Source organism: Diprion similis, chromosome 11 (assembly GCF_021155765.1).
Source record: "Diprion similis isolate iyDipSimi1 chromosome 11, iyDipSimi1.1, whole genome shotgun sequence".
Classification (NCBI taxonomy): Eukaryota; Metazoa; Arthropoda; class Insecta; order Hymenoptera; family Diprionidae; genus Diprion; species Diprion similis.
In genome coordinates this window covers 1130867-1237817 of record NC_060115.1, presented here as the reverse complement: position 1 = coordinate 1237817, position 106951 = coordinate 1130867, and the positions used below count along the sequence as shown (strand labels likewise).

Sequence of the window (106951 nt, the reverse complement as noted above, 5' to 3'; positions counted from 1 at the left end):
CGAACGAGAGTGTGTTCTCTTGCGAAATGAAAGAGCGTATATAATGGCTAGTAATCAGGCAGGATTCTAAGTCGCGAGTATCTTGGCTACGCGTAGAGTCGACGATATCGGTTGTACCTAGTGGGCGTTTCACTTCCATCGAGATATAATCTAATTGTAAGGTCTGACCCAGCCCAACGCGTTCCAGCCTCGAAGGAGCAGCGGACAAGCATAGCTGCAAAGGCAAGGCGAGTTCACGAGCTGTAAGCTGGACGAAGGAAGAAGCGGAGTGGAGTGGAGTGGAGGAAAGGAAGAAAGAGACGGGACGCGAGGTGCACAAACCCAGAGGATGGTGGTACACGCAGGCGGTAAACGCAGCCAAGGGACTCTCGCCGTGTCCGGACAGGTTATAAGGCGAAGGAGCAGGTGTACGACGACCCAGGGACGCACTCGAAACCAGGCTCCGAGTCGCAGGTGCGCCGGGAATTCGATCGTCTTGAAAACGATGAGAAAGAAGATCGGAGAGCAGAGGATCGAAACTTGAAAACAGAGCCTCTCCGTAAAGAGCTTTTCTCTCTTCGACGAGCCGAGAAAAATAAAGATCCTTAATTGACGAGGATACTGCAAGCCCAAAGCCTGTGACGGCATGTCCTTCGGCGTCGTCTTTCGGTCATCCCAGAATGGTTCGAAGGTACCATGATGGAAAATCTCACCACGGGTAATGGCGAGGCATAAATCACTCGCGAGGTCTGATTCGGACAAGCGAACACGTGTAGCCTGACACACGACGACGATAATTTTCAGGCCACTCGTGGAGCTCGCAAAACACGAGTTTCATTGCAGCAAATTCAATTTTTACGCGCGGGTCCGCGTTGCTATTTATTTATTTATTTATTTTTTCTCCAATACAGTAATAACATGCATCAGGTCGGCGTGAGCACGAGCACCGGAGCGTATCTTTCAAACGTTGTGAGATAATTATCGCTGCAGGGCGTTTATTTTCTCTACATACCTGATTCGTATGTTAGCCCCAGAGCCGTGCACATGTAGTGGAAAATTTTTCCCTATCAGACTTATCAGAGTTAATTTTTCTTCTCCTTTCGACTCTATCTCGCGGCCCTCAATCTGATCTCTGGTGCGACCCTGTACGCTGCCTAACAAGTCTATGTACGTATAGTAGAAGACAGCGGCATAGTAGAGGCAGTCGGCTATCTCTGAATTAATTGGATTAGAAGGTCCTTTTGATGTAGTGACAAATTATCGAGGCCTATAGGCGTGGATTAACCTGACACAGTATCCGTCACCATAGCGTTGATCAGGAGGAAAGGAGAAAAGACTGTTCGATGAGGGGAAAGCGGAGGGGCAAGAAATTGAAAGCATTATAGAAAGAAGAGCCAGGACACGTTTTTTACCTCTAACATCGCGATCAACGTGACGTGACAGTGTTAAAATATGATTACACATCGTGATGTAAAATGACCAATTACTGAACAAATTAAACAGCATTCAACGAATTGCGCATCTACAACGGCACTCGGAGGAATCACTGGCAATTCAAGTATACGTGATAGTAATGATGTCATCGTATAATAATCTCCTTATCCACCGCGTTTGATGTCATCGAATGTAAATTTGCATATCGTGTGCATGTGCGAAAATATATATGCATATGTATAAATACATATAAAACACAGACAGACGCTGCACGCATTGCACCCACACAGAGCTATAGGGAGGTAATAAAATCGAGATAAACCGAAAGGTCCAAACCGTAAATGCACTTCACACCTACGTCTGCGGTATTTAAATCGTATATTCCTAGGCGCCGCATGAGCAAAGCGATAACGATTTATTCTCGGATTTGTTAATATATAACAGTTGCGTATAATATTAATTTTAATTCAATGCACGAACTAATTGAATTCTCGTATAATGCAGTTGCGATAAGCGTAAATCGTGAGTATAGTATACCTATAATATAAGTATGTACGTTTAGTCTTTACGCTATCGTGGTTAATCAGCGTTTTCCTACACCTCACAACCAAACCGATTTTGCTATAAAACGAGGATATGCCATCGTCGACGAGAACGGAAATTACGTGATGCAGATGACAACGACGATGCAGGTAGAAGCGAGTGTCCTGCTGGCAATGGTGATAATAAATAATCGACAATAATAAACCTTATCATATGCTTAGAACAGAATAGCAGTTATGGTGTATTGAACTTTTACTATTGTATCATATACTTGCCATGATGATAATCTTACTGATATATATATTATATATATATATATATATATGTATATATTATCATTATGGTATATAGAATTATTTTCATTATTCATATAAGAACCTAGTTTATATTATCATTATCAATAATATTACAGTTATCGCTAACGCTGTTGTTGTTGTTGTTGTTGTTATTATTATTATTACAGGAAATGATGTCCCAAATGTACAATATTCGACAGGCGTCTGTATATATTATGTATGTATTATATGTATACAATATGTGTATATATGTATAGTGTTTGTCACACTATAATTATAACTATTATTATATTATTTAATAATATAAGTTGTGATAGTAGTAATTTATTAGCAAACGATATTTTATTATTTGTGTTGCATTATTATTCATATTATCGTTAATATTATTATTATTGTTATTATTATTATTAATAATATTATTAATAACTTTGTATCGTACAGTAGGTATAGGTATAATATGTATAATAGTCGTAAGGAACAGAGTTCTTCATCTAGCCGCGAACGCTCGCAGTATTTTGATAAATTTTTTCTCCCCCTCCCTCAATTTCGTTCTCTCTTTTTATGCATCCTGGAACGCGGCATATTCAATACATATAATACGACGTAACGATGTAATATAATATGATGCGTGTGAATATAATTACAGGCTGACCATGCACGGACGTGTTTTTTTTTCAATTCATCCAAATTGCGGCGAACGTTTGCGGCTATAATTCGACAGGTCGATATCGATGACGTATCGACGAGACACTACTAGTGGCTAGTATAGGCAACTACGGTGATATGATTGAGTTGTGTTTTCATATTTTTTTTTTCTAGTTTTTTTCCTTTTTTTTTTTTTGCTTTCTATTCCGTTCTAGCTTTAAGGAGTGTTTTTTTTTTTTTTTTTTTTTTTTATCTCTTCTTGTTTTCTTTTCATCGCATAAGTAAGTAGTTCGATCTTAATCGTCAGATTTAGGCGATTCTATGTTATGTGTATAAACTCTTCAAAATCATCTTCGCGACGATCTTATATTTATAGAAAAGATTAGAACGAAGACGACGATCATCCGCACGCGTTACGGACGCACTTTTTCGCGCCGAGGAATGGAAAAAGGCATGAGAAAAAGAGATTAATGTAAGGAGAAAAATCAGAAAGAAAAAAAAAAACAAAAGCAACGGTTTGAAGTGAAAAATTAATTTTTAACGGAGTCAACGTTGTATCGATCAATTTGAAGATTCGTCAGAAAATATACGTACTGACGTATGTATGTATAATATAATGTTTCGTATACATGGGATATACGATGTATAATACATATGTATAATATGTATGTATGTATACTATATATGTATATTTTTTAAAGTATTTATAGATATAGATCAGCTAAAGTTTTTATTACATAGGAATATAATTTGGTCTTTCATATTTGTTGGTTTTAGATTCGAAAAATTGATTGTTGCATTAAAATAAGGTCGGTAGACTTGGTCGCTCGTATCATTATTAAAGATCATCGTGTACTTTGAGGGAACAGTTTTTGTTCGTAACTTATTTTTTTTCTGCTGTACAGATTATCCCGCGTTAAACTTCATTGCAGTCTCCGTTATTCTCGACACTTATTAGGTAGTCTTTAATGAGACTTTTAAATATTTATGTACTCACGAATGCGTGTATTGCTATTGAGATCAGCTGTTGAATATCATCTTTCGTAGGCGTTGTTTTAACGAGGGCCTTCTTTCCTACAGTTTATAAGTCTGTGGCGTAATTCACATATCATTTCTTCCCTCACTTTTACACATTTCACACTCCCATATATCTGACATATTATATATAGTTCGATCACGACAGGCTAGCCTTGTACCATTTTTTAATATTTTTCTCCTTCCCTCTCTCTCTCTCTCTCTCTCTCTCTCTCTTACACGTAAATCAAATAAAGTCACTCTTTCAATGTATCCTCGACGTATAATTAACGATGTTCTTATCCAGATACAGCATCGAGTAAAGTTGACGTTAAGAGAGAGAAAAAAAATGAAAGAAAGAAAGGAAGAAAGAAATCGATCGTTTATTCGCCGCGTAGAGATAGTATAATATTAGAGGACTATAGTCGAGACAGGAAAAAATTTTCGCTACACCGAATATCATGTCTGTATAACACTGTGTATATACATGTGTGTATATGTACACGCACTGTTTCCGTTATTGGATAATATTGTTAAGTACGTTTGAAAAATTGTCGAAATTTAGAAAATACACGATTGGTCCAGATTGCTTGCTTGCTTCCTATATAATCGAAATATTATTTTATGTATAATTTTTATTTAGATCTATAGTTAATTTATTAGTTTATCATTAATTGTTTTTTTTTTTTTTTGTTTTTTTTCTTTTAATACATCCCATTAATAAATATAGGCACGTAACGTGCCCGACTTTCTCGCTTTCGAAAATTTCTTTCAAACTTAGAATTCGTTCCTTCACATTTTTGGTACATATGTATACATATATAGGTATATATGTTTGTGTATATTATTTCAGAGGTTGCTGAATCTATTCATTTAAACTGCCTACGCGAATGTGGTGTAAGAATTGAATATTTTTTCCGCTACTTTATGCGAAGGGTATGCTTTCCAATTTGAAAGAAGCTTAAAAGACGCGAAGGGGCCGCGTTCAGCCATTTTCCAATTCTTCAGGTGCGCTATAAGGGTTCTTGGACCCAGAAAGTATAGTAATTGTTTTCACATTTTCATAATTCCTTTATCATTTTTTTCGCAATTTTTCCGCTTTTTCGGTTTTTTATTTAATTTCATTTTATCTCATTTTTTTTTTTTCCAACTTTCGAACCACATCTATGCATCCTTTCGCAAACGCTCATTGTAAGTCAAAGTTGTACATGCGACGCCACTAATTCGTCTACAGGAATTTTAATATTTTTGCAGATAAGGGTATTATTATATATGTATGCATATCGTATTCACACAATATACATACTTACATAGTAATTGTACTTAATTATTACGAATAAATTATTATTTGTATCGTTTAAATAACAGTATATATATATATATATATATATATATATATATATATATATCGTGATAATGGTAATGTATTAATTTTTACGTTCGCTATTGCGCATAGAAAAAGTTTCACTTTAAATTAGGCACGACAGAAATTTGAGATTAAGCTTCTCGTCCCTCTACTATTATATTATTATATTATACATATAGTTACCGAATCATAAAATATTTTACATATAAGACGAGTTATAATATGCCGATGTTAGTTACAAACTTGTCGAACTGAATGATAAATGAGAAAGATAAGAGCAATAGAAAAAGAAGAATTTACTTATTGTTAGCTACGTTCGTGCAGAGTATCTAAAATTTCAATAGCTAGGTAATAGCTTCTTGTTTCTTGTTTCTCGTCACGTATCTACCTCAACCTCAAATTTCCCCAAACTACTCGAACTATTTATCAAGCTATCTACCAAATTCGGAATTCACAAGAGTCAATATTTTACATAGTATATCCATTGAAAAATCGCCAGACGTTTCCAGTTGATTCGATTTTAGATTTTATAGATCAAGTTAATTAATATATCCGTAATAATTTCATCGGGATATATTTTTTCGAAAACCTCTGGAATTCTGCAGATCGTGTTTTTTTTTTTTTTTTTTTTTTTTAGGTTTTTTTAGTTTCTTACTAATCATGAGAGAGGCAATCACGTGATTCGGATGAAAACTTCACTTCCTTACCCGATACTATAGTTGATCGTCGTGAACTAATTGAACAATTAACCAACGAATTCGTACAATCATGTATACTGCATAAATATTTTATAATATAGGTCACGCGATATCACATTCTAGGCTCCAGATAGCAGAGCTTTTGTTCAGTAATTTACTATATTTATTTATACAGATTTAAGTTTAATGCATTACCTAACTATTTATTTTATCTCCATGAAATTATTTCCATCGTAGAATATTTAATTGTAAGTTTATCCTTGTTTTATTTCTTTCCTTATGTTATGCTTATTGTTATTATTATTTTTAATTTTATTATTATTTGCATTATTATTGTTATTGTTGTTGTTGTTGTTGCTTTATTATTATTACTATTAAAACATCGATAAAGTCGTACCTCAATCGAGATTATGCGTAAATAATCCGTAATTTTTTAAAATTTATCTCTATTAATATATGAATATATTTACGCTTATAGGACAGGGTGGGTAACAAAAAATTCGTTTTAATATTCTTCATCCCCTCCTGAATGAACGAATCCGGGGAACTCAAATTGATTAGTTTAAAAAATTCTTAATTATTCTTAGATTTTGGAAACTTCGATTTCATACTGAAATTGACTGTCGAAGCGAGAGATAAGAGGGAAGAAGAAAAATGAAACAGATTTTTTATTTCAACCACCCTGTAATAGATGCGTATTTCACTCTAGTGTGTATATACATATACATACATATATATAGATATATGTATATATATATATTCGGCCGATTCGCGAACGCTACTTGCTCCATGAGTATAGTAATAGATATTATCATTTCCGGGAGTATTATCATTACTAGTATATTAAAGCATTATATGACAAATAACTATAATATCGCAGTCATCGTGACTAGATAGAGAGAAAATTCCTACCTATATTTACATATATATTATATTATATATATATATATATATAAATAAATAAATAAATAATTCGCTACGTAACCGTAATTTTTCAACAATACAAACTCAGACGAATATAATTATTTATATCATATTATTGATCTGCTTCAGCGTGTTCAACAAGTGTGTGTAATGATAATGATAATAATAATAATAATAATTTGATAAGCGATAAATGTTATAGTTTTGCGGGCGGTGTAATTTATCAATTATATATAGATATATTGTAGTCGAAGGTCGTTCAACAACTTTGATAACTATATTAGACAATCGTATAATATACATATATCTGTCCTTTCTTTTAACATAAATAAATCCAACAACATAATTGAACAATGCGTATAACGTGGCAATATTCTTTTACTTTACTTTTACCTTAACTTTAAAACTCTAACCGCGGTAATAGAATACCTTAAAGGTACCGTATAGGTACGTGTTATAGCTATAAATTATCCAACAAAGTAGTTCTCCGTTAATTAGTGGATAAAGAAGGAGATAAAAAATAAATTCAGTAAAAAGAAAAAAATCACACGCGTTTCGAACATTTCCGTTTCCGACCTTGGCTACACAAAACTATACACAACGTACATTATGTATATTGTATGTGTTGTACGTAGTCGTTGCACGCGTAGGAGTAAAAGTGGACACTGGTTTCCTAATTGGTGATTCCGAGGCTAGCATTGCGGATGACAGGACGCAATTATGGTGTCAATTTGGTGGAAGAAGCAAACTTTCGAACCTCGGTGGGTGTGAAAGGAATTAACGAGAAAAAATGAAAGTATATCGAATTATATTTCAAAAAAATATGTTCGTCGAACTTGAAAATAATGAATAATTTTTAATCAGAGAACCGTTTGTTGATTAAACGTATATTGATATACAGCGTCGATCGTATCGAAGTACACGATATTCACCCCCCCCCCCCTTCCGCCGCTCCTTTTAATTTCCCTTCTTTCATCACCCAACATCGAATTTCTCGTTTTATAAGTAAATACACATAGTAAGATAGTAGAATAAGAACGAGTAAGAGGCACCAAAGTATTTCACGCGCAGTTTAAACAGTAAATACCCTATGCGAAATATTTTTAAGGGAATGTGAAAAGTGACTCGCGATTCGCTGAAAATCTTTGAAATTCCGAACGACACGTGACTTTTTTGCTTTTTTTTATACGACTCGACACGACGCGAGATCGATTTCGAGATTAGACATACCTACATACAAGTCTTCTTAAATTATTCCGCGTAATATATTGCTCCGTTACTCCGTTACTCTTGGGTATCGCGAATATTCCCATAAAACGCAATTTCAAGGCATAAATATTATCATCAACCGACATCCTTTCCGACTTTTCGCTACTTCGTTTACTCGTTACGAATTATCGGTATCACTGTTAAATCTGATTGTCCGCAGCGCATTTTTCAATCAAACCTCGGAGAGTAATCGCCTCGGTATTTGAGAGACCAAAATGCATAGTCAAATCGGCAAGAGTTACTTCTCCTTTCACGCTGAGGAGAAATTTCGACACGTAATTATCGCACAAAGTCTTCTAACTTTGTTTATAACATAAAATTAAATCTGCAGGTACGTCGAATACCTAAACTGGCAAAATGACGACAGATCGATGCGAATTTAGCGAGCTAAAAATACTTCTTACTAATCATTCGTCAACATGCTCGATGTGTTTGCTGTCAGTCGGTGGTCAAAGTTTCAAACGCGGAGTAAAATTATTATTGCTAGACGATATATTTATCCGATCACTTATGGGATTCTTATGGCACCGAAATTTATCCATCTTTTTCATTTTTCCTATCATCGTTTCTGTTCTGTCTCTCAATTCCGCACAAGGGTCTTCCAATGTCGAGAACGCCCCCCTAAATCACGGTAATTGATATTTATTACCCGCGTGTATTCGGTGTAACGCCATGCCAGATTCTATTTGAGTACTCGCAACGTTTGATTCGACCTAACACGCATGTCCCATTATACATTCGACGTCGAATGTGACGATAAGACTATTTGTCCTCTCTTCATCCATACCCAAATTGATTTATGACCTCTTTTTCGTTCCATTTTACGATCTATGGATATAATTCGAAAAGATGGGAATAAAAAATTGAAAAATCCGTGCGAAGTTGATATGCACTGTCCATAAGAAATCGTTCGGCATTCAGGAACATGGAACAAGGAGATCGGTCTAATTATGATTTCTCCACAGAGTGCGATTAGCGCAAGAGCTGTGCTCTAGTCTCGCTGTATAATAACGCGTGCAGCTAGTCTCCTTAAAAGCGGTTTTATTTATATCTCGGTAATAAATAGACGGTGAGTGCTTTAACCAGTTACCTACAACATCGCGTGCTGTCTTCGAGTCTCGTTAATGGTTAGATTTTCGAATTGGTAATGACACATGTTCACACTTTCACTCTATTTAACTATCAGCGCAATATTCTCTTTCTTCTTATTGTTATTGTTGTTATTGTTATTGTTATTCTACATTGTCACGTACCGTTCATTATTACACGGAAACAACTCGTCAAAGTTTTTGGACTTCCGCGTCAAATTTTTCACCACAGATAGTACTTATAACGAAAAATGATTTTTGCAAGTTGTCGAAATACGTGAATTTGGTATAACAATGAAATATTGTTGTTTACGCGTTGTATCCATTTCTCTCTTTTTTTCGAATTATTCTTTTCGTCATTACCGGCACGACCGCAATTCTGTCGAATCAAACGTTGCGTTGAACCGGAATTTCTCAAAGTACCTCGATCTTTTGATCGATGGAAATAGTAAGGCTTTGTAATAATGAAAATTGTTTAAATACAGGTATATGTTTTGGACCCTAACAGTATCTATACAGGCTATAATTGTCTATCGGTAAGCTGTACGACTAAAAATACCCTCAACAGCTTTCTCGCGATTTTATGATTATAATTATACATATAAATTTTATCGCATTTGCCGATGATTTATCTTCATTATGAAGAAAAATTCTGGAATTTAAATTTTTGGATTATATATTATTTATTTACTTATAATATTTATGTAGTTTCCGTATTTAATAAACGAATTGATTGATCGTTATATTTTATTCACAAATTTACAAGTTCTATCAACGAGATTTCATTTATAATCATTATTTATACGTTCCTTCTCCTTTTTTTTCTTTTAAACCCTCGATTTTCAAACGATTTAAACACGTCCATCTTTTCAACGTATCAAATTTTTATTATAAAGAACAATTTTGTCCGCAACTGTGATAATAAAAAAAAATTACTACTTCATTCTCTCGTTTTTCCGAAATCCGCAAATATCACGAAAAATGATAAAGAAATTCTCCCACTTGATTCCCGTTTCCATCAGAAACCCACGGGGCATTAAAATTTTTGATCCACGACCAGCAGAACCAATTGAGGTTTCGCGAGTGAATTTAGTTTATTTTATATTCGATTCAAGTTTTCGTATTTTTTCTTTCTTCTTCATTTAATAATTATACTGTTACAATTATTATTATCTTTATCAGTGTCATTGTTATTCTTACTACTGTTATTATCATTATCATATTTAATATTATGAAAAATATCTCCCAACGATCGAAGCAACAGCGTGCATTACTATCTAAAGAATCTCCATTTTTTTTTACCTCTTCTTTCGCACATATTAAGTTTATCTACCAATTTTTTTTTTCAAATGTACACTACTTAAATTAATTGTTGTTTTATATTATGTATGCTATCTACGTGTGTACGAATTCTATGCAGACGAGTGTCTCGTTTCTAAGTACTGTAATATAGACTGTGTTCATATATATATATATAATTATATACATATATGTATAGAGGTACAGAAACTCACTTACGCATGTACGTCGCAGGAAAAAAATAAATAAATCTCGCGTAGTGACGTGATTATTAAATAATGGAAGGGTGCCTCCTCGTCTGTCAGTAAGACGAATTTCTTCATATATATGTATGTATATATATTTTTTTTTGTCTTCATTTTTATAATAATTAGGTAGTTAGTTTACTGATTTAATTATTAACTTACCCTTCAGGTCATTTAATTCGTTTTACGTCTACTGCTGCATTAAATCGAGCTCCATCGGCTCGGTTTCAACTGTTTTTTTTTTTTTCGTTTTTATTTTATTTTGAAACAGTCTTTTCTATAACTTTTACCTCCGCGATGACAAACGATAATTACCTGCTTTTCTTCATATAGCAAGTCAATCTGTGCATCGGTATATATTATATATATATATATACAATATATATATTATCATGTAGCCTAATTTATTACGCGATGAAATCGTTATGGTGTATATTATACATAATATACACTTATATGTATATACGTAGGTATGTATATGCATATTATATTCTTCGTGTGCGTAAAACCTTATTTACAAGGTGAAAGAACGTTTTTCATTTTTATCTGTTATATACCATTTCCTTCTTCATGTAATTGTCGTTTTTATTCTCGTTTGTTCATATATATATATATATATATATATATATATATGAATTTTTTGTTCTTATATTCAAACGTTCGTTCGCAACTGAAAAGTTGAACAAAAAAAGAAAAACAAGTAGGTATCTGCACGCAGCCAAAAATCATGCGGTCAGACCTGTAACATCAAAACGTTGAAACAGGTATACGGTAATATAAAGGATATAAAATAAAAATAAAGAAACTCGACTTCCGCTGCCGTCGGTTCAACGAGGCTCGCAAAGAAGCAATAATTAAGATCATTACGAAAGTAACAAATCCTACGATAAGTCGGCGAGATTTTTGTCTCCCTGTAAACGAATCCCCCCTCCCCCTCCCCCCCCCCCCCCCCCCCTACGCCCCTTCTTCGTAAATAATCCTCGCCGAATAAAAGCAGCCCGGAAACGAATCCTTCGACGAGGTTGCAGCATCCGTGCGGGTCACGCGAAGTCGAAGTCCCGGAGGTACACGGTGTGCAAACGACGAGCCTCGCCTCGCAGAGCAAAGTGCGATACCGTCGGTCAGAAGCCCTGGCTCAGCATATCCGGTGTGACTGTGGTGATGGTGAGCTTCGGCAGGACGACCGCTTCCGGCGGCGTTGAGGCAGCAGCTTTAAAGCTCATCGTCAACGCGGCCGAAGACGAGAGGGACGATATCGCGGAGAAGACGACGGGCGTCGCGAATTCCGACGCCGAGGCGGCCCTCCGTTAGACGTCGTCCTCTATGCTCCTCAATGGGATTTGCTGCTTGTGCGCCACTGCGTTCAGCACGTACACCAGCTGGTCCATCTTTTTGTCCATCACCGACAGCTGCGGCGAAAACGAAAAATTCGCGTCAATGCAATCCGCCTGCTTGCCGTCCTCCCCCCTGTCCTCCTCATCCTCATCCTCATCCTCATCCTCATCCTTCTCCCTCTCTCGCTCTACAGTTTCTCCTTCTGTTTTATACCTACCGATGCAATGCACCGTGGTCTGGGGACCGGGAACAGGGTCGTGGAACGAGCTGCAATGGTTGGGAAACGGGAGGCTCCGGGAGTCGGGGAACACAAACTCAACGCCGTTCAATGGTTTGTTGAACTCGCTCAAGGTGTCGGACCAAACTTACGTGCCAATGGTTTGCACGATGAGGAAAATACCCGATAAAGTAGTCGGCGATCTTTGAAGAAAGTATCGATTTCTCATCGACTTTTTTTTTTTTAACTGTACTGAATTATCAACTCTTTGAGGTTCCTCTAACCGCAATCGTCATAACGATCTGATCTAGTTATATTTACCCTCGGAAAATGGCTTCGAGGCCGTTTATAATGAAGTTTGAATACTTGACGAGAGAAGCCGAGCTCTACTGTCTACAAAGTTTCGAAACACGCGATTAAATTTGGCGTTTCAAGTTTCAGGTGGCGGGCTAACTGTGCCGAACCTTTTAGCAAATGTATCATACTGTCGCGTGTAGGTATAGCCGCCCCTTTCCGTTCAACTTCGGCTTCGAATATCGACCTCCACAAAGTCTGACGAATATTTTATTCGTCGTCAGTCTCTCATACACCGACGTTCCAAAGGTTAACGAGCGTTCGTTCAACCCGAAGCGTAACGTTACAGTCAAGTGGTGACAACGACGAGTCGCTTAAGACGATTCGGAGTTCCTTCGTACACCTTAAAGACCGCGATGAGTACCGAAAGGTCATAACCCGAGCTGGACACCGACTTTCAAAGTGTGACGACACTTGAGTTACGGTTCAAAATGCAAACTACGGATCGATCTCTTTGTCGTTTGCTGCTCCCGTGATGGGATTGGAACCTTCGTACGAACCTACACATACATACACGCGGCAGTCTGAGTATTTACGATTATTACGATCGACGGCGGTCGGTTTAAGCGCCGGTTTTAATCTAGGCACGATATTAAACCTCGGGGCGCTATGAAAACGTCCCCGCGACGCACACGAGCGAATATTTACGCAGATTTCCACGGAGCCGGAGGTTTAATGGTCTCAAGAACCGGGTTTGACTGCAATATTGCAAAGGCGTGAGGCGATATTAGTCCAAGGACTTGTCGCAGCGGTCCTGCGATACATCTGCATCCTACATCTCGACTCGTGGGATCAGCTGCTGCAAGTAGTCGCGATGCAGAGTTAATGCAATCGCCGGTATACACGCGGTTTGGCTTTCGACCCAGATTAATTATTTCATCGTCCGGAACGCGGTGGCTGCGGCTTCGACCCCGCGGTTCGAATTTCGGAAAATCCGAACACCGCGCGCGTCTTGCATAATTATTGCACGAGGGAAATTCGCCGAGAGTAAAACCGAGCGAAAGGTGATACTCGATCGTTGTCGGGTGAAAGGAGTTGCTGAACGGATTCCCAGGTAGCGCCAAGCGTCGGGTTGATACCGATCAGCGATTTCTTGTAGGTACCAACCTGCTGCTCCACACGGTAGAGACGGGCCCCGATGGTCATCGGCTTCACGTTTCCCGCCCGGTCGATTCCCGCCAAGTAACTTCCCGGCTTACCGAGCGTCTGGTCGAGCCGCCGCTGCAGTTCCTAAGGGATGAAATTCACCAAATTCAATTTCAGCCCTGTCGCTCTCGTCACGCTTTTGCCAAGAGGAAAACGATGGGCACGATTTTTTTTCGTTTCACTTTATATTTTTCATTCTATTTTTGGTGGTTACTTTTTTTTTCTCCCTCTCTTTGCCAAGTAGAAGACGATGTGTATGTACTTAAATTCAACGAAGCAACGTTTCAAAGTTGATATCTATGTCTTATTCGTCAGCAAGATAAAATACGAAATTAGACTTGATTGAAGTAACGGAGAAAGTTACATTGAATTTGGAGGAAATATCATTTTTCATCTCAATCACGATTATTTCGTCACGAGATCTTAGAGTGCTTGATAAATTTGAGATATTTTTTAATCCTATTTTATCCCCCGCGTCGCATGATCCATGGTATTTAATGAAGAGGTAATATTTGAAACGTAATTGCGACTGTTGCAGCAGAGAAAGAACGCAGCCGTAATCTCTGCAGGATGCAGTGGGATTCCTAAGGGGTTACGGTTTCAATTAGCTCCGTATACGGTTTGGCTTCGAGATTACATTAGCATCGGAACACCGCGAGAAATCAATAACTGGATGTGGCTGCAGTCAGAGAGCGAGATGCTGCATGTATATAAGTAATATAGAAACATACGTCCGTGTGTGTGTGTGTAATATTAACATTTTAATTTTCGCGAGAAAAACTGGAAACAGCCTTTTAGAATATTCAACGAACCTTCGCTCACCGAATTCCGATTGCCGTGAAAAGGAATAGTAAAGATTGCTAGTTCCATCGCTGAAAACACGGGAGTTTAGAATTGAATTTTCGTTATTCCTTTAGTCGATGGAAATGTTCTCATTCGTCGGTAGGATAGCGGACGAGAAAATTCACCCCCTTTGGTTCTTGAATAATATCCGGGAAAACGCTCTCATCTAACAAACCGGAGTTTTAGCTTGCAGGTTGAATTTTCCTGCAGAAATCGAAGAGAATCACAAGTCACGAGAAGCTAGGATTATAGCTGCGCAGCTTTACGCGGATACGTTATTATATTTAATATTATCCGACAGCGGAATTTCGACTGACAGCGTTTGTCAGTGAGATATTTCAGTCGGACGTGACGCTGATCAAGCCCTGTTGACGAATTATATCCGCATTGTCCGTTGACGGATTCTGACGTAAATTTCCCAATTCCCATCACTTTTTACTCTTGTCAATATTCCTCATCCGCGCGTCGTTTTCAATTTTCGCGAATTGAGTCTACGGTATACACAACAAATAAGTCTACAAAAAATAGAAAATAAAAAAAAATGATTTCTAGAGCTCCGTTAAAAAAAATTTGAAATCAATACTAGCCTTAAATTTATTCCTCGAAAATACACGTTGAATATTCTTCTGAAAAATCGTACCGAAGATTGAAAGAAGATGAAAAAAGTACAAAAAGAAATACTGTAAAATCTGTATTTGAAAAAAAAAGGATCGTCTATAAAGTGAATCCCTTTTCATTATCGCGCGATTTAGCGATTAGTCACTTTCCAAGCATTGTATCCGTGGCACAGAGGTGAAAGGAGGGTTCAGGTTTCTGTTTGCCTACCCGATGGTAATTGCATCACCATCAATTTTCGTCAAGCGTTAGAACCATTTTTCACCATCCATCTCGCGCATAGACAACCGTTACGGAAATTCTATCGAGAATTTATTTATAATCAATGGTAAGTACAGCCTCGATATTGCCGTTACACGTTACGTGCTCGTCGTAAAATACAAAACTGTTTCCAAAATTGCACTCATATTTGTGCATTTTCTTATTTTTGTTGTTTTTTCACCGCTAGGTTCTAGATTTTTTTCAGTTTTGTTAGTTTCATTATTCGCCAATGATTTATCGTCGAATCGACGGACAAACAGTTTGTACTTAGTGCAGATTGAAGGGATGCTGACCTTTATCCGAACCATCATGTTCAAGTGGCCCTGGCTGTACTGCTCGATGACGTCACGCACGTCGTAAGGTTTTCTCGCTTGCTGAAACTTCCTCCGAGCAACGAAATACTTTATCTTCCGTATCGCTCGTATCGCGTTACGGTGGGCTTCCGTCAACCTGCAATTAACCCCATTACTGCTCAAGCGTGTTTATTCGATAATATTTTACCGCATGACTGTTCGGCGAATTTGATGCTTTTTGTTCTTTTCGCATGTATTTTTGGGGGGGAAAAAAAACACATCTTTACGAGCAGAATTTTTGTATCATTAGGTACGTCAATTTACCCTTTACGGCATGGTGGTCTCATCACTTTTTGGCCATTTATTCTGTAACCAACGGATTTCTGTCGAGTCTTTTGCATTTTTTTCTTCGTAGCTGAGATGTTACGGAATATAGAAAAAATATTCAGCAAATGCGAATATTTATTGTTATTGTTTGATGAACAAAGAATTATGGACAAAGAGTGATTTTTTCGGAGAAATTCATTTTTGACGAGACTTTACAGAAGTTTTTCTTGTCAATCAGTACCATGTGGTTTTTGAGGGCGCTGATAACGAATCTGACATTAGGTTTTCAAAATTCCTCATCCAAGATTGCGGATTCAATATGGCGATCTACAGTTTTTTGCATTTTAAGAATCTAATGTCAGATTCGTTATCATAAATATAAAAATGTCTGCTTCAAAGGATTAAGAGATGCGTAAAAAAGCATAATGTGTGGATATTACAGGCTACAAACATTAAGGAAGAATCCAAAACGAAAAAACAAAGAAATATTATGATCTATTAATAACAAATAACAGTAAAAAGGCTTGCAATCGCGATTCAAACATGTTTGTAATAGAATTTATGAATTCTAAAGCATCGGACTATTAAACTGTCAAGGTGGTTTAATTTTTTGATTATACGCAGGGTGTTTTTTTTTCCACTATCTTCCGGTTTTCGTAATATTTATTAGAATTATTATTAGATTCCGTTTTTTTTTTTTTTTTTTTTCTATTCACCCGTCGCGATTGATCAGCTCCTTCGTTGGACGTTATTTTTGATAGTCCTCGTTTGCCGAGAAGTGATCATATATCCACCCTCGCAGCTGTGTAACGGAGCGTGTTTTTCAGCCGATCCTCTAGGTTTTTTATCTCTCAAATTTTTCACCTCCCATAGTATTATTTTTACCGCAGGTATCACCCGTGCAAAATTCACGCGATCTCTGATATAATCGCGTCGACAGTGTAAACAGTATAATAAAAAAAAAGTAAAACCAAAGTAGTAAATAAATTTTCGAAATGAAAATGGTTGAGTAACGAGACCCGACGGAGTGTATTTGCACGTTTATATATATAGAGACGCAGCTGCTGGCGGGGGTTCGAAAGTCGTTGAAGTGGACGAGACAGGAGTTGCCAGACTAAATTTCCGGCAGCACGGCGCCGCGATTTCGCCAAGACGAAAGAGATAAATTTCGATCGACATTGGATCTTAAGTTTAATGAACATGTTCCGCGGCACCTGCACCACCAAGGATCGAGAGATCCGCCCTCTCGCCATCGGCTTCGAGGAAGTTTGAACGGAAATGCAGCGGGGTGGCTTGTAGCCGATGGAGAGAAGGTGTAAGGTCGAACGTAAATTCCGGATCGTTGAAGCCAAGCGCTCTGAAGGAGCGTCGGGCAAATCCCTTCCACAACCCTCTCGTCTGCTTGATTATTTTTAATAATTTACACGGAGTCCTCGTTATAGGATTGCAGCAGGAAATGCGGATTCCTTTCACCCACCCCTTGGAAGGTCTTTGCTGCAGAGGATAGGTGCGAGAAATTTCAATACACTACGTCTTTTTATTTATTTATTTTTCTTTTTTTCTTCCTTTCTAACTCCCGCCGCGTGAATTTCACCGCGAATATTTGTACAAAGTGCCACCGAAATCGCTTTGATCATTTGCGCGATGCTGAATCCCGCGAGATCATCTCACCTGCGGCCGCGGTATCATTTAAATTATCAATTCGTCGGTGGTGCGGTTCTCCGCTCTTTCATCCCTTGATTTACTCTCGAATTCCGTGGGTTCCTCCTTAACAAGCCTCGAAAACAATCGATTTCGAGAGTGTTGGAGAAAAAACAAAGAACAAAGAAAGTAAAAAAAAAAAAAAAAAAACGTTCGTCGAGAGGAAGAACCGAGGCAAGAACGACCAATCAAGGATCGACTGTCGCCTCGTAACGGAGTTCCGTGCAGAATATAAGTGAGGAATGAAAATTGAAGAAAAAGTAAAAAAGATACACGGAATAAATAAGGAAACAAGGACGGACGGATGACGAGAGTGGAGGGAAGACTGATTCTTTATACTTACGTAGTGACGCGTTGGGGTTCCTCGATGTCGATATCTATTTCATCGCTCGCTGCTTCCGTCACGGAGCTCGTCTGTGACGTGAAAAGACTGCCCCTGCCAACCGGAAACACACTATTTACAACGTCACGGTCGAAAATCTCTTCTCTTTGGGGCAAGAGTCACTTTCTCTCTCTCTACTCGTTTTGAAGCTAACGATCGACCGAAATTCAAAAGACAAATCAAACGAGTGATTCACTCAGAGTCGCTAGATTTTTAACAGCTTTTTCAGATCACGGATTTCAGTGTGAAAGAAAGTGACTGTTGAAGACAATTTCAAGTCGTTTAGACTTTACATTTCCTGGGGTTAACGTATGGACGCAGCACTTTTTTCGAGTCAAATCAAAATTTACAAATCCGATAGTAAGTGTTACAAAAAAGTATGCTAAAATAATGTAAAATTCACGTTAAATTTTTTTCGAAATTCCCTCGGTGAGAGAAAATTCATAATATATTACTGAAATTTTTAGATATTACATGACAGTAACCACAACTACAGAAATTTCTCTCGATGAGATTGATCGCGACAAAACGCGGAAGTATGTGTTTAAAAAAAAAAACGATTTTTTTCGACGATAATTAAACACGATTTTCACTCCAGCGAGAAAAACCGAATTCGCAGGATTGCCAATCCCGTATTCCAAGTTTCCCGACATCCCCGCGATCCTATCTACACTGAGAAGTTGAAAGAGTGACGTAAAATGGTAGAAACCGATAAGAAAAGTCGAACGTACCGATTGTCGCGTCTCGCGCGATTCGGCGTTCCAGCCTTCGGTTCCTCCATGTAAAAAACGACGTCACCCTCGCTGTCGCGGCGCTGAACGTCGTTGTTTCCGGTGGCTGAGGAACCGGTAACGGGGGGTGGCGGCAGGGTTTGGGCGGGCTGCTGGACCTCCATCCGGTTTCGGGACTTGCGCCGTTTCAAGACGCTTGCTTTTTTAGCCACCTGGATCATAAGAGACTGAACCCCCGTTGCCCTCCCATTATGACACGTTCAACACAACATGCACTACCCTACGGAGTGGTCGATTTCTCACGCTCGTCACCCGAAAAACAGCCAGAGGTTAGGCAACCCTTTCTGTTCCCTGGAGTTCCCCGGGGACCAGACGTCCGTGTCCCGGACCGGAAACGGGTTCGAGTCGTCGCCGTTGACACGTAATGTATTTACAACACCGCACCGTGCGTTTTCATGTTTTTGCACATACATACATACATACATACATTATGTACATTATGTACATAGGTACAATGTACATAGATATACACTAGGAACGCGCAAGCTTTAAACCCGATGGGACACTGCGCTCGTTCTTCTACGAGTATGTATGGGTATAAATGTGTTTTCCTCATGCCCGTGACGCCGTTAAATTTCTTAACGCTTTCCCATTTCTGGAATCCTTTTTTTCTTTTCTATATTCGACTCAATCGCTACCCCGAGACACGTGCAGCGTGATTTCAAACTCGTGTCGAATCTTTGACTTTTGATTTCTGTCTCTAATTCCTTGCATAATTTTCGGAACCTTTTACGCACAGCAAGTAAACCGATCGTCAGACTCGAGACGAATTTGATATTGTGGAAATCCTTAAAGTGTTATAAAATTCAAACTAACGTATAATAATTAAGGCACTCGATTATTCTATGCAACAGTCGCTACTGATTGTAAGATCTATATCACGTGAATATTTGTTAAAAATAAATTACGAACAAGGATAGAAGTTGTTGGAAGCGAGTGTGAGAGACGTAGGATATCGTTATTATCATAGATATATAAAGCGATTCTTAGTTTTCAGCCGTATAACGTGAGAGCGACTATATATCACTACAATACCTTGTATCATGCGTCTGAAAGAGAGTATTTACTGAAAATTGATGTAAGACTTCGTGTGCTAAATAAAACCAACACTTCTGCCAATCATAAAATTTTTCATGTGTAAATAGAGAATCGTGAAGAGATACCTACGTAATACGTGGGTATTATCAGAAGATAATGTTTAGACGCTATTCTTGCGCTTTTGTGTTTATTCTGTTTATGAATGTTCATCAGATTTGTAAAGAGTTTTCATTCCGCCTAATCTATTTCAAGCTTCACCCTGTAATACTGTTTAACGTGTAGAAATTTATGTACATACAAAGTTGTAGCTAACAATAAGCTGAAAAATAGTGTGTAGTAGAGAAGTTCGAAGAATAAAGATAGATGAACGACCACAGAATCCCATCGTAACAATACAGCATTGGTAATTATGCCACAGCTATGATATCCGGTAAATCCTACCGTGAAAAACGAATTATAACATGAAACAACGGACAGTGATTGCAGAGCGAGCAACGGGACGTGTAAAAAAAAATGAATATTTCCTCGTCAAGTGGCTTCACGGTTTGACATGGAAGTCGAAAAAGGTGAATAATACCTGATGCAGTTCACATTGCAACACTGACATTTGTGTATAATATGCAAAGCAGACTCATGCGATTTATTAAAATGATTACACGAAACGCGTTACGTTTTTATATGAAAAACTTCACCTTTCGTGCAATTTGCTTCGCGATTAATCGAATTAGTACGAAGAACGATTTCTCTTTTTACCAAAAAAGAATTCATACAGAACAGAAAATATACTATTTCGTAGAAATTTTAATTTTCCATTAAATTTTTACCAACTAAACTTTCGCGGTTTTTTAATTTCACCAAGATTACAATTTGCGAAGTGTTCCGAGGGGATTGCAGAGTATGTAGCAGGTATACAGTGGAGTTGATGTAAGGAAACGAATATGTTGTGTGTCTTAGAATTGAAATAAACATGCAAAATAAGTATATATGTATATGTATACACGTGTAAGTATGAGTGCACATACACACATACGTGTATACACATACTTTTGTATAAAATATTGAAATAAATCTAAACCATTTACATACCATCTTCTTTACACAAATCAACTGAAATATATATAGGGATATTTGATCAATGTTGTCCCCAAATAAACATAATTTATTATATAAGTTAATTTTTGTTCCAATTAACGATTAATTTAAATCGATCCTCTATATTTGTTCAAGTTTGTTTTCCTTTTTTTTTTTCTACGTCATCAATTCTCGTTCTTATTTTTCGTAGTACGAATGAAAAACATATTTTCACCCTTCACATATTAATTATTTCGCTTCAGGTGTATGTATACATACATTCGCCTATTGTATGCACGTCAGCAGCTACAATATGCTTAATAACATTTGACATACGTATAATAATTGCAATGAAAATAATACTGATATCAATAATAATAATAATAATAATAATAATAATAACACCAACAATAATTATAATAACAGCAACATTACCACATATCAACATCATCGCAACAAAACAAATATTCCATCAAATTTGATGAAAAATTTGATTTTAATTTTCAACCGTATAACGCGAATATTGTCATGAACTTGGATAAATGATTAATATAGTAAGAAATTTTACTTGTGAGGAAAATTTATCGCGACGAAAGCTATCTACTAAGAATCGTCATAATGAACACTCTTTGCGCTTAATGGTGTGAAAACACAAATGAGGTATGCAAAAAAGAATAAGAAAAACCGTTTAAAAAAGGTTTTAAGATGCAGCTGATGTGGCATGGAAGAAGCCGTTGGGAAAACGACTACAGGAGGGGGGGGGGGGGGGGGGGTTTCTAGTGGGAAAAAAATGTTGAAATGAAAGAAGTTGGACATGATACGCGAGAAAAAAAACGAAATACACTGACAATGACAATAATGTCACCTGCTCAAGACCGTGATAAATTCTAATCGTCAGAGTATATATTACACATTTTCATTATGTATAAACGAATATCACAACCATAAGCTGATGCGATTTAAAAATATCTGGAGAATGATGAAAACGCGGATATAAATGGTCTTCTTCCGACGAATAGATGAGTTGAAAACAACTCGAAAAGATCAAGATAATGAACCCCATGAATCGTATCTTCTTGTTACTATCTTGTTGTTAGTTTTCTCGCCTCTTTTATCTTCCATTTCAATTGGAATGGAATATCGAGTTATCAAAAACGAGCGTCGCTTTAACGACGCGGCTAATGTAACGGCGCTCTTTTGATCCTTTGGCACCCCAGGGATGATATGCGAAATGCGTGAAGTATGTTCGGGTTTGTTTGTCCTCCGGGGTCTGTCGACCCGTATTTTTGTCCGCGCCCCTGCTGATCCTGAATTTGGATGAATTATTTTTAGCCGGCTGTACGTTTGCTTTTCTTTTTATTGATCTTACTGTCAAATTCATCAGTCAGTATCGTGAAAAACGGACGAGGAAGGCGTGATGATAACTGTCGGAAATTTTGCAGGCCGATTTATTGACGACTTGTGATATTCACAAGTCGAATTTTAATTATTCATTTCGGAGAGAATTAACTTTGGCCAGCGAAGAGGAAATTGCAGAACAAAAGATCAGGAATCGAGGCTAGAGAAAGCGAAATTGAAAATCCTAATCAAATAAAATTAGCACCTGTGCAAAAAACCGTAATCTCACGAATAGTTTTTTCCTTCAAACCTTACGGAATGGTTTCACACAGTTCCTCGAATAAAGTGTGACAAACGGTAATATTTAATAGAATGATGCGGTATTGATCATGGAATGAATGTATGATTTCAATATTAGCAATGATTAAAATCCTGCGAGTTTTTAACAGTTGCAAATTGCAATGTACCGTTATTAATGTCACCATTTTTTCAACTTTTTGACACAACAATTCACACCTATCTTGCTATAACGCAATTTTCCAAAAAGTTGTTCGAATTCTGTCAAAAATTAAAAGACAAAAAATATATAATATAATGACAAACGGATTGGTACAAAGACGAAAAAAGTAAGAAATAATAATTCAAAGAATCCCTTATATATATGTACGACGTGTATCCGCACAATCGAATAACCAAATGCCGTCCTTTCAAATATATTTAAACAGAGCCAATGCAGGCACTGTAACATCGGGAAGCGACTAAGAACATCAACAACCAACATCTAACAGCTACGTTGAACACCTAGGATAAGGCGGTATATACGTGTATGATAACCAGGTAGTTTCTCTCACCTTTCCAAGGGGCGTCGCCGGCTGCCCAGCCGGAGCAGGATCCTTGATATAAATATTCCAAGTCGCGACGCTGTTTATGGCTTTGTCAGCAGCGTAGCATCGCCATAGGCACTGAATGAGCATGGCTGCCGCCGGTATTTGACGGTTGAAATGTTTCTGCCTCTGCTTTTGCTGCACCTTCAGGGCAAATCCAGAGCCGAGTATTCCCTAGAAAGGGGTGGAAAGGAGGAGGGGGAGGTTAGAGAGGAAATAGAATATTAAAATCGGATTTCCGCAGAATCTTTGCCTAACGTGTAAGCTCGCTTTCTCGTTTCCGTTTCCGTTTTCGTTCGATAAGTTTCTGTTGTTTCGTCATCGTCTTCGTCGCATTGTCGTTGTCGTTGTCGTTGTCGTTGTCGTTGTCGTCAGAGAAACGACGGATCAACGGATTTCGCGATATACATTCTTCCTCAGACTTACAGCGGGTAGAGCGAAAAAGGATATCGCAAATACGCTGAAACACGAAGCGACGATCTTTCCCATCCACGTCTGCGGCACCGTGTCGCCGTATCCTATCGTCGTAACGGTTATCTGAAACGAGAATAACGACCGTTGATTCGTTGTTATAACCTGCGGAAAATTCAACGGCATAACACTAGCTAATAACGCTACTGCATGAGGAATCATGCGCCTTATCGTAGTTTGTAATTACATTACAGCCAACGGTATGTGTACCGACCCACAAGTTTAACACAGCATTACAATAAAGTTTTACAGGACAAATATTTGCACAAACCATACACAACATATATTCGTGCTATTGCTATTTACTCGAGTGAAATTTTGTATAATTAATTCAACCGACTGTATACAATCGCTTAACGCATCTCATCAGATTTCAGCCAATGTTCGCTTCGTTCGTGTTCTCTGAAGTTTAACACGCGGCATCATCGCTTATCGGATCAATTCGAACATCAGGGTCGTATAAGTGTACCCAGTGACAAGTATTTTCGGAATCATTGGTCGGATCATTTGATCATTGTGCCGCAATGTGTTCTTTGAAGTAATATTAAACCAGTCATCTGATAAAGGATATTCGCACTCGACAGCCAGACGTAATTGAAGTTAAGCGACGCGTGAAACATGCACAAAGGTAGGTATTGTAACGACGTGTGCAAGGAATTAGTGATCATTAATTGAAACGCGAAAGAATAATAAAGCGATTCGATGCTTCGAAGCGACAAAACAACGAGAGTACTTGGGATTGTAATATTTCGACTCACCACGCCCCACCAAAGAGCGTCAGCGTAGCTAGAAAAGTCTGTTTTCCCATCGGGTCCGACAACGTCCTTTTCGGCAAGGTACACGAAGTAGCTGCTGAAAATAAGACCTAGGAACCCGATGTAGAGCGTCGTGATCAACTCCTGAAACAATTATCGTCCGTACAAAATACATGAGAATCTGTGCGTTCAACACGGAGGGAATAAAGCAGACGATTTTCCCAAGAACTGCAGGAAAAAAGGGTCGCAAAAATGTACTCCGTAAAGTGCAGAATTTACTTTAGAAACAGTGAAAACCACTGTAAGTGGATATTTTTTATTTCCCTCTTTTCTCTACAATTTTGAGTGGGATCTGCTGTTTCTCTTCCCTCCGTGTACGCGGCAGGAATCTGCGAATTGCAGAATCGTTGCGGAGTATTTCTGATCGGGAATGGTTAGCGTTTCGGTAGGTTTACCCAGGCGTCGATGACTCACCTGTCGGTGTATAAAGACGACGGAACCGAGGAGACGCCACGTTCCACCCTGTCGGTCGACGTGAAGCATCCGTAGAATTTGCAGAAAACGAATACCTCTGATGGCCGACGTGGCGAAAACCTGACCGTTGCTTCCGACGGAAAGCACCACCATCGATGCTACGACAACTATCAAATCTGAAAATGAAAAGAAGGTTTTCGGGGGTTTTATTCGTCGCTCGGAATAGCGCGCGGAGTCGTTTTTCCGCAATCCGAGCATCACTCACTCACCTATTATACAAATTGGTTTCCTTATGAACCGGAAACGGCCGCAGCATCCCATGTACTTGGACCTGCATCCCGCGCTCCAAAGCCTGACGATGTATTCGACCCCGAAGAATACTACCAGACATATTTCCTGAAAATATTAATGGTTGTTATACGTCGACCATAGAATCGCTGTCATTCTTCTGATGTAATTATCGTCAATTTATGTGGATTGAAAAAATTACTCTTTTCGCATCGTCACCTTTCCTGCTTTATTTCTTTCTTTTATACCCATCGGCTGTGGAAGAATTAACGATCAAAACGCAAATCGTTTCCTTCGCACAGAGAAATACTTATAGATATATCCGAGCTGTGAAAAGAACTCCAAGCAACAGATATATATATATATATATATATATATATATATATATATCGACGAGCAAATTGATACCTGCTATCTGTTGTCGCGCTGACAATGAGCGAGGTACTTTTATTTTGTTCGAATAACTCATCGAATTCCAATAATTGTAAAATCCATTATCGCCTCCCCTTCAGTGAGGCCGCGTCTTCAGCCTGATGTAACTCTATTGATAAAAGGTGAAAGCTGACCGAACTCCGAGAATAGTTATGTACGTTCGCAAATCGACTTTTATATTTTCCTTGCAAAACATGCAAAGCCGCAATCGCGAATTCAATCAATCCACTCCTTACAAAGCTACGAAAATCACCTCGTGTTCAAATGTCGAGCGAATCAGTTTCCAGTTTAAAAATTACTGATAAAATTAGTCAATCTTTACTTTCGCAAAAAATACAAGAAAAACAAAACGTTATTGATCGAAGGAACGTAGCTTTTCATACACGCGTTGTAATAGTTGATTAAGGATTCTACTTTTATGGAAGCTTCGTAAGGCACTTGAGTGAATATAACTATAGCTAAACAGTCAAAATACGCATGTGAAATTGTAGCACAGCTTGGAACCTTTTCGCTTCTCTACACGATGAGTTCATAACCATAATCCAATCCTCGGTTTTGTAACTCATCTCGTTTTCGAGTCGAGTTCGCAAATACACCTGGAGAGAGAATTTGTTCGTAGTCTGTAATGATTGGCCGAGGCAAGCAGATCCGTGCAACCGGGGTGACATGTGATAGACGAAATGTTCTAGAGCCTGAAGCGAGATTCCGGAAGATCCGAGTACGAGCCTCTAGCCGTAGACAAAGGTTGATTGAAATCCAGGAATGGAAACAGGGAGTAACGATACGGACCCAACAGCACCGGCGCAGTCTCATCCTTTATGCCGCGCAATTCGCCCCGCAGTGGTATTATTTTTTTTTTTTTTCATTTTTCCACCCCCTCATTGTTAGCCGAACTTGAAGCATTTCGTTTAAGTAGGTAGAGCTCCCCTTCTTTTTCCCTTCCTTACCCCCGACCATCGCCGCTCATCGATCGCCCCATAGGTATACGTGTACGAAATGGAAAGAGCGTCAACAGGTCGCGTGTCGTGAAAACCCTCCTTTTGATGGACTTCGGAGAAGAGGAGTGAAGCGGAGAAGCCGAGGGAAGAGGGAAGAGGGAAGAGGGATGACGGTAAAGTGGTCGTAAGAAAACCCCTCGACGTATGTACGCCGCAGATACCTACTCACCGTATAATAATAAGAAGGCTTAGTACTTCCTGACACGAACCATGCCCATGCCGCAGGGAACGGGGAACTTGTCCCCAATTTATAGAACGCGAATAAATCCCAAGGGGATGAAAATCCCTGTGCAAAATTTCTGTACACAGTACCGATAAGAGCGATACAATAAAACCGGATTCTTTTCACCGCATGTATTTTTTCCCATGTAAAGACAATCACGCGGGTGTGAAGATCGAGGATAAAATAACGGGAAATCGTTCCTATCTTGAATTGATCAATTTTCTCCCGCCTTCGATCACCGGGGGTGAAGAGGCTGCGAAAAATGTGTGAATTGTAAGGGTTGCACATTTCTCGCCTTCTTCTTTTTCCTCCTCTACTCGTATCGCCGTTAAACTTTTCATCGGCACTCTACGAGGGACGGATGATCCGATCCACGGTCTAAAAATCGTGACGCGAATGTGGAAGAACGTGGGATTCCGTTTCACGAAGTGTCTCTCTAATTCGCCGAGCGATCGACGCGAGGATATAGGATTTCACGTGTTTCGACTCCTCCTTCCGGCGCAACCCGACTATTTTCGACCCTCGATACTCATCCAGCATCTCTCGAGAAATGTATCCAGACTCTGAAGGAATAAACTATTGAAACGCCGAGCCGTCCCGAAGGAGTTCTTCAATCAATAAATCCGTAGGGAAGAGTTCCGATATTATACGTCCCAATAGCAGACAAACTTATTGCACTTTCCTACTCGATATATTACAACGTCGCGAGTGTATCTACTTCAGCACTTATCTGGGTAAAGGGTCAAAAGTTGGGAGGATCGATATTTGGACATTTGGAATGGCCGATATATCGAAATTTCAAACAAAGAATAAGGAAAGATGAATTGTCGTGAAATCTTGATTTTTCAAAGCGTTCGATGTATGGACCATTCCAAATATTTTCCATCCCAAGTTTTGACCCCCACCTATTATTTGCAGAAGAAGAGCTGGAATCAATGATTCAACGATCAGGGCCTAAAACGCGTTAAAGGTAAGGCACTCGTTTTGTCCTCCCCCTCCTATACACTCCGCGGTATCTCAGCTGATGGATGAAATGTTATCACTTTGTGTAATAAGGAAGATTTATCTCCCGCATTCTACCGCGTCATTTATCTTTACTTTGCGATTCCATTTCGTTTTCTGTTCCGAAAAATTTCGTCTTTTTATTTTATCATCCATCCCCCTCGATTCAAACGTTCGAAAACTGTAATAATTGGAACGGAATTCTATTTAGGTTTTCTTTTTCGTTTTTTTTTTCAAATTCCTTTAATTCCAAATTCTTTCAGGATTTTTTTGCCATTTTTTAATCATTCCATGCCTGCTTTGGCGGATCGTTTCGCTGTTCCGCAGATCTCGAATCTGTATGGAAAATTATATTCCCAAGATATTCTCGGGGTGTATTTTTTTCACGGCTGTGGAAAAAGATACAGCTGCTGATGTCTCGAAGCGAAACGTCAGCGGTTCGCTGCACCGCGGAGCCGTAAAGCTTTCGAATGCATGCATAAGTTATGCGAAGATCTAACAATAAGAACGGAAACCCGATTCCGGAGGAGCCAGCGAGGTTCAAGCCAAGGCTGATAAAGCGCGCGACCCTTTTCGGCAAGCTTCTCTTCATCCCCCATCGCCATCTTCGTTCTCCGTAAAATTGTCTCCATTGCAATGACACCACCTGGCGTCGAACGAACTAGCTCGAAACTAGAGATAACGAAGATGAGACGAGACGAGACGAGACGAAAGACGAATCAGACCGCGGAGCCGTCGCTGATTCTATTCTACGCAGCTAAATTCCGAGGGTGGGTTTAAGATTCTCCGAAAAGGGGTTCCACAGCGTGACTAATGCAAGTACCTGACGAGATCGAGTTAAAATTATTTCCTAGCCAGAACGGAATAATTAATCGGTGAAGATTTCGTTCTCGTAAGATGACGTCAGCGTGCCCAGAATTCGATGAGAACCCCAAGAAATTTGACGGCGATAAAAATACGATCGTCGATAAGATGCGATGACGGATCGAACAGCCGACGATATTGTCTCTCGCGAGTTTTTCTTTCGGGTTAAAAATGAGTTCCTATATTCGGTCCAGATGTCGAGTGTATCCTGAAATCTAGACACAGATTTCTTTCTTCTTTTCCCGTTTCGCCTACATTTTCCACCCACGTCACGTATTCCCACATCTTGTCGAGCACTTTTCGTGCGACAAAGTTGTTTATTAACGACGTCGAGGTGAGGACAGCTCGTCGATAACCGATACCCGATACCCGATACCCAATATCCACGGTCGCGTTGTTAATTGCATGAATATGCCGGGACGCACACGAGGTATACAAGCGGTAATTAGTCCCGCGTCAATTAGACGAAGGTGAGAGCTTCAATCAAGCTCCTGTGAACCGAGGCTCGGAAGTAGGGAGAGGAAAAAAGCTGCAGTCAATTTCCAGATCCAGTTGGATTTTTCCTAGCTCTGCGATTTTCGCGAGATTCATTCGTTCATTCGGAGGAAAGTGATTTTTTTTCCTTCCGTTCCGTTTTTATACTTCGTCTTTTCTACACTGGCTCGAAACAATGCTTCGGACACTTGTAGCACTTTCCTGATACCGCTCGCTTCAAGTCCTTCGGACTCTGACTTAATGCCTGCCCCGGCCGAGTATAACAAAGAAACTCTCGGCAAGTTTTTTCTATTGTTCAAATACCTGGGTATATTCGTGAAAATTTATGTACCTATATAGAACGGAATTACAGTTCGAGTATAAAAATTTCTGTATCCGAAATATAAATCGGCGAAGCTTTTGAAGCTCCTTGAGACAAAAGATGTTCAATTTTGTCTCGTGTCCTCTTTTTACCTGGGTTGAAAATCGATAACTTGCACCCGGGTGAGTCCGCGGGCTGGTAAAACTCGTCCCCGAAGTAGGTGCCGCGGTAATATAATAACCATGATGTAACAGGGACTCAAGTTGAGCAGAAAAGATAACGAGACGGTTTATCCGACAATAAGGGTATAAGGCGGCTCGTCAATTCGCTCGAGCCATCTTAATTAAACTTGAATTCTCCGTCTCTTCGCAACGCGTAAATATATGTTTACAATACATACAACACAGTATACTATATAGTATATACTATATACCCCGTATATCTATAGTGAACTGCGCAATTTATCTGCGCCTAGTATTATTCCATGTATATGTATATATGTATACATATAACAAACAATATAGCTGCACAATATGCGCATTAATTTACTCACCATCCAGAACAATGTTTCGTTAGCGAAAGTCATGTACTGTTCTATCGTTGACAGTACGCTGAAGATGAGGCACACTAAAACGACCATGAACCTGGAACAGAAATTCATAATGCTATAGGTACATACATACGTACATCCTATAATTTGTACAAGCATGTATGTACAGTAACGAGTCGATTTGCGTGGAATAACGTGGTGAAATTGTCCAATTTTACGAGGCACATATCGAGCGGTGCGTGTTTTTTACCCCTCGCCTTTGCTTCTTCTTCTTCTTTTTCTTCTACTTCTACTTCAGCTACCCCCCAATTAATATTTACGCAATAAATACATGGACTTATGCACACGTGTTATCTTTGGCCTTTGCTGTGTACTTTGCTCTACCATGTCGTGAGCCCGTACTTATGTATCTACCTACAAGGGTTATCCCTCGTGAATATGCAGAGTCTTGTCTCTTCTGTTCCCGCGCGTTATAGATACACGCACAAAAGTACCCCATGAATCCTTAATTGGACAGTTAGTGTTTTTGTTGTTGAAAAGTCGGTTCGGTTGACTTCCTTGTATCCCAGGTTTTCCAAATTTATTTCCACTTGTCTCCGACCGGAGAGAACTAACGAGAGTGAAATATTTCAAGTGATACCAAACGAGAGGGGAAAGGATAGCGAGAAAATTCTGAAATTGATGGATCAAGTCTGTTTTTTCTCACTGTAATTAGGCGGGAAATATAACCTAGTTATGGTGCAGTTTCGTTTCTACGCCGCTGTTAATCAGCAGTGTTTAACCGTCGTCAGCGCCCGGGCATATTGCGTTATCCTTTGGATCCATAAATTCCCGAAAGCCTTGCGCCATTAATTAACGAGACCCTCCGGGGACATTCGTCACGTTAAACGGATCGCCGGCCTATAGGCCTAACGGATCCCAGAAGGCCTCGGAGCCAGCAATGATCGTTGGATCTCAAACTACGAAAAAGTATGTAATGTCGAAAAATAATATGACAAAGATTTTTCATTCAAAATTCTGACGGCCTTTTTCTAATCAACGCAAAGTTTCACATTTAAATGACATGATGTGATTGAATAACGTTATTGATCGGAATAACACCTTACAACGTTGTCTGCCGCAGGTGGTGAAGCAATTTTTGGTTTCCTTTTTTTTCTTCGTCTTCTTTATCTTGATAAAAAAAAAACCTTGACTCAACAGCGACAGGAGTAACACTGCGAGAAAATTGAAATTCTTCTTTCGTTCCTTTTTCTACAAAGATATGAATTATTTTTCGTCGTCAAACTCGCAGCTTCGCACCCTTCGCGAGAGTACCGAAAATATTTCGAAGGTATACAAAGTGTTTAATACCCCGAGAGTAAAGAGGAAAAAGAAACGAGAAGGAAAAAAGAAGGGAAATAAATCCACATCTAATAAGTTTGCGTATGCAAATAAGGAGGGGGGCCTCGACGCCTCGGAGGATCTCGCTCGATCCTGCGGGAGCGAAAAATACAATTACCATACATTAGCCGGGATCGATAAGGGTCAAGCCGTAGGTTAGATTAGGCTCTTGGTTAGGTTAGGTTAGGTTTCGGTTTGCATACCCTAATGGCGCTCTGACACGACATCTCGAAGACGTTCAAGAAGCAGAATTATTCCGTCTATTATATCCCTCGTGTACGATATGTCGTGAACATGGTCGATAATGGGACGAGGCGAGAAACGAGCTGCTGATAGAAATAAAAGAAACTCTCCACTTTTAATCGAGCTTCCATGTCAAGATGTATCGATCGTATGGAGTTAGATGGAAAAAGTATCGGAAGAAATGTAGAAAAGTGCAGAGCTTTAAAAAGTGTCACTGAAGTTATTTAAAAAAAAGTTATTCTCGTGCGATAAGTTTTTTTTTTTTATTCCTTCAAACTCTGAGGAATTTTATCGGCAATGATAAAACATCTCGTCATTTTTAATCACGTCAGACAAATCATACTTATAAGAAATATCGTTCTATTATTTTTTTTTTTTTTTTGAATTTTTTTTAATACCAACTGACAAGCTTGAGAAGAAATGTCTGTATCTTGGACAATTCAGTGGAGAATTCGTTAACGAATAAAATGAAAGCTACTTTTCATTAAAATTGGTAAAAAAAAAGAAAATTGAGATAAGGTGTTTCGACATATTTCTTTTTCATATCAAAAAGACTCTTCTAAAATTAACACTCTTTGGGGATCTCCGTTTCTTCGTGTACATCCTTCGACGGATTTTCAACCTGACTGTACGCCCGTTGAGAAGGGAGACATTTGCTCAAAGCAAGCTGCAGGAAGTACAGGAAGGAATGCCAATCTTCGGTTACAATCAGGCTAGAACGACACGCGAGAAGTGTCAGGAAATTTAAGGGAACGAAGATTGGCAGCCGCTAGTCGGTGTATCTCGAATGTGACCCTTTGACCCGGTGACCTTGGCGAAAGCTCGGGAATCAGCGCATTATAAATTTCCAGCCAGGCAATAAGAGTAACCCGATCGAAACACACGCAGGGAGAGATTCATCAGCCGAGTGGAAAAGCCGAGTCACGAAATTTCTCCCGCGCCTGCGGCTGCACGGATCATTCGAGGTAAAGCGTAATTAATAATTAGACCTGCTGTTTCGGTTCTCCGTTTGGCTTGTGCAGCCCAAATACGGTACGAAGCACCCGAACTGTGAAGTTTGCACATAGTCACGGGTTTGCCGGTCGGTATTATTTGCCGCCCGTGTCAAACAATAATTAGGATCACCGAATATCCTCGGTCTGGAGTTAATTATTCACTAATTAGAGGTTCGAACGAGAGCTGGATCTGAGAGCTTGCGCCGTGTTTTCAAGCTCAGCCGTATTTTCCCCCAGTCGGAAATAGATTTCAGTTTATGAAACGTCACAAATTGGTTCTCCGCTTATGGTTGTACGGATGCTTTTTCAACTAAGCTCGCGAAACAAGAAGCTTATTGTAAGCTTGCGCGGTGGTAAAAGCTGAAGGAAAATGTAAAATATTTCCGATTCGAAAATAAATTCAGAGAAGCTCGATCTACTGTGACGATGAAAAAATTTCAAAAAAAACTTGCGATGTTATTTAATTTTTTCTAATATCGTGTAGAAGAAATCGGGGCTAAAATGAAAGACGTGAAGATTAGAATTATTTTTTTAGTTCATCCTTCTCTCCTCTGCCAACGTTCGTAGTCAAGCAGTGTCGACAGAAATAAACGCGGAACCATCGTCTTTCATATTTCCCTTGTTAAACTTTACGAGGGTCGCGACACAAATGAAGTCAAACACACGTATATAATATAAAGGGAAAACGATTTGAAGTTTGACTCGTTACTTCTTTACAATCGATGCGGATTCTCGTACAAGTAAAAACAATTTTCCCTCTCCCTCCCTCTCACTCTCTTATTATTTATTATTTTTTCCTGTTTTTCTTACTAAATCTTGTATCAATTTTCTATTTTCATGCATATATTTATCTATCTGTCTATCCCTTTCTTTTTCTTAATTAGACGCCAAGGTTCAGCTTATGCATAATTAACTTGACCTCCTTGAAATTCGGTGTAAAATTGACTGTACATTTGAAAAGATTAATACAATACATATGCAAAACTTGCGTAGTTAATAATAAAAATAAGCAGCTCGTGGCAATCGCTCAAAAAATTTAAACACAATAGGGGCAAGATTGATTGCACCTACACGAGGGTCGGAAGTGATTGATAGGAAAAATGGATGACGGAAAATCATCGATGAATAAAACTCCCGAGTTTCGTTTGCATATTTCGCTTCTGTCGCAGTTGCCTGTTACAAAAACGATGAAATTTCCGTAATAAGCATGAATATGGGTGAAAATTCAAAGGATCTTGGTTCCTGAATTCCCTGAGAAAGGGATGAAATCGAAGGTCATGTAAGAGCCAAACGAGAGGCGATAGATCTGTGGCTGTCGCTGGGACGTGATAGGAATACGAGGCTCGGATCGTGCAACAACGAATTACGGGTACGGCGATTCGTTTGAGAACAGCTATTAATGACCACTCATGAATCACGACTGCCCGCGGAGCATTGCTCGCCTCTATATATCGGAGGCTCACTCCCTGCCGTCTATTGACAGGTCAAAGCTCACCCACAAATCACGATTACATCGGCCGCGTGTGCGTCTGTGTTGAAATAAATGCGACTTTCAATTCACGGGGAAAGAAAATGTGGATGTGTAAAAAATGTCAAGGTCACGTGGGGCCGTTTTTCATCGTGAATAAACCATGCAATGTTAAAATAGCTGATAGATAATATTAGCTCGGGATAATTTTTACGGACGGAGTAATAAATCGACAGTTGAAATTCAATTTTTTACGTTAATTACATCGGTTTTAGCATCAATTATAGCATCAAAAATGCAGAGAATGTTTTTTTTTTTTGATTTTTTTTTTCACCTCAGAAACGCTTTCGAAATATCTAAAGATGACGAAAGACTTCCGTTCTCGGGGTGATTATTTTTTCACACTTGCTCGTTCCGCGAGTTAATGTTACTTTCGAAGATCGACGAGCCGCGTAGGTATTCAATATTCGCGATAATTACCTTGAAAGAATAACGAGAGGAGAAAGAGAAGAGGAAAAATCCAATTACTCGGTGAAAAAACTCGGTCAAAGCAAGACGCGGGAAGACCTGAGGCTTTAATAATTTGTCATGGATAAGAAAACATAAAGGGGCTGTGCTGCACACGTTGTGATGGATGATCGGAGCTTTCGATTCCACTGTATTAACTTTTGACGGATTATAGACGGCGAACACGAGCATGGAAGAGAGGGCGGAAACTTGCCTCGAGGAATAAATAGACTGGATCGCGTCGTAAACGTTGAATTTATTATTTATTCTCTGCAGAGGGATTCTTCCCACCCCTCGACGCTCTTCGGCGGTGTGAAGTGATGGAACGAGGGAGCAGCGAGCGCCGGGAGAAGAATAAATAGAAGAGGAAGATAAAGGGGCGGGGGTGGAACTCGCCCTCTCGGATCCATATCATTCCCTGTACCTACAAAGTTCGAGAAGCCACCCGCACGGCTCTTGAGCCCTCCTCTCATCTCGAGCAACTCTCTTCGAAGCTCGAACCCCCACCGCAGCAGATAACTGCTTTCGACTCGCAGCTTGAACCCCTTTCTAAAGTTGAACCCCCGGTCTTTCCCCTTTGCAAGTTCACCTGGAGGATCTGCGGGTCGATTCGGTGTATCGCACAGCCGTGTGTGAGACTGATCGACGAAGCGATCGGTGATCTATCAACCTCCCCTGCGTGAGAGAATTACTTATTGTTAGGGAGTGAGGAAGAGAAGCTGGAGGATTAGCTGTCCGTCAACATACGAATATCGTACGGCAAGTGATGAAACCCCGCTGGCTGTACTCTTGATTATTACAACCCACTTCGTTTTCCTATTTGTATTTTGGAAATTGGGGGCGAAAAATCCAGTGAATAAATAATTTAATCAAGGTATAAAACGTTGAACTTGGTTTACTATTACTTAGATTGTACTCAAAGAGCCTCACCTTAGTACAAAAGTGTATAATATAAAAGCCAAGAACCCAAGTGAAGAAAGCTTGTAGTTATGAATGATTTTCAAAAGTTTACACAGTTTTATTTTTTCATTTTTGATTTTTTAACATCAGAATTGATCGTTACGAACATTTCGTGCGAAATCGTATTTATAGTTAATTGAAGTTAATTGAAATTCGTTTCAAGTCGTTTGTAGAAAATTTATAGACACGCAAAATGAGTTCTAATCCATCGAAATTGGACAATCAATGCGATTTTGGCACTTGAAAAGAAAATCGGACGAAGCGATGATCTGGTTTTTTCAAACCATTAGTAACCGAAGTTCCTTAATTTAAATTTCAGTTTAATAATATTTTCTACATTGAAAAGAGCTTCTTCCAACAAAGTCAATGTCAAGCGTCACCTTTGAATCTGTATATTAACATTTCTCACACAATTTCAGAACCGAGAACTTGACCCCATCGAAGATTTGACTGATACCAGAGCGCGTTAGCGAGTCTGGATTTGACTTTGAGGAGCTGCAGGTGGAATCAGTTCAGTGCATCAAAGTGCAAGGAAGCACAAAGAGAATCTAGCTACAAGGGTCGACTGGCATGGGGTTTAATGACGCGATGGCGCGGTGGGAGACAATTACGCAAACAGATTAAGTCTCGCCCTAGGCGTATATATACATATTAGAAACGCTGAATATCAGATCAAAGAAAACATATAAAAGACGGTGACTTACTTGTTAGTGACGCGAGTCGAGTTATACGCGGTCATGTTGTATCTACACGAAAAAAACTAGGGTAGGTACACTGGATAAAAGAGAACAGAGAAAAAAGAAACGGTTGGATCCAAAACAATATTTATTTCAACAGTCTTTAGTGGATAATTTATTGATTATAAAGAATATTTGATTATTTCAATAAGTATAATTATATTTGAAATAATATTTTCCTAACTACAAGTGAATAACCATTTCAAATGATGAAATGTCTGCTAAGGACGACTATTGGAATAAATATTCTATTGGATTCGACAGTTGATTTCTTTTTTTTTTTTTTTTTTCTTCTTTAGTGCTAGAATATATTTCTGAGTGAAATCTCATTTACTGTCTTATCGTATAATTGTTAATCGAATTGCTGTAGACCGAAGTAAAAAATTGCGATTGTTGGCAAATTAAATAGTTTAAAACGGAATTTTCATAAAATGTATGATTAATTTCTTTTTCCTTTCGAGGCAGAGTTCGAGGAAAACCAGGAAAGACGTCATTCGCATTTGTATGAAAATCAAATCATCAAGGATATACGATTTTTCACTCATAAAGCGTGCCTGCTCGGCGCCGAAAGAGATTTATGGCCATAGAGATAAGCCGAATTGTTTTCACGGCTCGGTACGAGTTCGCGAATTCAGTTCGATATATATATATATCTTCTGTCATTTTATCGGGAGCAAAACCCGCACTGCGTGTGTTAAATTTCAATGGACATCCGTGTGTACATACGTAACCGCATCGTGTTCCCGGTTATACGACTCCGTCGATTTTCCCTTTATTTCACTCGTTTTTCCATACTCCGAAATATTGTGTACAGTGCAGAGCGTATTTGACAATTCTGATAACAACTCGAAACCGCGGTGTAATGTAAATATCCAATGAAAGTGGAAAACGAGTTTGTTAATAGATATACAATACCGAGGTACGTACTTGAATATTATATGTATAATATATAATAATTCGAATCCCCGCGAGGTGAAATTTTAATTTTTTTGTTTTTCAATTACAGTTGACCGAGTACCTAGCATTATACAACGATTTTTATACGATTTAAATATTTTTCCATGAGAAAGATCATTTCGTACAAGAAACCAATTTATAATAATTATTATCAATGTTGTCACTTTATTCTACAGCATTGTATCTGCCTATTTATTTACAATCAATTTACTAAATTTTGACACTTGAATAAGTTCCTCGCATCAATTTATTCTATCAAAAATATCAATTCATCTCCATGGTGACTAAAAAAAAAAAAGAGTACAAGTGACCAGTATCGAATACTGCATATTTTTGTTTTATATGATAAAAAGTAAATATGATAAGTCGTTTAACCGTACGTACAGTAACCATGACTAGAAATGTCTCTCGGTGTGGAAAAACTGTAGGTCAATCCCCCCCCCCCCCCCAGACGACCTTTATATCCACTGATTTCTCGTTACAGAGCGAATCGACGTTTCGCAACTCTTTTGCGGCGTTTTAATTCGAAAATGGAAAGCCCAATTTTGGTGGCTGCGGTTTATTATTCGTTGGATTTTCATCGTCGGGCCGCCTTGATGGTCTGCGTAAAATTTTCCGCAGCACTCGGGATTGGATTATAAACCTCAAATGACGTGCAAAAATAGTTTTCCCGCATTGGATTCCCTCGAATCGCGCGCCGAATCGCAAATTATTGCCGAACGCCGGTGAGCTTGTATTTCAGCCTCGTGTGTCAGACGTTCAGTTTCATTTCGATACGAAGAAAGCAATACGTCTCCAGGGTTTATTCGCATCTTTTCTTATATTTGCAGTAGTTTTTTTTTTACAAAACGGACGTACCCGCCGTTTTTTCCGCGAAACGAATCAAGGATATCGGACCCCGGGCTGAAAAGCTCTCCGAAAGTAGAAACAGAAGCGAAAGCTTTTCCCTCGAACGTGTGCCGTGCAAATTTCCTTTCGTCCTCATCCTCTCTGTATAATTTGTGCACCATTTTTCCGACTCCGCAACACCAAGAGCCGAGCCTTAGTCGACGAAAGTTCGGATTAATCGCGATATCCTATCCAATAACGAGCCGCCATTGGCAAGCAGTCGCAGGCTGTTTCATAAATTATTTATACACCTACCCAGTTCTGTGTTTCCGGTGTAATCGACCGCGGCAGAAGCGAGCAATGATAACGTTGCCGGATGGCCGGACAGTGTCAAAGGGAAATTGAACGCGGTATGCTTAGTCAGGGAATGTTGCATACGAGTGTTAACACAAACACACACACACGCATGTGACCCATTCACGTGCCTACCTACACCTACATACGCAACTTCAAGCAGCATAGAAACAGTCCGATTTCAGAGATCTGTGTAATAATAATAATTATTATTATAGTATATACATGTATAGACATACGTGACGTAGTGCATTAACCAAATCAAATGAGTATGAATCATACTAGGCTTAGAAATTAAACTACAATTATATGATCACGTACCAAAGACTTTTGATGAGATTTTATTTCCCAAGTGACAAGTGTTTGAAAAGGAGAAGAGAACGTTATCTTCTTATTTCTTTCATTGGTGGATAGTTTTTTCATATTACACGAAATATTCACCCGTCATTGATGAAGTGAAGGAAAGAAAAAAAAGATCATAATCCTCCAACGTCGACTGAATTATTTTTTTTTTTTTATTCCAGTAATAAAGCTTCGATGACTGGTTTTCTATTTTATTATAACGTTTTTCTAATCGCGTAATACGCAGTAGTTTGAACGTGCGTGTTTGAAATACGCGATTCTGCCTGACGATGACCAAGAGAATTAAAAAAAAAGGGGCGAAACGTCTACGAGACTCGAAGAATGAAAGGGGAGGACAAAAAGAGCGAATGAGAGAGAAGAAAATTACACGGCGTTGGGGAAGGTACTGGAATTGTTTCCTTTGTAAAATTTTAGCAGAGTAGTAATAGGTACTCGGCGTGCTTTTATCGCGAGTATAAAGAAATCCTTTGACTGACATGAAATAAACTTTGTACCGACCCGCGATAATTTGCACGATGAAATTCGGGATTTTCATCCTTCTTTTTTTCTTCTCTTTCGGTTTTATATTATTTATCTCCCCTTTATTTCCACCCTTCGTAGAGTAGAGTTTTTTTTTTTTTTTTTTTTTTTTTTTTTTTTCTACTCAAACAAATAGAAATTTTTGCATCTTTTCATATTTCATATTTCTTATTTCTTTTCATATTTGCTTTAACGCATAATTTTTCTCTGCATTATTTGCAATCAAGCGTCGTTTTCACCACCAACCAATTTTCTATAGTTTCGCGAAGTTGGCACATATTTGCGACCCTCGCGCGTTTTCGTACACCATAAATAGGTATATATACAGATCTGTACGCGTACATGGAATTATGGATGGACACATAATCTATACATAGCATACCGATGGATATGTGTAACGTATCCGTGTACATATTAATGGGTATAAGTAGGTGGTCGCGTGACAAGGATGGATTAACAAAACAGCTCGCGAACATCCTTCGCCATGCGGGATTTTCCACGGTATAAATTGCATAGACGATATACCTACGTAAAACGTACCTATATATGTCTAGGATGATGAATACGAGGAAAAAGATAGAAAAGCGAGGAAACCGCAAGAAGAAAAAGAAAACAGAAAATAGAAAATAGAAAACGAAACAAACAAAGAATGAAACGGCATTAAGCAATCGATAGACAAGTACGTATGTACCTATAGATTGGCGACGAACGTGACCCGAAATTAATATACCTAGGAGTGAGAAGGAAGGAAAAAAAAAGTGATAAACTTGACTTAGAATATCGAAGAAGAGAACATTTATCATCCACGACACTGACAGACGCGTATTTAATGGTCTGATAATCGATAATTAAATCTACATCTGGTAAAACAATAATTGCCAATAAATTCAGCGTTATGACATTAAAATAAAAATCGTACGGGTTATTTAATATGGATTTGTAGGATTGAAAGCGGGTTTTGTAGAATAACGGATATCCGAACTCGATTGGACGGGATTACAGTTTATTAAACTAATTTCCGAACGAATCGGTCTGTCGTTTTTAAATAACAAATTACATGAACGGATGTGAAAAAAAAATTGAATTTTAATCATACCTTGAGAGGGTATATGGACGAGGTAGAAATGACGTAAAAAATAACGACGACTTAACTGAAAAAATTCAGGAAAAAATGTATTCACCAAAAGTATAAGCAGAAGCTTGGACGAAGATATAGATTTTACTGTCGAAACAGTTTTAAAATGGCAAAACATCTGGTTCAACTTCACTCTGTTGTAATTCAATTCACTCGTGAAATCATTCTCGACAATTCCACGAAGACAATTTTTTTTAGTGCGTTGATGTCGTCGACAATCGATTTGTAAAAAAAAAAACAAAAAAAAAAACATCAATTTCATTGAATTTGTGAAGAATGATTTTCTAAAAAAAAAAAATAAATAAATAAACCATCGCGTAGATCGAAGTGGAAGAAATTCATAAAATCCCTAAGAATATCAAAGCAATTAACGAAACAAAAAGTCGACATCAAAGCTCTTGATAACAATTCTATTAGCTACTTTCTTTTTCAACATATTTCTCGTTAAATCTTTCTAGCTTAGGAATATATCAATCGGATAAGTACACAATGTCGATGCTGAAACATCCATTAATCAAACGAACAAAGATATAATTCACGTTCATCTAACAATAATTCTAACATTTCACAGCTGCTGCAGGACTATCGAATAACGAGGAACGCTTCAGCGTGCCAAAGTTTAGGGGATCTTCGAGTTTAACGTTCGTTAATTCGACACGGCGAGGGAGGACTAACAATCAGGCTTAATTAGTGCAAATGCTAATTGCCCCGAATCTGTATACGCGGAGTCTTTAACTCGACGAAGAAGACGCCGCCGGTGGAGTCTTTGATCCAGCGGCGTGTCCCGAACGCTGCGAATCGTCTGCAGGGGGTGCAGAACCTGAATATATATATATATAAATTTGTGTGTGTGTGTGTGTGTGTGTGTGTGAATTCGAGTAACGAAGAGGCAATCAGGTAACCTGTTTATCGATGAGTTAACTTGGCGAGCTGTTTATCCGAGCAGAAATTTCCGGCTCTCCTCCCTCCCAGATAACTCGCGATCCATCCATCCATCCATCCATCCATCCATCCATCTTTCGATTCCGGGTGGTGGGTGCCTACCAACCTACCAAATTAGGCTCTTTACCTCGCCGCGAATCCGGCTGTGGCTGGCTGCCGCATTCTATTGCTCGAATTTCAACGTATCCAACTACTGGTATCTCGACATTTCCCCCAAACAGACCTTTCGCCGTATATAGGTACGTCCCTCGGGATTTCGAACGCCGTCGCGCAAGATAACCGAACTACAAACATACCCTCAAAGAGCGTTTTTCAAACCGAGACACGAATAGCCGCCTCTTTACCGGAGAAAAGAAAAATTGAAAACAAAACCAAAAGAAAAAAAAACAGGTAGAAACAGTGAAGAAATATCGATAACTGACGTAGTTGATCAAGTCCAAAAAAAAAGAAATCATTCAGAACCTGTAAGATCGAAAATTCACAGAATACCATTCGTTGGAGTTGAAAAGATTCATCAATAATTCCCAACATCACGCAATTTGTAAGCATGATGCGTATATCGTGGTACAGGAACAATACGTACAGCAGCTTCGAAGTGGATCATGAATTTACATCCCGCGAAAAATCCCTCGCTTTTATTCTCCAAAGTGTCTACATATACATTGTATACTCAACGTGTACATGTACATGTACAATTGTACATACATACATACCTATGTACCAAAGTCCGCATAGCGGAGTTGAGAGAGTCCCAATGAATAAAGAACGTCTTTCTATTTGATTGAAACGTATTGTTATCGTTCCACACCTGTCGGCTTTTTCACCAGCCGAGAATATTCTGAACGGTACAAAGTGAGGGAGAAAGCCAAGAAAAGGGGATAGAAGGGAAAGAAAAAATCTAACAAATGCAAAAAATCTCTACCAAGTTTTGCTCGCAGCTAATGTATGCGTATATATGTATGTGCGTGTGTGTGCACATACAGACTCCGAGGTCGAGTGCAAATAGGCGATAGGCCTGCGGGTCCTGTTGGTGGTGCACAGCACACAGTCAAACCCGAGGTATATCTAGCCTAGGTGTAGTTCAATTTTGTTGAGTGCTTCGTAGCGGAATGCCAAAGTCCCGAAACTAGTTTTGTCACAGTCGTCCTGGGAAATTATGCGGAGGAAATGCAGAAAATTCGCACTTTTTCCGCGACACTTTACTACTGAGCAGGTGACGATGAATGGAATAGATAAAAATTAATGCAACTATTTTTTTTTGTCGTCTCACCGTGTCAGAGAATAAAAGAAAAGTGTAGAGAATCAAAATCGATCCCATTTATTTCGACTTCCTTCGTTTCTACAATTTTTATTATTTCCCTGTAATGTAAGAAGACTGCAGGCGATATGGAAAACCAAAGGTTATTGGATCGAGCCAGATGTACAATCCGGAATAGCTATAGCTAGACTCGGATTCACCCGAATAAAATCGATTCCCGATGCGGTGGGAGGAGAGCCACCTGCCTCCGGGATATTAGATCGAAATTATGCCCAAGTTATACGGGGTTCTTGATGGCCGGGTATTACATGGATACATGAATTTATGTAAGGAACCGAGGAACCGGGCAGTTTGAGGTAAACGACTCGCGCCGGGAGTGTCTTCAAGGAGAAAAATACGAAATACAGGTGGAAAAGCAGGACGAAAGTCACTTTGAAAAAGGCGATTAAAAGTGCAAAGGGTCCTCGGCGTGTCCATGTAAAATTCAGCAGCAGCGTTGGGCGCTTCGCGCGAAAGTCGATTCGTGTTCGCATACATACGTACAACTCCGTCGTTAAAAATTTGATGAAAACACCGCGGGCGAGAAAAAGGGCGGAGAGAGAACGTCTTGAAACGGGATAACGCGGTGTGCATGGGGTAATAATTCATCCCCCTTCATCCGGAAAAACTGGCGGTCATATCTACGCTCCGCGCTACAAACGGGGAAAGTAAAGAGAGAGATGGAATTCGGGATCTCTATTTTATGAAAAAAAACAAACTGGAAACGAAGGAAAAGCTGCACACCTTAGCGCAATTTGCAAAGTGACGGCGTTAAATTGCGGTTGTATAAAGAATTATTACGGGATATTGGAATCTCGAAGAATATTAACTTTATCTCGAAATAATCGTTGAACGCTCGTAAAAAATTGAGGATTTTCTTCAACTTGCTTTGTAATCTGTTTTTTTTTTTTTTTTTTCATTTCGTTTGTTCAGTCGAGAAAATATCACTTCGTTCGGCACTAGCCTGATCGAAACAACAATTTTGGTTATTGAGTGAAACAACGTTATTTGATTTGAACTCACGAAACAGTTTTTTGGCCACATTTGATCGCCATATTTTGTAAATTCAACAAATTTTTCTAAACATATTTGTTTTTTTTCGCGGTCTTCTTTTCTTCTTATTCTTCTTCTTCTCTCCCGTCACTCGGTCATTTCGCAATTAGTCGACGAGTTGGCTAAATGCTGTGATATTTATGTACATAAGCTAGTGTTTTAATAATGGCGAAATGAAGCGAGAGGAGAAAGAAAAACAGGTTGAAACGAAAATTATTTGTATAACACGGCGTAAGGGTAGGTATTGTGTTTAGGCCTGTTTGCCGAAGGGTAAGCTGTAGAAGAAAACCTGTAAAACAACACGAAACTAATTCATTACCCTTGCTACCTTTTGACCTCGACTTACCTTCTCCGCGTTTGCGAATTAAATTGCAAATATTATACAGCCCCGTTCTTTCTTTAAAGAGGGAATAAAATAAAATCGCGAAAAGCGAAAACCCCTCTGCATAGCTAATTCGGTACGCAAATCGGAAATACGATACCTCTGTCTGAAAATTTGATCCCTTTTAAGCGGAATTTTTTTTTTTTTACCTACCGAAAGTAGATTATCGGCTTGGTTAAATTTCACGGTAAGAATCAATAAATATATTCGCTATTTTTTCGTCCGCAAGTCGATGCATCGTCCTGGCATTACACACGTCATAGTTTAATTACCGAAGGACGGATACAAGCGGCTACGCAATCCCAATCGCATTTCAACGAAGGAAATTTATAGGCTTGAAAAGGTTTCGATTTTTTCTCTCTCCTATTCTTACGCCGGTGATTTATCAAGCAGATAAATTACGCTCACGTGGATTAGTTTTTTTCATTTGCAAGGACACGGGACAGCGATATATATACATATATATATATATAGGACATAGGGTTGTCCAGCTTACTTAATTCGACCTACGTACGCTCCTTGACCGCTTGGATTTGGCCCGCAATTTTTTATATAATAGTTCTCACATTGAAAAGCACTCATTTTTTTAGACTTTCTTCGACACGGTTCAAATTTTCTACAATTTTTCAAAGTCATCGACACGATGGCGACGGGAGTCCTCTCACTACGGATGGTTGTTGAAAATTTTTTCAGAATTTTCGCAAGACAATTTTTTCCTCTTCATTTTGGTAATAAAAAAATTTGCAAATCGTAAAATGGTCCCAAAAAATCAAAAAAAAATTTTAAAACTCGGCATGACATATGAAAATTTTCCAGCAACGATATATAGTAAAATAATTGCCAGTTCTAATTTTGTGTAACGTTTTTTTAATCAGAAAAAGCTTGAAAAAAGTAAAAAGAAAAAATCCTCCACTCCGTCTCAAACTTAAAAATTTTTATATCTGACACATGATTTTTCAGATTTTTAAATTATATCGATCAGTAATATGGTTTTAAAAATTAAAGAAAATTCGAACCGTTTCGCAAAAATCTAAAAACAAAATTAGTGCTTTTCAAAGTGAGAAAAATCATACAAAGAATTGTGGGCCAAATCCGAGAGGTCAAGTAGTGTGTTCAAAGGAATTGCAGATGATGATTCTACGATCTGCAAACACGTTTTTCACAATCTAGGAAACTATTAAATTTTCAACGATCAATTTCTACAGAATTTCTGCTATAATTTCTCGAGACTTTTCTCACAAGTTCAAACTCGTCGTTACTACCCTGCTCCAATTAAGAACAGCCCCATAGAAATGCTACATCGATCAGGAGGAATAAGGACTGAAAAATTTAACAGACAAGGACAAGACTGATGGCCCACATTCGAAAATGGAAGAACGATAATATCCTTCGCGTTGAAAGTTCGATTCGCCTTTGGGCGTGGCGTATAGTGTATACATGAAAAGCCGATCGCTTTGTTATTTGTTAGCGAATATCTTCCTTCCTTTCTTCCTTTCGAAATGAAGCTACCGGTGAGCAATGATTATGTTATAATTCACCAGCAGCAGTTCAGCAAGCCGAAACGACTTTCGGGGGCGGTTTTACGCCGCCCTATAGCGTTTGTTTATACCTTGTTTGCATAAAACGAGCGACTAAAAATACTACATCAATTTGATCTATCGATCGATCGATGAGGAATTTTCAGCATCCAAGTAGGCAGACTGTACAATAAATAATAAAGGATCGCGCACTCCTGCAGTAATTGAGCGAAGGGGATGATAAAGTAACGCGGAGGGCTCATGATATATTCATCCCTCGCATATTTCAAACTCTGTTATCTTCGCTTGACCACAATGCGATAGCTTATGTAGGCCAAACAAACAGCAGAAAAACGCGTAAGGTTGGGTTGATATAACATTAACGTTTAGCCTTCGAACGTTGCGCGTCGCGTCGTTGAAAATTATTATCATCGAAGGGATTCGACGCACGAATTTCTTTCTTATCTTCACAATTATTCATTGAGATACACGCAGGTTATTCCTATCGAACTATTTAACTCGTGCGAGAGAATTTCGCGTGGCTTTCGCCATGATTTACGCATTCCGAAAAGGAATGCTGATTCTGAGTTTCTATCTCGACTTCCCAAAGCTCTTCAGCTAGTAATAACAAAAAAAAAAAAAAGCTTCATTAAAGTCGCGAAACGTCAATTTCTTGGCCGGGTAAAATCGGACGCAGATTTATCTGCACATTTGAATGATTTCGCGGAATAATCTGAAATTCAAATAATCCACAAGGACCCTGTTTTCCGTATCTGCAATGCTGAAGTTCATTTCTCGCGTTGAAAGTACACACACGGATATTCAAACTAAAAGCCATCGGACAGCCCGAGCTGATTTTCACGGTTCTTTCCGCGAGCGGGAAAAGGTATGTCTATTTATAGATATGCATAGCGACAGTCCGGATCTATATTTTGGCGGCAGAGATCCGAAAACGAGGAGTCCGTTAACGAGCACCGTTTTCGCATATATACGGAGCTAGTTTCGTCGGGTTTATTTGAGGAAATCGACATGCGCGAGTGACATCGATATTATCGAGTCACCGGAATCACCTCGGAGCAAGTGTTGCGACGAAGGAGGAAAAGGACCGTCGAAACTGTCCGCGGAGAAGATCGCTTCTATTGGTTGGCCGGATTTTTGTGAACAATTATCATGAGGGAGGGGGGGAGGGTTGGAAGGATTTCGTTTCAAAAAGATCTTACAAATTTCCGTCACTGAAAGCTTCGAGCCGCTGTTAAAGCTCCGAGCTTTTAGCCGCGAATAAACGACGCGACGCGAGTCGACTTGAGAGTATCTCGATTCTTTCGCCTCGCCAAGTTTCGTCGGTTTCGCGACATTATAAGTATTTGAGGAGGAAACAAACGCACGTAATATTACCGCGAGAAAGCTTATACATTCGCCAATTTTCCTCGTTTCATTAGGTAATTGGATACCGATCAGAAAATTTACTTCTTACAATTTCCCGTTTAGAATTAGGTGTAAGTATCTCGTGCGATTGAACCAATTATCGTTATTATTGCATTATTGTATTAGTACACGATATTGTGAAGTCGAAAAATAGGAATAATTGTCGAAAATTGTTCGCCTTTCAACGAGCAGGCAATTATTTGTCACTTTCGTAACTCGCGTAATTCATCGGAGTTGCTTATATATGCTGTGAGAGCAAAAAATTTGTCGACCGCGTTTCTTCGACTCTGTACAACAAATTAATTCCATATTCATTTTTTACTATCATTATTTTCAAGAACCTTTTTATCAAGCAAATTGTATTTTCAGTCAATCGAAGACTTGACTGATTGATTTTATAAAATCACGGTGTAGCTGCGGTATCTTTCCTCCGGCACCATTGCCCAAAGTAGTTACAGAAAAAAACGGACGAATCCAGACTCTTGGGAACGAATAAGTACATAACCGTTTTGTAAAAATAATAAGAAATTTTTTATTCGAGTAAAAGAATCGTGTTTTCCACACAGTTTTCCAAACACTCGTACATATCTGCTACAAAAAAAAACCAAAAAAAAACAAAAAAAAAAAAAAAGATAAAGACGATTCAATACTCACACTGTGAAGTGGTAGACAAAACAAATCCATCCGCCAGGATGCTCGAGGAAGACGTACAACCGTTCCTGAAAGGTTTTCCCCTTCTTGTGATGAAACACGTATTTGGCCTTGAAGGCCTGATCAATGGGGAGGTATATGGGGTAGTAGGGGTCAGGGACGCCCCTCTGATCGGGGCTGGGCTCCTCGCCGACGCCGTCGTCGACGGTGTCGTCGATCATGTCGTCGGCGAGTTTCTTCCTCCTGTGTTTCCGCTTCATCGGTGTCGGCACCCGTTTGTGATGAGCCTCACCGAATCGAGGGCTGCGGAACCTCCGCAGGAAAGTGAAACGTCGCGACGTATCCTCGTCGCCGCCCCCGTTGTCCGTGTCCTCCGTTTCGCTGCCCGGCGTTTTCAACGCGACGTCTTCCGTCTCTCCGCCGGCGACGAGTTCGTCTTCGCTACCCTGGAGGGCAGCGTAAGCCGCGGCAGCGCTGTACCTTTTCTCCGTCAACCTCGAGGGCTGCTGATGCTGCTGCTCCTTACTTCGGGGAAGATTTTCGCTGGCGAATGCGTGACCTAGGAATTCCCGGGTCAGTTCAAGGGGATCGAATTCTAGCCGAATTTTGACAAGGGAAACGAGCTTTCGGGCGGTTATTATCGATTCAATCGTTTTCTGAGCTCGGGATTCGTTTCGCAGATGCAACGCGATCGTTTATTCGATGCGAGAAATATTTTGAGAGCCTTTTACTCGTCCGTTGGTCGACTTTTCAGATATATTTAATTACTCGGTTTACACCGGATGCAACTTATCGTGGCCGGTCCTTAATCAGACACATTTCTTATACTCGTCGTCACAAGCTATCATCTATAGCCGTAACCTTCTATCGGTGTAACGAACATGGCGAAAACCGGTAGTCGCGTTGTATACCCTGTAAACCCTGAAACCTGGTGAGCTTTTGCAAGTAGCAGCTGCCAACATGCATCGTCGGCAGTATTGTTGCGTGTGAAACTTTGGAATCGTGATTCAAAGTGTAGAGTATAACGGAGAATCGGGTGTGTCAAGTTTCTCTGTGCAGCGTCGCTTGTCTCGAAACAATTTTCTAGTGCACAGCTGACGACGCGATGCAGCAGGTCGAGTGGAACCGATTCCCGATCTATCTAACGCTGGTCCGTCCTTCGTCTCGGCATTAGTCGAAACTATATTCATTCAAGAACTTGCCGGCAAGTATAGTGGTCTTTACTCATTTTTTTACACTTTACTCTTTACTCATCGCTTATCGATTCATTCGAGTTTACTATAAAACTACACAAGAACTAGTATAAAAGTTTGTTTCGTTTGTCTGTCGATTCGCGGGTGTGTTGCATTAAACGAAAGTCATAAGTAGTTTTGCGGAACAAACGCGATTCCAGAAATAAAGTTGACGCATCGCAAAGTCCTGCGAAAATTTACCTCGGCGACGATTCAAGTCGAACCTACTTTCCTTTTTGCTCTTCATTACACAACCAAGTATTTAAAAATCGTTCCTTTCTTTCAAGGCTCAAGTTTTTTTCTCTTATTCTCTGTCAGCAAAAATTGAGTTTCAAGTAGACGACCGTTTTTCAGCGTGGTCGCGAAAAAAGAAAAAAACTCTAATTCTGTTTTGGCGAGGATTTCGGGCTCGACTGCGTAATTGTTTCATGATTGACGGTTGGGATGCTCGAAGGCTTTCCCTTAATTTTTGCCGACAGCAAGGCACGCGGCTGGTCTTTGATTCTAATACGTCACGACGAGGATGCTGAACTAAAATCGCTGTCTATCCTCGAAAATTAATTTTCTTCCTAGGTTAGGCCGTTCCGTTAATTCCTCCTCCGCAATCAGTGACCCACCACTTGGCGGACGTTATTCCGACGCCTCTATGTAAGCTCGTAATTCAACCCCCCGCGGGGGTAAATAAAAAGCACCCTGTGAAGATTCGCTGACTGATTATTTGGCGGTGAAATTAACACGCAGTTAAGACAAGCCAACGCCTCGACTGTTCGGCGAAACGACCGTCTCCCATAAATTATGCAAAGCTACTCCGTGCGAATATTCAAGTTCACTGCTGCGTCGATGAATTGTTTTCAAATTCTGCTCTGCCCTCCTTTTTGACAAAAAAGTTTCCGATTCGCGGTTCGATTACCTGATTGTGAGACAGAAATTCCGGACTCGGTATTACCGCGACACACTTCTGACGTTCGAAAGTCTCAACGTTTCCACAGTGTTTCTACCTCGGATATCTACGCAGAGATTTGGTTGTAAGTATCTACTCAACACGATAATTGTATTAAGTGTTTTCTGCTTAGTTGGTAACACAAGTTGAACAGATTCCCTTGAGCAACGAGAAACAAAACGAGCTAAAGCAAGTTAAAAAGTTAAAAGAGAAGGAATACGAATCGAGTACTTTCAGGTCAGTTATTCCAAAACCAGATTACACTTCAAACGATGTCAAACACTTTCTTTGCTTTCAATCATCTTGATTCAGCCTCGACGAGAATGTTGATAAAAAAAATTTCTCTCGCCAATTTTTACAACCTCGGATACGAAAAATGTATAAGTATAGGTACTCATGTACCCGCGTGATGTGCCAATCGCGAATTCGTGACGACGTTAAATACGAAATAGCTTGATATAAAAGACAGGTAGGTACTCGACTTCTTTTTCGATCATAATAAAACGGGCTTATTCCCTCGTCAATGAATTTATAAGGGAGCGTGCGCGTTTATTTTCACCTTTTATACTAAAATAAGGTGAGAAAGAGGAAGAGAGAGAGAAAGAAGTAAAAAGAGGAATTAGTTTATATTGTACGATTATAAATATTTGTAAAAAAAAAACGGCACCACTCGGTAGAAATTTCGATTCCAATAAATGATCGATTGAATTTTTGACGAGTGAACTCGCGGTTCCCCGATAATCTGGCAAAATTCTATTTATAGAAGCGAGATGTGAAATAATTCAAGCAATTTTCTCAAGCTCTGTCTACCTTCGTCAGAAATTGTTTAACATCTGAAATGGGTACCCATCGCTTCCCCCATCTTCGTCAACCGAGACCCGAAATCGAAGAAGTCGCGAACCCCGAATCACGATCCCAAAACTTGCCAATTACCCCGCGTCAATTAATTTCCCCCCTCGGTTTGAACCCTCCTTTTCTTTACTCGTCAAGATTTACTCTCGTTTTTATTATTACAGGAAAATAATGAGAGCGAATAAAACGATATCGCAAAAGAAAAGTGAACTTTGAGACGAAAGCCGAGTTTACACGAACTACTAAATTTCTACCTCGGTATTGACGCGGATCGGGGTGGGTGGATATGAAGAGTTCTAAATACCTCGTTCGGAGTAAAAATACGAGACGCGGTGAGCTGCGGTTAACATCGAAGAAGCGACGCAAAGCGTATGTAGCTTTAGAACGTTTGAAACTTTTTTCAATTTACCTGAAAAGCTTTTTAGACGAGGCGCGGTCTCAAATCTGGGGCAATCTTTCCTTGCTCTCTCTCTCTCTCTCTCTCTCTCTCTCCCACTTTCTTTCTCTTTCTCTCTTTCACTCTCTGTACTATATGTACCTAACGTTGTGTCCTCGCGGCTTTTCTTTCTTCATAATCGTTACTCGTCGCCAGTTTACTCCGACTACGCGATACGAAGCGAAGGGTCTCGGACGTACGGCTAACTTTTGCAATTTCGCACCGCTTTAAATTCCGAGTTTTACTTGCAAAAAGCGTTCCTCGGTATATCGCAGTTTTTCTTTCTTTTTTTTTTTTTTTTTTTTATTCTTTACTAATAACGATTTTCAGTCCTCTGTTGCTTTTTGTTTTACCTAGACTCGAAAGAGCTGGTAACAGACTTCACGAATAATCCCGTTGCATCCACGCGTATAACATAATCCATGACACTATGTATAAGACTGCACTTTCAAAGGGAATATTTTTAAAGAACTGGCGCGCCTCGAATGGATTCATTCTATTTACTTCAAAAGCTCTTTCTGAAAATATAATATTCTGGATCCTGGATGAGTATTTTTATCGAATTAACCAGTCGATTAGGCAAGATGAACACCATTGAATTTTCATTACGATGTTTTCTTTATTGAAACGGAATTTCGGGCCTTTGATAAACAATTTTCACCAATGGAAAGAATATAAATCAATTAGCAGAAGCTGAAAGTCTACCAGAAACTCGCAAATAGTAAAGCACTGATTGCATTTGAAATCGGTATATCGACTAAAATCCAAGCATCGAATTTGACTATGGACAAATCTATCATCAAACGATGTTGTTGTAAAAAAATCACTTCGAGAATAACGCCAGTTGACAAAAAAAGATCCCCTTTACGTAAACGTTGGTGTTAAAAAGCAGATCCTCGAATCGCAAGCTCAACTTCAGAGTCTCTTGGGATACAGTCTTTAACCGATTTCCCCGACTGCAGAGGTCGTGATAAAAATGTGTACCTGCTGTAGTGCACTTTTTATTATAATTCTGCTGAGCCGCCTGGCAATTGGCGTGATGATATTGACCGCACGATTGCTGCTGGTGTTGTTGTAATTGCGGATGATATCCAAGATGAGGTGAATTTTGTTGCAGCTGCCGATGCTGCTGCTGTTGCTGACGCTGTTGCTGATTGATGGGAGCCTTCGTGACGCTGAGGACGAGGTCCTCGCGAGAGGGAACGATCCTGGTGAGCTGTCTGCTCTGCCGAAACAGAGTTTCCTGTTCGCCGCGGTTCATCTTTAGGGGTGCCGAAGCTCTTTCAAGGAGAAAAGTACCAGGCCGCGAATATTCGGCTGGTCCAGGTCGACCGGGACCGCTGCCTAAGAGGACGGCGTGCAGCATCCCGAAGCCTGGAGGTCGGCATCCGGAGGGCCGATGAACCGCGATGGTACCGAAGAGCAACGATCAACCATGGCAAAGTGGCTGGAGAAGCACCGCCGATCTCTCGCCGCGTTACGTTTTTCCAAATTTCCAACGAAACCGCAATCCGGAAAAAGGAATCGACAATCAAAAACCGAGCGAGACGGCCTTTCGCCCCGCCTCACCTGAGGACCTTCTTGAACAGGTCGACACTACCCAACCTTTTGCGGGCGAAGCGGAATTCCGCCTTTCGCATTATCAACATCAAACAACCACCACTGTGTGACCGAATTTTTGCGGACACGCCACTGTCGTACGAAATTTTCCTCAAGGTCATCTATGCAACTGCCTTTCCGGATCCTCGAACCTCCCTCTTCATAGCTACAATATCCGTTAAAACTCGAATTATTGCCTCCAGCTTCTGCGCGAATATTTAATACAACGATTACCGTGATTATTATTGTTGTTGTTGTTATTATTATTATTATTATTATTATTATTATTATACAATTACTGTGGTAATAACTTAATAGACATGCACTAATCTCATCCATTTGTTTCACCGTAGGGCTTCACTCTCACGGTTAGTCTCACATTTGAGATTTTTTTTTCTTCTTCTTCTCTCTTCTCGCTTTGCACTTGAATGATTGCTTGTGTTGTTTTGATTATTGCTTAACGTTGAATTTTCACGTTTATTATGTACGTGTAATCACAGAATAGGGTTACATGTCGCTGTTGGCTTCTCGATCATTCTCGATCCTGATGCGGCGTAACATCGACGCCGATATGCTTGTCGAAAAAAATTATTAAAAATAAGGAGGGAAAAAAATGAAAAAAAGAAGAAAATAGAAAATGAACGCGACTGAACCCGAACCTCAGCGACTCCGTTTCCGGGATTTGTTCGAGGTCGTTACTCGGCTCCCGTCGACTCTAATCGCGATCCATGTATCAGCGCGGTCTGACGATGAGCACCGTTGGACCTTTCGCATGTTTCGATCCTGCCTCTCCCCCCCCCCCCACCCCTCCCCCCTGCGTGCCTTTGATAATTCGGGGTGAAAAAAGCGCGACCCTTCGACGTTCGTTCGGTCACTCGATTCCCCCTGAGCCTCTCGCGATCTCTTTCACTTCTGATCCGAAACTCGGAAGGCAAAAAAAGGGTGAAACTACGGACCGAGCGGAGCGGAAAAACCGCCCTCGACTGATCGAGCGTCGCGAAGAGGGTGAAGATCAGCTCGCGAATCCGACCACGACATCTCGGAGCATTTGCCAAGTCATTGGAGAACTTTGATAATTCGGAGATTCGAAATGAAAATTGTGGTAACTCGGATCGACGCGACGCGTTGATGTTACCGGGGCTGCGGCCCGCAACCAACTGTGGCTTGCAAGCCTCGCTAGTTCGAGCTTTCGCCGCGTTCCGCTCTGGGGATGATTCGGCGCCACCGCCACCCCGAATTTCCCTCCTATCTACCCCCCCCCCCCCCCCGCCACTCGTTCAGCTGCGTAAGAAACCCAAAATTCCCGCGGTACGATCCTGGAATTCACTTCCATACTTTTTACAACTGCAGGTATTCGTGAGACGCGATATTTTGTTTGTATAATAACGATTGATGTAATAATAATAACAAGACTGGACGTGACGTGGATATTTCTATCTTTCAAGTTTTCGATACTGTTTTTTTAATCGTTTTCTCTCTCTCTCTTTCTTTCTCTCTTTGTTACTGATTGTGAGTTTAGTTTCTATATTGAATTAATTTTAAGTCTGCTTTCTTCTTCCGTTTATGGTGCATGTCTCTGGGTAAATGTCTAGTAAGCTTGTCCAGTATTGTTAAGAATAAATCAAATCAATCTATCTATGCTTCTATTTCTCTTGCTCTTCAATCGTTATTGCATTTTCATCTTTACAGAGATCGATCTCTCTTTGTTTGATCAGATTTGATTTTACCTTATTTCTGTTTACATTTGCTAAATTCCTACCCCGCTGTTATTCATTTTCTATCTCTTGTTACACACATTATTTTCCTGTTACGATGTATCGCTACTTTTCTCTGTCACACGCGTTTCTTCGACATTACCATGAACAATAAATTGTACATCTATCTCTCTATTTCTCTCTGGTTCGTACAAAGAAGAAATTCCACCGAATCTAATTTTTTTATTTTTTTTTTTTATTTCCAAAGTACACCACAAAATCTACTAATTTTGAATTGAAGTTATATAGAATATAAAGTGACACTAATGTTGCGAAATATTGAGAAAAAAAATGGATGATAAAAAAGCAAAAACAGCTCTGTATAACGAGCAAAGAAACGCGCAAAAAATTCGGATCACGAATATCTTCAACATTCGGGTTCGGGAGAATTAAATGGGCGGTTGAACCAGTTTCCGTCGGGAGATATGCAATCAGCTCCCTAACCGTGTATAACTTATCCATCTTAATGTGCCGCCTCGTGATTATGTAGAATGGTTTTAAGCTCGCCGTCTAGGCGCGGGAGGTGTACACCTATATTTATATAATAATGCCTATATATATATACACACACACACACACACACATGGCCATAGAAAGGGTTGTGGATGGGTTAGGTCTGTGTGACTGCCTTGTACGGATGTTAGATTGCGGCCCAGATTCCGTGTTAACGAGTAGTTATACTCGCCTCGACGATTGCAGGGTACAAAGTCTGGGGGAAAAACTTGTTATAGCCGACGAATGTCTCTGTCGTAACAGAATTTACAACGCAACTATTTATCATATTAGCCTACAGCATATATATATATATATATATATATATGGCACAGATTTATCACTCTTTCCAGGAAATCCCCGCTAAGGATGCTCAACTCTACAGAATGTAAAAAAATATCAAATTTCAGATATCATCCAACACTCGTTGACATCGATTTCTCTTTTTACACCTGACTCTGTGATTGAATTTTAACACTAACACAAGGTTACGTGTTGAAGCCCTGTCAAATCAAAAACTTGGCTAATTTTTTTAGATTCTTAAATTTTTTAACCCGTGCCTTCGATATCGTTTGAGAAAATTTACTTTAAAGGCGATGCGAGAGATTTGAGATTTTTTTTTTTTTTTTTTTTTTTTTTACCGTTCGGGACGGAATTTAAATTCGTCTTCCTTTTTGTTTTACATTTTTTTTGACCTCGTGTTTTTTTTTTTTTTTTTTTTTTTTCAAACGCTCTATCGCACCGTTTCACCACTTTCCCATACCCTCTATCTGTATGTATGTACACACGTATATACATATATATGCCATTTCGTCTGCGAAATGGTGCGGAAGAACGGCCCCGCTGCCATCCCAGGAAGGCCAATATTCCAGGTTTTCATCTCTCCAAGACTGAAATGAATTTTCTTTCCTTCCGCGGCCGATCGAAGGTGGAAGATTTCTTTTCACATTTCAAGAATTCGCAAGAAATTAATGAAAAATCTGCTCGCAGTTGAAGCGTCGAATGGCATTATATATATGTATATATATACAGTTTACCAACAAGTAAAACAAGAAGTTGAAGAGCACCTAACTTCCAACTTTGTATTTACAATGAAACAAGCTTTCGAGTTTATCTCTCGCCTGGTTACAAAAAAAAAAATACTTCGAACGTCGGCGAATTTCCATCGAAACCTTTTCAAGAGTTTACGTATTATATGTATATGGTACATTCAGCGAGACTGAAACGATGCAGAAAACGTATCTGTGTAAGCTGCGTCAAATTGTCCCAGAGAGTGAAAATACAGTTAAAATAAAAAGTAAAACGGAATACAGTAGGCTGCTATTCGAGGACAGGGATGAAAATATCGAACGTACGAAAGCTTCTTTCCTCGGGAATCCCATTAGGGAACAATTATTGTAACCCGCTTACATGCAGGTAAGGCTGTCCGCAGACCAAATGTCCGTCCGTTTCCTAGTCAGGCGTAACATGCAAAACATGAAAAGCTTCGCGCAGAGCAGAGTGTCGACACGGACGGAAGCTCTGCAACGTGAGGTGAAAAAAAAAAGGTGTTACAAGAGAGAAAGAGAGATACTCATTCTCGCAGCATCGCCATTTTCTTCCTCTGTATCAATCGCGATACAGGTTGGCAGAAAGTGGAAGGTGGCAGACATGAGTTATCACTTATACACAGGAAAAATGCTTTTGCTTCAAGTTGAAGAATCTTTACGTTAACCTTGAGAAAAGAAGATACTCAAAGTTTTTTTTTTAAAGATCTCTTTAAATTTTATAACGATTCGTAGAAAAAAAAGAAAATAAAACAGTAGACAAATAAATATAGGATTAAATATAGGCACTACTTGTTTATTCTACACTTCCTTGAAGTTGTTTATAGACTAATTTTCAGGCTACACTTTTTTTTTTTTTAAAGCCATGTTGATTATATTCGTCATGAAAAATTGAAAATGTTAGAGTAAAGAGTACCTTTAATCACAGATTAATTTGTCTACAGTTTGATTTTTTCTTCAATTATTATAAAATTGAAACAGATCAAGATCTGACAAAAAAGTGAAATCTTATTTGAAAAGCAACATTTTTTTTCCAAATCTCCCGGCACCCCTTAACAATGAAATAATGCATTAAAACTTTGAGGATCTTCTTTCTTCAAGGTTAACTTAAGATTTGTCAACTTGGGGCATAAACATTTTTCTTAACGGTCACCCTATAGTATACATACTTAATACACTTAAGCTGAAAGGCACACGTTTGTACGTATGTACGTACGATGCAGTAAAACACTTGAGGGCGGACGACGATAAAAATAATAAAGGCCGTCAATTTATCGCTCTACCCGCGGAAAAACTTCCCCTTATACGTGCTCTGCTTACACGTTGATGCGACATTGTGCATTAGTTATATATATATGAGTGTACGTATATACATGTATCATAATAATTTAATACACGCATCAATTTAGCGATAAAAATTCTGTCGGTAAAATAAATTCTATAACGATCGAGGATCGGGGTGCAGCAGTTATCAGTTGTGTCTAGAGCGTTGTGTTATTATACGGTAACGAAATATATTCACATACTTTGTTGAAATTTTTTCTGCAATTGTCTCAAGTCTGAAACAGTGCTCAGAATTTTTTTAGATTTCTTGTTCAACTCGCTAATTGTTCATAAATTTTTAGTGATTCTGGAAAGGACTTTCTTCAGATTGTCAAAAAATTGTGCAAAAAGTATAACGGATCGTTAAAACGTTTTTTTGGTTGACCAAAAAATTTGAAAACCATGGAAACAAATCGGCCCATGATGCGTCCGGTCTTGAAATATTTGAAATCCAAAATAAAAGTTTCCACGAATTTTTTAAGAATTTTAAAAGAGGTTCTTTTCAAAATCGTTGTTAATATTTACAAATAATTAACCAGTTGAAAAAAAAAACTTTAAAAATATCCAGGGAAAATGTTGAAGAAAATGAAAAATGTGAGGGTCGGAGGTTGGTTGAATTCCCATGGAATTCTCCATATGTATGTATATACATTAGACTGTATCAAAAACATCAGTTTGACCTCAAATAACTTTTGAAAAAATAGATTTATCGTAAAATGACACGAAACCTTTTTTGTAGAACGTTCAATTTCCTACAAAAACATGTTTACAAATTTTCTGTACGACGTGTCGTTATCTAGTTATAAAAATCGCAAGGAGCAAGAACCATTTTTGCCATGTTATTCTTATGGAAAGTAGAAAATCGCGATGAGGCACCTCTAAATATCAATATTAAAATCTGAAATTTTTATGGTATTTTTTTTCGTCATCTTGAACAATATTTTCAGTATACCATAAAAAAAAATAGTCAATTTTTTTGATACAGTCTAATATACATATGATACGTATAAACGATACGTGCGGTACTTTGCTGCTGGTACTTGAGGGAGAGCTTTTTCAAATATTGTGAAGCAAATTTTTTTTCACTGTAAGTTGAATCGTTGGATACGTGTGAATACGTGTGTATTTGTGGCAATGTGGCACGTAAGCTTGTGCGTGTGAACCACTTTAATTCTTCAGCGATGTTATACTGCAGCTCCATCTGCTGCCGCTGCTGCTGCTGCTGCTGCTGCTGCTGCTGCTCTGCTGTTACGTTTGTCAAAGTGAAACGAAAGGGTTTGAAAGCTCCCTCTTAGGGTATAAAGCATTCGCTCTACTCCCGGCATCAAACTGTAACCTGTTATGTACAGCACGCGCCTACTTTTCCTGCACAAAAAATATCTGCACTGCAAAAATACGATGATATATTCTACAGGCTGCAAAATATATATCAGGTATGCGTAACCAGAAATTCAAGTACCTCGCACGTCTTAATGGATTAGTGTTAAATCAGCTGTCGAGAATTTTCTCGTTGCCCAATTCGGTGGAATAAATGATGATCGAATGAACTTCAAGATTTTGAAAACAGTATTTCGTGAGCTAAGCATGTTCCAATATTACAAAAAAGAAAAAGAAACCCCAATTCGTCTTATCCCGGAAGATCTTCGAGGAAACAAAAAGGATATACGTAATTTCACCGCATTTCTTGAACCGTTGAAAAGATAGTCACACGTTCTAGTTAATAACGATTTGCACAAACCTCCAGTTGATAGATTATTATATCATCATTATTGTCATTCTTATTATTGTCATATGATTTGCAATGTGCGGAATTCAAAGAAAAAGAGAGAAATCTAAGGGAAAATGAATAGAAATAAAAGTCTCGAAATCATCAAGAAGTAAAAAATTATTTCACTGATCAAATGAAGTACCTAAATCGTAAAAAAGAATATTAGAAAAAGGACATACGACGTTCGAACTCTTGTATAAAGATCAAAATTCATTCCCATTCAAATATTCGCTTGAATTCATTACTTAAATCCCATGATCTTGTCTGTCTCGTTAAAAAATAAATAAATAAATAAATAAATAAATAAATAAATGAAATTCCTCCTCGCAAAACGGTGCAGGCTGGAATCGAATGATCGAATGAATCCTTTCCAGATTATACGTCAAACAAGCTTTCCACGTGGACCGCAAGTGCACTGCGTCCCCGCAAAGATATCTGCAGGGGAAAGTTTGCGAGTCAATGAAGAGAGTCAGGCGGACACTGGTTTCCGGCTTCCACCGGAAGTCGCCGGCAGCCGACAGCCATCCCTTGTTCTCGACGCGTCAGCCTGTATTTCCGCACACTGAGAGAAAAAGTCGTTATTGAATCAACTAAACGTGCGGTTCACACGCTGGGCGAAATGAATACTTATTTGTATCAATTCGAGATCCGTTAGTCTAACAAAATGTTTAGTTGGACCATTTGAATCAACTAAAGATTTTATTAAACCAACGGATTTTGAATTGACGCAATTAAATATTTATTTAGTTGATTCAACGACTTTTTTACGTCTGTATTTACCTACGTCGTAACAAAGCTGACGCGAGTCGAGGCTGCACTGCGGTTATAGGATTGTTTCGAATTTCAACTCAGCAGCATTTCACCCTCATCCTCTCTGCCAATTTCTGCATCGCGTTTTAGTATACGCCAAGGCTTGAAGAGAAGTTTGTCACGAGACGCTAAATACTTGGGACTTCCCCGCGAAACTCTATTTATAGAAGAGTCTCGCTCGATACTGCATGCTGCGAGGGGTATGCGAACCTCGCTTCTTCACCCCCTTCGACCACCCCCCCAAAAAAAGATGTCGAGACGCCGTAAACGCGGGTATAAATACTCTTAAAAGTTTCTGTACGGAACTATTTCTTCCTAGACAATATTGGAAGTTTCTTTCGAATACGAAACAGTGAATTCACCATAGATTTACTGTTCATTCGATTTACAAACGCAACTGTTAGTAAATTTAACACAATAATGTTTATTACAGTCTTGAAGAAGAAAATGATACAATTTTCTCATAAATTTTTTAATGAAAAATAAAATTCATATCACACGGAAAAAAATTATTGCCTTGGATTAGCACATTTTTGTATTGAACTAGAACACAATCTAGAATTTCATCTGTCGAAGTAACAGTTTTCACTGACAACGAAATAACAAAAGTTTTGCAAGTATAGCGAATCGGTCTTCCCAATGTATAAGCAAACCCTTTAGTTAAACTTGCAAAATTCCAGATTTTGCATCAAGTTTTTTTTTTCGGTGGTTTTAAATAGTAAATTTCCCACACAATTCGCTGGGTATTTCCAGACTTCAATTTCGTTTCCAGGACTCGTAGAGGTCACATAATTTAGTCATGATTTCAGTGGAGGAAAAAAGATAATACGTTGCACTTCAAGCTTGAATGAAAGTAGAAATTATTCAAATAGAAAGAGAAACAGCAGACGTGTAGCTTATTCTTCTTATTATTCTTCTTCGACCTTGTATCTACTTTGTACTCTCGTTCCCTGAAATATATCTGTAACGTTCTTTCACGTCTTATAAGTATACAAAATCCTGCGATTTCTTTGAAAAAACAATTTTTCTACTCGTAGTTTACACCAAACGAGATAATAAAATACATACTATTAACAAATTTATTAAAATCCTTTCCTTTTTATCCCATATCTTCTTAATTCATGCGATTCTAAAATAAATTTACTGAACCATAATAATCAATATAACAAAAATTTGCCACCTCGAATTCCCGTTTCCCTCGTCTTCTGCATATGGAATAAAAAAGCAGATCGATCATACTTTCGAAAGAAGCTTGAATTCGCGTACAATACCAAGATTCTTGTGCTTCACGAAAATCTTCGAGTTCCCATATTTCCCCAATTTTCCGGCCGACCGGCCGGCGTCCGATCCGAAACAAAGTATCTCGTCTAGCGAGCAATATTTTCATGCTGTCATAGGTCAGACTGCATCATGTGCGAGTACATATTGTATACACAGGTGTAAAAGGCGAGTGAGCTTGTGAAGGGCGGCGAGAGCCCATTAGGCGACTGTTTGTACACGTCAGCAGACTCGAGAACACTTTAAACTCGCTACCTTGGGCACTTCATCCCAGAAAATGGGTGGAGCTGACCTCCTCGTCCATCCAGGGAGCCGAGCAGGCCGCTCACGATCTATTGTCTAGCTTCTCTCGAGCTCGTCTTTGACCTCAACTGCAATTTCCCGCCCCAAGTCGACAATAATTAGACCCGAAAAGCAGAAAAATGTTGTGCATGAGCTTGGGAGGGAGGGGAGGGGGGGGGGGGGGGGGGGGGAGGACTGGATGAATTCGTAACAAAATTTCCTGCCAAAAAATTATACAGTTCATGTATCTCGTGAGTTTGGAGTCGATTATGGAAATGCAAATCGGTTACGAAACGGTTATTAATTAAAAAGTTTTCTGAATTATACTGAAAAAAAAACTTGGAAAAAAAAAAAAAACATACGAGAGAATATTTTTCATTTTCTTTTTTTTTTTTTTTTTTTTTTTTTTAATTTGCGAGTAAAAAAAAAAACGAATTGCATATCAGCGAAAATATTTTCGCAAGCTACGAAAGCGCGGGAATTAGTCTGTGCTTGGTAAGAGAGTCGATTTTATCTCAGCGGGTTTTTTTTGGTGATTCTACTTGCTCTGTTCAAATACTCGTGTTTGCCATGCTTGGGGGAAATTTTCTCTCAGCGTTTATATCGAACCAGGCTTGACTCTCTGTAATTACGATTATCACCGTTCTAAAAGTCTGCATGTATGTACCACATATGAAAATTTATAGATAAAATATGAATTTTACACACATGTAATAAATTACATGGTTGTTTTAGTCGGATTGTTTTTAATCGCATTGTTTTTTAGTCGAATTTTCCGTAAACGGAATATATGTGTAATTAAAAGTTGGCCTGCTGGGAAAGAAAAAATAAGAAGAAAACAGCAGTTTGGATATAATAATTCGCGTCTTTATACTCAACGCTATTTTGTATTCAAATCAGGCGCGGAAAAATACTTAAAGAGAAACGATTCTGCCAACCAAAACCCCGCGGTATTTATATAGCCGGATAATTTTCTGCTGCCGTGCAACGATTTATTATTCCAGCGAGTAAATTTGGCGAATATTTTTACTGCCATTTTTCGCACACCTGTGAGCTACACTCCAATTTTCATAAATTCAATACACGCTTTTCGTTCTTCAACAACTTCGCAGAATAAGAGACAAAAGTTGGAAGAAATAGAAATCGAATTTTTATATTGCACGACATCGAACGTTTGGTAATATTTGTTCTGTTTGTCGTTTTTTTTTTTTTTTTTTTTCACGTCGGACTATAGACGATATAGATTTTATTACAGGTATATTAAAGTGTGTATATGAAAGCTACTTTGTGTATATAAACTGATTAATTAAAGAAGAGGGGAGTTTTAATTTTTTTATTCTTCCATTTTTTACTTCCCTCGGTTGCCTTTCTGTCTCACTTTATCGAAGGGCGCAGTAGCCACTCTGCGATTTCCATGAGATAATACACGCAATCATTCGCGATTGGTGGGTAAATTTCGATTAAAGGGAACGGTCGAAACAAAGGGGGAGGAAAATGGAGTAAAAAATATGGAGAAGGAAAAAAAGCACCACGAAGAGGCAGATAAAAATTAGATCGCCACGTCGATACGGGGCTGAAAATTAACGCCAACCCCTCTTCGGCCGCACGCCAAATAGCCGGCAAACTTTTAGCGGAGTGAATTTTCCCGGAAAATATTTCGCCCCGTTTCTTGTACCGTTTTATACAGTTCACTGCGCTCGTCATCTCTCCGTAAGCGTTGAACTCAGCTCGTGAATTTGTTTAACAAATATCATTACGTCTCGCTTTTATCCCGCTATGCATGCAGGAGCGAAAGTTTTTCTCCGATTCCTTATAGCTTTCTTTCGTGGCGAACGTGGTCAGGATTTCACCTCAAAAGTCAATAAATAACTTACAGACTTGTTCGTTCTTTTCACATCGTCGGAGGAAATTAATTCCTACTCTTAACAGGAAATGAAAACTTTTGCTGGGGATTGTTTTTTGTTTTTTTTCATCGAAAGGATTTTGTGGGATTTTTTGCAGTATAAATCAGACGTATAAACGCTGAGGCATATTTTGAAAATTAACCACTAGTGAAAATAACGAAATAACATATATCTTTCAACTTTATCATCTCGTTGATCCGATTATTCCTACGTATTCAACGTTGCTTGTCTGACCTCACGCCGAGACTTACTACTTGCCGGCTGTCAGGACGATAAAGAGGCGCAAGTTAGTCCGCTCTGAAGATCCGAGATTGTAGGAAAGGGCTGATCCACGCGAAGTAACAGTTTCGATACGGAAGTGTCAATTTTTTTTTTCAATTTTTTCATTCCAGGAGGAGGACGAAAGGATATTTTTTTCAATAAAATGACTTAATTGGCACGAAATTCATGAAAATTCTTCAATATTTCATAATTTGTTAAGTTTCCTCGAAAAAGATAAGCAATTAGAGTAACTATAAGTTACATTTTTCACCTTCTTTCTCATGAACGCGATACTTTTTCAACGTGAATAATCATTAATCAATTCAAATTTGGATCCAAGTCTGAAGTATAGAAGGGAGGTAAAATTAATTAATTGATTAGAGAAAATTATCACTTTTTATTTAAAATCATTCTTTAATTTTTTTTTTTTTCTTGCTTCTGTGTCGAAGTTGATCTCGCCGTACGAAATTTCTAATCTTATGATACACGGGTCATGAAAAATATTATAACGAGAGATGAATTTCTCAGCTAATTTCCATAAATTATAAAGTTAACGTTAAAGGTTGATTTTGAAAAGAAAAATCCGTCTTATACAAATTTCAAATAAATCTTTCGGTTTAATAACCTGCACGTAATTCCTTCATCTCAAAAAATGTTGAAACTCCAAGTATAGAAAATCGGAAATATAGAAAGTCGAAATACTGAAATACAAAATATAGAAAGGTAAAAACGTAGAAACGTAAAATCTAAAATCTGTACACGACTTCACATTATCAAGACAAATTCCGACGGTTTTAAATTTCGAAATTCTCTATCTGAACCTTTTTATTTTTCTACTTCTCCATATTCCGATTTTCCTATTTCCAAATTCTGTAAATTGAGTTTTCGCTCGTTTAAAAATCCGATGTCACGGCCCTTCTACTTTTTGATTTCTCTTTACCAGCATCCACGTGAAAGATGAAAGGTGGAGATATCGACAACGACGGTCGGCTCGAAAAGCGGCTCCTTCAACGGATGAAACATCACTGCAGATATATGCATGTATGTACGACGTACGTACAATGTACGTACCTTATACCCGCAGGAGATATTATTATCGTACACGTTGGACGATGTAGACCCGGAGGGTAGGTACGAAGTCGGGTGACCGTGTTGGTGGGTACTAAGGGTTGTTGGAAAAATGTGCGCGCGTGTGTGCGTGTGTGCAGAGTGGCGAAGAGACACGCGCTGGCTGACTGGCTGGGTGGTCGTCGGAAAAGCACGAATCGATATTCCTCTGCGGATCGATGCGTGAGGGACAGCAAGGCCGTACCGTGACCCACCTCTATTATTGACCCAAGTATTTATCGTCCCCGTTCTTGCCTGTGTATACAATTTTCTTCTTTTCTTTCGTCTTATTGGTTTTACAAAAGCGAAACTACCCGCGAGAGTTTGGCTATCTTGGCGATTTTGGAGGTGGGGGTGTGTAAAAGTTTAAAGAGATTAGAAAATTCAGGAAAGGTATCACAATTATCTTGAGAATTTTTCAAAACGCGATAATTCCTTTTGTAGAATTTTCAAAAGTGGAATGTCTCGATTTGCAGACGGATCAGATTATAAAAAACCAAAATGGGTGAGGATAGAAATGTCGAGAAAATCTACGAGTTTCTGTGACACGTTTAGGTACAGAAAACAACCGCGAAAATCAACGTGGAAAGTCAGAACATAGAAAAGTCTAAACATAGAATTGTCCGAATTCTAACGATAAGACTTATAAAATATGTACTGATTTTTCTACATTTTGATATTGCTATTTTTTCATATTCCACGTATTTAATTTCAACGAAACAAATTACCGCATTTTTCAAAATTCAATACTCCTGCCCTCATATTTTTGATATTCTTTCATTTTTACCCTAAAACAAAATTTTTATCCATTTCCCCGGCCAGCTTTTTATCTTGAATAAATTCGTTTCGTTGAAAGCCATTTTATTATTTATTTTCCACCGACCTTTTTCACGTCTAATGATCACGTATGATTCTGTTTACCGTTTTAAAAAAAAAATCAACTTTTTTTCTATGCCATTTTCTCTTTTATCACGCTTCATTAAACGCGTCCCGCGTTATCGACGTTTCACAATTCAATAAGTCTACACACGAAATTATTTGAAAATTGAAAAATGGACAACTTTTCCTGTCTTCCTGGCTTCCATTGGGTTTCATTCCCTCTTTTCTCATAATTCTCGCTCTCTGATTTCCTCCTCAGTTCGAAACATGTGATTGAAAAAGTAAAAAAAAAAAAACAAAGTGTAACCACACAACGTAGATAAATATTCTGAAATTGTTTCAACAGATTAAACTCACCACATTTACACAAATGGCAAGTATCGTAACAATACCTAAAAGTATAATTTACAACCCTTATACTTACCCATAACGCGGATTTAACTTAAAAAAGATGTGACGAAAAGTCGCCTGAAAGATTAATTATCGCAATTTAGCCTTAATTCTTAAGGAACAATAATTACCCCTGCGAGAATTTCATTTGTTCAAGGTACGATAACGCGGGGTTAAAATTTCGTGAACAAAGTTAAAATCTGCGATACGGGAATCGCAATTTATCCGAAAGTGTTCTTAGTTCGTAAAGCTTATACGTATGGAGAGTCACCACTCAAGGAATTGGCGTCGAACTTCCAGCCTGCATTGCACTTCGCGCAGGCTTTTACAATCGTTAGATACTCCGTGTTTATACGACATTGGATTTTGCATTAGTGTAAAACAGCCAGCAGTGCACCAACGGTTAATTCTTCGTATTTTCCTCGTTATTTTTATTCAAAAAGGTTTCAAGGAGATTGAAAACGGTATAGAAGATAAAAAAGAAGAAAAAAATAAGAAGGCACAGGAAGTCTAGGCAGTGCCAAACCGTTCAAAAATAAATGCGAAACGCGGTAAAACGCGGTGAAACGAGAGTTTCCACCCCCGTTTCACCCCCTTCGACCATCTAAGCATGGTAAGGTATGATTCGCTAAAAGTTCTCCGGGCATTCGGGCCGCGTCGATATACCGTGCAGACAATCGAGCTAAAAATATTTGCCCCCATGAGCCGCGATAGCATAGCGCGTAGGGACGAAAGTGTAAAGCAGGTACACACCTACCCTATCTGCGCCGGCAAGAAGCTGGCTTCGAAAGTAAATTGAGTGGCTATTGATTTCCATAGGCTGAAAGCCCTCTCGGCTTTGACCCAAGGAGCTGTGAGGTTCGAGGTTCGCCCTCGACGGCAAAATCCGGCTTGACGTTGACCCCTGCAGGTCCTCGAAGCTGCTTCTCGTCCTTTCGAAGCGGGCACAGCGAGGGGGGAAAAAAACGTCACGTTGCTCGGTTACCTACTTCGTTAATTCCCTTCCGAAAACCGCGAGTACGATCCAAAAACGTCTCATAGTTTATATATATTATATATATATATGTATATTTTTGAGTCTCGTATGACAAAATGTTAGTTTTTGATGTTTCAAGAGCCCACTCCAAAGGACAGTTCAAAAAAAAAAATTTTAAAAGGTCGCTCCACATTTTTTAAAACGTCAGAAATCGTCAAAAATCGATTATTTTTTTTTTTTTTAATATTGTTATCGTTACGGTATAATTTTATAGACAAAAGAAAAATAAGTTTCCGAAAGTTTCAGTTCAAAATTTGAATTTTGAAAGGTCGCTCATAATTTTTTTTCAATTTTTTGGTGCATTTCTTTAGATTTTTTCGAGCGACCTTTTAATATTCATATTAAAATTTCATAATCTTTTTTCTTTTATTTAGTAAGAAAGAATCGATAACAATACACCATGACATGAATTAAAAATCAAACAAAATACTGAAAATATAATTTTTTTAATTTAATTTTTTGACAATTTTTGACATTTTGAAAAATTTGGAGCGACCTCTTAAAATTTTTTTTTGAGCTGTCCTTTGGAGTGGGCTCTTAAAACATCAAAAACTAACATTTTGTCACACGAGACTCGAAAAAAAAAATAGTCGGTTTTTTTGCACCACCATCTGTGGGCAATTCGACCAGGAGCCAATTTCCATGAAGATTCTGCGGGATTTCCGCTTTCGAAGAGTTCTAATTGAATATTGTTATTTTTATTGTTATTACTGGTAAGTTACATCGTTTTTGTAACTGTTGTTGTCACGATTTTTATCACTATTACATTGTCGTCGCTGTTATCGCAGGTTTCTTTTCTCATCCCTCGTTGGTCCTCGGCTAAAAGCTTCGACGACACTCGATGTACTCTCTGGAGCAAAGCCCTTTGCAAAGGGGCTTTGGAGATTTGGAATTCTTGCCTCGGCGCGTTGGATATTGAGACTACAATGTTTTCTCCTCGAGAAGTGAATCGGTAAAAACTTGAGCGCAAAAATTTGACACCATCATAAAGTGAGAGTTCACGATGAAATTCGATCGCAGAATATCGAGACAAGTGACTGAATTAATTATCATCAAGAGTTATCGCGATACCTTGAAATATGATCAAATTAGAAAAAAACAAATTCACCAAATCGCTGCGCTACGTCAAAAACCGATCGTAGCACTCATATCACACGCGCTGCGCACTACATTCAAGAACCGCGATTTATCAAACAAAATGCAGCTACTCGTATAAGGATTCGAGTAGGTACTCGTATGTTATTACAGTAAAGGTATACGCAAAGAGAAGGGAGTGACGCAAAGTGAGTTCGCATATTGTGGACGTAACGAGGTACGAAGTGCAGCGTATCCGTACACCCTCCAACAATCGAGGCAACAACCGCGATCCGACCGACCCACGTGTGTAATAATGCACGTTGCGCATTACACACACGAATCGACTCCATTATATATGCTGTATTATTGTTACGTTCGGCCGATTTCGAATTAATTACCTGAGCAATCAACACGACGCCGATAAAGCCCCCGGCAATTCGGCCATTCCTGCAATGCAGCAATCGCCTCGAATTGCACAAAGCAATTGCATTGCGCTTTAAATGTATAATGCATTTGTAACATAATATGTACAGGTAAATAAATTTATACGTGAATACCTAATCAAATTTCCTGTTTGAATGTATAACAATGAGAAAATTAATAGCAATAATAATAATAATAATAACAACAACAATAACGGTAGCAATGTTACTCTTGAATACGTTAGATTATCCATTAACTGAATGTGAGTCATGCTGATGTGACCGGGATGAAGAAATAGGGTGAAATAGAGTGTCAGGGTATTATTTACCTTCTCTTTTCACGTCTTCTCATTAAATTTTCATGTGGATTGTGCGGGTAATTTAATCCGTACTTTATAGCATCGCTTCCCTACGTTCAAAAATTATTATAAGATGATAAAAAAAATTTCTTTTCGCATATTTTCAGAGAAACTTCGTTATATACAATCTGCTCATTTTGTCCAACTTACGTAGTTCCACCTCGATTTTACTTAACGAAAAGAAGAAAAAAAACAGAAGAATAACAAGAGAAACAGTATTCAATACTCTAGGTTATTAAAATAATTACCACCCTTAAATTACTTCGAAATACCGCGGAATTAGGTTCATCTGAAAAATCCGTAACGATCGGGTAGCTCAAATAAAACAAATAAAGTATCATTTCGATGTGTGAGAAAATTTTGTTCTCAGGGTAAAAATGCTAGAAATAATTAACTAACTGACAGTATTAGCGATAAGTTAATTTTTTCTTGGGGGCCGGTAATTTTGTTGGCACGAATTTGATTTACGAATATACGTAACAAACATGCTTAAAGTAGATCCATATCTATAATGTAAATGCGACACAATCCGGCAGCCGTCAGTCAACCGTTTGACTTTCGGAAATTCATTTCCCCATTTCTTCCGACGCACGCGGTTAGCTGATTCGATTTTCATATATCCATTTACCACGATAACTCTACGTCCACCCACGCATGTGTGACTACTCGTATCCTGCACACGCGACAACGCAAAGCTATCTCGTCAAGGCAAAAGTCAACTTTTTGACACGTACGATGAATTGGAACTTATACGTATGTACATGGATAATGCATACACGTTCGTTGCATTTGTTTTGCATGAAAAGGGGTGGCTGCAGTAAAAAAAAGCCATGTTAAAGTCAACCTCAACCTTAACCCGATCCTTAACCTTGACCTTGACCTTTAATCGTGTAACGACGTTAGAAAATCCGTCACGTGACAGGGACGAAAGAAAAAAAAAAAGAAGAAAAAGGACGTCGTCAGCCTTGTACATTCTCCGTCGAGTTTTATGTTTTTTTCTTTTTCCTTTTGTTTTTTTTTTTTTTTTTTTTTTTTTCTTTCTTCTCATTTTGCCGTTCTTGTTGTCAAAACCGTGAATAAAACGTCAGCGACGACGGGAACCTGCGTTCGTGACAAGCATATAATGAAAACATCGTCTGAAATAAATCAGAGCGAAAACGATTAATCGGATGTACGGGCCACTATATTTCATATTCCGTTTTGTAGCCGTAACATTAACCCTTTGAAGCATGGTGGGAACCTACGTTTCCACCTCGATTTTCTTGAATTTTTCTAATTTATTTACTTTTTTACGTATTCAGATCCGGTTTTATACATTCTTTAGTTACTTTAGTAACGAACGAACATAAAAATAAAGTCTAATTAGTATAATTGTTTATAATATAAGGTTTATAAGTAAACAGACTAAAAAAAAATAATGTTTTTTTGAAAAAATTCATATTTGAAGAATCTATCCAACGAAATAATTTGAAATTTAGTAAAAGTGGGTTTTTCGGGTCGCTGATTACGAATCCGAAGTCAGATTTTCTAAATTCAAAATGGCGGATCTAATATCTGCGAATGGGATGAATTTTTGTATTTTCAGTCCACGATATTGGATTCGCTATCTTGAGTTTTGAAATTTCGAAATCGGATTCGTTTTCAGCGACCCCAAAAACCCTTGTGAACCCAGTTTCAAGAAATTTTACTGCGAGGAAAAATATATTCTTCAAAGGGTTAAAGAGGAAAAAAGTGATAAAAATTTAATCGCTATAACCGATCTGAAAACAATGAAAAAAAAAGAAAAAACGAAAAATTATATCGCATTTGTATCTAAAGCACGCTTACGTCATACCCATCCATACGTTATTCATATATATGTAAGGGTGGGTGGGGCATAACGACCCTCTCAAAAAATTGGTCAAAAAATGTTGTTTTTTATTTATTTATTTTTGTTCATTTTTGTAAATTTAGAGTTATTAATCCATTTTCAGGCTATTTCCGGCCAATTTACCATGTTCCGGGGAAAATGGACCTTGAAAAAAAAAAAATCTGTTATCTACTTTTATTTTTTTTAGGGGAGCCGTCGTTTCCCAGCAAAAAAAAATTTTTTCTTCAGAGTTTTGGTAGAATTTGTTTAAAGTAGAATAAAAATATATTAATTTAATGGTAAAAAGCTACAAAAAGTAGCAGCTGGCTCAAAGGGGCCGTCATGCCTCCCCCTCCCCTATGCATACGAGCAGTTCTCGGGTGGAGAGAGTGAGGCGAGCGAAGAAAATTACTCGTCTGCATGCTTCTTCGTTCTCGTATAACCCCCGGCGATACGTGCAATTTTGATCTCCAAGTAGAAATCAGTGATATATGTATGTAAGTATGTTGTATGTATACGTCTGCAGAGACTTGCTAAAGGTGGGATTAAGATACAGAAAGATGACAAAATTGCAGAGCCGCAATATCGAATTTCTTACAGCTTTCTTTCTCAAGCGAAGACTTAATTTATAGAATTTAAAAACTTTTCAAGTCCAAGTATGGAAAAGTGAACGAATAGAAAAATCGAAACAAAGAATGTCGTCAGAATTTTTCTCGATAATGTAGAATCGTATACGGATTCTAGATTTTGCTGTCCAATGTTTTGATCTTTCTACAATTTGTTATTCTGAATTTCGGCCTTCTACATTAACAATTTTCTATACTTGAACTTTCCACTTTTTAAAATTTCAGAAATCAGGTTTTTGTATTTATGAAAGTTCGATATTCCGGTCCTTTTATCAATCGATAATTCCAGTTTTTCGAAAACGTGAGAAAAACTTTGGTTCAAGGTTCGTGTAAATCGTTCGGCTGGGTATGGAATTTACCGATAAAAAACTTGCGAAGAAACGAAACGTTGCGTCACTGCTGAGATTGGACGACTGTATTTTCTGTACAATTGTAAAAGCAGAAAAGATGAATGAAAAAAAAAATAATCGGGCCCGAAGATTCGAGGACATTTTCTTTTTTTCATTGCCAAGGGACGCGGACGGCCTCGATTTTCGTCAATCCAAGCGTCATCGAAAGTTCCGGTCGATCTTCAATTTCTCTACTATTCGTGTTTGACTGTTAGTTTGCGCCACTGCTTTTAGCTGTTGGATATTGAAGTGGGGTCGAAGGGAGGGCATAGAAAGATCTGAGAAAACGAATCTAGCGAGAATCACGACTCGAAATTCAAAGATCGAAGAGGAGAAAAAATAATATAACAAGAGACGGACGGAGAAAAAAAAACGATTCGGAGTTGCAATTGCAATTTTTACTCTATAAAAAGGAATTTGGGGAGAAAAATCGCGCGAGTGCGATAATTTCGTGGGAATTTAGTTTCAACGCAGAATTTGAATATATAGGTTATATGTAAGGAAGTTCCACCGCATCGGTGCAGTGAATTTTTACTCGAAGTTAAAAAGAACTGGGTTACACTCGGTGAGGCTGCATTCACGCGTATATAATGTGCAGCATCTGCATTATACACGTTGACGTGTATACGTGTGGCGCACAGTGGCAAGTAGGTAATATCCGTATAACCTCCTGCGCAGCTTGACGAGTGAATGGAAAAAAAAACAAAAAACAAAAAAAAAAAAAATCCCTGCACCCATCCAGCCGTAAAAAAAGCGGAAAAGAAAATAAGTTGAAAAACAAAACGAGCGAGAAATTGTACAAAAGAAAGTTAAAAGTAGCGAAATAAAAGATCAGAAAGAATAAAAGGAATATATATATATATATATATATATATATAAAATAAATATACACATATATAATATATATATATGTATGTGGATGTATGTACGTTGAAAGGGAAATAAAACCTGCATGCAGGCATATCGTAGGTATATATTTGCACGTATGTATGCGTGTAAAGCCGTCCGCGAACTTGTGATAGTGATGACAATCGATCCAGAATTTTATACGGGCTAACCTATACACGCATCTTAACACAGACGTTAACACAAACACGCGTCCGTATCCCTGCATATTGGATTATACCCTCAACACATGTAGGCCGAGGGATTATCCATCTTCATCCGATGCCCCGCGTCTCTCCTTTTTTTCACCCCCTTCACTCACACCGTTCCACATTTTTATCCACTCTATTTTTTGAATATTTCACCGCATTACGGTGAATCTCGCCCCTTTCAAATAGTGTACAAGGCATTTCTCATTCTTTTCATCCCCATTTTTCCTTCCCATCTTCTCCGGCAGATTGAATCGTTTTTCAATGCTCTGCGTATGAGCCGTAAGTCTGCATTATACATGCATTTGCAGCGAGTATTATTGAAAGATCATTATTCAGTCGTTAATTATGAATCTCCGTTCAAAAATCAACGTCATAATCAGCGATAAATATAGCGATAAAAATGAAATAGAGAATTATAGAACGAGGTGAAGAAAAATCGCGCAACTAATTCTCTGCAAGAGTGTACCATATTAATGATAAATGAGGCGTACAACGTATGTGTGTGTGTTTGTATGTGTGTATGTGTGTCTGTTTGTGCATTAACGGCCTTGAACCTTTACGGCAAGTAAGAGCCATTAATCTATCGCTGCAGTAGCTGACAACATTGCAAGGTGGTGCAGAGATAGCTGGAATGACGGCAGGTTCGTACAGTGAATGTGAAATAAATTGCGATACGGTGGTTGCTCGAATAGGGCGGGGAAAAAAGCAGCGAGGACACGCGATGACGAGGTGAAAAAGGAAGAAGGGATGAGAGAGAGGGAGAGAGAGAGAGAGAGAGAGAGAGAGAGAGAGAGAGAGAGAGAGAAAAATGAACAGAACTGTACAGCAACAACGAGCCTCAACGAGTCATGATGACGCTACGGACCGAACCGCGCTAAATTATTCAGGCTAAATCACGCAACGCTCGCCTATAAACGAGCGCATTTCTTTTGCAAAACATGCATTATATCTATATGCATCTACACGTAATTCTTTTTTCATCTGTTTAATAACGCGAAAGAATCTACGTTTGCTGCTCACTTTCGGTAGGTTTCGCACGACGCGTTAGGGATAAAGAAGAAGAAAATAAAAAATGAACGACACGTCACCTTGACCATTTTTCACAGTTTCTTAAATTGTTGAAAAGAAGCCCCTTTCGTTTTTCAAATTCTTTTTTACGTATCCTGAGATGTTAAAAAAAAACAACCAAACGAAACTAAATGAAAACAAAGAAAAGAAGAAGAAACTTTATACACAAAACGGCAAGTACTTAGAACATAATGAAAACGGCAACGATTTCCCACCCCCTGAAACCAACGACGCACAGCATAAATCTTCCGACTATCGAAGTTATTTTTTCCCCCTCTTTTTATTCTTCATTATTCCCATTGGAAATATTTTCTTATACGTTCAGCTCGGAATGCTGCGAGGTTAATACTCGTTAAGCCAATGTACATAGATGTACCCCGAGTACATAGATAATAGGTATGTAATATGTAAATATATAGTATGTATATATGTATATCTGTTGCGAATTTGCGTCTACACGCGGGCAGAACCACTCGTTTAATTTACATTCGGAAAGGCGGTGAGGCAACCGACGAAACAAGACGAAACGGAACGGGAAACAGGATGCAGAGCATTATACAAGAACGAAGGACGAAGGACGAAGGGGGACATAATCGGTTGGCGGGATCCAAGTTTCAGTTTTTCGTCACAGAAAGCAGCCTGATTCAGCCCGAGTCGAGATTCTCTCGGTATCAAAAACGATCGTTATGAGTGTTTAGTTTTTGAGAAGCCAAAAGTAAAACCAAACTGCATGTTGAAAATTGATGGACATGGTGACATTACAATTCTGGATGAAAAATCACGCACCGAGTTATTAATGAAGCTTACATCTGCACTTTATTTTACGAGGAAACATCGCCTGGCGCGGGATGAAGAGAAAGAAAGAAAGAAAGAAGAAGAAAAAAAAACGGAGAGAAAGAGAAGAGAGTAAAGAAAAAAATGAAAAAAAAAATCAACAGTTCGTCTGAGAAACCTGCAGAATAGAAAGTAAAAAACGACGGGTCGAACGGGTCGAACGGGTCGCGCGGCAGTCGCGGACTCCGCGGAAACTTTTCACGACTCGCTATAAATTTTTACTGCCCTAGGCTCTTGCGTGACTGCAGGAGGATAACGTCTATGCCAGTGTGTAAGTCACTCCCGAACGAAAGAACGAATGAAGCAATGCTTTTGCGAATCAGCATCAGCCTCACCTCGCAGAATTGCACGGGTATAAAGTTACTCGAGTGAGTATGCATGCAGAGGTTTAAATAACATTGTCTACTATATATGTATATATGTATATATCTATGTGTGCGCATACGGACGGACACACAAAGACTTGCACAGAGTCATTAAGTTTCTTTTTCTGTACGTACATTTTTGAGGCTGTAAAATTTTACTGCGAAACGTCGGGCGAGCTTTGAAATTCGAGAGAATGGTAGAGAGATATAAATATAAAAGAAACACGCGCGGATGCGGTAAATTATTTTGCAAAGAAAATAATCAGATTCAGAATTGTGTAACGTTACTATCCTGATGCATTTTTGGAAGAACTCGTCATTTTGTGAGCCTAGAATTACGTAAATTTCAGTAAAACTTGATAGAAAATCTCTAAACTCAGATAATTTTCTAAATTCAACTCTTTGAATCACTTTAAATCTGCAAAATCATGATTTTCGCATCAACATACGTTTAAAACTATTCGTACAGCAATATCTATATATATTTATACATTTTTTTTCTCGGTCCAACGATTAATTGCTCGAGTACCTACCTGAGATATAAAGAGCTGAGGCATAAGGAGAGACGAGGAGATAGATGGATAAATAAATAAAGGGTGAAATAGTTGCGGGTGAGTCAGGAGAGGCATTCAAAGCACGCGAGACTCCTGCCCAAGACAAAGTGGCGGTACCTACTGGCTTATACGTATTATGTCCGTGTAATATCTATGTAGGTATATGTACACTGGCCATCTATATATGTACAGGCTTCGCCCTTACGTGATGTGAAATTTATATATAATCCATTTGTCTCTACCTACATATATACTACATGTAAATATATGTATATGTACAGAGATTCCGGATAGCCGGGCAGGTGCGATTTATGGCACTTGATTGCGAGTCAAACCGTATCGAGTGTTTCTCTATTTCCTTTTTCTAGTTCGAAATGAAACGATTTTTGCTGTTGGATTTATCCTGAATTTCGCATACCCGAACGAAAAAAAAGTTAATGGTTAAAGATCCTGAAATTGCGGAATTTTCCAAAACTAAAATTCCTTTTTTCTTTTTCGACTATTTTACCACAAGAGGAATCAATCGAGAAATTTCAATTTTGTCAGAGTAGGAATATCGGTATTCAATATTTACAAAGATGTAGTTTCGATATTTAAATTCACGCTGGTATCATATTTCTCCTCAATAAAATATACTAAAATTTCAATGAATGAAGAAATCATCATTCTCTTTCTGTTCAGTTTCAATTTCGGTGATAAATATTTTGTGTTGTAAGAACTTTTGTATTTCTTTCAAATACATCGTCAAATGAAAAACTAAAAATATGCGACAAGGTTTTACCGTCTTCCGATTCTAAATCAAACGAGTCATATACTGTATATATATGTAGTATTTTCGTACGTTCTAAGACTTGTAAACTCTTTTTTTCGAAATCGATATCTAAGAGCCTCTCTGTACCAATTCAGACTTCACGTATTCAAAAACGCACTCATTCAAAGCATTCCACATTTTAATTTTCCCCATTTACCTTATCAACGTTTCGAAATTTGACAAACTAGATTTACAAATCTTCGAAAACTCGATACCGTAACCCTTCCGTTAGATTGTCAATCCATTTTTTGACTTCGAGCTCTTAACTGCTTGATACCTAATAACGAAACGGGGATTCCGCAGTAGAAGACATCCGTGCTCAGCCCGCCATCTGGCTGACCGGAGCTCAGACGAAGCAAGTAGAAACGGTCGGCAACGTGTCGGCCAGCGTCGCGAGGAAAAAGACTTTGCCGATCAGTTCCTTCGGTTCTCCGAGCTCTCGTCGTTTTTTTTCTCTTTTGGTTTTCCTGATCTTTTTTCACTCAATCAAAGCACAAGCAAGCTGCGCTACCCTCTATCGGTAAAAGAACTTCACTCGGTCGGTACGAAAATTTTGCACGTTCGATTATTCGACGACTCCCGCAGCCTTCCGACACAGGTCAGTATATATAACAATCAAGATTTAGTTTTCATTTCAAGATTTTCCGCTCGCTGTTAATCCCTGTGATAAAAATGAACAGATCAAAGTATCGCGATGAGAGAATTTTTCGTTCTAGATTCGCACGAATCGACACTTGTCAGAATATTTGCGAATAAATCGCGAGAAAAATATTTTACAAACCTTTTTGATAAAAATTCTTCTTCGTCTTCTTCCAACTACCAACTAGTCGCGTGTCAGGAGCGTGAAGGCAGTCATTACTATAAACATACGCGGGGCAAGAGGAATATATCGTTGCAGTAATCAAGTAAATTAGGACGGATGCAAATTGGAGCTTCGATATACGTGTAGGTATATGTTATTAGCGAACTGTCTACAAGCTAATTGGATAGAGACACTCCCGCGTAACGGAGGGAAAACGGTCGATGGCTGGACACGTGGGATTTAGGCGTACAACATATGTTGCGGGGGAGGCAAACACGCTTGAAAAAGTGGAAACACACGCGAGCAATTCGCCAAATCGGACGCGCCTCGATCCATCGCGCAGTGCAATACGAACGGCGAAATGAATTATTTATACAACTGAAGATCGTGGAGCAGATCGGAATATAATTATTTATTCCCTATTTTTGACAAACGCTTTCACGTTTCTCGCCACTTTTTCACTCTGCAAAATTCATAAAGTCATCATTTTCGCTCACGATATGATCGCGCGGTGAATTATATTCGCAATTATTTTCACATTACGTGACGTCATAGCTGCTACGTACCGCTCAATAAGGTTTATCGACGCCCCGATGAACAATTGCAAAGATAACAGCACCGACGAACAATGAAATTGCAAGAGGAATTACGAGCTTTAGTTTGTACTTCATCGACTCGCGCTTTTATCATAGACGATTGTTGCAGTTTGTCCGATCGTATTGCCTGCAAACGTCTGCATCTGACTTTCCTATGCACGACTAATTAATCGGACGATTATAGCGAGCGAGGATTCAGATCTGCAGTTAATCTGATTATTTCTCAAATATTTATTCGATTTTTAAGTCTTTCGCAAGCTCGACGTATTTCCTTAATTTTTCTCTTAAACTCCCGTTTCTTCTTCTCGAAGAAAAACAAGAATGGGAGAAGTTAGTTAAATCACCGAAAAATTAAATGCCGAGTTTCTACTATAGATCTCGACATTTGAAGGTCTAGAAAATCCTCTACAGCCATTTTTAGATCTCAATCGACGGGATTTCCTTAGTTTAGAAGTGACAAAATTTTGGATATGATCGCTCCGGTAATTCTCCAGTTATTCGATTACCGACAGGAAAAACGAAAAACATCGTATTTCTCGAGAGTGAATAACCAGATTTTGATCATTTTGGTCGCAATCGACGCAACTTTTCTCGGGGGGGGGGGGGGGGGGGGGGGTACTCAAAGGAACTTTTAGTTTTGGAGGACTTAAATACGTTAAAACTTGTATTTTTTTCCTTTAAATTGTAACCAAAGAAAATAAAAATGATTTTCAGATGTCAAGGGGGAAGGAAAAAAATAGTAAATTTTTGAAAATTCAAATAATGCTCAACAGCGTTTATAGAAGTAATTTTTGACTAAAAATTTTTCACACAATTTTAAGGGTACCTCATTTTGCTCCAACCCTGTTACGACCACCCCTTCCCTATATTAATCACGTGACAGTCAAAAATGTAGGTAAAAAATGTAAATCCCTAAAACCGAATCCTCCCCCTCTTCGAAATACGAAAGGAAAGATAAACAAAGAAACTAAATACAATTCTAGATTGAAGAAATGAAAATTGACGCTAGTGACAGTTAAGATTGTACATTCTATTCAAGCTCTAGTGGTTTCAATTTCCAATCCCCAGACGATGACTTACGGTTTTGATAAACGCCGTGCACCGCAATTTATATTTACCCTACGCCACGTGCCTGATCGGTTAAAATGCGGCGTAACACGGCCGACTTGCATGAGTGCATCATTGATCTGGCTTGCTGCATGGGCGCGGGTGTATCTTAGGGTTTGTCGTATGGTATTCCACGGTGCACCGCGATACAATTACACTCGCCCTAGACCTAGGCTTATGAATAACTGAATGGTAGGGACCGATGCATTATGTACCTGAAAACGGAATACGCGCCCCGTTCTGGGGGACGAGCCAAGGTTAACGGTGTAAGGGAAAAGGCTTTACACTCTCTCACTCTCTCTCTCTCTCTCCCCCTCTCCCTCCGCATTCACTGCCCGTTGTGACAATGGCTGAAAGCCTCTTTTCGCTTTCTCAAGTACGTTGGTTTCCTCAAAAGTTCATTCCTTTTATCAATTTTTTTTTTCACAAGATTGATTCGCAAGATACGAAAGTCTGTTTAATTGTAAAGCTAAAAATCCACAAGACACTGGAATTTATATTCCCAAAAGCGTCAAACCGCTTCGGAATGGTTAAAAGTCCATCAGATTCGTTTGATTTTGTTTTACAATTGCTCGTTTTATTCGCTATTTTCAACAAAATTTATTCAGCGACTTTGCTCGCTGTATTGGCATCGTTGAATATTCAACTCTGTGACATCGCTTCGATTTTGAATTATATCTACTATACGGAAAGGACGAAAATCTGATTTTTACTCAATTCTAACGCCAATCTTGACGCCGTGGTTCCATTCAATATATTTGAAAAGTACTTACACCGAGCAGTGATAGACGAAACATTTCCAGCCGGTGGGTCGCTCGAGGAAGTTGTAGACCTGACCCTGAAACGTGGCTTTCCCGGCTCTCCGATGTTCCTTGATCTGGTATCGTCCTTCCCACGCGAGACGATCGCCACCGCTGATTCCACCGAGAAGAAGGCGCGGATCGAGACCTGCCGAATCGTGTAATCGAAAGAAAAATGTTAGATCAGATGGTCCGATTTTTACATGAAATTTAAAAATATGAAACTCCGGAAGTAAGTCACCAGGCTAGAAGAAAGTAAGTTAATCGACTTATTATTTATTTTATCTCCTTTCGACCAGATTCTTCGTTACTTCGCTTTTATAAATGAATGCGAAGAATTTCTTCCCTGGAATGAGATTCCGCTTATTTATCCGTTTAATACAACGCGGTAAATACAAGGATATATCAAACCTCGGTTGATTTGACACACGGTGATCAATCACCGATGGATTCCGAAAGGGGTCGAAGAAAATGAGCGTTGGTATAGGCTGCACGGATACAATAGTAATAATGACAGTGCTGACGCGGATTCATCGTGATCTTGGAATCGATATACCTACTAATATAAGTAGGTATGTACAACGACTTGTAGGTGAAGAAGTAAATACGAAGATATAGGTTGTAACACAAGGGAATTGGAATTGGAATTGGAATTGGAATTGGGATCGGAATGATAAACGACTATCCGCGAGACGGAAAATATGTGTATACTTATGATAATAAACGTGAACCTCATATTTTTCTCTCCAACACACTTACAGTATCTACGTCACATATCGAGGTTAAGTTTCTAAGGCTGCGTACGAGTTTGGAACACAGATTACGCTTCGACGCGTCAATATTACAATAATGTTTATTGCCACAGCGGTCCTTCGACTGCCTGATTATAGGTGAGTCAGAATTTGTTGATTACAATACTGTGAAAAATATAACTGACCTAGAAAATTCGTCCTTACTAATTTTACTCCGCACGCAAGAAAAATAACACAGCTATTGTCGTTTCTTGAGCGTCGGAAAATTACATTGCATTCTTTCTTTTTTTCCATGCAACAATTCCTGATGATAATTGTACCTAAAACACCGCAATTTTTCATTGCGTCAATTCAGTTATCTTGGAACAATTTTTGACGAATAGAGAAATACATTTTCTGGAGGGAGAAAGAAACGTGGACCGGAAAGCTACTATGGTTTTACTCTTTGCTTTACTACTTTTCATTTTTCATCAAATCGTTCAATTCCGCGACACTTGTTTCACCGAGCTGTGAGAAATTCGAAGGAAGGAGAAACGTCGAGCCAACAAACATGCAGCGCGTAGGTGTAACAATACTTATTCTGCGATTGTTGTACGGTCTTCGTCGAATGCTGGAATTCCTGTAGACCGAATGGGATTTGAACACCGGTGTCCCGTTGTTGTTTCCATCCTGGTTCGCGCTACAATCGATCACGAATACATCTGGCAGTTCCAGACGCCTCGGTCTTCTCTCCATAATAAAATCCGGAGCCACTGCAACAGTTCAGCTTGCAAACAAGCTATCGCTCGTAGCTTCGTAAAAACTCCGTTTACACTCCATTTTTTTTTACGTCTTCTTGTCGTTGTTATTCCAATTATTTTTCATTCGTTCCTTGCACGAGTTTAAATCTGAATTCTGTGTCACTCTTTATTCACTCGAAAACTGATGAAGACAAAAACAAAATCAGATTTACAGTTCGGATCGAACTTGTTGGTTGAAAAGAGTGTGACAACTTCAACAAAATACGAACATTTCGAAGAACTAAAATGGTGAGGTCAGGAGTCACCAGTCGTCAAAATCACGTGGTCTCGTTCCACGTGAGGGATGTCAACCATATCGCAGTAGACACATCACACATACACACTGCACGTAAAAAACTCACCCTCGAATAGCAGACGCCACTCGTGTCACTCCCCAAAGTAAAACAATTGGGGGTGTGAAAAAAAAAATTTGTAAAACGCACCGGAAGCTATAGCTTGCAGAGGGGGTACCGGAAAATAAAAGTTAGGAGAAAACTGTCGAAGTTTATTTCCCGCAGGCGAATAAGAAAGAGGGAAACGGAGGGCGCGTGTTCCCGATGATGAACAAATTCCACTGGACGTTGGCTGGCACAACACTGACCTCAGCGAAGCTGACCACCGCGCTGCAGGGAAATCCTATTAACGCTTATACCAAAGTAGCCCCGGATACAGAAGAACCACGTGCTCGATGTTCCAGATTCGGATTCGTTCGGGTGCCCGATCCCCCGCCATCTTTATATTTGTTTTCACCCTCTTCTTATCATCTCCCTCCGCGTCGTATTTCCAGACAGGCAGAAAGACAGACAGACAGATGGATGGATGGATGGATGGATGGATGGATGGATGGATGGATGGGCGTATCATCCGCGCTTCACCTTTTCCCCCCGCAGTTCCGGAAGAAGCTTAATCGCTTTCCGGTTAGGAAAAAGGCAGAACCCTGAAGAACCTCCACCTCTCCTTGCTTTCCTCTATGACTTGCGGATGTGGTTCGATGGCACGGTGGAATAATATTCGCAGTTTCGAAATCCCGCCGCGGCATCAACGAGTGTATATCGCTATCGTAACCGTAAACGACTCTCCGTGCAGTTTTAACCGTATATATTCGTATCTTTAAACGAACTCTTCCAAGTGTCGATGCGAACGTAGGAACATATCAGTATTGATGTACGAATCAGATAAATATCGTAAATAGTACATTAATTTTAACTTTGAGAAATAAATTTTCGCAATTTTTTACATACGTATAAATGAAATATCGACAAATTTTCCTTATAACGAAAGTTTCATTCCTCAACATTGAATCGACTTATTTTCGTTCGCTTCTTTCTCGTCGTTCAAAACCTGTTGTGTAGTTTTTTTTTTTTTTTTTTTTTTTGTTTTTTACTTTTTCTCTCTTCCCTTCTCCGATTCGTTTTATTTTCTTTTCAGTGAATTTTCTCCGCAGTGAGAAGCTTGAGCGGTCTCTCTTCTTCTCATCGCCTCTCGAGAAACTCGCGGTGAGTGAGTACGGCAAGAAGAGTTCGCCACGGTGCTTCAATTAAGGGCGGAATTGACGTCGAGCTTGATCAATCAATGCTCCGTCTCTTGCACACAGAAGCTAGAGATAAAAAAAAAAAAAAAAAAACAACCAACAACGGAAAACAAAAAAAAAAAAAACCACACACACACAACAAAAAAAAAAGGTCAAACTTCCGACAAGATAAATCGCTTTCGTACCCAGCGACGAAAAGATTGAGTAAAATAAAGTCGTTAAAAAAACTAGTCCATTATACGATTTTCTTATAAAATGTAATATAAAGAAACTAAAGCAAAGAAAACAACGGAAAATGAATGAACTGTTCCCAGAAAAAAATTGCTCGTTTTTCAACCCAACGTGCATAGTTTTTTAGATTCCAAATTTAGTTGCGTGAGGAAAAAAAAAGAAAGAAAGAAAGAAAAGATAATAAAAGCTCGTAAGTTTTCGGAGGAAAATGCTTTACGTTGATTTCGTCACGTCAAAACGTTAAAATATAACTTTAGGAAATATTTTTGTACGTATGCGTTCGTTTTTCTTTCATTTTTGACTTTCATCTTTCGACGGTCTTTTCATCGTCGATGTTATTATTCTCGCTGTTGTTGTTATAACATATTGTTCAGGTTGTTATGCTTCGGCGCCTTCGAGTCAGAAGACTTCCATTCTCCGATATATCAACTTCTATCTATCCTATTGTAGGTATTCAGAGCTATACATACGTTGGTTGGTATATGGATAATAAACGTATACTTTTGTAGGAATACAGCAGCCTCAGCTCGTCTTTGTTATACCCCCGTACTAATGCGCACGACAGCCCCTCTCTTTTTCCCCCGATTCTCCCATCCTCGAGCTAAGCTTCCGAGCAAGAAAGAGAGAGAGAAGAAGAGAGAGAGAAAGATCGAGGTTCTAAAACGTTTCCTGCCGCAGGATATGACGTCATCCGACTTTCCGTCGCTGCAAGAATTCCCAAGACGCAAACACGAGTAATTACCATCGACCTTACCGAGAGGTGTTGGTATGAAAAATTTTTGCAAATCTTTTTCCACCGCGTTAGGCTTTTGTGATGTATAATCCGTCCGCTATACCGTATCGAGGTTTATATTTGTAATTTTTTCCACCCTTTTCTCTTTACTCTTAAATAAAAACCACGTGATTCATCCGACCGCATCCGCGCAGCAAAGCTCTTTGAAACAAAATATTAAACCCAGCCTCTGATTCCGTCAAATGTACTGCAAAAGATATTTTGAATACGGTTAGAAAAGTTCCCTCGATAAAAAAGAATAAGATTTAAAAAATAAATCATTCGATCTCTGGATCACAGATGATTTCCCGGATAGCTGACCATAAAAAAAAATAATATCGTAAAAATATTCCCACAATTCCTCATCAGATGTTATATATATATATATATATATATATATATATTCGTGACGTTGGGCTTCTTTTTTTCTGGTCTTGTTTAATCAAGAAAATTTGTCCACCGCGAGCTTGTTTTCCGAGTATAATTTCAGACCTCTTTCTACGCACAATATAAAGTGGCTTCATTAATTTCCGAGTATTATAAACTCCACAGACGGGGGTTTGTTGTTAAGCCGACTTACATCACGCAAACCGTTTCTATTATACTTTAGGCTTACAATTAGTGTAATGTTATTAAATCTAACGAGTCTATTTCACCCCCTTAAAACCGTGAAATCAACTCGTCCACACATTTGATTTAAAAAACCAAAAGTCAGTTCGATTCAACTTCTTATCAAATCAAATCTTATCTTATTAAATGTGTAAAGTATCCACAAGGAACAGGAACCTTTCAAAAATCAAATCTCTCGACAATTCTACAATAATTTAAGACAAGTGAAGTACCATTACGATTAGAATGACTCACCCCCTGTGTAGGTGTCGTTGTTATCGGATTGCAGAGTGGCGCTGATGTCCGACAAGGGAGATGCTGCTGGTTTCAAGTCAGACGGCGGTTCCAGACCCAATAAATCACCGGTTCCACCGCCGCCCCCGCCGCCGCCGCCCCCGGATGTTCCCACATTACCGCCGTTGCCGCCCACTTGGACAATTGTTACGCTAAGCGGTCCACGGTTACCTGTAAAAAGAGTGCCAAAGAGATCCTCGTTAGTTCTTCGTCAAGTGTTGACCGCATCCTGGAACGCTAATCGTCGATCCTTTGGCAATTACTAGTGAAAATTGAAAGATTTCAGAGAGAAGAAAAAGAAGAAGAAAATATTCAAACTAAAACAAATGTTGGTATAATAGGGTGGGGGTGAAAATGAGAAAAACCTGAAATCAGAATGCTTGGAATTCGGACCATGAAAATATCGAGAACTCATAAGAAAGAAAGAACGAAATCGTAAAACTTCATTGAGCTAGAAGTAATGGAATTATAGAAAATAAAGGTATCGAAACACAAATAGATAATAATGATGAATAGATGAATAATAATGAAGAATTTTCGTCTATTAGAATGTATAAATGCGAAAGTAAGAGTAAAGAAATAAGAAGAAAAATAACCAAACATCGCTGTTACCAGCGCAATAGTAATAATTAACGATGGTAATGATTTTTTGCTAGCTGCGTATTACACACTTCAAAGTTTCGAAACATACGAGACATTTTCTTTTTCACGCGGCGGTATTACTAAGCGTTTAACGTTAAAGCGTATAATCTCGGAAAATTGACGAGTTGGAGTGCTTCGTAAGTCTCTTAGAGACTAAGCCAAACGCGTGTAGGTACGATGAGGTGGTACGAATTAGTACAAAAATAGTCTTTGATTATGTCGAATTGGATAAACACGTTACACCAGCAGGAAGAAAATTTTTAAGGGTAAAAAATATCGATTTTCAAATTGTCACGATTATCATAATGATTAAAACCTGCCAAAGAATCGCCGATGATTCGTTGATTAAAATCACAGCAAAAACTGATCGAATACGAAACGTTTGATCCACTGTTTTATAACGTCACTTCGCCATATTATATATAAAACATATCCAATCGATTTCCTATCCGACACAGGTATACACACATGTTACCTGATTCCGTATCACGTAATCGACCAAAACTTTTCCTCAATCTTTTTAAAGCTAGATAATGTCCAGCTACGTGACAATGTTTTGTTTATCCAAATTTTGTAACCTTTTTTTCAAGACTATTATTTCATAAATTTATAATATTTTTCTAAATCGTTTACCTCTTCATTTCAAAATCTATCATTCAATTAATTATTGCATATTATATCTAGTGTAAATAAAATTCGAAAGCTAAAGTAAACTTTTCGTATCAGAAAGTGAAAATTTTTTAGCAATTATTCCAGACTCTAATGTCACACTTGTAGCCGCAGAAACGAAGCGTACAAAGTACGGTCGATGATTTATTTATTGCATTAAAAATATCCTCTAGAGAAAACCCTCACCTTTTCATAGGTAAATATATAGTTTAATGTAATTTGCACGTATATATATATATATATATATATATATATATATATACATATATATGTGCAATGCAGAGGTGCTGAACTTTCGAAGAGCGTATGTATATGTATAATTCTACTAAATATCAGCAAGTCCTCTCGAATGTCAAGGTTCGTTCTAAAACGAGACGGCGAAGCGTTTGAAAATTCATTTCGAGAAACTGCAGAGAGTAAAAATGAACCTAAAATAAAAAAATAAAAATAAAACACGTTGTTACATCAAAATGCCAAGGTTACTGCCACCGCTTAACTGCGGAACATTATACTGATTGTGAAATCTGTGGACGACTCATTTTCTTCTTCGCGACGTAACTCGAAACAAAAAGCACCTTTAAGACGAACCCAAACGAGAGGCTGAACCTCCCAAGGCTCGTTACTACATACACATGTACGCGTATTTATAGGTGGATGTGTATGTATACACATGTGTGTGTGTGTGTGTGTGTGTATATATCCGACGTCGCGACGGAACCCTGGCACGCAACCCTCTTGGTAAATCACGTGACCATAATTCATAGTAAATTTGACCCCAGAGTGCGGGAAAGAAAAATATCCCCCCCCTCCTTCCCCTGTTGCCCTGCTCGTCACAATCAGTTTTCCCTCCATCCCCTTTCCAGCCATATTTCCGTTTGTTATATAAAAGGGGGCGGAATTTTTTTGAAAAGATGTTCTTAAGGAAAAAATATGCAAGTAAACGAGGGTTAAATCATTTTTCATTCGCGTAAATCGGTCGGAGTAAATTGTTCTCCGATTACGAATGATTCGTAGGTTTGAAAAGTGAGTTCCACTCGTCAGCGAAGAATCGTGTGAAAATTATTGAAAATCGAAACGCACCTGTCCTGGAAGTCGGAGGCAGGAGTCCCTGGACCTCGTCCAAGGGCATGGCTTGGCCATGAAGATGTTCGTGATGCCTCGAGTGGTTCCTCATCGCCGCAGCGTCCTCGGAGGGCCGAAGAGGGAGGCGGCGGGTCCGACGTCGAGGAGTCCGGGGGGTCTAGACGAGGAACGGGGACCGGGACCGGGACCGGGGTGCGGAAAACGCGTGGAGGCGACGGTGGGTGGCGGTAAAGCGTCATCGCCCTGCCCCCTCACCTAGGACCATGCCCCGCGCAACGCCGGGTCACCGATTGCGTCACGAGACCCGGAACACCCGCCCGGCCACCTGGAACAAACAATTTTCTTTTAGAGGGACGCTCGACGTGCTTTTTCGATGCCTGCGAGTCGAGGGGTTGAGAATGCAAGTCGGTTCGTCATATTGATAAGTTGGTAACGTTTAACGCTTTGAAGCATGTATTTGTCGTTGTAGTTAAATTTTTTGAAACTGGGTTTACGAGGGTTTTCGGAAAATATAAAAATTTATCCTATTTGCAGATATTAGATCCACCATTTTGAATTTGGGAAATTTGAGTTTGGATTCGTGATCAGCGATCCCAAAACCCTACTTTCACTGAATTTAGAATTATTTCCTTGGATAGATTGTTCAAAAATATTCCAGGATATGTTTGATTTTTCCTTTTTTTTTTTACCGCTTCTGTAAGGATTATTAGGATTTAATTTTGTTATTTTTTATTTTCTATTTTGGAAACTATACCCACTTTCTAATTACGATAGATATTACTTATTTCTGATCCAGAATCTGTGGAAGAAAATGCAGAATTTTAGGAATGGTGTTTTTTTGTTTTTGTTAGCCGTTTTTTTACACAAAAACGACCGTCGCACCACCTGAAGGAATACCGAGAAAATTCTTTAAAAAAATTCAGCTTCTATTAAAGTGGAATGAATGCGAAAAAAAAATTTATGCAACGATCTGATGACATGAAGCAAATGACTCCTCGATTTCACTTGGAATACGCCATATGTATAAGTGATACAAATAATAAATCGTAACGAATATTCATAAGAAAAAGAAAAAGAAAACGACGAAAATCTATCGTATGATTTTGGTGTTTGCGAATTTGATTTATGAACCTGTCTTTACCCCGCGATTTCTTCGCATAAATAAATCGATACAGTCACGACCGCTGTCTTTACCCTGATGGACTTTTGGGGTTAATGAACGTGAAAACAAAAAATGTAATAAGAATATAATCGATTCAATCACGCCGAGTTGATGGAGAAAATAAGCAAGAAACCACAATAAGGTAATAAAAATAACAAATAAATAAAAAAATAACCAAAAAGCAACGAGAATTCTCACCGTAATTTTTTTAATACAGGCATCGGTTTCCAACAGCCGAACACCGGTCGACAAAATTGATCCATTATGGCTAATTCACGACAATTTTACGAAACAAATTTACTAGCCATGCAGGACATGATATGTAGATATCTGTATACATATATGCATGGGGATGATAATGGCGATGTAAGGCTTTCGCGTTCTTGTCTCTCCGAATTGTCACGACCCTTTTCTTTTTTCTTTTTCTTATTTATTCAACGACAGCTCTCTCGACTGCAAATCAATATTTTTTACTCGCTGTGAAATTTCAAACGGAAAACTGTCGTCCAGTATCTGACAATGAGGGTTGATACTGTGCATATCTCACTAATTTAGAAACGCTCGAAAAACTGACGAATTCGTACCGCAGACTCTGCGCATATATATACATACACAGGGTACACATTAAAACAACTTTCTTACGAAGATGAAGTAATTATCATATATGTGACGTATATTATATGTACAGCGGTTGGTTGAATTATTTTAATTGTATATAATTAGTCACCTCGCACTAATTACTCGGACAATCGTAATCCTAATATAAAGATCTACGTTTTATTTGATAATTTTTGGTATTTTTTTTTTTTTTTTTTTTTTTTCCCCTCTACATTCTATGTAACCACAGTGTAATTTTTTGTATAATTGCATGACTGAATAACTTTAACTCCAAAACAAAAATAAAAAAAAAAACAAATGATAAAGAATAAATGAAAGGTATCGCTGTTATGTTTTATATTTATACAGACTATTTTTCCCTAGGAGCTAGAAGAAACCTGAGTTACAAAAGTAAGAAATAACTAATTCCACAGTAAACGAAAGAAAACGAAGAAAAAAAACGTACACAAAGGAAAATCGTCGTAATAAATTACACTCTAGCAAGAATTTAAAGATAATATATTTTTCTCTTCTTTTTCACCGAATCTCAAGTCGCATTGTGCCTGAAAACACGTCCTGGAAAAATTGGATGGACGCAGTGCATCCGACTGTAAGATGTGATACGAGGACCAAGGCAGAGCCGTCATGCCATTTCCGCATTTAAGTTCGAGAGGACAAAGCTAATCGGAATAAGAATAAATGAAGGGGTGAAGGGGGATGAACGGAACTGAACACCGTGAAATTAAAGCTGAAAAAATAAACTTCAACGCGATTTTGGAGTAAATATTTATCCACCCTCTATACGCTCCTGTGTTTCGCCCAGCTTTTAACCAAATTACTAACCTCTTATTGTACCTCACACCCATTCTCGGGTTCAATTTATACCCGTGGTATGTAATTACCGCAAATTTCTGAACCCATAAGTAAAATAGAGGGTTACAAAGTAAGACGAATTAATTACCAAACGAAAGAACCGAAATCCAGGCAGTTCCCAAGCTGAAAAAAAAAATCACCATCTTTTCCGACAGTTGTGGTTTTTTTCTCTCTCTTCACTCTCTCTTTTTACGCGGATATCTGTAGGTAATTTTAAACTTGAGAAATTTGAGAGATTATCAAAAGTGGGCATAAACACTCGATTTTCGATGAAATCGATTATTTTTCAAACTCGATTAATCAACCGACTCGATTTTTTTTCCTCACAATTAGTTTTCGGTTTTTACTCCCATCAACGATGCGATACATTATCAATTATTATTATTGATATTTGATACAGCATAAGTGAAAGACGAATGAATATTTTCCCCTGAAATTGACAATAAATTATAAATTTTTTAATTTCTACCGATTCAATCGAGTCGTGTTCGATTATTTTTTTCGTCTCGATGGATCGATGCGTCGATTATTTTCAGCTTATTACCAGTGGTGATCGGTACTAAGCAAATTCCTCTGGTCAACGGTGGTGTGTCACTCGACTTGGCGGGCAGATATCCACGTGTAAACACCCCGTTCAGTTCGAACGAGTCTTACACGTTATGCTTATTACACTCGACGTCTAATGGGCGAACGCTGGGAGCCGCGCAGGTCGAAGGACGGAAAATAAAGGGGTTGAATTTACCTAGGCATGAATCGATACCGAGCCACGGGCCGAGCCTCGAGGGTCTAGTTCATCGGAATTACACCGACATGACCTGGAGACATACGCGCAGACTTACATTTGCGTAAGGGTGGTTTTTATTTACAACTCTTCCGAATGTTGACTGGCCAGTTAATCGCTTCCGAATAAATAAATGATAGTCTTCTTCAAATAAGCACAGATCTTTATCGCAACCCTTAAGCCTCGCGCAAGGGCTGTGAAGTTTGAAAACAGCCGAATTTAACGTTTTTTGCATTTCCTTTAATAACTGCTGTCGATAGATGAAAAATGATTTGATCATCGTGTAGAGCGGGAAATTCTACATCAAATTATGTTCTCATATGTCCGAAACGGAGTCGGATCAACTAATTAAGAAAAACGAAATTATTTCACCAAAACATAGTTCGATGTAAAATTTTCCGTACACTTGATTGCAAAAAAATCTGTACTAAGAGAAATGGATAAGCATTGATTCTAATATTCGATAAAAATGTCAGCATCGACTACCGAGCATAATTCTATGTCAACCGTACTCAATTGGAATTGAACATTTTCCATGAGTTTGATATCGTTGTACAGCTGACGTAAAATCAATTTCGATCAAGCATCAGCATAAATGCTGATTGATTTCTTACCCTTACAGATTTTTTGAAAATAGTTAGTCCCTCGATCAAATTCTATGTATAACATACCGGAAGTTACATTACAATGTGTACATTTCAAGTGTCAAACTTTACAGATCTTGCAAGAGGATTCGGGGTTGAGACAGAGAACTATTCGCTTATTTGGAACCAATTTAGTAAATGGATGACAGAAATTTGAAAAATTCCAAAATATAGATCACTTGCACAAAAATAGAAAAAGTTTCAGCAGATGCTCGTTTCCGTGATCCGTCGAAATTCGCTGAAAACGAACGCAAAGCATTGATTCCACGTCGGTATCGCCGAGTCGCCGAGCCAAGCCCAACGGCTGATCCAGAAAGGAGTCAGTAGTAGGTACGAGGAATTGTTTCCCGCTCCTCTGACCCTCACCCTCAGGCCCCCGATCCAGAGGGTGGTGCAGTCCTAATATTGGACTAACCGAACGATAAACCCAACCCGTAAAGCCAGCCACCGACGCCCCGCTTCTTATACATATATGAAGCTGGTGCTTTACGATCTTGGGAATTAACCCCACCGCGATGAATTTTTACGCAACCGCGTTTCTCACCAGCTAGTTTGAGGAGGAATATGACGAAAAGAAGAAGAAGAAGAAGAATCGCATTTTGAAAATTTAACAGCATTGACGTTTAGTTAATTGCGCAAATTGAACGACGTCTCCATTCGGTGATGTAGTTTATTCCGAGGACATTCGAATAACGAAAAAATTTTCCAATCAGAACGATCGAAACGATGAAGTTCGGATATTTCGGGATAATTTTCATTGCTGATCAAGTATTCTTCACAAATCGTTGTCGAAAAAAGATTGGAAGAATATTCCGTTGGTCCTTAACCACGTAAATCAGTTCTTTAATCCATTCCTCGGATAACTGTTAACCATAAAAATTTTCAACTGATCACTGAAGATCATATTTTTGGCGTACAAAATAAGCCGAAAAATATTATAAAGGTTTAAAGAAACGTGCAACATACTAGAATAATTTTGAACGATCTAATAATGTGGAAGTTTTTTTTTCTTCAACTTATCGATGTCTCGCAGGTTGCATTATTCAAATTTGATCACAACAATTTCTACCGCATAGCGAGGATGTGTTTCACTCGTATCCACCATCATCATCTGCGCAGATAACACTGCTCGAGATTTTTTTAAACAGTATTTCACCTTGTGACAGAGTAAAACGTTCTCCATTACTATGTTACGAGACTGGCTTACGATGAAAACGAAACCTCTGGATACGTAGAAAAATAGACCAGTGACACGTGGCATCAGGCCGAAGCTTCGTTGTGCGAACTTGTGGGACAAATACGTAGGCACAAGGTGTATGGGAGGAGGTAGGTATAACGGATAGGTATAATAATGACACCGTTGAACTGTGTTCCGAACGAATGTTGTCAGCCAGGGTATACTTTTGCCGTTGAATATTCACGATTATAATAAGCTCGCGGCATTCGTTCGGGGTCGATAAAATAATTTCACGGTTATACTTGACATACCTGTATAGAAAAGCGATCTATAAGTGATGGAGGTAAACTCGGTATTTTCGGAACGAGAGCGTAAATTTGCAATACGAGTCGTAGGTGAGACGAAGATGATTGTTACGAAATGCACACGATTCTTTGTACAACAAGAGCATCTTGTGCGTTTTTTCAGCAAACACAAAATTGAGGTTAGGGTCGCGTAATGTCAGATTTCTTCGCAACTGCGCATGTGCGCAGTTCAGAAAGTACCACTTTCAACTCTTAGGACTGAAAAGCGGTCTTTTCGGTACTCCGCGCATGCGCATTTGCGGAATAACTCTATCGTCGTGAAATCGGGTACTTTGTGCACGGAAAACACTCATGCAATTTTCTCGTCGCGATAATAATTTCCTCCGAGCATGCAGCGCAGCTGTTAATTGCTCTCCGATATTATTCTCGATCGTTCTTGATCGCGTAAGTCATACACAGTCGAGTGATCGGTCAGCCTGTCTCTACACAGACACTTAGAAATTCTTGCCGCACCCCGACTTGGACGGCTTAAGCGCACCCCAGGGAGGGAGCAGCGCCTGTCGCTTAATTGCTTGTGTAAATTATTTTCCTACCTCCAAAGCTTAAGACCCTTCATACCTATTAAGATCTTTTTTCAACGGGGATGAGGTTTGCAAAAAAGTTCTACGCGTGCGTTTATAGAGCAACGAATATGCGGTGACATTAAGCTTTTGAAATTTCAAGGTGAATTGACGAAAAAAGATAAAAATTAGGAAAATAAAGCTGAACCTACTTTCTGCGATCCTAAAAACGCCTCTCGTCCTCGGATTTAGTTTCAACGTTATCTCCGCTAAATTTGGACTCGAAACTTGACTGAAATGTCCTTAATTTTTCCGTACCAAACAAAAAGCTCCGGACATTTTACGACGCCTAACTAAAAGCTTTCGCCCTAATCGTATTTGAGTGATCGGGCTGTGCAAAGAGCGTTGGAAATTGTTTCGTGAATAATAAACGCGGTCAAATACGCATATATGTGACGGGTTCCTCCTTTGTCAAACCAATTAACCGAACAAAAATCCTCAAAGTGTGACAGTCTGACTGTCTGGTGACCTTGTGTTGCATCTTTTGTCTTTTTTGAAAATAAAAGTGATCAAAGGGGGGAGGGGGGGGGCAAAAAGCGGCTGGCTCATCCTCAAAAACCAATCTCTGTATATTCCTAAATCAAAATTCAAGTACAGAGATTTTTTTCTTCAATATTTGTTGGACGATATTCGTTGTAAAGTTAGTTAAAGTTAAAAAAAAAAATGTGTCTACTACCGCATAGTTGGATTGTCAACGATATGGTCTATAAATTGCAGCTGGTCGTGTCAACGCGACTATAACCGTGGTATCGTAATAATCGATACCCTTCGGTGTTACACACTGTAGCAGCAGGCCTTGAGATCGGGGAGAGAAAATTGATATCAGCTAATCGATACTATGCATACATGTTATGACTGTACATACTGACATGAGACCGACGGTCACCGCGTGTGGATTATTACGATACGTCACCAAGGTGCAGTGTTTTCATACCTCGATACCTGCCTGTCGGTATAACGTCGGACTGAAAGTGCAGAACGTTTAGAAGTTGAGAGACGACGGCGCCGTTTTACCGTCGAACATGACTCAAGGTTCGTAGCTGGAAGGTCCATGACGGATATGAAAAACGTGAAATTGCGCTGCATGTGATTTTGAATGAAATATAAAGAACGAAGAAGAGGAGAAAAGATGTGTTAAATAATCCTGACGTTCTTTGATTTCCCGAAAAAACTTCATCTCAATATGAAGAAACCCACGTTTTTCCTGACATTTTCCCAGTCCTAGTAAGTTGCCTAAACCTAAATCGTTCCGGTTACTATATAACTCTATATTCGATTCAAATTCAATTTCGAATTGACAAAATATATAACGTAGAAAAAATTTAGCTAAATTCAATTTTCTTTCTCGACTTAAAAAACTAAATTCGTCTCCTCAAAACATCATTTCTAATTCCTGTGATAGTAAAAAGTGATGCGTTCAGTTTTTTCAATGACCAAAACAGAAATTCCCGGGGTTTTCCATCAGTCCTTTTAAATTCCCTGATACTCCAGAGTTTTCAAGTTTTCCGGGTACACAACCATCCTCTGGAAATCATAAAATCTCGCATTTCAGGGAAATGAGTATTTTTCTCTGAACGGAATAAATGATTTCATCGAGGCCTTTCGACTCGCACTCACAATTGAGGGAGGCTGATTAATTATTCGCAATAATTACAAGCGTACGTGCGAAATTGGGGCAAAATTTGAATCGACAAAAGCAGCTCGGTTGAACTTGATGTACGGATGAAATCGGGCGAATGGAAACGAGGTGTAAAAAAGGTACGGATTTCAAGGGTCGCGGGCACCTCAGTCTTTTTTGGGAAATGAAGCTAGGTCAGGATGGGGCACGGTTATTGATTTACACGTCCGCTTTTGTATCGCCGCGGCGTGTTCTCAGCGTGCAGGATATAGGATATTAGATATATATATATACACACACACACTACACGCCAACCTAAACGCGTCGGTGTAAAAGGTTTGCAATTACGGCGACAAGACTTTTGATGATAATTAAAGTCTTCCCTCAACGTCGTATTGTCGGAAGATTAATGCCGTTCGTGGCAATTATTTTAAATTCATTTATATATTTGCTTTCTTTCTTTTTCTTTTTTTTTTTCTTTTTTTTTTTTTGAGTGTACATAACTGGAAACTGAAGGCTGAAATAAAACAAGCCTTTTATACTGTGTATTCCTTTTTCCTCGATCGGTTTTAAATCTCGATTTCCTGATATTGGTAATTACATAAAAATTTCTAGACTACAAAAGCACGATGAACAATAAAAGACAATTTAGATTACGATATTCTTTTTACTGTACACGATAAATCACTCTACGTGTAGATTTTACTCTGGTTTTTAAACTATCTTATTTACGAATCTGGTGTACATGCGCGAATCCATTAAATAAATAAATCGTACCTACTATCGTTCGAACAATACTGACTTCACTTGTGCGTGCAATGTATATGTATATACATACTACACACAAACGTGCCGATATGCGGCGTAACGTTGACAATTTTTTTCGTTTTCTAACTTTTATTTTACATTTTTTACCGAGGTTGACGAACGTAGATTATAACATAAATCGCTGTGCGGTTATACGATGAAATTCTGCCTAACAGAGGGAACAACATTTTCTGGGTTGAGGTTTACGCGAGAATTAAGTCGCGTTATAAAAAGCTGCGAGAAACCGCGTCGGGGTAAAATCGTCAGGCAAATTTCGCCCCGATGAAGAAACATGCGGAAAATTTCAGCACAGATTCAGTGGAAAATGTGGGAAAACTAGTCCGTAGAGCTTGCGAGTTAAGCCGGAGTCTCGTGGCTCGGCTCAAACCGTATAATGACAAGCGTAGGCAGTCGGATAGGTGGCAAAGCAAAGCAAAGTAAAGCAAAGCAAAGCAAAGCAAAGTCTGCTTTTGTTCCGAATCCAACCCCGGCCGAGTGCAGGAGAGACGAGGGGCGTATTTCGAAGGGCGAGAAAGCCGCGAAACGAGTCTTCAGAATCGAGATAAGTGCTCGAGGGTTGAACTAATTCGGAAGGGCGCTGCTGCAGTTGCTTTTTCAGGAAAACAACCGAGTATTTTTGTACCGCGACTCGAGGATTTCTTCGGCGAGCGAATGAGTCGAGCAAACCAAAGTGAAAATGGGTTAAAACGAGCGGACAGGAGAACGAGGCTTCGCTTTGTGTGTGCAAAAGAGCGCCTTTCCTATCTTCCTTTCTCGGCTTCTCGGCTTCGCGGCTTCTTCGTCCTCCTTTCCTCTCTTTTCGCCTCGCTGATTAGTCCGAAAAGAGAAAAGCCCCGAGCTCTTGCTCTCCTCGATCTCCTCGACGATCCTTCCACTCGCTAAGATCGTAAATTTGATACCGAGTCGTCCCGAAACGAAGAGACCGCTGGCCGACACGAAAATGTGGAAAAAACTCGCCCCCGGCTCCGGTAACGAGACAGTTTTAAAGCCCCGAGTGAGTTATGGTTTGTCTCATGCGATAAAACAGCTTCGTAATGTCTGTATTTTCGGTGTTTTTTTTATTTTTAATTTTAATGTACTTATTATTTTGTTTTTGTTTCATTATCAGAGCGCGAAAGGCATCGTTTCGTTTTGCAAGAAGCTAGTTTATCGCACGGAACGGGAAATCGTGTTGAGAATCCGTGAATTTTTCGTGTCATAGAGAATCGTCGGTAGAACGGATTGGAATCGTCGTTTGAATTGAAATAATTTTTCTAGAATAAAATGAGATAACGATAATTTAAAAATTAAAATCACGATCTCCACAACGAAATCAGATAGATGTTTAGTCGAATGCGGCTGATTGAGAGAGGAGCTTTGAATCCGAAAAAATTCGAGAGTATATCAAGCACAAAAAAGTGCACGATTGCCAGACAAACGTCGTCACTGACAACTAAAAATTTTTGGATTGATTGAACCATCTTTCAATGTACATATTACTAAGTCTAAAAAAATCGTAGAAATTACAAATCAAATTTTTATATGACTATTTAAATGTCAAATTGAAAAAATTTTGTGTCATATTTACTAAGAGAAATGTAACAAATAACGCAAATACAAAGTGAACCTGCTGGGACATTATGTTTAGTTAAAATTTTCAAACAATGCACGTATATAGTTCATATAAGGCTTAGACACATACCGCAATCCCCGCGATTAATAAATAAGTTAATCAAACAAAGCTGAGGCCAGGTCAGCGCCGTAACTTCGGTCTGTATTTCCACCTTTCGGGGAAATTCAAGTACATATATATAAATCCATATAATACACTCGTGCACGATTTTTTTTATGACTGAACCTAAAATGTGGGCGCAATTTTCCAAAATTTTTCCATTAGTATAATAAATCACGTGTCACGTTTTTAAGAATCAGTTTTTTTCATTTTAACCCTCATTTTCTGTTTCATTTTATGTATATATTAGGGTTATTCTTAAAAAGAATATTTTTGATTCGGTTCCAAATAATTCGAAAGTAATTCCCTAATTTTTCAGATTTTTATCCCAACTCTAACCCGTGATTTCGATAAAATTTGGAAGGAGGAGGAGGTTTCTTGGGTCACCGGTTATGAATCTGACCTCAAAATTTGACAATTCAAAATCGCGGATCCAATATGGAAGACCAAAATCCGAAATATCATTCGATTTAGGTGAAATCATGTGACTTGGGATTTTAGTTCACCATATTGGATCCGCTATTTTGAATTTCGACATTTCGAGTTCAGCTTCCTAATTAGCGACTCAACGAACCCTCCTGTAGCAAATTTTACCAAAATCCGTTCGTGAAATTTTTAGTATGCCATTGACAGGGTTAAATCGAGAAATCCACCCTTTTACATTGCGTTAAAATGCGAAAAAATTAGCAAATTATTTTTTAATAATTTTGGGCCGATTTGGGTGGTAAGCCGGTCTAAATTAAAAAATGAACTTTTCAAGAACCACCCTAGCGTACGTACTCGTTCTCTGTACAGATTTTACTTAATTTGACGAAATCACGCAAAGAGAAAAAGAAAAATACGAAAAGAAACCACACAGATTGGCAACTTTCGCGATTTTGGCGTTTTGAAGCATACATCGAGCAGCTTTTTATCCGTCAGCAAAATTCAGCTGCTATACAATCGCCGCGTTGCGCACAGTATTGAGCTGCAGGGAATATTGCGTCTAGTTCGCAGGCTCGTAATTACTCCTGATTACGGTCGGCGATAATGGCCAAACAGATCCTGCCTCGGCCTAACTCATCTCCCAACTTCTCCCGGCACCAACAGCAGCAGCATCCGCCTCGGCCCTGCATCTTTCCCCGAGATCTCTCACCGCGTTGCCTGGTCCTTTTGTCTCGTAAGTACAGCGCATCAGCGAAGTCGTCGAGGAAAGTAAGACGTCTACCGGTTTGAATCTCACTTCCTTGAGATCGTTGTGCGGAGCTAGATTAGCGAAACACGCGACTCGGTAGCGTCTGGAATTCATCATGCAAGTAGAATTCGTCGAAGTGAATTTTGACGGAGTCATATTTGGCGGGAAAAAATAAGCGAGAAAAGCAAACGCGATATCGACAGGCAAGTGGATCGTGATTACGGTATAATAGAACGCTCTGAATCGAGCAGCAGTCGCATCGCTGCTTCCTGAAACGTGACGTAATTAAGATAAAAATATTTTCTAACGATGATATGACTTCGAAATAATGAAAAAAAAATCAAGCCTGTCGATACTCCGTATCATCGAATACAGGTGAGAAGACTTCTCTTTGTGTAGGGAAAACATAAATGTGTGATAAAATCGTTGTAAATTATCTTGCAGTCTTGTTTTTGGTTCGTTGATTAATCGACCCGGAAAGTTTGTTCGAAATTTTTTACAGTCAAGAGAAAAACATGGAAATCGTAGTAGTAGATTCTGAAGAAACTATCTAGTCCAGATTTTGATTATAAAAATCCTGTAATTTAAAATTATGATTTCTAAAATGGATGAACAGCGGAGAGTTTAATAAATAATCCGTCAAATTGAAAGGTTCAGTTCTCAACTAGTCCTGACAAAATGAATACGCGATAAGGACTAATTATCGAACAAAACTATTTCGTACGAGTTTGTATAATATAATATATAAAGCTTCGATATTCGGCATTGCTGCAGGATCCTGACGAATAATCTCGGTGAAATAATGGCGGGCAAAGGGTAACTGGATCGACATACGTCGATCTCGAGCTCCCACAATTTTCTAAATGGCGAAACGCGACGTCCCCTCGTGTATTTGCAGGCACGTCACGCCACCGCTCCCTGCATTACAAGCTCGACGTGAAAAAGGACATATTGCCCGAAATGAGTATAAAACGGCAACATTGCATAACCCACGTGACAGTGTAATAGTAGTAAAAATAACGTCCCTGCCTCACTGGCCTGGAGGAAACTGATAGAATTTTGCAATACGAGCGATTCCTGAATCTCGCAAAATTCGAAGAGTCAGATATTCTCCTTCGCAACTTTTCCTCCCTTTTAATCTTGCCGGTACCAAATCCACCCTGGCAAGGCTGAAAGATTCAAGGAAGTGGAGAGGATTCAGAGCGGATTGTGTAGTAGGTGAAAAATAAGTGCTGCAAAATAACACGTCGACGATAATGTGGAAAGTTGAATCAGCGTCGGAGAAAATTCGCGTTGGTACGTCGTGCAGTTTTCATTACTCACTACAATATCCTTGCTCCGATCCTGCAGCCCAATAAACGCAGTGCCCCGTGGGAAAAGCAAGTGGAATAATAAAAAAGCTTCATGCATGCAAAAGCGCGATTCGAGACCATCGGATGCTTCACGTATACACAGGAAAAGCAGCTTGCAGTAAAGGATTCGTATAGAGCAAGCAACGACTGCGCTCGTGAAAATCATGGTTTGTAGGTATAACGAAACGTTCATTTCCTTCGGTTAAATGTTGTTCGTTCTATCGTCGTCTTTTTATTTTCGAGACCATATTTACCGAGAAAGAACGAGGTTGAAGTTAGTAACGTTAAAGTATCGAAACGTTGAAAGAAAAAAATTACAATTTTGCAAGTTTAGAATACATGAGGAAATTGAATTAAAAAAATCTGAATATGTCGATGTTGTATTACGAGTTTACTAAATTTCAAGTAATCCAAAAGTTGGAAAACAACGAATTTTTCAAAGACACATCGTTACAATAACGTTACAAACGTCAGTGTGATAACAAAGACAAAAATTAGCCACGAAAATTACAAACGGAGTTCATCCACAGCGACCTTTTCCTTTCCTCATGCATGGCAGAATTTCCTCGGGCGTAATCGGGAGCAAATAGCTGAACCCGTTTAAAATCTAACACAAACGTCACATTCACGTGTGGTCCTTGAGGAGGAGCCAAGTTATCCTGACTCGGATTGGATTGACCTTGCGTTTCCATTGCTTTTTCTTTTCTTTTTTCTTCTTCTTTCTTTCTCTTTCTCGAAAGACGCCTGCTGTTCGTTCGCGGTGTATTATGGGTACCTAGTAGATATTATCATTTCGCGTGGCAAAGCTCGGCACGTCATGAGAACCACGTATATCTAGACATATTCTTATCCGTCATTTCCGGATGTATTACAGCGGATTGCACAGACCAGCTCGCAGTCGTGACTGCATGGCTTATCCGTTGTGGATGATATGGGAAGTCGAGCTCGCGATGACAGATAATGCGGAAGAGAAAAGAATTTCTGAGAGATTGATCGAGAGAGAAAAGTTTTCTGAACTGCAGACTGTTTCCTTTTTCTTTGCATATTTCTACAGCTGAGAAATTATTCTTTTTAATATCCTCCGCTTGACTTTTTTTTAAATAACTATTTGAATCAGATTTATACTTTCAGATTGAAAAAACGTGATTAAGCAAAGCATCAACGTCTTTATTCGTGTACAACCACTTCGATGCTATTTACTCTAGACGACGTTTGTTTGGCTTTAATTATAATAATTGAAATCGGTACGCGGAGAGCTTACATTTTTGATGAAATCTTTTTATACCAGTTCCCGCAACGAACAATGCGATAAAAAAGACGAGTTTTAATTGAGTACCTTACAGGCTGAATGAAAACGAAACAAAGAAAATAAAAGAAAAATAACAAAAAATATATATATATTAAAAAAAAAAAAAAAAAAAAAAAAAAAAAACAACAACAACGCAAATCAACGTCTCGAATTTTAAACAAGGTTCTTCAGACTTTCCTTATTAGATTATCTACAGACTTTGAAAAGATGGAGAAAAGGAAAGAAGAACAGAAAATAAAGTAAAACGAGTCAGTGTAATCGCAGCTCGCTGAGACTTTCGAAGTACATACAAATCTTCGTGACTTGCTCGACCTGCAACCAGATTCTTTAAACATATGTTGCATTTTAAGGGGCATAGCCTCTTAAAGAACTTCACAATACGGCAAAACTTCTAGCCTAGATAATAATATGTTGGTAAAATAAATTCAATAAATTTTTATCAAATCTTTAAAAATTTATCCTGCTGTAGCTGATTTTTGTTGATAATAATTACTATCGACGTTACTTTCATTGTGATATTACAACGAGAAGGTTACACGTCGATTGTGAATATGTATGAATACGTTGTTATTGTCACATATTATTATTATTATTATATCTTCCAGCCATGACTCACGAACAATATATATACATAAAGGTAAATATAATTTAGTGCATACATACCCACTACACGATGTGCAAACCCAGTAGATATATATATATATTTATATGCAGATTTATTCGACGTATTCAAGTCACGTCAATTATCGTCGATATTAATATGCAAAATGAATGAATCAACGCAACGGGAATAAATTTACGTGACCGTATATATAGAAATAAGGAATGTTTACTGAATTTACACTTGGATATACGTTACTCTCTTATAGGTTCCCGTTAAATCTATCATGGGTGCTGGGAGTGCAGTGTAGGTACTTTATGTATAGACGTATACCTGTATAACCGAAGAGTCCCTTAAGCCGGATATAATTTTACCTTCAGTAAATGTGATCTAGACCGACGAGATCGCTCGAGCTGCTGTCCTCGATAATCCAATACCTCGGCTCGTCCTCGATTAATTACCAATCACCGCGATACGCCTCAAGTGCACTTCGCGTGTGTATGTGTTTGCGTGTGTATAGTTTACATGAATAAATGGTATATGTTTACCTAATTGTAAGTACCTATTACTTATAAATTGACAAATGATTATCGTGTAAACCGTATCGTTCATTGCGCTATACGTGATTGTTTATATCGATCAGAAACTCTTGAAATCATCGATTTTACAAGTATTTCGATTTGAATGAAAAGAATTTTTTTTCTATGGAGTAAAATTTTGTTTGTAGAATTTCGACGGAGTGATGAAGTTTTTAAAACTTTTGCGATACGTCTAATCGTACAATCGCGTGATTCTTCGTCGCGTTTTTATCCAAATCGACTAATTGTTAAGTCAATTTGCTGGATAGTCGGAAAATCGTGCAAAATTTTTTTAGCACTACGAAGTAATATTCGATCAGGTAGGTAAAGCATATTTCAACAAAACCCAAGAACAATCGCGGTTTTTGTTGGTTTATTTTTTCTGAGTCGAAAGAACGCTTGTACGCAATGTGAAATAAAAGTATGTAAACTGGGTCTTATTCGATGGGCATGAACCGCCTTTGGAGTAACTGGAATCCTTTTCTCGCTGATTCAATCCGTTTATCCGATTAGCATAGGCAACGATTTTCGAGGCTTGTATGTAATTCATGTGTCGCGCCATGACAGACAGACTGTCTGACGAAATAAACTAATTTCGCGTACTGAAATTACCGGTTCGCGGATAGCGTGTAGAAGTAATGAAAATTCGAGAACAAATTTAACGAGACTCTCCTAGTTGGCCCAATTTCGGTCGGTATACCTACGAGTTTCCGATGCTCGCTTGTCGCGTGCAGCAATTAAGCACGATGACGAGAAAGAGACGACCACGAAACATACAGATATATTTATATATATATACTGTCAGTCTAGGGCTAAAATCAAGAGCAAAAAGTTATGGCAGGTGAGCACGTGACTAAGTTACCCGCCATTACTGCGCCGCGTGACGTCAGGGGGTTGCTAAAGTAGGACATATTCCACGCCAGGTCGACTCTGCCGCTCGGCTGAAAACCGGGGGACTGACAGCCTGACAGACAGACCCAACCGCGAACGAGACACACGGATTTACTATAAGCCAAACCACGAGTTCCCCGACCGACCCCCGCGCCCTCCTTAATCATTAGCTGCTCCTCAAACAGGCTAATCCCCAATTTAAAGCCAATTTTTCACGAGATTTTTCATTTGCTTTTTCGTTCATTTATTATTTTTTACAATCCAATTTCCGGTGTGTAATGAAGTAAGGGAAAAAATCGATAAGGTTTAATTGTGTCACGAAAAACTTCCTGCTAAAAGGACATGTTTATTAACATGTGCAATGTTTAATTAATTTCAATTTGAAAATGACTCTTCTAATAAGCGAACGTTGGATTTATTTCGAAATAATTAATGAGACGGTGAAGAGTATGGTAATTTTAAAAAACATATAAGTTACACTCGAGATCTTGAGGTATTTAATCTCGATGATTTGGAGAGTTGAGTAAAGGGAGAAATAGATATTAAAGATGAAATCTCTGTTCCCTAAAAATAAATAATCACCGAAATAATGATGCAGAAAAATCCTCAAACGTTGCTAAATTCGTGTGTGATTTCAGTGCGAATGGTAATTGAGTGAAGCGTATATCTCGTGATCGGAGAGCCGAAAGCTCGACGGTATTTGCCGGCGTTGAGTAGTAAAATGAAAACAAAATCTAGAGTCAAAAGGCACTTACGTATACCTGTTGCGACGAAGTCTGTGGAAGTTCTTCCTGTCCGAGCAGGCGAGAATATACAGCAAGCCAAAAGATTGATGAATTTATTATTTACGTTTATCACCACTCACAGTTCACTTGTAAGATATTAATTAACGTCTCACTTTACAGTCGTAAGTCGATGAACGCCGAGTCGCGTTTGTATATCGGGATCCAGGTGTAACAAGGTGAACAATAAATCGGACACTCGCGTCTCTGTAAACAATCGGCAGTTTCAAAACAACGAACTCGAAGTCGAACGAATCTTTCCCTCTCTTTTCCTCTCACCAATTCGTCCCCTTATTTCCCTCTCCGCACACATGCTTGTGCAACCCTCAACCCTCTCGCTCTGTCCTTGTTCCTCGCTCCTTGATTCAGTCTCTGTTTTACTTCTCCGCCAACTTTCGGTCCCTCGGCTACGAAATGAATGAATACACTGTAAAAGACACGACTCGCGTTTCCGCCGATTTGAATGAGAGATTTTGCGCCGAAGAACGCGACGGGTTCTCTTGTTGTCGGCTACCACGCGGATCCCTGAACCAGGCGATGAGTCCTGGTCACTCTGAAGACCAAGGCACACGCGCTACCCTCAAGTGCGCACCCTGGACTGCGCCGCACTAGAGGCAACCGACACATCAAACTGAATCGTAGCGCGAAACACGGCGACGCGGCGACCCGACTCGTCACCCCACCTGCATGGAGGTACTTCTCGCCCCTTTTTTCATTCTCATTTTTTACCGGCATTGGAATTCCCTTTCGCTATCGCTTTGACAACGGATCACAATCCGGAATGTTGATTTTGCTTTAGGGACGCGCAGGTGGACGGTTCAATTTTAACTAGAATATAAACCATCCTTCCATTCATTGCCAGATGTGACTGAGATTGTCGGATTTTTCTATTCTTAATTTGCACGATTTTTAATTTACCCCCAATTTTTCAGAAAAGTCAAAAATTGATTTTTGATTATAAAGCTTGTTGTTTCAAGGTAGACAAGCGGTTGATCACAACGACGTCACTGTCGGTTAAGCCAACGTCACAAGACTTTATACAGAGCCACGAACAGCTGTCGTAACTCATCTATATTTTATTGCCAGCTAATTATAATACCTTGCAGTTGCTTTTCAAGGATTGAACAAGTACGAGAACCGAATGTAGGTACTGCCAGCTCGATAAAACAGTGCATCACCGACTGATGCCGTGCCATGCGATCTGTCTACTGCAATGTGCAGAACGTGAAAAATCTCGCTGAGAAATTCAGATCCATAAACACGGCACGGTTTATCCCTCATTGGACCGCCCGCCGACGAACTCGACGATCGCAATTTATAACGGTCATGGCCTTTACGCCAAGGGATTCACACCGTACGACATACGACGATAACCACGAACCGGTACGCCAGACGTGATACTGGAGTCCCGGAAGATCCAGGGTCTGACTCATAACTGGCGTAAATCACTATTCCGCAGTGCCTGACTGACGGCGAATAGACTTATCAGGACAAAGCTTTGCGAGTCGATGTTTGAGTGGAATGTTCACCCTGAATTTTCTTTTTCTAATTGTTGTGGGGGGGGGGGGGGGGGGGGGGGGGGTCACGGGTGCTACTCTAACTCCAGAATTTTGATTAGATTCTGCGGTAGCTTCGTCCGTCATCTTCAATTTAAATGGGAAAATATCGATTGTAAACAAAGAAAAAACCATTTTCAGTAAAAAGTTGGAGATGGCCGAGTTTTTTAACATGAAAAAAATCCACCGTAAATTCAAGATCCCAAGAAAATTGAATTTCAAATTTACATTCCGATTAGACTAAAACGCAGCTTAAAACGGCCCTTCTCGGACCTTTTCTTATTCGGAATATATTCATAATTCACGTTACACTGCGGCACGCAGGTGAAACGGAGGATAATTTTACGGCAACAGGCTACCGACAAGCTAAACTTTTAAACTTAAAACGCAATTCTGTAAGCTATTTTACCTGTTCGTTGCGTGTGTGGCCTTTCTCATTGGCATCCCGATGTCGTTGTGTTTACCAAAGTGAATCGGAATGGCGATGAGAGACGAACGTCAAGGATCACACATCGCCGCGCGAGGACCTGAAAGATAGAAAAAAAATACATTACCTTGAAACAAGAATTGGCAATAAAGCGAGAACGAGAGAAACATTTTGTTAACCGGAAGAGCAGGCCTTCGCAATGATCCGCTTATTATAGTAGAATCGCATGAAAGATTGAGAGATATTAGGTATATAAATAGCTGATCTGCACTCGGTGTTTACGTTATTAGTGTCATAATCCAACCTTGTGGTCGCTCTAAAGTCTCCTCAGTTGTGTATTGATTTTTTTTATCACTCCATAACAGACGCCTCACCTCGATGTACATACAAATATTTATGCATGAAGTAAGCTGCAAACTGAATTTGGAGCACTTTCAATTGTTTTCTCGTTTGAAAATAAGTATTAACAACAACTTTTTATTTTCTTTAGTTGGAT

At 39.0% G+C, this 106951-nt stretch overlaps 1 protein-coding gene across 6 annotated transcripts; it reads right to left on the bottom strand.

Moving 5' to 3' along the window:
- Positions 1 to 11909: 11909 nt before the first annotated feature.
- LOC124412616 (potassium voltage-gated channel subfamily KQT member 1) lies at positions 11910 to 104621 on the bottom strand. Of its 6 annotated transcripts, XM_046892639.1 has the most exons (16): positions 104452 to 104621; positions 87467 to 87794; positions 85037 to 85246; positions 80081 to 80255; positions 30253 to 30343; positions 25366 to 25492; positions 25097 to 25272; positions 24626 to 24766; positions 23823 to 23933; positions 23364 to 23570; positions 21190 to 21210; positions 19006 to 19232; positions 18236 to 18346; positions 15865 to 16039; positions 13814 to 13936; positions 11910 to 12209 (listed from the first exon to the last, which is right to left on the bottom strand). In XM_046892639.1, the coding sequence occupies exons 2-16, from the start codon at positions 87558 to 87560 to the stop codon at positions 12108 to 12110; spliced, it is 2091 nt and encodes a 696-aa protein (XP_046748595.1). In that variant the 5' UTR covers positions 87561 to 87794; positions 104452 to 104621; the 3' UTR covers positions 11910 to 12107. The 6 variants fall into 6 exon arrangements, with proteins under 6 accessions (XP_046748595.1, XP_046748590.1, XP_046748591.1 ...); XM_046892634.1 differs by lacking the exons at positions 80081 to 80255; positions 85037 to 85246; positions 87467 to 87794; positions 104452 to 104621 and adding exons at positions 47966 to 48521; positions 52407 to 52943 and having other exon boundaries at positions 15865 to 16021; XM_046892635.1 differs by lacking the exons at positions 80081 to 80255; positions 85037 to 85246; positions 87467 to 87794; positions 104452 to 104621 and adding exons at positions 47966 to 48521; positions 52407 to 52943 and having other exon boundaries at positions 18236 to 18328.
- Between the last annotated feature and the right edge of the window lie 2330 nt (positions 104622 to 106951).

Excerpts from the sequence above, each read along its gene's own strand:
- LOC124412616 (XM_046892634.1), bottom strand. The coding sequence starts at position 52,788 with ATGCTGCACGCCGTCCTCTTAGGCAGCGGTCCCGGTCGACCTGGACCA. Across the intron at positions 30,344-47,965 it reads TTTGTCTACCACTTCACAGT|GTTCATGGTCGTTTTAGTGT; the intron begins GTGAGTATTGAA and ends TTTCTGTTCCAG. Across the intron at positions 25,493-30,252 it reads ACGAAACATTGTTCTGGATG|GAAATATGTCTGGTAGTATT; the intron begins GTGAGTAAATTA and ends TAATATTTTCAG.